Source organism: Chaetodon trifascialis, chromosome 13, assembly GCF_039877785.1.
Source record: "Chaetodon trifascialis isolate fChaTrf1 chromosome 13, fChaTrf1.hap1, whole genome shotgun sequence".
Lineage (NCBI taxonomy): Eukaryota > Metazoa > Chordata > Actinopteri > Chaetodontiformes > Chaetodontidae > Chaetodon > Chaetodon trifascialis.
Genome location: NC_092068.1, coordinates 10,239,908 through 10,359,806, shown reverse-complemented (window position 1 = coordinate 10,359,806; position 119,899 = coordinate 10,239,908). Strand labels below are relative to the sequence as shown.

At 44.0% G+C, this 119,899-nt stretch overlaps 4 protein-coding genes across 4 annotated transcripts; 2 read left to right on the top strand and 2 right to left on the bottom strand.

Moving 5' to 3' along the window:
* The first annotated feature begins 48,412 nt into the window (after positions 1–48,412).
* On the top strand, positions 48,413–76,426 carry jag1b (jagged canonical Notch ligand 1b). Its single transcript, XM_070977950.1, has 26 exons — positions 48,413–48,723; positions 48,952–49,257; positions 56,011–56,062; positions 58,500–58,757; positions 59,260–59,320; positions 61,709–61,839; positions 61,937–62,056; positions 64,344–64,457; positions 64,550–64,663; positions 64,756–64,869; positions 65,292–65,338; positions 65,829–66,002; positions 66,422–66,572; positions 67,529–67,693; positions 67,797–67,910; positions 68,053–68,166; positions 68,328–68,441; positions 68,900–69,016; positions 69,750–69,777; positions 70,203–70,288; positions 70,877–70,990; positions 71,072–71,181; positions 72,511–72,750; positions 73,380–73,511; positions 73,765–73,906; positions 74,501–76,426. The coding sequence occupies exons 1-26, from the start codon at positions 48,667–48,669 to the stop codon at positions 74,974–74,976; spliced, it is 3,651 nt and encodes a 1,216-aa protein (XP_070834051.1). The 5' UTR covers positions 48,413–48,666; the 3' UTR covers positions 74,977–76,426.
* Positions 76,427–78,607: 2,181 nt separating this feature from the next.
* Positions 78,608–111,212, bottom strand: slx4ip (SLX4 interacting protein). The gene is made up of 7 exons (XM_070978356.1): positions 111,156–111,212; positions 103,766–103,855; positions 103,314–103,440; positions 91,602–91,679; positions 89,219–89,307; positions 79,493–79,599; positions 78,608–79,397 (listed from the first exon to the last, which is right to left on the bottom strand). The coding sequence occupies exons 1-7, from the start codon at positions 111,180–111,182 to the stop codon at positions 78,608–78,610; spliced, it is 1,308 nt and encodes a 435-aa protein (XP_070834457.1). The 5' UTR covers positions 111,183–111,212.
* A 1,041-nt stretch (positions 111,213–112,253) lies between these two features.
* On the top strand, positions 112,254–114,681 carry mkks (MKKS centrosomal shuttling protein). Its single transcript, XM_070977652.1, has 4 exons — positions 112,254–113,482; positions 113,732–113,913; positions 114,013–114,123; positions 114,226–114,681. The coding sequence occupies exons 1-4, from the start codon at positions 112,498–112,500 to the stop codon at positions 114,652–114,654; spliced, it is 1,707 nt and encodes a 568-aa protein (XP_070833753.1). The 5' UTR covers positions 112,254–112,497; the 3' UTR covers positions 114,655–114,681.
* A 1,134-nt stretch (positions 114,682–115,815) lies between these two features.
* On the bottom strand, positions 115,816–117,842 carry srd5a2b (steroid-5-alpha-reductase, alpha polypeptide 2b). Its single transcript, XM_070978072.1, has 5 exons — positions 117,568–117,842; positions 116,571–116,734; positions 116,361–116,462; positions 116,128–116,278; positions 115,816–116,018 (listed from the first exon to the last, which is right to left on the bottom strand). Exons 1-5 carry the CDS (start codon positions 117,840–117,842, stop codon positions 115,952–115,954), a joined length of 759 nt encoding a protein of 252 aa, XP_070834173.1. The 3' UTR covers positions 115,816–115,951.
* Between the last annotated feature and the right edge of the window lie 2,057 nt (positions 117,843–119,899).

The following is a 119,899-nucleotide window of genomic DNA, read 5'->3' as shown; positions in this document are numbered from 1 at the left end:
GTGTGCTGCAGCCAAGTTACTGCGCACTTTTCCATCCACGCCCGTCCTCCTGTCTGTGCACTTCCTTCCCTCCCATTTACCCAGAGATCTTTGTGGTAGGTCCTGGAGTTCAGGCAATATTAGGTTGCACCTCTTAAAACATGTCAGGCTTTGTGGTGAAAATTAAAGAATGGAAAAATGATGAAATGTAGCATTTTGCTTAGGGCTTTTTCACATTTCAGCAACGGGGAGAGAAGATGAGACAGATGGAAACACATTTGACAACTTTTATCATACTGGGTTTATTTTTCATGTACAGCCCCATTTATTTCCTCTTAAACAGCTCTCTGCAGAGTCCATGTTAAGTGGTATGTCTTGGGTGGCATCTTTGGTTTTCGGATCGACCAGTTGTCTCGCCAGTAAAGCGAGAAAGATGTGAGAAACAAATATTTTTACAGCACAATTTGGGGGGATTTTATATACTATTTCACCTCAACTTTCCATTTGAATGCATTCTTAAGTTGCTGCAAAAACCAGAAATCCCCCTCAACTCTGCTCTTTGTCTTGGGATGAGAGATTCTTACATGATATGACAAATGAAGTGAATTTTCATGGTGAACAAAGAAATGTGTTTGTCATTTTTGTCAAGGAGGATGAAAGAGATAGACATTGAGAGTGAAATGCTGTAATAGAAAACACTCCACAGCTAAGGCATGCGTCCTCACTCAAAACCAACCCTCTGGTGATTTGAATGAAAAGAGCCAGCAGAGGATAAATGAGTCTGCTGCGTGATAAACTATGCAGTGCAGCTATGGAGCCTTACATGACTTCAGCTAAAGGTTTTAGCCCTCCAGGACTTGGTGATGGATGGTAAACAACCCTGAACCATTCTGAAGCTTGTATGAATGAGGTAATAGCAGCGAGACAGGAAAATGGACTTAGCCAGGAAGTCTCATGTCAGCGTTTTCAACTGTCCATGAGAACAAAAGAGAAAGAAGAAAAAAAAAATCTTGCCGCATGAATCTAGCTATCCTGTATCTGTTTGTGTGTGTGTGCGTGTGTAGTTTCCATCAATGCCAGGCAGGACAGGGTGTGGGCAGGAGTCACCCCCTCCACCCTCCTCCAGCCCCTCCTCCCAGCCCTCTCTGCCTGGGAAGGGCAGGCCGGGTGGGGCTGGCAGAGCTCATCAGGGCCCCCATACCTCATAAGGGCATGACACAACCACTGACTGCATACATCCGGGGAGTGAAGTCTTTGTCATAACACAGCTCTCCGCAAAATAAAATAAACACACGAGAGGGAGAAAGGAGAGGGTGGGGAGCGATAAGGACAGGCAGGGAGCCAGTGGGAGCAGGTAGGAGGGAGTGGAGAAAAAAAAAGTTGTGCAAAACAAAAAAAAGGGAGTGCGGGAGAAAGGTGGCGCATGAAACAAAGCGACAAGCCCCCCCAAGTTGATTACTATTGAGTAAGCCCCGAGTCCATTAGCCCAAATAACATCCAGGTGCTGCTGTGGCTATGGTGGCTTTTTTTCACTGGGGTGTAAACGACCTGCTCCTTTTCATGCTCCAACACAGGAGGCCGGGAAACAGGCCAGACAAGCGCCATGTCTCCTTGGGCTATTCCTCTCTCCCTCTCCCCTCCATCACCTGAGTCCCATCAAGAGTCCCGCCGCTCCTCCAGGCAGGCTCTGTTCATCTGCCGCCTTTGACATCACCCGAAAACACTGCCGCTCTCTCATCTGTGTGTGCGTGTGTGTTGAATGTGGGTGTCTTCAGACCTCCCTCCATTAACTGTTACAGTCCTCTTGCCACATCTGAGCTGGGGGGCCCCTGCGCTCACACTAAACACGCTTTCTTTTTCGGGACTTTAATGAGGACTAGGAGAAAGAGAGGGAGAAAGAATGCTTGGCAGAAAAAAAAGGTGGAGGGATTTTTCAAAACAGCCACAGAGGATTTATTTGACAGAGGCAGAAAGGAGCGAGAGGGAGAGTCAAGAGACATTCTGGATGGGGGAGACAAATATGTGCACATGGAACCACATTACACCCATGTTACCTCTCATTACTTCCAGATAAGCAGCAGTACACCACAGCTGGCTGCTGTCTCTCAGTAATGACCACTATAGTACAAATTAGTGGCTGTGGTCAAGCCCAGTCTCTTTGGCTATTAGGCCTGGACTCTGCATCCTCTGGGTCTGTGTTTCACAACTCCAGAGGCTGCTAGTCATTCAGGCCATAAAGTCCCCTTTATTCTTATTCTCAGAGTTGTGAAGTAACTGGATTACAGTAATCTGGTTACAGGACATACTACGTGCAATCCATTAGAGACAGAGTCAGAGTCACCACAACTGGCCAAGTACATGTTTACAAGCAATGTGACTTGTGCTAAGACACACACCTACAGTACACACATATATAAAAGCAGATGTATATGGCACACACCATAAGTGCATGTTACAGTAGTTACATACTGTATATCACAGTAGGCAACTTAAATGCTCCTCTAAAAGTCCCTGAACCCCACTGGAGGGATGAATACCATCCATTCTTCCAAAAATATGCCTTCATTTGGTGTTTTGAGTACTGTTTAACATGTGGTTCAAAAATCTTCCATAGGTGTTCCATAAAGATATAATTCACATCATTTTCAAAATCATTAAGACGTTGGCATGAATTAATAGGAGTAATAACATATTTTGAGTACAGCATTAATAAGTGCTTTATAATGGCTAGTAAAGATCCAATATACTACTAATATGCATGCTAATAACTAGCTAATATTGAATATGTATGGAACATGGATCATTCATATTGGTAACATATACCATGATACCATATAATATATAGCATAGTATAGAAGTGTCCCTCTCAACACTGCTCTTCCAATGTGAATTAATAACACAAAACAGTCTCATCTCAAGGTGCATTTAGCAGCTGTCAGTCATTTTATATGATCTTCATCAGCAGATGGAGTCGCTCAGTTGTCATGGAGTTGTACTGTTGATGTTTACTGGCCTTTTTTTTCCGAGCACTTGAAGTACTAAAAAGTTGACGACAATCTAACATCAAGGTCCATTTAGTAACTGTTATTTAGCTTTGGATTGTATCACATGATCGTCATCAGCAGATGTCTTTCCATGGTTTGGGAGCGAAGACAGAAGAAAAACTGGTAACTGGGCTCAATTGGTGTCGTAGCACAGAACCTTCATGAGCCCATAAAGACAGACAAAAGATGGTAAATGGATGGCCACCACATCCTCTGCAGAAGGCTTCGCATGTATGCTCAGGTGACTGTACAAAGTATGGAGGTACTCAATCACTCTAGTCTTCACCATTGCCCTCATGTCTCCAGTACACCTTCGTGGGGAATGTATTGTGCATGTCAAAACAAGAAGTTCAATCCTTGCAGGTAATGATCCTGCGAACCTCCTCTCCTCCTCGCCACAATATTTGCACTGCTATCTGCTGCTTTGTGTCCCCTGTTTACCCCTTTTTCTCTCAGTGGAGCTTCACCTCTGGTTCGCCCCTTGATTGTAAAACAGTTTGCATTATAGTGCAAGCTCTGTGTCGTCCTGTGTCAACTCCCTGCAAAGATGTCTGTGAAACATTCACTCAGCAGGAATACAAGCAGTTACAGGAGGCTGCATTGGGGCCAAACCAGGCAGAAAATCCACTCATCCCTGTGGTGACCATTAGATGTGGTATGTTGACGTGATACAGGACCGGGTGGTGTTTGAGGTAAGGAGGCCTCGTCAGAAGACACAGCTCGCAGTCTTGAGGATTTCAGCCTTAAAACACCGTGACAAGGGAACAAAGCCAAAGCTGTGATCCTTAAGCTCCGTAATGACTGTGTGCATGTCATCCATAGGGACTGATCTCATTTATGTTTGCAGTGTAAGGATCTGTGATCCTCATGCTCTTGCCTGCACTCTATAGCAGTGTTCAGTACTATATCAAGCATTGTTGAGGGTGGGTCTGGAACCTGTCCAGCTCCATTATCGCTAAACTGCAGATATGTGAAGAGAGGTGTATCAAGATTTGTGAGCACACTGAGTGAAACGTGGGAGCACAGTGCTGGGTGGAGATTGCATAGGTGAAAGCAAAGGGGTGTGTGTGTGCGTGTGTGTGTGTGTGTGCATAGCATATATGTTTGTTCATATTTTTGTTTGTACATGCCACTGCTTCAGAGTTCGTGTAAGGCATTTAAGGCCTCCAGGAGGAAATCTGTTCCAGCACTGAATAAATGTTATTTATGGCCACTTAGACAGATACTCATACAAGAACTGTGTACACGGAAGCCAACTCCAAGCACTTGGCATAAACAAACCAAGTGGATAAATCCTAGTTCAAAAAGCTGCTTAACATTACCTTGAGAGGATTTTTCTTGTGCAGAGAATGAGGAACATTGTTTGGAATAGTTCAAGGAGCTCTGCTGATCGCTTTAAACAGAAAGTTTTGTGAATGAGCAGTTTGTTGAAACCATGCTGAAATGGAAAAAAGACATAAGGACGTCATCATGTTGAAAAAATACTGCATGTACGGTAGTCAGTAGAGAAATATCCTAGGTGGCAATCAACACCCCTATGACTATTAGGGTGTCAGTGCCCTGGTCAAACACAGTGGCAATGCCTGCCAGCGTGGCTGGAACCTTAACACTGCCATACTGCTACCTGATGCAATGAAACCATAAACCCACTCAATGGAAAATCAAGCATGTAGTGACAGATCAAAAATTATTGCACTGACTTTTGCCAAAACAAGGAGTCACTTCTGGCATGGCAATATCACCCAAGGGATGGGATGGCACAACAGATCTTTTTCTCTTTTATGTGATTAATTTCCTTTAGGCTCTTTCTGATCATTCAAGCCATATTTTAAACTTCTCATGCAACATTAATTGGAAGGTTCTCCAGAAGAGCCACCTGCTTTCACAACACATGATTTCAACATAGATGCAATTGGATTGCAAGTTGGATGCGCACTTGTTTAGGCAAAAGTCGCAGCTACGCAAGTGGATTTTTGCTGTACAGATTTTTTCACCTCCTGATTGTGTCAGTGCGCAGAACCGTCAACGTGGGTCAACTTGCCATGTCTTTGTGCTGGCTCTCCGTGCCCCCTCTCTGCCCTACTCTGATGCACTCTGTTCTACTTCAGTGCTGCACACTTGCATTAACCCACTTTATTATACTTTATTATGTTTGATTTGCCCAGTAAAACACACAGTTCCCATGGCAATGGCGAGGCTGTACAGTGAAAGCCTTATTTGTTTGCTGGATGGTTTCTTCACCCTCACTGGTTCACTGCCTTGGGTTGGACTCACATGTTTGGTGGATTTGATGAGCGAACAGCACATGTTCACTGCGTGTTGGAAAAGGTCCATGTCTGACCCAATTCTCCGCTCTACAGTGTAAGCTAAAATGCCACATTAAAAACAACATACTGTAGCTGGTGTGGCAGGGTCACTGGAGACATAATGAAAAAAGAAGTGTGTGGCATTTTTTGCGTTCATTGAGTGCATTCCATTTACTTTCCAAATTGCAGAATTCCCCAGTCTTCAACACATGGCAATGATAGGTACTGTAGCGTATTGGTGCATGCTTTAAGTGCCACATAACCCATAATGAAAGCCATGTGTGCCATGATGCATTGTATTTTTGAAAGAAAATGTAAGACAACAAGGTATCAGATCTGACACCCAAAATTACAGAGCATTACTCAGGCTTTAAAAATTAGAAATCCAACACTGGTGACCAGCAGATTCCTCTTGGGATTTTTTTTTGCCATTGCAGTGAAAGAAAACGCATCATCCTGTTTAACTGCTCTGAAAGAATACATCATTAGCTGGAGGTTCACAACCAAACTGCAGGGCATTTTTACAGTGGGACTGGCTGAATAAATCAGCTCTCTTGGAGTTCTCAAACTAAGTAGGTTTTACTTGGTCTCTTTGATCTATCCAGAGCACCTGCATCCGATGTCTCAGGGAAAATCCTTTAAAAGTCAGAGGCATGTTTATGTGGCTGCCACAGAGACCTGCTTTCTCATCACTTTATTATCAAGTCTTTTAACTCCGTCTGTAAGAAACCAGACTGAAGCTCCTGAGCGGTACCAAAGCACGAGCATGAGGAAATACCTAAAGACATAATAATCATTAAATGATTAAACCAGGAAAGCGGGCACTGAGTCATCTCATGTGTATTCAGTGTAAGTGCTGCAACTTTCAGGAGGCACCTGTGTTCCATCAGGATGCCATTAGAGTCTAAAAAGATCACGTCCAGGATCCTGCAAACATCCTGTTTCTCCTCACTCTGTGTGTATGTGTGTGTCCATGTGTACTGTATATGTGTGGAGGAGTAGGGGGCGGGGAGGGGGGTACTAGGCTAAGTTGTTTTGTTTTAATCAGTTTCGCCTGTAATCACACTACTTGGAGCTGGCAGGCGATGAGACTGGAGATGGGCCCGATGCGGGTAAAATGACTTCCTGTCTCTCGCTCTCCCTCTCGCTCTCTCACTCTCCGCGGGCTGACTCATAGCTGGGGAGCGGCCGTGCGTGTGAGTGTGAAGACAAGGGGAAGTGAGCTCACTGGTGGGCCGAACTGGCCCTCTTGGGGCCAAATCACTGCCCGCTAATTAACCACAGAGTGGCCCCTTCCCAGCAGCACCCAGCAGGGAGTCCGCTCACCACAGCCACTGAGCTAAGAGAGTCAGTGGTCGCGACATGCAGCTCTGCAGAGCCTTCTTGCATTCTCACTGTATGAGCATGTGCACAAGTGTTGATCCTCTCACTAATCTAAAATGTACCTGGCAAAGCGCAGCTGGCATCTGTGTTCGACACTTTGAGTGACATCAATTGTTTTCTTTGAGCGTCGACCTTGATGATCTGGCTGTGGTCCTGGGACCATGTTGCCCATGTTGCCATGACAGTGTGTACCTTGTGTTGTGTAATGCGTTCCAGATGGATAGGTAAAGCCAAACATACTACATTACACCAGCGTCTGGTAGAATAATCTTCTACCACCTCCAAAATGCTTTCCTTGGATGCAGAAAGGAAGTGATGATCACGATTTACAACAATCTGCTTTGATTTCTGGAAATCTAGACCACCACCTTGTCTTGGCTGGCTGTGACTTATAATCTGGCAAGGTGGGAGTCTTTGGCTTGAAGCTAATAGGCTGAAGAACAGCCAAGCCCACCCACACCTGACAATCAGGGGTAATATCCAATAAAAAAAGGCAGGCATAAAGTGACCAGGGATTTGCTTTTTTGATTTTTACTCACTCTTGAAAAGTCAGAGTAACTATTTAACAACTCACCGCAGAGTTTGAGGGATATTTTTGTTCTAACAATAGTAAACAACATATGGTGGTCTGGCTCATGAGGGAAGCAACATGCTGATCGACAGATACTTTCCAGGAGAATATGTCCAACGAGGGCGCGGGAATGATTAATGTGGTCAAGTAAATAGAATAATCTTCTTTTTGCGTGGTTCTTCTGGGGTTGAACAAGACCCCAAATAAACTCTCTTCAATACGGATTCTGTTCAGCAGCATTACAGCAGTGCAGTTACTGTACACAGAAAAGCTCAAAATGATTTTTCTGCTTTAGCTGTTACGTAGTAAAGCCCGCTGTGCCTCTAAGCAAGAGCTTCTCCAACAGGGTGCCTGTTGTTTGTGTTTCTCTTGCTTTCAAAATTAAATATTACTCCAAATCAAGATTGGGATACAGCAGCTGGAAAGGAAACGATATCCATTTTTGGGCAAGGTGATTGAGAATTAACTGCACTGCTGACATTTTGATTTAAAAATCCTGGTTTGTGGTGTGGACACTCAAAACCCAGCAGCGAAAGACAAATTGTCCCCTGAACTCCATGGAATTCTGTTTAGTTGGATTACCGTGAGAAATTTTGTGTTTCTCATTACTGATGATTTCTTTTTCATTTTGGACCACACATGAGGTAGCTCGATGCAGACAGTGTCATGTGCGATTTAGAAGACTGATATATTAATACTTATACTTGTTTTAATAAAGACAAATTACACAGATATATAATAATGTCTCCATAATCTGTTTGGAGCTCCCTCTGTGCACTTTAAAATAGAATCATTGCTATCTGTTACAGCACTGCTTGATAAATAACCAGTATTGAGAGCCCTATGACAACCATTGACGGGAAACGCGTTAAAGCTTTGCATCATGGGATGTGTCATCAGTTGAGCAGTTGGCATGGCACTATGTTGATGTATTATGGCAGTCATTATCTTCCACACTGCCTGCCAAAGGAGGAATACCCTCTCAAATGTCAAGTCAGATCATCTCTGTGGAAAACCGCACTGACTGCAAGAGCCAATTTGTCACATTTGCAGCTTGTGGCACCACACCAGCTCCAGTAACATTCATTATTGCCCTGATTGGCCCTCATTAGGAGAGCAGTAAAATGAACTGACTCTCTGCAATCCCACTAATCATTCAGATATTGCATTTTCTTTTCATTGTCAAATTCAATTGTTGGCCAGAGGATTAATTCCATTTTTGGCCTGCACTGCAAATGACTACCACTTTGACTTTAATTGCCAAGAAAAATAAATGCACAGGAATTTGTCTTGGCGCTGTTAGTGCAGAGGCAGATGGACAATATACAGACCGTACTGACAGACATAGAGTAGAACAAGGACAGCGGGACCTCACATACTGTGTGTGTGCAGGGATAGGGAAGACGTGCTATGAACACCGCAGTCTACATGTACAGTATATACAGTGCTTAAAGAAATATATATATTTCAGCATAAACTGCCTGCGCTAAAGTTTGTTTTTAATTTGTATGTTGCTTTCAATGCAGATGGCATGACCTCCTTCAATGAGTGTGGCTTTCAACTCAATGCAATGCAAAACATTCTGTACATTGTTTTCTTTAACATAAATTAGTTATGACTTTGCCTTAAACTATTTTGTGTGTGTGTGTGTGTGTGTGTGTGTGTGTGTGTGTGTGTGTGTGTGTGTGTGTCTGTGTGTGTGTGTGTGTGTGTGTGTGTGTGTGTGTGTGTGTGTGTCTCCATGGGGTGCTGATGATAATTCTGTGCTGCACTGAGCAATGCTGTTGTTGCATAGGCATGTGAGAATATAGCTAGCTTTCTATATCCAGAGGGCAGGAATGAGATGGCTCTCCGAAGCATCCGGAACATACCTTTCTGTTGTGATTGGGCTGAGATTAAACTACTGAGGTTACAAACACAAATGTGGACCACATATGAATTAATGCAAACTACAACCATATGAAGCTGATGGCAGACAAATGAAAGAAAGAGAAAATAGACAATGACTGCAAGGTCTATTGTAATTAGAAGCAGTGGGCCTGCTGGAAATACCCCACTGAATTGATGAGATTGATTTTGTCTCCGTCTGCACACACATTTAGAAGTGCACATTTTTGCACGTGCAAATGTGCACGCACACGCTCGCATGTGCATGCACAGAGCTCTGGAGGATTTACTTTTCCTGGCATGCCTACCATACTAATACTTTTATACACTGAAGTGAAAAAAGAGGTTGTAGTCAGGCTCTTTTGCCAATAGCTGTTGCAATACTTCTCTCATGCAGAGTGAAAATTTGGGGTTGGGAATATGAATCCACAGTGTTACAGATATACACTAAGCAGGAAAGCCAGAAACCTTTCTGTAAAACCACCTCTGCATTTCTGGTACTATTTAACTTGATGAACGGTATGAATACATGTTCTTTGGAAAAGTAAAACACAGTTGGAACATTTTTTAAAATAAGTAGCTAAACTTCATGGATTAGTCGAAAGACAGACTGTGCTCAGTTTCATGCTGTTAATTCCTTTTGCAACACATCAATTTCCCTTACTGAGATAAGGAAAGGTAGGAGTATGGGAATGTAGAGCAGGGGTTGTAGGGAAAGCATGTTTCTGAGGGAGAGCCCTGCCTTGATTTGCCTTGAGAAAATAATAAACCAAGCCATTTTTGTAAAGGACACGCTCTTCTTGCTCAGGTTTGTACATACAGCTTAGCTTTCAGTCTGCTTTCAATATTGTTCCACAGCAGCTGGCAAGCTACAACACACACCTGGGTAAACACACTATGCTCTAGCTCTTGTCCTGCTCTCTCTCTGTCTCTCAGTGTAACCGATGAAGATCACTGGCTGTTGCAAGGGCCTTCATTATCTTCATTCTTCATCCCGCTCACTTTCGGGCTCACAGGGCTCAGCTCTGACCGCAGATCAATCTCACTTCACCAGTACTGTCCATCTAGACACCAGAGGGACGCCACGTCCAAAGGCCCACCCAAAATCCCTGCAAATCCTCCCTATGCAGAGCAAGCAGGACTCACAGCAGTGTGCATTACCTCAGGAGGCTGACATAGCCCAGCCCCTCCGCTCTGGACTGGAGGGCTCGTTTACAACCAGGACTTTGATTGTATCAGCTCTGGTGATGTCAGCCTGCTCTGCTGCTAACAGCTTTCTGCCACTCTCTCCCAATTCTCCCTCTCACTCGCTATGTCAGTCCTGCCAGCAGATTAATCCATGGCTCAGCACCACACACTCATCACTTTCCCAACAACAGGCACAAACTCGTACAGCCTAGAGCGGGACATAGGCCGTCAATGTCTCACCTGACTGAGCTGTACGCTGCTCTCACTCAGTCCTATATTACTATTTAGCTCAGCAATTTTTTTCACAGTATTGAAAAAGCCTGCTCCTGCACTGACCTCCCCTCAATTGCAGCATGGGCCTCCAGATGCTGGTGACTTAACCCCTCGCCTGTAAAACAAGAGCAAGAAAAACACCCTGGTTATGATGACTATATTGGTGGCCTCGTTCTCCCAGGGAGCAGAGGCTTGGCTGAGGCTCTGCGCGACTACAGCGGGCCAGTGGGTATTAGTGGTTACTGTAAAGTTTTTTTGGGAGTCATTTAGTTTGGTATCAGACCAGTACGCCTCCGCTGACCCTTCCTTCTCTGTCATGCTCCTTGTTGTCCCCCCTGCTGTTCCCCCTCAGAGAGAGGAACTCCATGTTAGAGGTTTGTAGATCTCACCGTTATTTATTTATGAGTGTTTAAATGCCACAGCACCCTGGCAAGGGCTTTAATGGAGGTGAGACACTCCCATGTCGCACTACTCCCCTCAGTAAAGTTTTACAGCGTCCCACCACACTCTCCAGAGAGGCCAGGGGAAAGTGACGCCATAGCCTAGGAAAATACTCTGTACTCATGCCTGGGCTGACACTCTGGTGCAGTAGAGTTGGGGGGCTGTCAGGTTTTGATGCTCCTTTCCTTTCAAACAATTCCAAATGCTACAGTGGTCAAATATCACACCTTAAAAGCAGGAGTAAGCTGCTAAAATGCAGTCAAAACAAAGGATTGCACCACATTTGATAGCAATTATGACAACATAATGTCGCTCATGTAACGGCGCCCCCTCGACTTGTGCTAATCAGCCCACAAGCCAGTTGTATCTGTCAGGCTTCACCACCACTGCAGCTAATGGATCCCTACTTTATCACATTGATTCTCCCTGTAAAGCCAGCCCTCCTGTCAACCCACCCACCTTTCCCCCTTCCCTCATATGGCCCTGATGAGATCCAGACTTGGTGTGGAAGCATATTAAAGTGGCCCAACAGTGTCAGCAGGAGAGCTAAATGGAAGGTAGTGAAATCTTTTGAACCTCTGTTACATTATAACAGTTCTAAACACATCCAGCTGGGTCCAAAGTTCAGCGAAGACATAAAAGCGCCATTGCATGTTACCTTGGAGGATGATAATAGCCGAGCACCACTAAAACTACTAAGACAGTCCACAATCAAAGGGCCCAGAGGAAGGACTCCCCGCACTTCTTACTGGCTGCTAATGGCCTGTGTGTTTTAGACAAGCTATCTGACAGTCGTTATATCTCCTATAACACACACTCCTTGTGTTGTAAAGACAGGGAACTTTTTCGGTGTTAGTGATTAAACTCCATTAACTTTGGGTTAATTAAAATACAAAAGACTTGGAAGAGCAGTAATTACCCTGTGCCAGCCGGATAGGTCACCCTTTAAGCAGGTTACAGCACACTGATCTTGATGGGAGGCTGCTCGTGTCGTGACTTCATGGCTGCCAGACGTCTTTGCAGACTTGTTTTACAGGAGTTGGACTGCTGACATTGACAATATTGCTGATTCTGTCTATATTACAGAGGAGATGAGCTGGGCAGACATAGCAGAGCGAGGCCAGACAGTATACAACGTGTGTGTGTGTGTGTGTGTGTGTGTGTGTGTGTGTGTGTGTGTGTGTGTGTGTGTGTGTGTGTGTGTGTGTGTGTGTGTGTGTGTGTGTGTGTGTGTGTGTGTGTGTGTGTTCCTTGAGCTATGTGTTGGCTGTGGGCTCCTCTGTGGCGTTTCAACCACACACGATAAATATGAGCTTGTGGCGAGGCCGTGGTGCCCCAGGAATGCTCACATGTGGTGGAGCGGCTCTCACCACCATTGACAAGAGAGTTAGATGGCTTTTGGTCATCAAGATTCCTGGTGGGGAGAACTACATAGGAGGCCATTTGATTTCAAGACTTGAGGCCGTGGTTGCCAGTTTCCTTTCTGGCTCACGTCTCTTACTAAAGCGTGTTATTTGTTTACTCCAAACTCTGACGAAGCAACCAATCACACTATTGTTTACTGGCTGACTGATCTCGGTCAAGGCCAAAAATGCACTTAATCACCAGTTACCAGCATTTGAAACAAACATGGAATGGCATGGTGGACAGCAGTATTTCCCAGATCAAGTGCAACTATGAATGTCTCTCCATATTTATTTATACAACTCAGAAATGCTCTCACAGCCTCTATGAGGCCGAAGTTAACTCCAGCATTGCTAGATTGGCCAGAGATGCAGGATCTGGCCTGAAAAGTAACCAAGTAAGAAGTTTAGGAATGTGTGCAAGATGCCAAACATAATATGAGCCCTGATAAGATCAGTCTTGGCTGTAAGGGCATTCATCAATAAGACATTTGAACCCAGCGGCCGCTAGACTGACCACACCCAAAAACACATAATGCCCACCGGCTATTTGCACACAGTCCTCATTACTTCGCTATCATCTGGTACTTTAATATAATTGGACAGGACATGACCTCTTCCTTCCAAGCCAAAACAGACTTAAACATGTTCAAACTTATCAACTCCATCAAACTGGCCAAGTTAGACAAGGTCAGCGATAACTACGATGTGTAAATTGATGCACAGCAGAGACAGTTTTATAGGAGCCACCTTACCAAAAAGAAAAACATTCGTCCTCATTGTTGTTTCAGGGATTTAATATCAAAAGTCTTGAAACACAGAGCCAAAGTCATTTGTTAACATCAGCAATTGTGCCAAACTATTTATATGAATCCATCATTCATGCTGTAACAGGACATTCTCAAAATGATGCTTGTTCCTTACAGAGCTCATTAAACGCTGGCATAAATAATACAGCAGCTGGATTTTGATTTTATGAGCACCAACAAGAAAACAATTACCAAAGGGATTTAATTGGATCAGTTATATGGTGGTCAAGCTAATAAATCCATTTTCTACCATACATCAATAGTTTCAGGAAGAAGTCAGTGTAATTCATAGGACTCTAAAAGGCTCTCTCCTTCTACACATCCGTCATTGGAGACTAATCTGTTGTCTCCCATAACTTCATGGCTGACAAGGGTCATTCGCCTGAGGCCCCGGCGGAGACTATATCCCCTCTCTGGACAGATGCAGTGGCATAAGGGGGGTCCGGATGCCCCCCTCTCCTCCTGCTGACCTCTCCCTCTCTTCCAGAGTCTGAGAAAGGGTCCCGAGGTTGAGAAGGTCCTGGGGACTGGACACATTGCAGCATTAATTACACACTCAGTTACCATTGAGCCTAATGTTTGGCCTCCCCCCCTGGGGTTAACTCCTTCCTGACAAGCAGGGAAAGTAATGGGGCCTCTGTGGCTCGTTTGCCAGCAGTCAGCCAAGACAGCTCCTCTACGTCCTCTTCCGCAACCCTCTTCTCGCTGACTGACAGCAGCTAAATGCTTCAGTCCCGGGTCGCTTTGCACGGGGATCACACACAGGGAGGAGGAGACGGAGATAATGGGAGGTGTGAGGCAGTGGGTGACAGGCGGGACTCTTCATCTCATCAAAGGCTTTTTCACTGGTGGGTTTGTGCAAACAAAGAGGCTTTTTTGGGGCGTTATCTAGCGGAGGCTTCTCCTGCTGACATCCTCACTGTGCCCGTGACTGTGATTGGCTGAGCGGAGAGACAAAGAAGAAAGAGAGCGCGCATCGACAGGATATCCCCCCTGGTTAACAGCAAAGTAAACACAGCAGAAAGAGAGAGAAGGAAGTCTACCTCTGTCACACAGACTTGAGGTGAGATGCTTGCAGATGTCCTTCCATGTATAAAAGATTACTTCCTGAACTTTGGCGGAGCTGGCCTTCTTCTCCAGCGCTGCCGGCTGCAACTGTAATCACAAGTGTCTCTGCCTATTGCTGAAGTAATCCGATTTCTGTTGACAGGCCTGTAGTCGGTAATCTGATAGGAGAGAACTTACAATATCAAGGCTTGTGTTTCATTTGATTAATTCATAGCCTACAGGGTCTGTGAGATAGAGGGAGAGCGCAGCATGAGATCATGACCCTGGAATTCTAAACAATAACCATCTGTGGTGAACCGTGTTGAGCTCGATCCGACTCTCGCTTTTCCTCTCTCACTTCCTCTCCCTCTTCCTCCCTTCTCTTCCCTTGGTCTCTCTGCAAGAGAACACGTCAAAACACGCCCACACGTGAAACATGCACACGTGCACCTGCAACAGCCGTTTTGCACAACCAGCCAACTACCAAATATATGTCACGACATGCACACTGTTGAAAGTGGCATGCCTCCGGACCTGAGGCACATATCAGCAAAACACCTGAGCTAAAGCAGAGCCTCTGCAAAACTCCCGTGTGCACAGCTCTCTGCTTGAATTATTTCACAAGCAAAGTTGAGGACAAAAGCTCTCCTGATTTATTTTCCCTTTTAGAATATCATGTAATTTAACAGTTACTTAAATATAATCATCTTGGCAGCAGTGCCCTACAAGCTGTTAGTGTTAACAGCAAAGAAAAATAATCTCCGTTCCATGTTGTATGTAATGAATTAGTCCAGTGCACTGCGCTGGAAAAAAAAAATGCTCCTATGTTTCTACATGCTTGAATGTGACATTTTAAAAGAGGGATGGTCTGAATTAAAAGTTTGAAGAATTTCTTTTCTCTGCCCCACAAAAAAAGAAAACAACATGTCTGTAAATGTCAGAGCTCTTCCAGAATCTCCTCCGTTGTTGAGAAAAAGTGACGTGGTTTGTTCTCTTTCAGCTGGTTGCCACGGGGCTGGGAATGATAGATGAAGTGTTACTTTGCGGACTATTTTTAACTTTTCCAAACCGATGTTCAGACGTCCCATCTGGACAGGGTTAGGGGCAATGCAGCACAAGTTCTTTGCCATTAGTTACTGTAACAGACACTGTGAGCTCTCCTAAGAGGTCAGAAAACAAACATTATACTTGTTTATGTGACATGGCATGATGAGTACAGCCTGGTTAACAGTTTGGAAGAGGTGATGCATGACTGTTTAATACGCTTGGACAAAGTTGTGTTAAATGTTGAAGGGCTGGTTTAGAAAGCTTCAGAGAGCCTTTTCTGTTCATAAAAATATCGCTGAAGTTCCACAAGTGACAACGTACCATGTGTTCGGGAAAACTGTATATTAGACTGTGCAACAGCTCTGCATCAGTTTTACACTTGTAGCATTGATGCTATAATTACTAGTGTTTGGAAAGTTACTTCTATAGGTCACAGATTACTAGTTACCCTGTTAAAAATGTAACAGTAAAAAGTAAAGGAACAATGTCAAGTGCTTTATTACATTTGCTAACTTTTTGATTACTATTCAAACAAGTTTTAAACTGAGCAATAAAGCTGAAAAGTCCCAAAAACAGGAATTGAAACTCAGCAGTGTAAACCTCACAACAGCAGACGGAGCTAAATAACGCAGGCAGGGCAGATTCAAACAAAAGAACCAATCAAAAACAAGGCACACAATTTGAACACACACTGCCCAATGAATGGAGCCTGTCTGTATGTAGAGACAGCTCCTTGTAAGCACTCTACTCTTCATGGTGATTTGTGCCAATAGCCTTGCTGACTCAGGAAATACAAAAGAATGAGAATGGCCTTCTACAGAAGAGGGATGAGGGTTAAAGTCACTACTGATGAACCAAGATATTCACGATACATCCAGCACGTTTCTCTCTTCAACACTAACACAATTTGATGATCTCATATGTTGCAAAAATAATTCTCTTTGCCAGCGTATTGGGCTGGGTATAGATAGGCGACATTGTACGGGATCATTCAACCATGACACACAGTTGAGCTGGGCGTTCATTTCTTGGAAAGGCAGGTCTACATGGAACAGGAAGTCTCAATCTTTTTCCTAAGAAGAAAAACATAGATGAAGGCCAGAGTTGGATAATGCAGATTTTGAAATATGCCACTGTGTGAAAAGGTCTTTTTTACAGGTTACAATTAAGGACCTTGTTTCTTCTCACTTTAAATATCCTTGAATAGTTCCTTGGTTCTTACACAGTTTTATAAAAAGAAAGATTTTCTGTGTTTCTTTCTTTCTCTGACTGTCATGCCTGGAATCAGGGGCAGACTGTTTTTCAGGAGATGGGAGTTATATTGTAACTGATTAAGAGAAACACTATAAAACAGTATATCTATTTTATATGACTCTGGTGCAGGACATTATTTTACAAAAAGCCATTAAACAAGTTGTTAAGCATCTTTTTCTCTAACAGCCCCCTCGGGTACAGATCTCTAAAATTACATGACCTACAAACGGCCTCCAAAGGCTTTCCTTTGCTTTGACCTTTGACTGAAATGGATGAATGACCTGTGAAGGATGTCTAGCTATCAGCATGGAATCTCCTAATGTTTATGCTTTAAGGGGTGTGTCAGGATGAGACTGTTCAGCTGAGATTCTTTCAGAGAAAGGGAGGTACGCCCTGCCTCATGGCTAGAGTTGAATGTCAAGTGTAGATATGCTGCAGAACAATGCAGCGGCAACACCGTCTCTAATGAAAAATGTCCTCCTGTCTGCAGCTGGAGCAGAAGTGGCCCCACAGAGCTGCTTGAATACACTGAATTTCCATTCTGTTTTTTGTTTCCAGATGAACCACAAGATCCACAAATAACTCTATATAGCACATTATGCATTTTATCAGCAGAGGACTCTCACTTCATACCACTATTTTTGATTTTTATAGTAAGAAAGGGTGTTCCCTTGATTATGGTGAGACAGCGAACAATAACTGGAGTTAAGTTTCCCTCTGTGCCCTGCGAGCCTCAAATAGCGTGTCCACCGCAGAGAGAGCCTTAGGTTTTCAATTACACTCTCAAAGTGGTCCCCGATCGCTCCCCCTGTCACAGGTGGTGGGATGTATGTGGAGGGGCAAAACCTGGTGTTCCATTTAAGAAATATGTGGGAAAAAGTCACTCTGAGCCCTATTTGTTTGGAATGTTTTATGGTTACAGATGTAACTCCTACTGCGCCAACGTCACTCCGAACTAACAACGTCTCTGCTCTGCTTCTAACCACTAATTACAGCAGCTAAGCCCCTCATCAGATGTGGGACTAATTAACACATGGCGTAACCAAAGAATACAACTGACTTTATACTGTACTTCACACATTATATTGTAAATATAGAAAGACTGCTGCTAATTTTCTTGATGTTTAAAAGCGAAAACTTCTCTTGAATGTTGACACAGCTAATGAGCAGTTCTTCAATAATCGCACCTAAACTCGAGCATAAACACTTTCCCTGTCAGCTTCTTTCACCTTGCGGTTGGTATTTGCCCGGGTGGCCCCATATTGCTTTGGGGGGAGCCTTGGGGTGCACAACATTATGAAGTCCCACCCACCATCTCTCTCTCCACACTCATCTGTTTTACATGTGCTATTTGGGGGGCAGTAAGCCACCAAAGTAGAACACAAACCTCTCTCTCAGGGAGCTTTGTGTTTGCGAGAACAAGAGAGAAACAGAGTAAGAGACACAGAATAAGAGACAAAGAGAGAGAGCGAGCATTGTGTCTGGACTCCTAAGCCAGAGAACCACTGTGCTCCACCAGAGGACTCTGAAGGGGAAGCCCACACAGCAGGAACAACAGTACAGTACAGCTTGATGGGAAAACATCCACAGATTGATTTTCATCAGCTATAACAGAAACCCAGAAAGAAAAAGAAAAAAAGAAAAACACTGGCATGCATGTCATGCTTAAATCTGTCTAGCTTCCTTTGCGATATGTCATGTGTAAAGCTGTATCCTGTGGTTCTGCCTGGTGGTCCTGCAGAGTGTCTGCAGGGGCCCGGAGTCCTTCACCAGCACGTGCAAGCAAACTGCAAGCTTTACCTTGGACAAGCAAAGGTTAACGGATGGAGAAGAGTTCGTTCCTGTTTCACCGATGTATCATTTTCACACTGCAGCTCAAAGCCTTGATCTTCTTTGAACAATATGTGGGAATGTGTGAAGAGTCATGAATGTGCCATGAAGGATCACACACTCAGCAATCACCATGTATGCATACATACATGCATAGAGCAAAAATGAGGCTGAGTATGCCTCTAAATTCTTTTATATCATCTTGACTCATTACTTAAAAGAAATTTAAGTTTAACAGTTTTGGAAAGACGTCCATTGACTGTCTCACCAAGAGTTAGACAATAAGATTGATACCTTTCTTATGTCTGTATGATAACTACGTATGAGGTTGGAGCAGGCACTTGATTACCATAGCTTAGCATAAAGGCATGAAAAAGAGGGAAAAGCTTGTTTGACTTGAATCAAGTAACAGCCTGCCAGCACCTCTCAAGATCACTAATTAGCATGTTATATCTTGTCTGAGTCATACAAAAAAACGAAGTGTAAAAATGACACATTGCAGTGTTACAGGAAATTGCCAAATGATTTCATGGTCAATACAGAAAGCCTCTGCCTCTGCTCTCTGTAATGTCAAGACTCCAGCATGCCACAACGTGTCGTCTTTACGCTCTTTTTTTTTTTTTTTTTGCGCAGATTAAACAAATGAGATATAACATGTTAATTAGTGAGCTTTAGAGGTGCTTACAGGCTGTTAACCGGCTAGCTCTTTCCGCCCGTTTCCAGTCTTTATGCTAAGCTACGTTATCTATGCTGCCAGAACTAGCTTCTTTTGTGTGCAGACATGACAGTGGTATAAATCTTCTCATCTAACTCTCGAGAAGAAAACGCAAAAAAAAAAGCATATTCACTAACATGTGGACTTATTCCTTTAAGTAAGTGTGCAAGGAATTATGGCTGGTCAAGCCATACGTTCTGGTTAAGTGCAACATTTTGTCAACATTTAAGTCCCCCGCCCAGGTGCAGTTCTGAATTTAATCCAAAGATATATGTGTTGAGGAATGACCCTACATATCAAACCGCTTCATCTTTTGTCCAGATGTGCAGAAGTGAGTATAGAATGAGAGTAAACGGTCTCTGAAAGTGACCCCTTAAAAGGCAACGGTAACCTTTGACCCCTTCCATCCTTCCTCACAGGAACACACTTCAAGGCACACACACTCCTTACCCTCATTAGCAATTAGGATTCATTAGAAACTGGAAATTTAATTAGTGGTTTCAGTTTGTCATCGGGTAGCATTTCCTCTGTCTGAAAGCCAACCACACAGGCATTAGACACCACTAACGCCTGTTAGCGAAGAAGGAGTTTGAAATGGAAATGCTGTTGTGGCCGACCTCCACACCCTTCTATCATTTGTCTTAACCAAACCCGCCCAGAAATAAAATTACTCAAATGTAAGGGGATTTTCAATTATTTTTTCCCCTCCTTTCTCTCTTACGCTCTGGCACTTCTTTTTTGCAAGTGGAAAAGCAGCACGCTTTGCGGAATTCAGTCGCCCACGCACTCTGTCAGGACACTTGATTCCAATTAGATATTTTTCTTTGCTTTCTTGTTCTAGCCTGTCTGGGCCTCCTGCTTTTATCCCTCCCTCTGCCCTCCCCACTAACTCCCTCACTGTTGAACTCTCCCCTCCTCTCTCCCATTTCCTCGCTCGTGTCCTCATTCTCTCAATCTCTATCACAATATGTAGTTTTGTGAACCGCAGTACCCTGCTTTGCTTTCATGTACTCACTCGTACGCGGATTTCTCACAGCCTGACATCCTGTGACCGATTTTAAACTTTGACATTGCCACAAACACATCGGTGCTGTAAAACACTGTGGCACAACTACTGCAGCAGAGAAAAGCAAACAGTGTCCGTAATGATAAAGCAAGGATTCAGAGGTGGCTTTAGAAGTTTGCAAACCGCCTTTGTTTTGCTCCGAGGCAGCGAATATTTATTAAGCTATGGATCCATTTGATTACAGTGTGAGGTCAGCTCCGTGCTGTGAAGGTCCTCCCACACATTCACTAATGACAGCCTGGCCATGGAGCACATACAATACATTTCACCCAGAGCGCAGTAGCCACATGTAATTCTTCATCCGAATAACTGTAATTAAAACATTCCACAATCCTTTATGTGTTATTTCCTCCTTCATGTGCTGTTTTTTCTTGTCTCGGCTCTCTTTTAATTTGACAAATCAAACAGAGGCTATTAGTCTCACAGTAGCTGAGATTTGCATTCAGTGTTTGGAAATCCTTCTTCTGTCTCACGACATTAATAGTTCTGCTGACTCACACAGACTACGCACAGCCCAAATGCAGGAAAGAGAAGTGTCTGTGTGTTATTATTAGTCCTAGAAAGAAAGTCAGTCACATTTCTGCACGAGTACGGGTTAACACACTGAACGGCTATCTTTGCTAATGCTGAGTCCATTTCTCTTTTGTCACAGGCGACAGACAGATGATTTAGAGTGCAACTCTTCAGCCTAAATTGCATCCAAGCAGGGGGTTCCTCTGCAGCGTCCAGCCCATCGCTTCACAATTGCAAGCCCGAAGTTTCTGCTCCATGTTGCATGGTAGTTTCCAAGAACCGAGCTATTGTATGTGTCAGCAACATTTATCATGTAGTTGTACAACCCGGGAGCATTCTGTGTTACAGTTTGCAATTTCATGGCTAACCACAATTATTGAATAATAAGAATATCTAGTATATTTAATCTTTTCAGAGTTGTACCATTAGAGTTTGGCGATGTGAAGCTTGCAGTTGAATTTGTTTCTGAGCTGGCGGGGCTGTGTTTCTTGCTATGCAATCATTTGGTGGATGGTTGGCTAAATGAAATTCTATTGGAAAAGCTGAGCTTTAGAGTCACTTCTGGTCACCCACCTTCAGTTAGTCATGCTTTTTGGTGGGATTGATGGGCCATCTGAGGTAGTAAACTCTAATTAGGAGTGATACACAGGGGACAGATTAATACTGAAAATGCTGGAGGGGGAGGTATATACACACTTGTTTATCCCTCACCCTCAGTTGAACATACAGACTGTAGAAGAAACAATATTGAGCAATAACAGCTACGTCGGGCTGTAGGTACCATGCACCGCCTTTAGCTATTAAAACTTCTTACTGCTCACTGGAGGCCGAACCCTTCATCACACAGAAAAGAAGGACGGATGAAAACATACCCCCCGGTCAAGGAGAGAATACATTCAGTAAGTCAAAAAATCATCAGATTGCCTCTGAACCCAAAACACATCCACCTCATCCGGAAGATAATATCTAATGTCGTGCATGGGATGGATGTAGATAGCAGATGGACCTGCAGATGGACCTCTCTTATGTACTTTCCAGATGACAAGATTTACCCACAGATTCAGAACCCTCAATTGCACTGTAAAGCAACCTATGCTCAGTGAAATTACGTTTGGAAGATGTCAGGCAAAATGATATCAAACAAACTGATTTCGGCCAGAAGGAACAGGAAAAAAGTACATGGCCAGATTTAAGCGGAAAACCTAACATGCATGATAATTACATTTATGCTATGTTCAACGCATTTTGCTTTCCTGTCTGCTTGGAAAAAGAAAACCAAATCCATAGCGAGCTAAAACTGGGAATGACTGTGTTTACTGTTAAATATAAATGTCCTCCTGCTGCTCTTCGTGCAAATAACCTTAAAAGGCAGTACGAATGTTTCCAAGGCCCTCTAAGAAGGCTTTCAGGATTTCGGAAGTGCCAGCAGGTGGGATTTTGACTATCACTGAATATCAAAATGAGGAACACATGCCTTTAGCCAAGCATTAGTTTAAAATTGTTTCAAAGGTTTGCCCCAAGAATCTCGTCCCAATGCACTTCAAGGAACTGAGAGGAACTGTTGCTTTGACAGACGTGTCATCAGGGAAAGTTTGGACCACACAGAATAATCCTTCATGGCTCTTCAAGGACGGAGCCATGCAGGCATGAAAAATCTACCTCTGGAAGAGAAGCCTAGCCTTGCACTCTGCCTCTTAAAATGCACTCGCTCTCCTTGAGTGTCTCCAGAGTGGGACAGATGCAACAAGGCAAGGCGACCTCTTGGAGGGGTCAAGGAAAAACACAGGGATGCTTGGAAGTCGGGGGGCGGAGTTTTGACCTTACTGGGGGTATCTATCATTCACTGAAGATGTTGGCACCTCAGCAGACACACACACACATACACATGCCCAAACATGCACTAAGAAATCGCCCACACACACTTGTCCGTCCTCTTTTCATGACAGGAGGTCTCTAATGAATGTGGCACTCTGGAGACCCTTGAGAGGAAGCAAGGCCACTGTCCCTCAAACCGCTGACTCTGCAGGGCACAGAGAGGCCCTTGCATGTCTGCATTTCACAAGATAACCAGATTGAAAAGCCGTCTCCAGACAAGTGTGCTCTGTCAAGGGCTGAGGGTCGTTTTTATGTCTCCCAGTCGCTGGCTGACGGAGACGCGGAAGGTCGGCTCTGAAGGAGCGCTTGTTCATGGCTATTACAGTCGCTGGTACAGTGATGGGGCCCTTTGACGCAACAATACCCACATTATCCATCTCTCTGCCTCTACTGATGTGCACTAGGCACTCTGTCTTGATACCCAACTCACACTGTCAGCGTGTTATGGCCCCACTCAAGTGACTGTATAAATTCAGATTATGGAAGAATTATTCTGGTCTGTCTGGCAATTAAATACGCTCATGTGTGGCTTTCCAGGGCAGCCAGCCAAGCTCTCATCGGCACCAGTCCCAGTCCGATCTAATTCTACCAAGCGCCTCCCTTTGTCTGTGGTAGTACGTTTTTATCAGAGGGGAATGTGTCTCATGGGATTGAAAGATCTCTTTCCACTTTTGCTTCCTGAAACCTTAAGTACAACAGCAAAGGCACAGAGGATCTCTTTTGGTCTGTGTGGCTGCATTTGTAAATCCAAACAAGATGAGGCTGTCTCACAGTCATCTGGAGTTTGTGTGACAAAAAGAGATGTCCAGTTCAGTTCATTGTCATTTAATCCTCATCGTGGCTTATTCCCCTGGGAAATAAAACGCTAAGTTCTCCGTCTTGACTCTTCTGTTGCTGGAGAGTGTAATGAGAAACTGGCGGTGGATAAAACACAGTAAAAATCTATTTAAGGGCCAAGTGGATATTCTGAGACATGGTGCAGGTTGCCCGTGGTCTCTGGGTGTGGAGAAGATACATGTTTATTTTGGAGTTGAGTGACAGTGAACACAAGCGCAAAGGCTCTGAAGTCTCAGAGGCAGGAGACATCACGTCAGAGCTCTCCTGACCGCAGTGGGAGCCACTAACGAAGGCTCGTCCCCACCAACATGTTCGTAACACACACACACTCTCACACCATCACCTTCAGAGGGGACCCACCACCCTGCAGCAGAGCCTGGCCCCTCGCCAGCGGAGAGGGAAGAGGGGGTTTTAAGTGCGGAGCCTGGCCTCGCCTCATCCAAAACGCAGAGACCACTTAAAACACATTCCTGCAGCTATTTAACACAGCGGCCCAACACAGCTCAACAGCTGAAGTCTTCCAAACTGCGAGAACAGTTGAACCGGTTGAGGTCGGGGTGCAGAAGGCCGATACTGTGTGGGGGGCTGTGGGATTAAGTTATTACCTTAACCACAGGAAGTCGATGAAATACGAAACCTAATAATTTCACCAAACCTCCAGTTGAGCAGTGTGTTTCTGCACTGGTCTTTTGTTAAACTCTTATCTACTCTAAGTTTCTAGACACCAACACTTATCACGGTTATGTCATTATAAAGGCTTGCAAAGAATCATCAGATAAGGAAATTGACAGACTAAAGCGGATCAACTCAGAGACTTATAAGCAGTCGAAACTGTGATCACAAACCAAGGAGCCAACTCTCTGGTACATAATGTCCTCGTCTAAAACTGCAGAGGTAAGCAACTTGAATGGCGGCATAAAGCTTTCATGTCTGTGACAAGTAGAAGCTCGTCACATTTGGACCTTGCAGCCATATACATTGACATACCTAAAGAAAAACATAATTACAACTAAAGCTTGTAAATTATGACGTTAGCTGTCTCTTTTTGCACAATGTTCAGTCTTTCTTTTGGTACACTATTCATTCCACATTAAAAATGCAGAGGATGTAACATCACAAATGGATGCCTCAGATAGGCTACAAGCTTTACTAATATTTACTATTGATAAGAATATTGTCTCTAATATTTCTAATCTACCACCATGCTAGCACCAGGTATAATGTTTACCACAGTCACCATCATATTTTGGCATTTCAGCATGATAGCAATGCTAACAGTTTTTACTGTTTTTAGTGACAAAATGCAACTGAGGTTGATGATGTCACAAGATGAAAACCTAATGGATCACCAAAATATTCCAATTAATCCTGAGGGGAACATGAATCTCTGAACCAACCTGGTTGTCCATCCAATAGTGGTCAAGATCTGTGGCTATAAAACAACCAACCAACCAACCAACCAACCAACCAACCAACCAACCAAGTGTATAGTGGCACTAGAGGAAAAGTCAAGGGCATCACCACTGGGGACCATGAATCCCTAGTGGTGCCACCTCCCATGCCACCTCTCTAACATACTAGTACCTTGTAGTTGGATGACGTTTTACTTTATAAATTCAGTGCTTGTACGTTCAGTATCTAAAGAGCTACTCCATTTTGCCAGATAGTTCCCCAAAGACTAAATCATTTTGTGCAGAAAAGACATAATGCACTAAAGCTCCATTTCTCTCAGGGACACTTTGAATAAAGCTTCGAATTATTGTCAACATGATGGACAGAGGAAAGGTTTTTATTAGGGCTGTCAGTTTAACACGTTAATTAGATTAATTAATTATGCTGCAAATTAACGCGCTATAAAAATTAACGCAATTAATCATGAGAAGCAAGTCAATGCGCAAGCATTTTAAATTTGGCCCTTTGAGTGACCCGTATAGGCTGCAGTGGCAGGTCGCATCCTACCTGCGACACTAGTCCAAAGCAGGGTGACAACAGACATGGATGCGACACCGGGGAGCGAGGCAAGCCTACTTGGACCTTTGAACGGCAAGTTTATTTATAAAAAGAACAAAGACGGGACTATTAACAAGAACGCAGTGATTTGTACCTTGTGTAAAAAAGAATTTTCCTATCACCGTAGCAGCTCCAGCCTGAATTTTCATTTACACGCTAAACATGTAGTTGCTGCTAGTGCTACCGTGAGCTCACTCCGCCAACCCACACTTGCTGAGTTAGGAAAACGAATGAGCAAAGCCACGACAGAAAAACTGACAAACTCAATCGCAAAGTGGGTTGCTGCTGATTGCAGGCCGATTTCAATCGTGGAAACGAGGGCCTAAAAGAGGCGTTTCAGATAGCGTCATCTGACTCTAATTTCCAGCTACCGTCGAGAACTACAGTGATGAAAAGAATTCACCAGCTGTAATGTGAATGTCAGTGAATTGTAATGTCCTAGAATTCAAATTCTTTATTTGGGGACCTTTAGCAGATATGAGATTAAAATGCGATTAATTAGATTAATTAATTATAAATCCTGTAATTAATTAGATTAATTTTTTTAATCGCCTGACAGCACTAATTTTTATTCCTCTGCAGATGCATGTAGACTTCAGAGTATGTGCAGTTACAGTAATTTTAGACTGCGAATGATTGTGATTGTAAATGAAAGCGTGCAACACTTGGTGCTCTGAAAACTAATGTGAAGGCTTCGAATAGAACATTCCAGGGAAAGAGCTCTATCGGCACTGTTATTTTGCTTCGTTATAAAACATCTGTTCTCACTTTGTGGTCGATTATTATGGAGCCTTTGGCTACCTGTAGTATCATGTCGGACGATTAAGTCACATGAGGACAGTACATAATCTCCATTTTACTCGGGACCCATTCGAATGATCTGAGGTGACCACAGGGATTTCATAGCCTCTGTGAATGCTCACATGAACACAGTACATTAAATGTATGAAGAAATCCTTTCGAGGGAAGCAAAAGAAGCACTCGACCCCGATGTTAGAAAAATAAGGAGAAACTGAGGTCGCTATCTTGAAGAAGAAAGAAAGTCCCTCTGGTTAATCTGACAGAGGTGGTAGTTATTATGAGGAGGGCAGATAACACATGGGAGCATGTGGAAAGAATCACAGTCGCAGGCTCAAACACACGCAAGTGCAGGCACACAAACTTCCTGTCACAAACACTTCTTCCACACACTTAAACACACGCAATATGAAATTCAACCCATGCAAACACGTCTATATACACCAGCACTTTTATATCCTGGTTTACCGCACAGCTCGCCTCTTACACAAACAAACTCTTGACTCTTTCTGTAAGATGACTTGCTACATACTGTATGGTCATTTACACACAGAGACACATATGCCCACCCACACACACACACACGCACACACACACACACACACACACGCACACACACACACAGGCCTCTTTTTTGTTTTCCTTTTCGTCCTGCACTGGAGCATGGACAGGCCAAAGCTCACTTTTCAAGAGGGGATGCTTTGAGTTCCAGAGGGGTGCACATGAAAGAGCAGCAGAATATAAAGGAGTGCCCAAGGATACACTGCAGCGCTCAATGTGAGGACAATTTAGCCCTGATGGAAAACCTGGATCAAAGGCCTGGCCTCCATAATTGCACATTCCCCAACAAACACTGTGCCATTTGAAGAGTGGGCCAGACCTCCGGACTCCTGAGACCTGTTCCTGTGCACAGACACAGGCCGCCCCATTCCTTTCACCTTGCTATGTTCTCTATCTCAATGTCTCGCTAAAAGATTAGAGAACTGCTTTCATTCCAAAAGTGCTCACGATTTCTCTGTGAATGTCAAGATGCTGACGGAGGCCGAGCCAAACAAGTTTCGTCTCTCTTTTGTTAAAGGTCGCCAAGTCATGGTTATCGCCATGGTGAGTCATGGTGTGATAGAACAGGACTCATCCTGAGATGCGCTTTTACTTAGTAGTTTAATCTCGTTGCTCTTTTCTAAGGTGAACTTTAGGCTGCAATGTACAGGCGTCACCTAAGTGTTGTGGTTGCATAAGCAGTTCACAAATGAATGACTGCATCCCTCTGGTGAGACTCCAAAGTATGTTCCTGTCTTCCTAATTCTAATGATATTAGGATGATCTGTTTAAACTCGTGGGTTTATCTTTATGAGAGAATCTGTTGTGTGCACAATATACTGTGGCTCTGCATGTGCTTACCTGTAGGAGATGGACAGGAAATTGATTTAAAACCAAATCTTTCTTACTTCCCTGCGCACTGCCTGCAGGTTTGTTTCCTTCTGAATGCAGTTTCAGAGCTTGTAAATCTCGCTTGGATATCTTCACTGTGATGCAGGTGGGAGACCTCGGGATATTGTGGAATGTCTTGGCTCTGCTGCGAAGGAAACCATCAGTTGTAAATATTACAAGTCAACATGAGTAATCTTCAAGAAAAACTGACTTTCTGACCATCAGCATTTTGAGAATTTGACTGAAAAATTGGCCTCTGTGTTTGCCTGTCAAAGACTTTCATTACTAGACATTGTTTTGAGTCTTAAATCCTCACAAGTCACAACTCATATCACATATAACTGGTGGATAAGACAATGATCTACGTTTTGTTTGCGCTCATGTTGCCTTACTACTGTGTTCCTTCCTTTTGCCCTGTCACCGTATATTACAATCAGCATACTGATGTTTGCACTAAATCTCTCCTAACACTGCACGGAGAGCAGCAGAAAACCAGCGTGGTTGAGCAGGCACTGACAGTTCTGTCCATGAGAGCCTGTGAGTGCTTACTCCAGGACTTCTGATGGTTTTATGTTGCGTCTAGACTTTAATAAGTGGTTGTGTTTTCCTGAAAGCACACCCCAAATCCCCCCTGAAAGACCTATGGCGATGCTTTAGTAATAAAATACTATATGCATGTGTTGTTGAGCTGGACTCAAATAAACATGCTGCTAATAGACCCGCATGTGGCAAACCTACAGAAAGTGCCCTGTCATCAGAAATATCACTCAGTTTGTGTGTGTTTTTCTGTGTGTTCCGACATCCCGGCACACACTTTGAAGAGGTTTTTACGAAGTAGACGTCACATATGGAAATACTACAGTGCAGACAGCATAAGTAATTTGACTTTCTTCAAAACTTTTGATGTTTTTAACTCTTGAGGTCAGCGCGGGAGCATGGAGCTGCATAAACAAACCTGCAATTAATATTGCGCAACTGGAGTTTGACCATAGTAGCAGCTCTCATTTACTGTTTCTTTGCTTTAAAGCAAAATGATGTAACTTTGGAAAGAGGAAACAACACATTCTTCCCCTCACAGATGAAAAAGTTGAATTCACGTGAATTCATAAAACACAATTAATGTGCTGTAATACACTCATGGTTGCTGCCATTGCCTACTTGATGTGGAATGACCAGTAGCTTAAAGTGGCTAATGTTAGACAGATATTACCCAAAGTAAGTCTTCACTTGTGCTACTGTTACATTAGCTTTTAGCATTTAGTATCAACTCATAATTGTCACTTGTGGATGTCGTGGCTGCCTTTAGTTTTAGTCTCGCTTTAAGGATCATTTTAATGCAACTTTGAAAGAAGAAGCATGGAAGTGTTTGATGACTAGGGCAAAGGTTGTACAGCAGATTTTGTTTTATGTCAAAGGTATTGTAAAGTGTAAATGAATACCTCAGGTATCAGAAACTTTAAGCTTTGAGATCCAATCCACCCTCAGAGTTGTATATATCATATTGTATGTATTTTGTCATATCCTGTTTCAAACTGACTGTGTGTTTTACGTGTTCCTCCTGCTCAAGGACTATAAATAAAAATTAAAAGTAACTTCAGTACAATTTTGAATAATGTATGGTCTATGTGAAACTAAAAAAAAAGCACCATAAGCTGCCTGTATCTTTGAAATATAACCCCACGGCTTGCCAACAGTAGTTTATGAATCACTGGGGCCATTAAGATCTAGACACACTGATGCACATACATCTACCATCTGTGGCTCACCTGTGACCCTGTCCTATTAAAGTTGCTAACCAGATGGACCATCAGATAGCCCCTCTCACGGGACTCTGTAAATGTATAGGCCTAAGTCTCCCATTCAGCACTGGCCTATCGTTAACCTGGGAGGATTTTCTTCAGTTGTCAGTGAAAAGCATTTGAGTGGCTCAGATTGAATTTCTCCTTTTCTGACATTCAAGTTCAAAGCAGTCACGTCGAGTAGGTAGAAAAGTTCAAGAAAATAACCAAATTTAAGAGCTGGTTTGAACATTTTTCAAAAGAACCTCGATGGGGTTATGATGAAGCATAATGATCATTTCCTTGCCGCTCTAAGCTTTGAGGGGAAAAGAACAAACACAGACGACTGAGCATGTCCAAGTTTTGTTCCTTCTTGGCTTCGGCGAAACCTGTTGAGGTGCTAATAACAAGACACAGACTGTCCACAGGCTCGGTTTTGACAAGTCCGCAGTCTCCATTTCACTGAGAGGGTAGATGACTATAGAGATGAAAGCGGGGAGGGGAAGGGGAGGCCTTTGGTGTTAATCAGGTGCTGATTGGCAGCTTGGGAGCCTTTAAGAGTTTGGAAAACCTGTAGAGAAAAGGGTCATTATCCCTGAGCACCACTGCGTTTCCTCCTTACTGCTGTCAGTGGCACCACTGAGATCAGGTGAAAGATGTAGTTTCATCTTTATCCTTTTTTGGGATTTTTTGGGCCAGTGCTTAGCCCCATCTGTGATTTTAGCACTCTGTATAATATTCTGTGAATCCACACAGTACTTATGTTACTCCATGTTGAGATTCAAATCACAGGGTAACATACAAAGTGCTGAGGCCACAAGAAATTTCTCTTTTTTGACAAATGTATACGTGTGTGTGTGTGTCTTTTGCAATGCTATGTGAGGGTTGCACGTATGTAGGAATGTGTGCACTACTCTTGGACTAGCTGTAGGTTTGTATTGATCATCATAGCAAAAATATTTTTGATTTATTTCAATCCAGAAGCTAGGTTTCAGTGTGTTACGCATAATGTTGAAACTGGTAAAGACTGTGTAAGGTCTTTGAAATCTGTTATCTGAGATTTGCATTTTGGTAAAGATTTGCAGTTTTTTTTTTCAAATTATTTTGGCAGTCTGGCCATTCACTATCACCACATCTGGACCCATGAAAGAGAGAATGAACGTAGGATATAGGCTACGGTGTGCCGGCCTACAGTCAAAAGCTTACCACAGTGTGTTGACGCCATGTCTAGCAATGCTGACATATCACTCAACCACTGCCATGGCAAACAATAGCTGTACTACTGTTACTGTCTTCCACTGCCAAAGTGAGGAGGAGTGTGAATTTTTTAATCCCTTTGACAAAACATATGGCAGGTATGTTTAAGTCTGACTCTTCTCTATTAACCCAAACCTGGGGACTAAAAATAAGCCTTCCTATAACAAACCAAACCATCCATCTGAACCCTGTGACTGAACCTTAGTGAGGACAGGAAGATCTCACTTTTTCATGCCCAAATAAAGCCCCTCTCCAATAAATATGTTCTCAAGATCTTTTAGGAAATGGGACACAAGTTAGCTAATTGGAGGGGTGGCAGGGGTTAAACACTTCCCTCAACGTTTCAATCTGTCACTCGACACTGCTGCATGCTGGGACCAAAGCCTGGTCCTGAGTGTGGGAGTCCATCTGCGCCTTTCCAAGGACGCTAAACTGTAGACACCCCAGAGAGGCTGCCACTGCTGCCTCAGAGGAAGCACACAAACCAGCTGTGTGCCACACACACCCAATCCATCACCCCAGTCTTCACACACTCACAGATGCCTGTTGAATTCATCATGCCATTACTGTACTAACATCTCAAATAAAAATGTGATTTCTTAATCAAAAACACCTCTAAAACTTCAAACCCCCGCAAACTGTAACTAACACATTTTCTCAATAACACTGTTCCATTTCCATCTAAAGTAATGTCATTCATGATAGACTGCTGGCAGCAGCAAATGTTCCTCTTTATCCTGTTGGGGCCTCAAAGTTATTGAAGTCTCATTCATGCCTGTTTAACCCCCGGCCCTCACAGGATATGGCATGAATTACACGCACACACCACACTGCTTAGATTGTAATCTTTTGATAATATACAGCCAATTTCCACCATGTTACATGCAGCTGATTGGTGCAGAGTTTGTGGAGCAGTCCACGCCTCCTTGTCACACTAAAGTACGTGACAAGTCCCCAGTGGTACAATATAAGCAATCAAATGATGAGGCTTTCATCAAGATGCTCGCATAGTTCTCTCCTACCCACTACTTTGTCTCAGAATAATCATTGTTTCTTTTTTAATTAGGCAGACATAGTTCTTTGTTTACACAATTATACATTTGTAAATTACAGTTTGATTAGTTTTCTCTCAGATGTTGCAAGATAGCAATGCAGATGGCTAAGGAGGGAGGGGGCTGTCACATATTTGCTGCTGTCTTTCAACATTAAATGAGGGGTGTTTTCTGTCTCTGGCAGTTTGTTTAACCACTTATATGATTGGATTGCTCATTAATTCTCATTCTGTCACATCCCAGCATTAATCATGTTTTAACTGTGCCTTTTAACAGCCATCCCCAACATCTGTCTGATGATTTAATGTTGACATATTACACAGTGAGTTGTTTTCCTGCCACTGATGTATTCTGATGCTTTGATGCAGTAAAGCATTGTAATTCATTTTAACCAAATTAGTGCTCCGCGTACTATTAGATTTGATATGGTGAGGCCCGGGCACATTCTGTGAGGAGTGAGGCTGAAAAGTCAGTCTATAAAAATGTGCATGCCACTTAATAGAGTTAGACTAGAGGGGTAGCTGTTTTTTGTGGTTTAAATTACTAAAGGCATGTAAAAAATCATTGATAGCAAAAGTCATTTTTGTTTGGAGGAAACACAATGAAAAGAAGGGCTAGTAGGAAAAGTTCAAAATCCAAATCATTATTATCATTAGCTCTTCCCTCTTCCCACCTCACTTATCTCAATAAGCCACAAACCTTGAATTAGCATTCAACAAAAGGCTGAGGTGAACAAATGTTATATATTTGCTGCCTCTTTTTTTTTTCTCGTGCTTCTCACTGCTTTCTGCATGTGCTATTGTGCTACGATTTCCCAACTCTGCAGCCAGTAGCCTCAATAGCCACAACCCAGCTGACTGCTGGTCACCACACCTATAGGAAACACACCCACAGGACATGGTTTATGCCTCAAAATATTGAAAATATTATCCACATCCATTTGTTGGGTAAACAAATATTTCACTGGCCAAAAAAATCCATCAACTTATGTTGAACGTTCAGAGGCTTTTGCAACAAAATTGCCAAAGAGCATCACAAGCTTTGTAGTAACTCTGGTGAAACAGAACAAGAAAGTGAGGGTCTCTTGCAGCTCAGCAGATCATTGTTTTTGTGCATTCATTTTTGCTAATATTCATACTGTTTCTCCTCATCTCTTTCTACTGTGTAACATACAGTTTCAAATGCACCTTTCCTCATGCTTGCGGCATATTCTCTTGTTTTTGAAAATGAGCTTTTCTGTACTTTGCAAACTTTTTCTCTTCCATGTTTTTACCAAGTAATGTACAAACAGTGACAAATGCAGCTTCACTGCCTCCTGAAGCATATGGACATATCTCTGCAAATCTTTGATACTGCAAATTTGCTTACATGCACTTTTTGTTCTCACAATTGACATTTCCATTCAGATGCTTGTATGCAAAATTCGAAATGGTCATAAAACAGGTGGAAACTCGTTCCATTTTATGGCCGACAGGGGAGTTAGAAATGTACACACAAAGTCACAGAGGCACAGCATGTGAACGTCAACTCTGTCTCCTAAAAATGATGGTCATAATCAGCTAATTTGCCTTGCCATTTTGTTGGAAACAACTTGCATTTACATGTTTTATTGTCAAGATGAATTCTCAATGGTGAATGTTACACTTCCAGCGTTAGAGTAAAACATAGCAATGAACATAAATCAAATGGCAAATACATGTCTTCACATACACATTTGGCAAGGGCTGATAATGTATTGTAAATCTTCTCTATTCTTTTATAATGACTTTACACTTAAAAAAAGGTGCGTGTTCCAGCTTTAAGACTAGTATATGAATGGTTTGACACAGTGGAGGGACGTAGGCCAGCTGTGGTTCTGATCCAGCCGTTCACTTGTGTGGGTCCAGACAGATCAGTGTGAGGGAGGGTTTGCTGCTGTGAGGCTGCTCCACCTAATCCCAGGGCTGCATTACACAACCAGACCAGTCAAACAGCACACAGACGTGGGGACTTCCCCTTCCCTCCAAAGACGTAGAGGAATACTGTATTGCCTCATGCACCACTGAGGTAATATCATTACTTCAACCAAATGCTGCAAAGTATAACCTGAATAGCGTCTTAAGTGTCCAAACCTCATTGTGTGAGGGTATATGAAAGACCAATTTGTCCCAAGAAATTTAAAGCAATAGCATTTCCATGATTCTTGGATTTCTATTGCATCAAAATACATCTCACGGTGCTATTTAACAAAGTTTTCACTGGTTGTAACATTAGTCTGCTGAGAGTTCTCCACAGAGAGCATTACCTTGATTCCCGCCAAGAGTATCGAACAATGCTCTTAGTCATTTTCATGTTTTTGTCCGATAGATACCAATCAAAGTTTCTTTTAGGGGAAATCCATCACAAGGGTGTGCAGCAGCTCCACAAGGTATTGTCTTTTGCATGCAACTCTAAAATTACTGCTATCCACTGTTACTGGCGCTCATTCAACACCTTCAGGGTATTAAGGGGTGTCATTTCTATAAAGGCCTAGAACACTGTGGGTAACAGTGTTCATATCTGTTGTAACATGGCAAATAAAATCCACCACCTATTATCATGTGCAGTTCACAGAGGCATAATTGACTAAACCAGTCCTCTGAACAACAACTGTCCAATCATAGCAAGTAACCTATTGCTAAGCACCGACAGGCTGTTAAGCTTTGCAGTTCTTTACATGCTGACGCGGTGAGTATGAAGCTCTTAGAGGAGCAATACTCGGTGTCTGAAGAGATTAGAGGGTGACATCTTTAGTCTTTCAAAAAACTAAAACACAAGCAAATGTGTGAAGAATGGGTTTAAACATTGGGCGTTTCTCAATACCAAGTACGCCAAGTTCGGACTTACGAACTTGGCAGTTTGGACTTAGCAAGTTCGACTTGGGAGTACAGTCTCTCCAGGATGGGAGGACGCAGGACCGTCATTCTGCAATTGGGACAGCAGCGTACTTGATGACATTAGCAGGACGACACATCTCCGAAAACTGTGGAGCAAATTTTAAACTACGCGCTATCGTGATGAATTGACCACAGATTTTAAGTTTTAACATCCACTTTCTCACATAAAATAATCTTAAAACCACATTCCGTACTACTAAAACAGCAGTATTTCGAAACTTGTAACCTATAGTTGTGAGTCCTCTCCTCCGGCATCGTTGCTACGAAATGCATTCTGGGATACGTGGTTGCCCCAAGTCCGCACAAGTCACCATCCGATGCATCCTCGATAAAGTGGGAGGGGCAAGAACACATCCGGGCATTTGAGTGTACTTGTCAAGATGCGGACTTTTGAATTGGAACAGTACTTGGACTCAGAGTGATGACGTTTCTCAAGTACACAAGAACACAAGTACAGAGAAGAACGCATATTGAGAAATGGCCATTGTCTTTATCTGCTGCTAATGTTAGCATGCCTTGATAGCTAGCTTACTACCTACAGTAGTAACCAAGCATTGCATTCAAAGGCAATGGGCATGTTATTAGCTTAATTCAAGGGTTATATTAGAATTAATAACGTTTTAATTAGGCTTCATTTTATTATTTACATTTTATTTTTTATGCCATGCTATGGGACAAACTAGCTTTACACTGAAATGCTCACACAGTGCTGCTCTTTTGTGTACATTACATGGATCAACAACTGGTGAGGTATTATATGATGCACACAGCCATCAAGTTTCACATTTAAGACCCTTTCACAGGGTTCTCATTAGAAAACGTCTCACACAGAAATGTCGGCCGGAGACACACTTCTCAGCTGACACAGTTAAGCATTAGCATTAGCTCACATTAGCCAACTCTGCTAGTCATCAGTTTAGCTGGCAGAATCCACTGTCATGAGTTAGAAATGAGGAGCCTGCTTTTGTTTACTTCTGTGAAGAATCAAAGACCTAGTGTTTTAAATATTACTGCAAATTTCGAATGTAAATCTGCCACCATCATCCCAGTAAACTCCATAGGTGCAGTGTAAGAATGGAAAGCTTGACAGGCCTAGCAACAGTAACTATGGAGGGCGGGGCTTAGCAAACAGTCGGTTGTCTGTGAATGTGGTTAAATGACGTGAAGAAAGAGATGAGAAGTCACACTTTAAACACAATCTGATACACAGTACTTTCCATGAAGAAATGTGACACGTAGACTTTCAGACCAGGTGTTACTGTATGAATTAAAGTCAAAGGCACATTAATTTCTCTTCAGTAGCATAATGAGGAGAAGAGCCTGTGTGAAAAGCACAAACTCGATCTGCACTGACATATTTCCCTCGATAGATAAATATGAACTTGAAGCAAAGCGTTGGGTCTATCTCTGAAAACAAACAGGGCCATATATTTCACTTGGAATAACAGAGATCAGCTGTATCAACACTGGTCCTCCTACTGCAGCCAGCCACCTCAAGTGAGAAACCATCGGGTCTGAGAACCGTCCTCTGAGTGCATCTGAGCAGACATGAGGCAAAGCCATTGTCATTCAGCTGAGTGAGATACTCGGCTAATCAGAGTTTGATACCAAGGATATCTGGTTTAATGAGCAATCTCAGCTTAATACAACTGTCAACTGCAGAAGAATGTTCAGACAAAACACAAATGCCAAATCTACAAACAGACACAGCTGAACAGCACTTTATGGCTGTTCTGATTTGATGGCAGTATTATGTTAGCAAGGCTGGCCTAACTTTTCACTCACAAATAATCTGACTGCTGTTTGCACTGGCACAGCTGTTTGCGTTGCCTTTGTTCAGCTGTCTGTGCACTCCCTCCCTTTTCCCACTTTGATAACATAATACTCTGAGTATGTTTCTAAAGGGTAATAAAACGAGAAGGAGCCGCTATCTGCTCTTTGATTGAGCAACAGCAGATTTAAACACATCCCATGAACCTGGAACATTCTACCAGCCAATGTTTTCACTCTCTCATACATCCTGAGGACGTGGAACGTACAGCAGAGTTGAAAGGCTCCACGAATTCTTTTCTTTTTAAGTACAAACTCAAAGAGATTCAGATTTACTGAGCCTCTGATGTTGAACATGTGTCATTTAATAACAGTGAATATAGACTGCAACCATGTCAAAGAGCTACAATCTAGAGGGTTCCATTTCTAATGCCTTCAAGAAACATCTTAAAAAATGTGTTAATAAAATTTGTTTACATATTTGTTGCATAATGCTGCCTGGATATTTTATCAACATACCAAGGAAGCATTTGCATTAAATATAATTTGCAAACCATTCTTCTTTTAACCATGGCCGCAATCTATTCCTAACCTTTATCAAGTCATTTTTTTAAATCAAACCTCACCAAACATTAAATGTATTGGTGGCAGATCATAAAATAGTCATATAAATAACTTTTTGTAAATTTGGAAGATATCCATGTGCAGCGTGAATGCATTTTTTTTTTCTCTACAGCTACACTAGAAGGGTAGCGGTGTCTTTTTGCTGGCTAAAATTACGTGCACAAATTAAGTGTATTAAGTGTACAAATACCATTGGCAGCAAGTAGCAAAAAAACTACTGTAGGAAAGATTTTAGTCCGTGTTCTGGTGATCGGAAGCAAAAGAGGCATGATGTGTAACACAGCACTTCTGGTGGCTCACCTCCCCCATTTTACACAGTCATTGCTTCAGCTCTGTTTCTACAAACAAAGCCTCCCATTCCATGTTTGTATGTTTGATACAGAACGCCAAGACAGAATAACAGCACAACATTCCCGCCTTGAACAGGCCTTACAAAAGGAGCTACTGTGAGTCAACAATATCCATATCGTTATCATCATTACATCTCCGCCTCCCACCCCAACACACCACTTATCTTGATAAGCTGTCAGCTTTGAATCAGCATCCAGCAAGAGGCTGAAGTATAAACACATGGTAAATCTTTGTGTTTTTCTTCTCTTGTTACCGCTTTCTGCATTTGATAATGTCTTATGATTTCCAACTCTGCGGCCACGAGCCTCAATAGCCGCAACCCAGCTGACTGCTGGTCACCACTCTTATGGGAAACGCACCCACAGGACATGGTTTATGCCTCAAAACGGTGAGAATATTATCCACATCCATGTGCTGGGTAAACAAATATTTTCACTGGCCAAAAAAATGCATCAACTATACTGTTAAATATTCAGAAGGAGCTGCAAAAAAAAAAAAAAAAAAAATTACAGAGGAGCATTACCAGCTGTTCTCGCTTCTGTTACTGCTTCCCACTTATATGCATGATACCTTCCATGAACTAAGTGACACTGACTGATTATATCATCTTGCTGATAAGGGAGCTGTTTTGTTGTAAGTCTTTAGGACTGAAATGTTCACACTAAGCCAACAACATGTATTTAATTTGTGCTAACCTTAACCTAACAACACTGGGACACAAGAGTCCAACCCAAGTTACCAGCGTCATGCTTTGTACCACCTTCCTGTGAATTGTGTATAGTACAAGAACATTGTACTCCCTGGATTGGAAAAAACATTGCAAGCGAATTAAAGTTTGCATATACGTGCCAAAGCAATTTGTAGTATATAAGAGCCGCTACAATAAAGCCTTTTTATTGCAGAGAAGGTCAAAGAATTGTAACCCAGCATATTCACCTTTGACCATTCATCATTGTCATTGTCACGACTGCCTGGTCTTCTGCGCACCATCAGTGAAGCTGCTCAGTGTGAGTTGATTGATGACAGCGGACTCTATATTAGAGCCTAGTTGTTTGTAGCTTTGGGAGTTGTTAATGTACACACATCTAGACTAAACACATACAGTAAGAAAAGGGGCACAAGTACTCAGACTTTGGGAGCTGAGGGTCTTATACAAGCATGACCGCGTGCTTAGTCACAGACCTGCAGGCTATAGTCTGGGGGGACTCTGTGTTTTGTTTCAATCATCAAAGCTATTGGGTTTAGGGTCTCCTCTCTCTGCCTATCACTCAGCAACACTCAGGGCCACTCGGACCCTGAAATTTTACTCCGGGCTGTTGAGAAGAGCGGGCGGTGGGGCTGAAGAAAACGTCTCCCTGGCCTTGCTCTGCACTGCCGGGGGTCAGTCTGCCATTCTTCTGTTACACAAAAGACTTCTTCAAGTGCCTGTGTGACAATGGACTTTAGATCAGTGGAGCGTAATGATTGCTGGTTAACGTGAATGCACTCCGTATTAATTGAGCCAGAATTAATATGAAGTTTTTAGTGTTTTTTATGAGTTGGCAAGGAAACTTGTTAGTAGCGTCCAGTAACCATGACTAAATCTTCCCGCTGTCCTTCATTAATTTATTTGTTGCATAGCAGACATTATTGTGGTGGATGATAGTTAAAGACCTGACAGACTGGTCCCTGACTGGGACTCATTCAGAGCCTGTTAATGAGCACAACCTCTCACTTTCAACCCTAAGAGCTAACATAATGTCACTCGCAAGCTCCTCATAATGAATGTGCACAAACCACATGTCCACAATAGCAGTGAAGCATGATTTCACCAGACAAGCCTTTAACTTAGCACAAAGGAATGTCAGATGTGCTGACACAAAAGATCTCCCTTTTCTCCCCTTGATTTACATAAAGCATAATGCACCGAGGGAGATGAGACGTTTGAGCATTTGTGCGCCACATTAAAACGCGTTCAGGGATTCTGATTAGGTCAGAATGAAAACCATTATTAAATAAAAATAATTAAAACAAGGTTTGGAGTCTATGGTTTCCAGACTGTTTTTGTTTAGCCTTCATCACAAACAGAGTTAGCTGTGTCTGTCGATGAATTAAGAAAACACTGGGCCCCTTCTGCTGTGCCGACCTCGATTCACAGATCCTGTGAGACTTGCCAGCGGTTTGCTCTCTTTCAGCGCAAGTCGACTCAGCCAGTGACAGACAGGCACCCTCATGTCAAAACACTGTCTGCTGCTGCTGCCAGCCTACAGCGAGCCCCAGACAGCATGCAGCAAGGCACGGTTACACTGTCATCTTCAACATCACTAACATATGGATGGAGTACATTCCTGTGTGTGACAACATATGCAATACATTAAAAGAGCAATACATCTCCTCATTGTAAGGCAACAAAGCAGCCAAGCAACATCAACAGTCATTCATTTATTCTGATAAATGGTTTCTGAAGCTCCTCCATGCACAGTCCTCCCTCTGATCTACAGCCCTCATCTTTTAGTTCCTCTTTCCAAAACGACTTTTACTTAAGAGTTTAATCTGTGATTCTAAAACTTTGAGTCATTCTGTTAACATGCGCCCATGTAACGTTTGGCCTCTGCTGACTATAATCTTTGTATATTTCTTTTGTCCCGTTCGCTGCTAATTGGAACACTTTGCTTCAGTGTTTTGGATCATTTAGTGGTGGAGTATCCACAAAAGGACAGAACCAGGCAGAGATGCCAGTTTGGAGCAAACTGATACCTCTTCAAAGGGCTGCGAGTCTGCCAACCATGCAGAAGTATCATCTTTCTGACCTGAGTTCAAAAGGCAAAGACTCACTCTCACACTTGAAGCTGCTTGACAATGCTATATATGAACAAATAGCAACATATTTATGATTGTTCAAACATCTATATTTGGCTTAATTCAAGATAAATGACATGAGCAGGATACTGGTACCTGTATACTCTGAGAGCTGCGAAACAAATGCAGCTTTTTCCCTTCGTGTCTATTTTACTCCCACTTCAACCACTGGAATGCTCTGAGGTACAGGACGAAGGAAATTGTGAGCCTGAACATTCCCATTTCTCACTTTTCATGATGTCTTGGATGCAGCGCTGTAGTGCACAGAATTTCCCCGCCTTCACGTGATGTAGGAAACCAAGTTATGTTGCCAACATGTTCAACTGCAGAAGCATGGAGGATTTCTAGAGGATAAAGAAGCAGATCTTTTATTTAATCTTGAACAACTGAGAATTGAACAACATTTCCAGCAAATACCTAGAATTAAAGAAGAACTGGGACTAAGATAGTTGTCTGTAGGTATTTCTTATGTTCTTTTGTGCAGTACTGATGATTAGCTTAAAAGGTGAATGTTCACCAAGTTATATTAGCTCTTTGACCACATGCCTTTTGAATTGACCTTATGTATAATTAAATAACTGCAACCTTTTATTCTATTTAGCTCAGCCAATAAAATTAACAAGAACAAGACAGCAACTGTACCAAGAAAATTGTAGTAATGTAATTCTTCAGATAGTCTAAGCAGATAGTTATTTGTTATTTTCTCTTACACCAACAAAATAAGTAACCTTCAGACTACAACTCAATGAGCCCAACTGTAGTATCACACTTTACAGTATGTTGTCTGTATGACACCCACACATGCATTGCCTACATGCTATTTGTCATCATGCTGTGTGGAAAATATTGCTCCTACTGACAGCTTTATGACTACTTCACACAGCATTTTGAGCGTCATGGCCAAGAAAAAAAAAGAAATGGCAATAAAACCCTCCTGTTGCCTATTAAACCATAGTGAAATTTAACCATACTGAGGTCTACCATTGATCATGTGTCATGGCTCCCATTGTGCAGACAGAACAGAAGCATGACATTCTCATGACATGTCTTCACAAACTGTCTGAAAAATCTCTAATCTGTCTACAGTATAAGACATGGTAACGACATGTAAAGTTTAAGTCTGTCAGCTCAAATAAAAAAAAAACAAAAAACTGTCAGATGTTGGTATTGCAGCTTACACAACTGGAATGAGGCTGCACGTTATTCAGTTTGTTTAGCTAAGTCCTGTCTGTGGACACACTTTTAAAGTTTGTATATTAAAGCCAGATTGTAAGTGAATGAATACTTTTATCAGTACATTGGAAAACTGCGGTCACAGTATCCTGAAAGAAGGAGCTTACTCATTGAACTGCAGATTGGGTGACTGCTCTGATAAAACATTAATTAATCCAGTTTAAAGCAGTTAGAATCACTACTTTTATGCTAACAATCACTACTTGTATATGAAAGGCATTGCTCATAGTGACGAACCCACAAATAATTATCACTCCAAATGTCCTTCAGCTCCACAGAGCTGAGCGTCTTTCAACTTAATGTTTTGGTTTCTGGCCCCAAAATTAATCGCTCTCATACCTTTGTTTTTGAGTGCAAGAGGAAGCCGTATGCAGCAAAAAAAAGTGGATGTGAAGACCAATAACTTACAGTCATCAAGTGAACACAAACAAAACTTAACGCTGCATCAATGCTAATGTTGCTCTATCTATGCTGGAAGTGTAAATAGGCAACAACATCACCATATCAAGTTGTTATCATAGGTGATAATATGCTAACAGCTTCTTTTCCCTGTTCAAAAGTGGCCAGAACATCAGTTATTGCAGGTTTAATGGAATATGTTTAACATTTTGACGAATACTAACTGTTTGTTAAATATGAAGCTAATGCTAGCAGTTGATTAGCTGGAAAAAGATGGGAAACAGTTAGCCTTGCTCAGTCCAAGGTAACAAAGTCAGACTACCATCTGTAAAGCTCACTAATTAACACATTGCATGTCATTCATTTGATGTGTTCACAAAGAAAAATTAAAAAATTACTGTGTCATAGTGTAGCTGTTTCCCCATGCTTTATGCTAAGCTAAGCTACTGGGTCTAGCTTCACCAAGAAAGAGATTAGGCATTTCTCTGAAAACGTCAAACAATTTTTGTTCATCTAAGTGATGATAGATGAGTGTGTCAGTAAAGAAAAACTGTGACAAAGTAAACTGAGGATCCAACTCAAGCAGCAAGAATCGACCGGCGCACCTGCACAAGTTGATTTACATCATGTGTCAGACCTTTTAAACTAGCAGCACATTCACAATGGGACTGAAAGTAGGCTCATTAGTTTAACATTAACAGGTAGTTGACATGCTCCAGTGAAGTGGACCGTCCAATATTCAGCTTTGCCATGTGTCTTGTAAGGGAGTTGTTCCCACATATTTCCATGTTCTTTGTGACTGCTCCACTTCTCCTGCAGAGCAGTCAGACACACATCTATAAACAAAATGAATACTGTCCTTCTCTTGTTAGTTGACACTGTATAATCTAATTGTCAGTATATTGACTTGCTCACTGTTGGCATTGGGTCCGAGCCCAGCACTGAACATGACAAGGAATGAGTTTATTGTTGTATAAGATTAACAGAGCGCACTTGGACTATATTTTCACTACTTACTGTGAGGAAAAGTGTATAGTAAACATTCTGACAGGCTTCTTCTATTGAGTTTTAAATCTCATATTGGTCATATTTTTACTTCCTAACACCACATACTTTTTAATGTCATATCATGGACTTCCATCCTGAAATAACATTGTGGCTTTCAATCAGCGGACTTACAAAAACAACATCAATTCAAACTGGCTCACTCCGCAGTGAGAAGATTGAACATGAAAACATATATCAGCTGGTGAATGCCTGTTCAATCTCAAGACTCGTTCCTGGTGTGTGATCACACATTCTGTTCGTGCGTGTGTGTGGGAGAGCCGGTGGATTTTGTTTACTGTAGAGGAAAGTGAAATGCTGGGGTCGCCTGTATTAAAACTGACAGGCCCATTTGGAAGCAATCATCAAATGTGTCATGGAAAAACCGCTATGTCATGGCACAAGGGACGTCAAGACTATGCCAGCATCAATATTTTCCTTCAAGGCTGGCAATGGATTTCGTTTTGACTGGGCTCGTGTGCATCAAGTTCCTCTCAAGTCTACAGGTCGTTTTTCCAAGAGCCTACAGTAAGATGAATAATTGTCCCTCTTATTTCCTCTGACACACCTGCACGATCCAAAGTTTAGTGTGATCGACAAACAGAGACAAAAGAGAGGAAGAGTTTTATCAGTGTCACCTCCTCCAGATAGGAAGTTCAGGTAATTAGCCGCACTCACCTCAAGCGAGGGCCAATATCCTGTTTGAAGAGAGCACTGTTCTGACTCACTGATCCTGAGGGCAACACACACAGGCCCTCCTAGCTTTGGGAGACCACCTTGGATGGTGCGATGGCCAAGGGATCTAATCTTCCTGCCTGAATAGTTTGCATCCTCCCACCTGAGACATTGTCACATTGATCAATGATTTAAGCCATAAACATTTGCTCTGCATTCCAGCTCATTCTCAAACAGCCTTTTCCGCTGCAGGGACAAATCTAATCAAACGCAGGTTTGACTCTCCACAGTGAAGCAGCTGTGCTATGACATATTACGCACTCACACACTAATCGCTTAATCACATGATCACAGGGGTCAACTCAGCAGTATGGGCCCTGGTATTGTTAGCCAGGTGGAAACACTACGCTGGTGAGTAGTCGGTTACTAGCCTAAGCAGAGATAATCTGATTTGTAAACACCCCCCCCCCCCCCCCCCCCCCCCAAGAGGATCAAACACCTCCCTGGCCATTAAGGATGTGCAAGGACACACACACACACACACACACACACGAACGCTGATGATCCATTCACAGGTTCTTAACCTGACATGTGTGTGTGTGCGGACTGCTCTCTTTGCGCTTTTGACGTGCACGCTAAAGCCCCTGTAGTTCCCCTCTGTCACTGACTTTGGGAAAGAAAAAAAATGAAATAAAGACAACTAGAATAAACATGACACAAATGAGTCACCCACAACATCACCACAGCAATTAAGCACAGTTTGAACCAATGAAAATCAAAACCCATGCTCTCATCCTAACCCTCTATAATCCAATTTTTATGTAACCCCCACATAGCAGCTGGACTCCCTGTGTGCTAACCACATCGAGGTACTCGCACATACACAGTCAGACATCAAAACACCGTCACCTCATCAGACCGGCCTTTGGAATAAACGTGGAATATAACAAAGTGGCCAACTTTAACAGTGGAAAATAATATTTATCTGAGAGCCAATTGCTGATACCATCTGTAACACGTTCTGTAAAAGCAGCCCCCATAAACACACCATGTAAACACTGTGTTACTTTTAAATGGGTCAAACACTGACACAGGGACAGATCCTCCCTTTTCACTCTGTAGTGGCCTGAACTCTCATCTCCTCAGATGTGCTTCTTCACCTCGCACATTTTTCACTCACTCACACACAGACTGACTTTACTGTGGAAATTCACTCATTTGCTATATTTCTCTATGCTAGCACATCTCTAGCTTTCTCACCACCATACTTCAACTGATCATCATGCGACCACAACACCATATAGATGAGTCAAATGTTTCAGGGCCATGTTGTGCATTCACTGTATACTCGAAGTGATTGCGTTTATATGTCGTTATTTACTCATTTACTCTAAGAGAGTGGCAGATATGGCAAGGGTGGAGTTTTCACTAGACACAGCTTCACTATATCACAAAATATAGTGTCTATCTGCTTAGCATTACTGCAGTAAAGAGGTACTCAGATCTTTAGCTAAACATACCACAGTGAGGTCGTTCACTTAGTTGCATGTCACTACTCCACTACTGTATTACAGGATAGTCGATCTGATATAGATGTTTCCTATATGTGAAAACACTGAAAAGCATGAATGGAGCTTTCAGGTTTTATCTCTGTTCATTGCATACTGGAGCATGATTGGCTTCCAAGCTAAGTATCTCATACATGCACCTGATAAACTCAGTTTTAAGGTGACTTCCTCCATTCGGCAGATGAATGTGAAAACAGCTTTCTGGTGTCAACCTCTGCACATTCATCATTCTGCACAGTGAAAAACAAACATGAAGCTTAAACAACAGCAGCAGCAGCAGCAGCAGCTGTAAGCAAAGCCCATTTATGAGTGGAGGCAGACTTCAAACCTGCTCCACTTTGTCTTCACTTTCAACAATCTCTCCTGGAAACAGAACATGCAGGAAAGTAGCCCCAGCTGACCGATCCCAGCTCTTGTTGGACAATAATGACATTAAAGTAAATGGGATGAAATTTTAAAAAGAAGGCTGGTAGTTGTAAATCTTTTTAGGAGAGAGTGCACCATAGATTTTAGTAAAGGTAGGGGGGAAGGGAATGCTAACTAAGCACCTAATCCACCACATTCTTGTTAGGGGTCCGAGTCTGAATTCAGGCAGGCCTCAATGCCATGCACTGCGATAGGAGGGGTTGCAAAAGGCTGAGGTAATTGGATTGGAATACGGCATTGAGTGTCAGACAACAAAAGATATCCATCTCTCTCATGGCCGTTCAGCTCTTTTGTTGCTGGCTGGAATTTATTTAGTCATTCACTCCACTCTTCCGAGCCTAGCGAGGACAGAAGAACAGGGGCAGGCCACCAGGACTGGCTCAGTCTGGTGGTCTCGTATGCGGGCCAGTGGAGTCACAGTGCCTGTGCAGCCGCTGTGTGAGGATGTGTGAACCACGGATCCCCCAAAGCCCAGGGGTCATTTGTGTGATCATTACCATAATCACATTAAGACTGCAGGAGATTAGCACCATGGCCTCAGAGGAGAAACCCTGTCTGTGCTCCATGACGACTACAGACCATGCTTACAAGGAGCAGTGAGCATGCTGCTTGGATACCTAGTAGCTGTGCGATAAACGGGCAAACTAGTATTCAGTGGAGACAGCCTTTTTCAGCTTGTCCTTTCAGCAAAATGAGAGGAGATTCTCTTTTGAAAATGTCACTTTTGAAAACTGATAATGTACAATTTGTACGTTTTGTAGAAACGTGTAAAGAAGGAAAAGACACTGTTTTTCGCTGATGTTGTGATGCTTGATCTCAGTTCCCCCCTCCCCCCCAAAAAATGGCTGTCAAAACATTTGTGTCTTGCTGACCAATAGATTCATTCAACAAGATTATACTGTACACCTCGCTGTCTTTTTATTATATTTTTCCACTGATGTCAAGCACCACCGCCACACTCCCCCACCCCTGTCATCATCCCAGCACAAGCATCACCTCTGGGCAGGTCATGGGGGCACGCCGTCACAGACCCCCTCAAACCATCCACAGTCTCGAGACCCAATTTTAGCTTTTGCCATCAAGAAAAAAAAATTCCCGAGGGTTAAAACCTTCTCCAATTAACCCTAATTACCCCGAGAGAGCATTTCAATGAGGCCTGTAACCTGAGATGTCTATCAGTTCAGCAAGTGAGGCGGGCGGGGAGGCAGCCGTACCTTTCATCTTGAAGTTCAACCACAGGAAACATCTGAATCTTGACAGCAGTGATCTAAGATGGTGGAAATAACACTTACAAGCTTCGCTCTTTGAATAGAATTTCAGCCTAATACTACACCTACTACTACTACCACTTAAAGACAAGGTATTTCAAAGTTAGTGCTTCAGGACATTTATTCTTGCAGAAGCTACCATGCATATCTTTGTGTCACTGAGGCATCTAAACTAAAGATAAGGTGAGCTGCGTCAGTGAAAGCAATAAATTAGACCTTGGTTGCTTGAACACATTCTAATGAAAATAGTGAAAAAATACCGGCACTGTCTGCTTATCAGATACAAACGCATAGGAGAGACACGTGACACCCTCATAAACAGCTATAAAGTGTGATGGCGAAACATTTCACAGTTACTGATTGATTCGGTCCTCCATCTCTCTGCAGTGCTGCAGCTCCCAACTGACTGATCTGCGTAATTGGTCCACACAAATCACTAACCACAGGGGCAGAGGGGGTTCCCATCCTCTCATATGAATGTATGTATGTGTGTGTGTGTAGTCACTGATCCAGCTCACAGATTACCTTCTTGTAAAGGTAAACATGGCCACGATTGCCCTTCGACACCAAAAAGCATCCTGGGGAAATAATATCTTTCAGCAATCTGTATAGCAATCAGCGGATTCCTCTGCGTTAAAGCTCCAGGGTTTGATTCAGATAATGTCCATTACGTCTGGCTGTACATTAGAGGTTGATCGTTTGAAACAGTCTTAAGATTTCAAGTCATTTAAAATGTGTGACATTCCTTAGGCAGGCCTAAAACCTGCAGGTCTGCCACTCTGGGGCACTGTTGTGTGCGCTCCTTATAACGTCATACGTTCACAGTCAAGAGTTTATTGAAATTCCGAACATGAAGGTATTTTTAAACAGCTGAAATTGTGCAGATAATGGGCTTTTTTTTTCTATTATGGAATTCAATGCTCTTTATCCAAGGTTTGCATGCCAGGAGGAAAGGCATCTGTCATACCGCGCATTTAACAAAACGCCCTGCACTCAGCTGCAGGCCTTGATGCTCATTCTGCAGTCCAGACGATTTAGTGCGTTATCTAATGACACAAATGGAGAGGACAGTAAAACCAGCTCAACTGCGTCTACCCACCTTTTAGACAGACATAAATCTTTATGAGGAAAAATAATAGCATAAATTGTGGTCAGTCAAGAACGCAGCTCACGCGGGATGTAAGAAGATATGGAGATGCGTGAACCGATGCTTGTCTGAGAATATGATTCATTCATGTTTAGGTTTGTGGTCGTGATGACTTATGATTATCAATATGTCTGCAGGTCACACATTATTCCCACTCTCATTTTCCACCACATCACTGCCAAAGAGTCCTCAGGAGCGATCTTGAGTGTATGATTATCCTCATAACGTGAGAGGGGCGGGCTCAGCGGGCCCTGCTCATGAATATGGAGGCCCGCAGCTCCGCAGACACTCCCTCTCTGTTGAACTTGTGCAGCCAGCTCCGACTCAGGCCAGCAGTCAGTCAGACAGTCAGTCAGCAAGCAGTGGGCTCGGCTGCCGCATGGCCACTGTGTGAAAACTTTCCCCAGCACAACAAGTGGAAACTGTCGGACGAGGACGGAGAGCAGACGCTCGGAGGGACATACTCGGAAGAGGTCTCCTATGAATGTGGAACTGGCGCTCCGCTCATCGAAGTGTTGTTTCCCACTCGTGCATGTTTAGACCAGAGGAGAGCTCTGGTGCCGTGTGTCGGCCAGACGACTAGTACAAACGAGTGGCAACAGCAGTCCGGAGGCATGATTTTGAGACGGGGCTCAGTCGTTGCTGCCTTTTTCCTCTGCTTTCTCGCGAAGGTATGTGCGGGCAGGGTCGCTCAGTTCAGCCGTTTGGATGCACTTTGCTTGCATGTGCGTCGCCCTTTTTTTTTTTTTGTTAACGCACAACATTACACGTAACTAAACCGCATGCAAACAAACTGTGTCCACACGCAGCTGCAAGTGCAAACAACGTGAAACGGCCCGCTGAGCTTTGCAGCGAGGTCAGAGTTTTCCACTGCATTCACACTCTCTGTCTCTCAACAGGTGTCAGAGGGATCTGGACAATTCGAGTTGCAAATCTTATCGATGCACAATGTGAACGGAGAGCTGCTGAACGGCATGTGTTGTGACGGCACGCGGAACACGGCGGATCGAAAGTGCACGCGGGACGAGTGCGATACGTTTTTTAAAGTTTGCCTGAAGGAATACCAGTCGAGAGTTTCCGCTGCAGGGCCCTGCAGCTTCGGAATGGGATCTACGCCTGTCCTCGGAGGGAATACCTTTTCTTTCAAGAGCTCTGTCAGGAATGACAAATCCAGGATAGTTTTGCCCTTCAGTTTTGCCTGGCCGGTGAGTTGGAGAGTCTAAAAAAGTGTGTTTTTGCAGGGCAATTCTGTGCAATTACTGTCCGTCAGTCATTCTCGCTCCCCAAAAAGTGGATCGAAAGCTCAACAAACAAAGCGTTTCTCTTTTGGTAGTTAACCCTCTGTGAATTCTCCCCTGGTCTCCTCACCATCTGTCCAATTAACCAGGTGCAGGTATTTTTCTCCACCGGGCTGTCTGTTCTATCTAAATAATGTTTAAAACGACGCTGTGTTTGATCATCATGAAACCCCAGTGTTCCCTGGGAAATCTGAAAAGTTGGGTAAATTATGACTTCAGTTAAAAATCTCATCGGTGTGATTAAAAATGTTTCAAGAGAAAGATCCACTTTAGATTACTCCCCCTGTAAAAGTGTGTTCTCAACATCTGTGAGTCTGTAGGAAACCACCTCGCTCGGTGCATTCTTGAAATGGTCCTCATGAATATTTTTCCCATGTCTGGCTTGATTCAACAAATAAACAGTGGAGATGAAAAGTTGAGCTGCATTCCCCCAGATTCCCCCTCCTCTGCCCCCCCTGGCAGCTGCTCGTGTTGCACAGTACAGTAACTTCAGAGTGAAAACCCACTTTCTGGTTTCCTCAAGTGTCAGCTCTTCTTCGTAGAGTAAATACGCGGGCCTGACGGGCCTGTGGGAGTGTTGTAGCTCTGCAAGGGAGATGATTTGCCATGCTGGAGCACATTTCAGTGCAGTGAAAAAAGCAGGACTGTGCACAGACTGACTGGCCCCACAGCTTGGCCCGCAAACTCCTCCACTGTGCCTGATGGGTGAAAGGCACAGTCCGCTGGTATGTGTGTGTCCAATTACATCAAGGCTATTTTTACCTCAATCCTGATGGAAGTTGCTGTTGTAATTTCAAGCATTGTGCTCAGCGGTGGCCTCAGACAGCCCGAATAAGTGCAAGAACTGGAAGATCACGAGCGATTCCCTTTCAGTTTTATGTGAGTTACCTGTGGGGCTGAGCAGATCGTTTAGGTTTGTGTTTTCACTATGATCTGATCGCCAGTAAAACAATGTTCTCAGCAGGGCAGCGTGCAATTCAATATGGCCTGTATTTTTTATTTGCTCTCCACTTAGACACTGGCGCCTCACACCTTTTTTAAAGACAAAGGTTTCTGTTTATTTTCACGCCATGGCAGCACTAAGTTGGCATGAACACCCTGAGCCAGATTAGTCTCATCTTACTGGTTGAAAATCAGTCCTATTTGAAAACAGCCTTGTTGACATTGAAATGAAGCCTGGTGCCATTTCAAGTTTGAGGACTTGGCTTTCTTTACTCGGCCGCCTTGTCTGCCATGTTGATAAAATGTATCAACATAACTCAATGGCTCACATGTCCTCAGCCTAATGGAGGATGTTCTTGTCATATTATTGAGTGGAGATAAATAGAAATACCAAAAACTAAGGGGTTATATTGCTCAGTGAAACTTATAGAATAAGATTTCTGTTGAGCCGTGTCATCGTTTCAATTAGGAAGTCTCAAATGTAGATAAATTTAATAGAACTGTGTTCAGAGACAGGAGTTTGGAGCACCCAGGCTGAGATTTGGGAAAGAACAGAGTCTCTCATCCTTCAGTTCAAGTGCTTTACTTCAGTGCACATTAACAATCGTCAGGTTAGGTATGATATCACTCTTTGTCCTTTTCATCAGTTGATTGGCTGTTGTGGACAGATGGCAGTGTGGTGCAATTGGGTTGTTGGGTACTTCGAGTTCATGAAGCTTTTTTTTTTTCTTCTTCTTCTTTCCCCCCTTCATCCTCTCTTGTGAGCTGCATGAAGCTGGCCTCTTGTCCAGGCCAAGGGCTTTGTTTAAGTCACGCTCGGTTGGACCCCAGGCATTTCATCGCTTTAACCTTGCCACCCACAGTAACCGCTGCACTTAATGAGGCCGCACACATGTGCTCGGGCCAGGTAGGGCGAGAGCCGGGCGTCCAGCTGAATGCCATCGGCTGGACATCTTTAACATTAGCACATGGCTGTGTTAGAGCCCCTGTGTGGATTCACCCATGTCTGCTTCATGCTTTTATCCCACAGAGGAGTGAGGGCCCTCACACTGTATCAAGCAGGGACAATGGCGTGCCCTCGGTGACTACAGTGAGGATTACGGAGCATAATAGAGGCAGTGCAGCTGTAATGCCAGCGCAGGGCAAGCAACAGGAAGCAGTTGTAGTAGACTCAGCAGTGATGAAGTTGGCTCTCAGGCAAACTGTGACCTTGCTTCTGTGGCCACCTCAGCATATTTACCCATGTTACACACGGAAAGAAAAGGCCTTTTCTAATTGGACGGGGTCCAATCCTTCAGAGGTCAGATTGAGCTTTTAGAAGCACTTATCTGCCCACTTGTCAAATACTTTCTTTCCCGAGTGATCTCGTTGATCTGGCACCCTAATTCTGCTCAAATCTTCTTTAATTATGCACTTATTTCAAAGCATAATTTCCATCCACCTTTCACTTGACTCAGCGCTGGCGTGTCATCTCAGACCTGGGACGTGTTGGCATGGCTGTGATTGATTTGTTGACAAGCTGTCTGAGAACTGAGATCAGGTGAGTCGCAGAACAATAGGCGGCTCAGCCTTGAGGGCGAGCACTGCAGGCAACTGTGGGAGTAATGACATGTTTGTTTTATATAGTCTGCTCTGATGTGGCAGTTAAGTGCAAATTGCTCAAGTGAAAGAGGGAAAAGAAATGTGTTCTGTGTTTTTCTCCCTACCTCACCCTGTCCTCTGCTTTAATGAGGACTTTTTCAGCCTGGTTGCAGTGCCGGTGTCGTTTTGACGTTACATAATGGTTTTGCTGCTTATCGGAGTTGTTTCAAGCTGTATGGGAGCATGACATGCATACAAAGGCATTTTAATGTGGCTCACTTGTGCCCTGTTTTCCTGTCCTTTAATCGTTAGTAACCCTCGCAAGAGACAGATGACTGGCTGCTTGTTTAGTTTAATTCTTGATGTGACTTTCACTCCTGGTTCCCGGGTTCGTGTTTTGATCTTGTTTGCCTTGCGAGAGATCCAAAATCTGTTTGCCGTGTCTCTTGTTTTCGTTGGCAAAAGGTGAAATTCTTTCATCCGGGTGAGGTTCTGTCCCATCTCTGGGCTGATGCACCTTTGCCGTATATTTTATAGGCTGGTGATTGTACAGCAGTCTTTCTCCAGCTCTTGTTGTGATGAAAATCTCTTGGCAAACAATGGATTCCTTCCTTCCCAGTCCATCAGTGGAGCCGGTGGCTTCGAAGGTGATTATGAGGGTTGACTTTTCACGACTGGGCTTTATGGCAAAACAGGGTGTGTTACTTAGCAGCCCCAATCATCGGTTAGATCTCGGTTTGATACTATTGAAGTGATTGACTCAGGAAAGCTGATACAGAAGGTCAACATCCCTTTGACTGGGCTGTTGACATTTCCTCTGTGCTGACTGTTGGCCTAGACCTGTCTAATCTGCTGGGCCCTGCCTTTATTTAGACCTTTGGCTTTTGCCTGTTATTCCATGAGACATACCCTTGTTTTAGTTTGTTCAATTACCTTGTAATGGTACATCAAATGGCTCCATTTTCAGTTAAGGTCAGGACGAGAGGCCTGTGTGTGTGTGTGTGTGTGTGTGTGTGTGTGTGTGTGTGTGTGTGTGTGTGTGTGTGTGTGTGTGTGTGTGTGTGTGTGTGTGTGTGTGTGTGTGTGTGTGTGTGTGTGTGTGTGTGTGTGTGCTGGAAAAATTCCCCTACTGAGAGGATTCAGTAGTGTTCTTTGGCAGGTCATTGTGATTCGAACTGGAATGATCTTTATCGCTCATGTTGCTCGTCTGTTGGACAGTGTCTTCTTGGCCAGGAAAGATAAGAAGACATATGGCCACACTTATTGCACTTGGACGTGTGTGTGTGTGTGCGCGTGTGCACGCATTCGTGCGTGTACGTGTGTGCGTGGACGCTCTGCAGTTCAAAGAGAAGTTGTGAGTCAGCTGGGAGCCTGGGAAAAGTGAACCTGGCAGTGGCAGACGGTTCCAAGCTGATAACCGCTGGGGAGTTATGGAGTGTTAGTGAATCAGGAGTCAGGCAGTATCTCACTCTCTGGAAGCAGTTATTTGGTCTGGAACTAAACATCCAATAATGGCGAGGCTGCTTGTCAGATCAAGCCAGTATGACATTGTTGTTGGGTGATACAAAGCCTGTGGATCTTCAGCTGTAGTTTACTTGATGTGAACTCAGCGAAACTCATCTGGTGAATAGTAAACATTCGTATCGAAGGGCTGCTGTGTTTTGACTTTAAAGTTTTTACACCGTGGGCCGTGCTCAGGTTTATGTAGCGCTAATATGCGATCAGTCTGTGGTGACGGTGATCACAGTGATGCAATTGCTACCATGTTGAGGCAAGTCCAAAATCATGTGAGCCATGGGTGTGTTGTCTCGTTCTTGTAGATCTGCCTTCAAAGGAGCTAATAATTCATTACGCTAAATGCCGTGTGACAACAGTCCACAGAGTGATCTGATATGTTTTTTTTCCTCCCATTGGTCAGGTCCTGGACACAGTGTGAAGTTTCGTTGTGTAGCAGGTGAACCAGGCTGGTTTTCATTTGGCAGGGATCCATTGTTCCTCTTGTTCGAACTGCCTGTGAAACGTTAAGCAATGCTGGGAATGATGATCTGAGAGGTCACTGAAAGGTGACTTAACCGTAGTAAAATATAATTACTAAGTTTTTGTCATTTGCAACTTCTCATATTAGTCACATGTACGTCAAATTAATGTTGCAATGATGACTAATACTAAGCTTTTGAGAGGCGGATAACTTCCTCAGGTTGTGTGTGCACAGTGATGTTGCATTCGAGTTACTGTTTTTGGGACGAGCTAACCACGCTCTGACAGCGCCGTGTCATATATGTGGGGTGTCTTCTGTGTCGCCGTCTCAATAGATTTTCTCCAAAGCAAAAATGTGTAAAAAGTCTTATGTGGACATGCAGCTGGGAACGGAGACACTGCAATGATGTGTTCAAGTGCAGTTGTACAGGCTGGAATTATTGGAAAAGGCACCATGATACTGCTCAATGCCTGACGAGAACCCAGAACTCTTGTTCTTAGTGTTAATATAGTAACTAGCTGTAGGTTGGGTCTTAGTCACATTACCACTGACTCACTTGAATTGTGTGTCAAGTGATTGCAGCCAATTGTGAGTCAGAGTGTACTGTAAAGCCCACATTGCTGATGAACCCCGCATTTCAAATAATAGCTGCCCTGATTGCAGTGAAATATTGGCACAGGATGAGATGAATGTCTCCGGGAAAGATGGAAAGTTGAATGGCTCACAAAACAAGGTGAAGCCATGAAAAGGCTTCAGGAGTGAGTCATACCTTTTTCCTTTCTGTGGAAAGTGAATAGGGGGTTTCCTCCAAGCAGGTTTGTTTACCATGAAGTCATTGCTGCACAGAGGGCCACAGTGGCGATGCAGGATTTCTGAAATGCCTCCAAGCAGCGCTGCTAGGGGCGAGCATGTGTGCGAATATAACAAGTAGGTGTTTCTAGTGGATGCTCGGGCACTGTAAGTGGATTACACTTTCTCACAATCGCATACTTTCCCTCCGACTCTGTCGTGCACGCTCGCAGGCACATTGTTCGCTCTCTCATGGCTGTGGGCACAGGGCAGCGTGGATGTGTAAGCTGATATCGGTGTGAGCGCTACCGACCCTGAATCGGACAAAGCGTTTTTCGGCAGTGCTGAAATCAAGACAGGCCTCCAGAGTGTAGGACTCATTCAGTCTCTCTCGTGCAGTTTCTTCTGCCTAACCATCCGTCACGTACGCTTTTTTTTTCTGCCTGTGTTGACTTTGCCTAAAAAGCAGTGTCTTTAAGCGGTTCAGTTTGGATTGTTCACAGCGTTCTCAGCGCATGGCACCCGAGGTTTAGAAATTAGCATGAAATTGGAAATCCCATATACGCTGCAAAACAGAACTGACTGAGCTTTCTCAGAACACTGGAAACCATTCGCTGTCTCCTCTCGCCACATTATGTAAACGTGGAAAAACGGTTCCTAAAGAGAGCGTCCTGGCTGAGATGGAGACATAGTTTAGGCGCTGCGGGGTGACGTATCCCTTTCTATATGCTGTTGTTGTATTTATTGTGGTCGCTACTTGAGAGTGTGTCCAGTGCAGTCCTGCTCTGTCGGGCTGCCTTTTGGTGTACCAGACACCCTCCTGCTCAGTGGGTGTCCAGCTCAACCAGACCGCTGCCCATGTGTCCATCATCCTAATCGCAGTGACGCAGAGACCTCTGCACCGCCACGAGCTTATCCTCCCTTAATCAGACCAACAGGACTATTGTTACAAGTTAACAGTGAGCAGCTTCTGTTGTGAGCTAGCTCAGCCAGAAGGAGATGAAACGTCACTGGCGAGGCTGGTGAGGTCGTGGGAAACGACAAAGTTGTGGATTTTGATTTTTTTTTGAAGGCTCTGTATTGAATGATAAATTTAGAAAGGAAAATATGTTCATGTCTTTGTTGAGCTAAACTATGTGACATTTGTTAAAGGGGAAATGGTGGGAACGTGGTACAAGTTAGTCTGCATGGTAACGAATAAACAAAAGGCTGTCAGCCGTTCTGTGGTTCTCTATGCAGCCTGTTTTACAAAACACTTATCACTTCATCATGGAATGGAAATGTTTCCAGTTTTGTTTTATGATACAGTGACTGCTTGATGGTCCTGCTCTTGGCTAACGCTCCTTTTCTCTCTGTCTTGTCTTCCTCAGAGGTCTTACACTTTGATAGTGGAAGCCTTGGACTTCAACAATGAAACCGGTGGTGAGTATTTGTCCTTGTCTGGCATCTCCATCTCGCCTTCCCCTCTCTTTTCTGTCCCCCCCACCCCCACCCTACACCCCTCCCTCACTGCGACGTCTGGGAGGAGTTGCGTTGAAGGTCAGACAAGGAAGTTTATTCTCCCTGAACTCCCTGCCCTCCTCCACATGGTCCACTGAGTGTGCGTGTGTTAAGAAAGTGTGTTGACAGGTGCCTGTAAGGCGGGAGAGCAGGACAGGGAAGCGAGGGGGAAGAAGAAAAAGAAGAAGAAGGAGGAGGAGGAGGAGGAAGGAGCAGGGACAGGGGGGTGAGGGTGGAGGTGCAGACAGAGAGAAGGAAGTGTGGCGAGGTAGAGGAGGGGAGGAGTACAGAGGGGACCGTGAAAATGTTTTCATTTGGCCGATGACTGATGGCAGGTGCTGCCAGCCAGAGTCGGGGTCACACTGTCTCACTGTCACTGAGGCGTGAAACACACAGCTCATCCGGCCACCCCAGCCCAGCGCTGCGACCAGCCTGCGGTCACAGTGCTGGGGGGTGGTACATTTACCTGCAGCACAGGTGGGCTGCAGACCGAGCATGCACAGTGGGGGACTTTTTAGTGTCCCGCTCGAAGACCGCGGGCGTTCCTCCCACGAACGTGGGAAGAACGCGGCAGTAACACGCTGAATCTGAATTCTGGTTGCCAGGTTCGGTTTCTGCCGTTAACTATGCTGGGATTCCTGCCCGCTGCTCGGCGGTCAGATTGGCGACAGCGTGGTGATTCCAGCTGAGGGGAGGGCCTTATCCCATGCTTGTTTATGCAGGGCTGTTCGAGGTCAACAAGGTTTCGGTCTTTTCTGCTGTATTTGCCGCTCCCCAGAGAGCTATTAGGGCATTGGCGTGAAAAGCCCCCTGAATGTACACAGTCAATGCTGGTTAAGCCCCTCTGAGCTCCACCAGGCTAGCCCTCAGCTCTCATAGCGTCATGTGTTGTGGCTCTCCAAACTGATATTTAAATGCCAGCGTATTTTTAATCAAAATTAAAAGCTTGATCCTTATGTAAATTTGCAAGGACTGTTATTTTTAGATTTGAAAAGGTTAATTTGCCATCACTGAGAGTCTGTTTTTACTGTTGAAAAGTTTCGATTGTCACAGTCCAGAACGGCTTTGGAGCATGCTGGAGCATGCTGGCCTTTCTCAGCTTCATAAAACTTTCCTGATTTATGTTTAGCTCTGATCCAGGCAGCAGGTAGTAAGGATGTGCTACTCCTGACACTGCAGGCCAGCAGTCGGTAGAGAAATGCCACACAGCTGAGCTCTGGATTCCAGACCACTGCGAAATGTTACCGGGCACTGTGATTTCAGTGCACCCTCCACCCTCCATACACACCACAGCACTGTAAATAAATGACAGCAGGCCGTCCCCCACTGCATTACATTGCATCATACTACACAGAGGAGCGATTCACCCAGCGGTCAGCCACCTCTGCTCATGTGAGTGCAGTAAATAAGGGCCGTGACATATTTTTCATTCTCTCCCAGGTGGAAGATTTGGATATCAAGTAGCGAGAGCTTCGTGGGCGAGTGAATGAGTGGCGTTAAAGCGCAGGCCTTGCATGTATGCGTACAGTGTAACGTGTGGAGATGGGGCCAAGCGTGTTTGCTCACTTTTGAGTGTGTTTGTGTGTCATTACAGACTCTCAGGTCTGTCCTTGTCCGTTTGACAGAGCCGTGACCTTGTTATGTTTGACGTGATAATAAGTTTGCCTCTGGGTCCAAGTCTGTGTGTTTTTAAGTGTTACACAATCACAACATAGGCCAGGCCTTTGCTGAAGTATAGATAGATTCTTGTAAGTGTGTAAAAATGAGTTGACTCAAGACTTCTTGACTGCTGTTCGTACAAGACTGCATGTGAGAAAGGCATCCTGGAAAAGTGCTGATGGCACACTGGCAGGCTTCCCAGCAGTGACTGTGGCATCGGTGTCCTCCTCACGCTGTAATTTATGGCGGTTGCGGTTCTGTCCTCGCCTGAGCAGATGCAGAGGGTAGCATCTGAGACCAGTAATATCCTCAAGCCGTAAACCTGAGAATCAGAAACCAACCAGGGAGAGTTGGAGAGGGAGCGTGAGAAAAAAAGCAGTTAAGAGTGCTCATTACAGGCAGCCTTTTCCTTTTTTCTGCATTTCCTCCTTGTACTTTTCTTCCTCTCCAGCACACATAGTTGCTTTAATTACATATAATCTGCTATCTAAGAGATCTTCTGCAATTTGTGTTAGAATTTTTGGGGCATTTTTGGGTTCCCACTGTATGATCACAGGGAACGCTGCAACCTCCAAGTGCATAACGTAGGATGCTGCATTCCACTTTCCTTTACCCGGCATAAACATTCGATGAATTGAATTTTTCGACAAGAATTTTGCGGTGTGTGTGTGTGACGACCATGTCAAAATTAACATTTTAGGTGCAGATGGGAAGTTGATAGAGAAAGCCTCTCATTCCGGCATGATCAACCCCAGCCCGCATTGGCAGAAGCTGACTCACAATGGCCCTGTGGCTCAGTTCGAGTACCAGATCCGGGTCAGCTGTGACGAGCACTACTACGGCTTCGGCTGCAACAAGTTTTGTCGGCCCAGGGATGAGTTCTTCGGGCATTACACGTGTGACTACAACGGAAACAAGACCTGTCTGGAAGGCTGGTCCGGACCTGACTGCAACACAGGTAAGCCATGCTGAAACAGCAGCATGTAGTGACGGGTGACATCACCTTGAAATGGAAATACTGATCAAGACAGCAGCTCGAGACAGTTGGATTAGTATTCCTGACTATGAATAAGACGTCTAAAGCTAGCAGCCAGACTGTAATCTGTGATTCATGCTGATACGCTGTCTGTTGCGTGGTTTGCATTGAATGGAGCACTTTGTTTCTTCACTCTCACAGCATTTTCCTCATCATTTCCATTCAAATAAAGCTTTTCATTGCCTGTATGACCAGGAATAAACCTTCAGCCCCAGGAAATCACCCCGGAAGTCGTCAGGCTCTTGTTAAACATTTTACTGTGTCAAGTGGCAGACCCGGTGTGATTGTTTGTTGACAGCAGTGTTTATTCTCGCAGGCTGGTGTTATATAATTGACTGCTATAATTAAAAAGTGCTAAAAAATCGAGCTAAGTTTGATTGTAGTGACCAGGCAGTGATTCTTCTTCTTCTTCCTCCTCTTTTAGCTATATGTCGACAAGGCTGCAGCACTGAACATGGATCTTGTAAGGAGCCAGGAGGCTGCAAGTAAGTGATTAAGGCTGCTCTCTATGTTTTATTAGTCTGTTATCGATGGTTTTACTGCATTTTTACTATGTAAAATGTCAAACATGCTTTGTTCAAGTGCCTCGACTTATTATGGAGGCTGGTGCCAGAAGCATGTGGTGTGGATCAGTCAGATATGTAGGGATCGTGTCCAGGCACCAGTTCTGTCATGGCATGGATTTTTCCCCATACGTGCATGGTGTTCTGGCCAAGAGACTATCAGTACCCGGGCTTTAGCAGAGATGCAGGCTGAGCTGCAAATCTCTCATGGAGCTTTGGACCAGAGCTGCCCGTCTGAGGAAAGCAGAGGCTCAACTGCCAAGACTCCATGTTGGAAATGTAGCCTATGCGTTTCCCTCTAATGAGGCAAGCGTTATCAGTCAAATCGTGTGTAACATTCGGATGAGCATTAAAGTGTATTGTTTGTGTAGCTAATGGCTTCCTAATGCTGTTTATGCACACAGCCAGAGGAAAAGCCAGGCGCAGATGGATATCAGAGCTGGGGCATTGTGTGCAGTAACAGTTGTATCTCATCCTCATCCTGGAGGAGGCCTCGCACTGCCCGACTCTTCCCACAGCTCATGCATTGGTTGCTTTCTTAGTTGTCTGATTTGGCCGTAAATCAAGCACAGGGACGATCAGGTTTGTTCATTTTGTGCCGCAGCTTTGTTGTTTTTCCCAAGCTTTTGACATCATCAGGTTTCTTGTAAGTGCTTGTGTGGCCACTGGCAGAACAGGAGGTTCCATTGCTTTAGTCTCTCTACAGGTGTGGCTATATTTAAAGCTCTGGGTTTAACTTGTTTTATATGTACTCTGCCAACAAACTCTCCAAGCAAGCTCTACTGCTGTTGCAGTCACTGAGTATTTTCCCATCATTGGGCTGCTGCAGAGTGTTAAACAACAGCAGTACATAGCAACATTGGCTGCAGGCTAGGGCAGCCTCTTTGTCACTCACTTTATGTCAGCAGAGCCACAGCTAATGACGCTGTGGGGTTTTCTTTCAGCGGTGACGTTTTTAATGATACCCTGAGTTTGCATTGTTACCAGTACAGTAATTACAGTGCACCTGTGTATCAAGATTGCCACATAGAAAATTGGTTTGAAAAGCATTAACTGTGTAGCCACAACATACATTCTTCTTAAAAGAGGTCTGTTTTCATGTTGAGGGCTGAAATCTGTACGTGCGTCGGCAGTGCTACACAATGTAATGTCACATTCCCCAGTAATTTTGCTGTGTAATAACTGTAAATGATTTAGGATCCCGCTGGGGAGTCCTGCTCTGCTTCTCATGGAGAGGATTAGCACACTTTTAAGAATAGCCTCTTTAATCACAGACTGAGGTTTACTTAACCACCGCGTTTATTTTTACAGTCCGTCCGTTTCTTGGGGCTAATCAGCGCGCCGCTCCCCCAGGGGGACACTGTGTTTCCTGTCGCTAGGCTCCACAACAGCAACTGTATCGCCACCTCGCCACCTTTTAAAGAGCGGGCTTATCAGCCAGGCTGGATTGCCGTCTTAATTATGGAGCCCGGGAAGAAAAAGGGCAGCATTATCAGTGTAATTATGGACCTGGACATTTCAGTGGTCAGCAAGCTGTGTTCCCCTCCTCAGCCTTGGGGCACAAGTCAGAGTCCTGACTCATGGGAACCAGGATGAGCAGCAGCGTAACAGTCGAGAGGAGGGCTGAGCGCTCCTCTCTGCAAGGATGTCGCTACTGCCAAGCCACAGGCACAGTGTTGTTAAAGGGAGCGTCTGGCCGCATGCTAATGTTAGCTGTGCTAAAGGTCCCAATGGCACTGTAATTTAGTGTTTTGTTTTTTTTCTGTTTGGTAAAATGCTAAATACTCCTCTACTTCCCTGTCCCCAAGTATTGTATAAAAGCTGTTGCATAAACACCCTGCTACTTAAGATTCATTTGTGGTCTTTATAGACACAGCCCAATTGTGAGGGCAAGAATACTGCCTCTTTGTTTGTTTCCTTTGTGCAGCCCCATGCTGTATATGCTTAAGTGTAGTTCATCAAGTTCAGATTATCGCTGCGTTGCTTGTGTAGGAATTTGGAATCAACAGAAGATTAAGATATTAGCATTTGTAGGTGCCACAGGGATTATCTGACCTCGCTGCGATTTTGTGAATTTGCCTGAATGTTCTGCACGTGTAGCTGTGTGTGTGTGTGTGTGTGTGTGTGTGTGTGTGTGTGTGTGTGTGTGTGTGTGTGTGTGTGTGTGTGTGTGTGTGTGTGTGTGTGTGTGTGTGTGTGTGTGTGTGTGTGTGTGTGTGTGTGTGTGTGTGTGTGTGTGTGTGTTGGGCTGATTTCTAATATATGTCCCACCTCTGAGGCTGACAGCATGGCTCTCTGTGTGTCTTGCAGGTGTCTGTATGGCTGGCAGGGCCAGTACTGTGACAAGTGCATCCCCCACCCTGGCTGTGTACATGGCACCTGTGTAGAGCCCTGGCAGTGCCTGTGCGACACCAACTGGGGCGGCCACCTTTGCGATAAAGGTTAATTCTTATCTCTGATTTCAGCTGCTGTCGCTGTAGGAGCAGCCTGTGTTGTGTGAAAAACAAACTGAAGCTGTGTTTAACGCTCTTTTCCCAGATCTGAACTACTGTGGCACTCACCAGCCATGCCTGAATGGAGGGACGTGCATCAACACAGGACCTGACAAGTACCAGTGTACCTGCGCTGAGGGCTACTCAGGTGCAACCTGTGAGAGAGGTGAGCTTCACTGATCTTCTGCAAGATAACTTGCAGAACTTTTATTATTATTCCTAGCAAGCTTTAAAGGGCATGCGTACTACTCAGCCTGTGAAAACAGTTGCTTAAAGGTGTGTTATGCAGGATTTTTCTGCTAAACAATGTGCAGACTCATACAGAAGTAATCCCTCTCAGTAATCACTTATGATCCACTAAAAATGTGTTGTAGCGTATTAATCTGCAGAGACCCTGCCCACTGCCAGTATTTTCTCATTTCCTTCCTATTTTACTGTGTTTGGGACATTTCTGAGCTGCAGCCTTTGGGCAGTGGGTGTGTAGCCCCCCCAGGCAATAACATAATGATGAGCGTAGCGACCAGGCTGAAGCTGTGTCATCTATGCTCTGGCTTCTCCTGTCTGGACACAAAAACAATTAGTTAATGTTGCAGTTGTCTTGTTGACTGTAGCTCGGCAGATTACTAGGCATTATAATTATGTTATTATCATGACTTTAGTACTGTGCCTGTTTGTGAGCTGGGCTGAAGACGGCTGAAGTGGATGGGTCGTTAGAGCCAGTAATTTAACTATTAGTGTAGCTGTTTGTTCATACACAAACAATGGAGTAACACATGATAAACACATGATTTGATTAAGTATTTGCAAGATACATCATCCCTCAGTTTCCTGCAGGTAGTCAGGTACACCCCTCTTGAGTAACTGCCTTATGTAGGTATGTGATGCTGCAGGTGGGGGTACACTGGGTTGTGTGTATTCTGAGGCTGGTGGCTTTGAACCAGACCTGCATAGTTTACCTTTTAATGTCGTCTGCATCACGTAGGGAACTTTCTAAACCCTGAGGAAACAACCCCAATGATGTCATCTGGGTCACCAGATGTGGAGGATCTAATAAAAGATGCTGTCAAGTTGCATTATGGGAAATGTAGGAGCCAGTCAAAGGTCAGAATAGCTTGTCCTCTGCTGCTTCAATTTTGACCGTTCTTTGACTGAACGAATATTATGTTGCTGTCGTTAACAGTTTTTGGCAAACAAATGGAGCAGAGAAGCTCAGAGATTCCCAGAATTTCCCTTTTTAATTATCTGTTTTATTTTTAAGACAATCTACATTTGGAACTGAAAATTTCAATAATCTCACAGGGTCTCAAACTCGTGCTTGCAGTTGTAGTAAGTGGGGAGATTCTGTGCTCGCTGAGCTTACAGACAAAAGGTCAGAGGTGCCTCGAGTTTGTAATCAGAGGAGGTGGTAACTCGGCAATAATCTGTTTCCACTTCAGCGCCAGTGGCCCCCAAGTCAGGTAATCCACCAGTTTGATCTTCAGGGGCCGGTCATCCCTTCGCTCCTCAGTCACTCGAGACAGATGGGTGTGGTGCTAAGGTTCAGCTGCCGCGAACACTTACCATGGAGATGATGGTTTTTTCCTCATTAAATCTGAGCCTCGCAGGGTGCTGACAGCTTAACTGCAGAGATGTCAGGAAACCGTGCCCTCCGTAACAGGAGGTCCTCCGACCAGGGGATACGTCAGGCTATTGTAACACAGAGGCCCCAGGGTGCAGCGCCGCATCCTCTGCCCCCCCTCCGCACCACAGCATACCAAGAGCCGTCCACCAATCACCTCTAACTGCCTAGTTATTCCCAGAGTGAATCATTCATTTTTGATGCATTTGGGACCCACTCATCCTTAAACTTGTCCATAAAGAAGAAACTGCAGGGCAGTGGCTCCCCCTCTCCCACTCCCCCTCCCCCCAGCCTCTCATCTTCTGCCGCCTCTCAGAAGAAGAATGGCGGGGAGTCAGAGGGAAGTCACGGTGCGTTGCTCAGGTCAACTTAGCATGAAAGATGATTTCCTGGTGGTGTGGTCTGCCGGGCGGGTAATGAGAGTGAGATGGGGGGACTTTGAGCGGGCTTTTGGCCCAGGGGAGGAGGAGGGGTAGGTGATGGGTAAGGGAAGGAGTCAACTCCCTGGGTATGTTCTGCTTACAGAGGCCCTGGACACAGGAGTCAGAAGCTGAAATGCATTTTTGTATCTGATTTGTTTTCTTGTGAATGATGGGGCAAATGTAGACCACATGATGTCACAGTGAATGCTGTCATGGCAGCTAGCATAAAAACATCAATCTAAATATCAGCCAAAAGGGGTAAAGTTTGTCCAGCATGGTACATTTGGCAAATTTAATTAGAAAATTAGTGTCATAAATAAGGAAAGGAGTAACCAAGGGTGGATTTTTCTTCTTTGAAATGACTCACAAGGGTGTGTGTGACCTGTTTTCAAAAACGTTCTCTCTCATTCTAGCGGAACATGCCTGTCTGTCCAATCCGTGCTCTAATGGAGGGAGCTGTTCAGAGACCAGCCAAGGCTACGAATGTCAGTGTGCGCCAGGCTGGAGCGGCCCCTCCTGCACCATCAGTAAGATCGCACTCAACCAGCACCCACTGAATGTCAGTACCCCCACAGAAAAAAGTCATGTTGAATAACAGGAATTGACCTCTTCTGCTCAGACGTTGACGACTGCTCTCCAAACCCCTGCAATCACGGAGGTACCTGCCAGGATCTGGTCAACGGTTACAAGTGTCACTGTCCCTCACAGTGGACAGGGAAGACATGTCTGATAGGTGAGCCCCCCCAGCCACTTTTCCCCTCTCCACCACTTCACGCCCGTCAACCGCACGTGCAAATGCCACAAACCCTTTCTCTCCATCTCTAGACGCCAACGAATGCGATAGCAAGCCTTGTGTCAATGCCAACTCGTGCCGCAACCTGATTGGTGGATACTTCTGCGAGTGCGTCCCTGGTTGGACGGGGCAGAACTGCGACATCAGTGAGTAGAAGGCTGTCAGCTGCAGCTGTCCAGCCCCTGCCACCTTTATTTCTTTCTCTCTGCATTGAAGCTGTAATACGAAGGCATAAAGCAACCAGTTGGACAAGTGCAGCCTTTCCCTGCAGTGTAAATGAATCTGCTGTATCATTATTAGCCCTGTGTGTGTGGCCAAGGCTGTGGTGATTAGAGGTGGCTCAAAACAATCCCGGGACTAGTTTCACTTGGCAGCAGACGGGATTGCTCAATACTCTGTGTTGCACTGATTGTGCCTCCATGTTATCCAACTCTTGCACAGTGCTCTCTAGCTCCGATGTTTTTAAAGGCCCCTAGCATGGGAAACATAAAGCACAGACTTGTTTTCAAAGACAGACTATTTAGTCAAGCTGTTCAGAATTAATCCTCACATTTGTTTTCCCGTGCAGATGTAAACGACTGCAAGGACCAATGCCAGAATGGGGGAACTTGCAAGGTACGTGTCGGGTCAAAAACCATGCAGCATTATCTGGTATCGCCGCTTTGTTTACCAGCTTGTTTGTTTGTTTTATCGTGTCTTTCTTCTTGAAGCCCGAGACATTTACAGCGGTTATATAAATAGCTGTTGTAAATTGTTCTCTCCAAACCGACAGTGGAATTGTTGTGGAATTCCTCGCTGAAATCAAATCTGAGGGGAGTGGGTTCAGAGGGGTTTCTAAGGGAGGGACACACAAGTTTCTAGACCACACTAGATTGAATTACCATAAACATTATTGTGTTGAGCCCGTGCCAGGAAAATGTGTTGAAATAATTGTAGAGCTGTGATAATGTTCTCCAAACTTGTCGCGGCCCTTCCCCCCTCTCAGCCTCGCTCTTCGCTCTGTTCTCTGGTTTGACAGTTATTGTTTGGACCCCACCCTGTCGAAACAGTTGATCAAATTTGTGGCCGTGCGAGGTTCACCCCGGTTTCTCTCTCTCTGTGGCAGGACTTGGTGAACGGCTATCGCTGCATGTGCCCCCCTGGCTTCACCGGCGAGCATTGTGAGAGGGACATCGACGAGTGTGCGAGCTCGCCGTGCCTGAACGGCGGGCGCTGTCAGGACGAAGTGAACGGCTTCCAGTGCCTGTGTCTGGCTGGCTTTTCGGGAAATCTCTGCCAGGTGAGACACGGCTCCCGCATGCACCCATCCTCTCTGCTATTGTTTAGCATCCGAAGCCCTTGCCCTCCCCTCCAGCCTCCGTTCTGCCAGCATTGCTGTATCTTCGGGTTCGTTGTAAAGTTTTCCTGCCCCACCCTTTTAAATGGCTGTTGTTCCACAGTCCTCCTTTTTAAAAGGGAGTGCTTTGTTGAAGCTGCTCCTGGCTACAGCGCGATACATTCCACAGTGCTGAAGCCCAGACTCAGAGGACGGCTCCTCTGTCTCTGCCTTGTTTTTCCCCTTCCTCCAAGTGCTGTGCGTGTGTTGTTTCCTGGCACAGCCTGTAGGGAGGATGCTGTGGGTTTTGCTCTGTTTAGTGTAGCAGAAACTATGTCAGCTATCAGGTTCACCGCTCTCTATTCAATACCTTTCTGCCCTAGCTGGATATCGATTACTGCTCACCCAACCCGTGTCAGAACGGAGCGCCCTGCTTCAACCTGGCCACAGACTACTACTGCGCCTGCCCAGAGGACTACGAGGGCAAAAACTGCTCTCACCTCAAAGACCACTGTCGCACCACCACATGCAAAGGTACGTCTCCTGCATGCAGTAACCACAAGCTTTTCGCTCTTTGTCTTTTTCCAGAGCATTGCTGTAAGGTGATCCGCGTAGCGTGCTGTAGTAAAATTCAGAATAAGGCCAGGTCTTCACCATTTGCCTGAACACTTTGCCCACATTTTCCCCATGAGGGCAATACCTATATTTTAGTTTCATGCACTCAAGGTTCTTGGCCAAGGTGAGCGTTTTTTCTGTAGTGTTTGTAGTGTAGTGTGGCTCCCTTGATGAATGCCCCCCTCCATCTCCTCAGCAAAGCTTTTCCAGTGATTCTCCCCTCCTCTGAGTTCCTTGAAAATCTGGCAAAAGGCTGATAGCACTGTGTGTGTTCTTGGTAATGACTTGGTGGGCTACCTCTTCTTTTCCCCCCTCAATGAATGTGCACATTCTTCTGTGTGTGCATGTATGTATGTGTGTGTGCACGCGTGCACGCGTGCATGTGCGTAATTGAGTGAGTGGACCAACCACGGAGTCAGATACCAGACGGTGAGATTCTCTGCTCTTGGCAAGAATTAAGTGATTACAGGGGAGCGCACTCACCCCGCTCTCCTAACCTGATCAGACAGGGGGAAAGGAAGGGATTTCAGCGCAGAGTGAAAAAGATCACTCTGAATTGCTTATGAAAGCATAACAGCTTATGGCTGTTTCTTCTATCACTCCGCTTTTTTTTTTATAGGACACTGTTTTTGTCAGGAAACCAAGCTGTTGGCGTTATTATCTTTAAAGTCCCGTTAACTCGTAGATCTCTTTGTCTCCCACTCTTTCTCCCTCTGTCACTCGTTGGCTCCCTCACTCCTTTTTTGGAATAGAGTCTGATTGGAAGCAGTGAACTGGATTCCGCTCTTATCACTTGGAAGAAGATTTGGAGCGAGTGTTTGTTCAAAGAGGCTTCGTCAGTAGTGTCACTGTCTAATGATCTCTCCTCTTCACAGTGATTGACAGCTGCACCGTCGCCGTGGCGTCCAACAGCACGCCGGGAGGAGAGCGCTACATTTCATCAAATGTGTGTGGCCCTCACGGCCGCTGCCGGAGCCAGGCCGGAGGCCAGTTCAGCTGCGAGTGCCAGGAGGGCTTCAGAGGCACCTACTGCCACGAGAGTAAGACCAGATTCCACATAATCGTGATGGATCGCACTTGTTCCAAAACCCAATCTCACATTTTTCATGTCTTTCCCCCTTCTTTTTTTTTTTTAAACTTCAGACATCAACGACTGCGAGAGTAACCCATGCCGCAATGGAGGCACCTGCATCGACAAAGTCAGCGTGTACCAGTGCATCTGCGGCGACGGCTGGGAGGGTGACCATTGCGAGATCAGTGAGTAGGACTGCTTGTCCCGCCACCTCAAAACAAAACCACACCTCCCTCATGGGACCATTCAATCCATGTTTCAACATTAAACTGTCGGAGTGATGATGTGCTATACATAAATCACGCTCCCGTCCTATGTTTCCTCCAGACATCGATGACTGCAGCACCAACCCCTGTCATAATGGAGGGACATGTCGAGACCTGGTGACTGATTTCTTCTGTGAGTGCAAGAATGGCTGGAAGGGAAAGACATGCCACTCCCGTAAGTTTTTATTTTTTCCACTCCCATGTAGTCTGTCTGTGCAGGCTCATGGTATGTGCTTATGGCTGTATATAATTGCCCAATGTTCTATACCGAATGTGTTTATTCACACCTATGTAAGTGCACAACTTAAGCAGCCCTATTTTAAATGCTCCCCCCAGGCGAAAGTCAGTGTGATGAAGCCACGTGCAACAACGGAGGCACCTGCCACGACGAGGGGGACACGTTCCAGTGCAAGTGTTCCCCAGGGTGGGAGGGTACGACATGTAACATAGGTGAGTCACGGCAGTCTGGTCTAATGTTCTTATTTACACACACACACACACAAAGAAGATTGCTTTGTGGGAGAGCTCCGCCTTGTCCCGGATATTAATCTGATCTGTCAGATCTGCGAAGTCCACAAACAGTTTTTTATCCCTTCACTCTCTTTCAACACTCCCTCGTTTCTCATCTGCCTCCTTGCCCATGTCTCCCTCTCATGTGAGCGCTGACAGACATCCGCTTAAAATCCCTGATTGCTCTGACAATGCACTTCAAAGTCGTGGAATGCAGATTCCCTCAGAGAAAACGGAAACCCTGACTGAAAAAAGCCAAACCAACAGCAGTCTGCTGTGACTGTTTAAGCTTTATGAGCGCTGATTTCGCCGCTAATCCTCTGAAGATTGGCGGGGAGGAAAAAAAACATGTTAACAAAACGATATTTCTTTTTTTTTTTGTTTCCTCTCTCTCTCAGCCAAAAACTCAAGTTGTCTTCCAAACCCGTGTGAGAACGGAGGTACCTGTGTAGTGACTGGAGAGTCGTTCACCTGCGTCTGCAAAGAAGGCTGGGAGGGTCCCACGTGCACCCAGAGTAAGTGTTCTTTAGAGGAAAATGGTGGATGGGATAAAGGCGGACAGTTATTGCCATTAAATGATGATAAACCTCCTGCTACCTAGTGCAGAGGTGAAGTCCTGCATCTGATTAAATCAGACTCTCCCACTCTCAAACTTTTTTTTTGTAATCTCCTCTCTCCCTGGCTGCTGCCGGCCATGAGAGGAGAAAGAGGAGGAGGAGGGAGAAAGGGGCTTAGGAAAGTGGAGACAGATGTTTCTCCCCCCCCCTACACCCCACCCCCACCCTCCTCCTCGTCCAGCACACCCCTCTCGTCGTTGCATTCCTGTCCAAACAGTGACATGTCGGCTTGTTCTACAGCTTTTCTCCATTTCCCTGGCTTCCCTGTACGCATGTACACCAAAACATGAATTCCCCAACTTTTGTGAGGGAGGGAGGAAGAGACGGGGTGGGAATCTGGGTGTGGAGGTGTTGTCGGCGGTGAAGACGGTGGGAGCTGGAACTCCCTTTGAGAGCCAACTCGATTGTTTGCTCTGTGCTGTTAATAAGGCAGCGTAATCAGGCAGTGTGGAGTCCAGGCGCGACCGGCCCAACACGCCTCTGCACACGCAAGCTCAGACGTGCTCTTTGCTGTCATGTGCACTAAACAGTCATACATGAGCGAGAGAGAAGAAGAAAAAAAAAACACACAACAAACTCACTGCATTCTGTCTCTCTCTCCCCCTCCCTTTCTCTATTTTTCCTCTTTCAGATACCAACGACTGCAGTCCCCACCCATGGTAAGTGGAAGCCAAACATTTCCTGTAGCTTCAGACAGATGTAAACAGGGTGCTCCTCCTGTATCGAAGTTTCTCACCTGCAGGCTTTCTCTCTCTCTCGCCGTGTCTCTGCTGAGAACCAGGCATACACCCAGCCCTGTCATTCCTGAGAAGCAATCAACTAACCCTCTTTTGTGAACTCCCAGGCACGACACTTAATTAGGCACACACCAATGGAGCTCGCTCCCAAACCCACACTTGTCCATTAAATAGTCTGAAAAGTGGTTGCCTTGATTAGCTTTGAGAAATTGTTACTGTATGCTGACTGGTGAGAAAATCCCCAGCCTCAAAATGGTTTGGTAGTAAAGCAGCATTGATAGATGTTGGTGTGAAACAAGCCTGAGATCCAAACTGAAGTCTCACTCCCCCTTTTTTTCCCCCTGCAGCTACAACAGCGGAACCTGCGTCGACGGGGATAACTGGTACCGCTGCGAGTGCGCCCCAGGCTTCGCTGGTCCAGACTGTCGGATCAGTGAGTATTAACCTTGCCTCCCACTCCTCCCTGATCCCCGTTAGATTGGGCCCGGGCTGCTGGACCATCAGCGTCGCTCCAAATGGAAGGTCTAGCCGGTCAATTATCTGTGCATTGGGCTGCAGGCCAGGCCGAGCCATTTCGGTGTCACTCCACCGGGCCTTGCTGCTGTCCCCGGGGGAAACCGGCTTAGCAGGCCAACAGCTAATCAGCCATGCTCTCTGACACTGATTACACAGATTGTTTTCCCTCTTAAAGGCTTTCAGATGGCCACATTCTTTCCCATTGCAAAGCCTTTGTTCTGCTAAGTCCAGCCTTTAGCTCCTGCATACCTGCTAATGATGCTGCCTTTAATAAAGCTGCATGGGGCAGAAACGTCCAGGGCTGATTTAAAGCATGTTTGCTTGTTTTTTATTAGCTGGTGTGTATGTGTGTGTACTGTTCTAATGACACATGACCTCAGTGAATTTAGCCTAGGAATTAGATTTGTGTGCTGACTGCTAAACCCAATATTTGCGTGCTGTCTGGCTGTGCTCTTAAGTCCAAAGGGAGCCATTCTTTACCTCTCGCTCTTCTCCTCTGTGACAGATATTAATGAGTGCCAGTCCTCTCCATGTGCCTTTGGCTCCACCTGCGTGGATGAGATCAATGGATATCGCTGCCTGTGTCCACCAGACAGGACTGGCCCCCACTGTCAAGAAGGTATAAGACAGTAAAAGACAAATCTATGTAACACACACAGTCTGTGAGAGATTTCTAATACTGTGGTTGTATTTAACACAGTGACAAGGAAACCTTGTTCTGTTAATGGACACGTCACCCCCGATGGAGTCAAATGGGATGAAGACTGCAACACTTGCCACTGTTCCAATGGGAAAGTTGTGTGCACAAAGGTATGTGTAAACAAACTAACTCTGCCTACGAGGTCAAGGTGGAATATTTACGATGGCTCTGTACAGCTGTGAAGCACATGATGTCATTGTTTACTAATGGGAGAAGGGCTGTGGGGAACAGCTGTGCAATAAATGGTTAGAAACTCAAACTCAAAGTTTGCATGCAAGTTTGGATGCATCCTCACAATCTTCAGAGATCTCAGGTAGGGCCGTGGGTGGTGTTGGTTTGGGTGTGTCAGATTCCTTACAAAGATGAAGCAGTTTGTTTTGAAGAGAAACACAATGGCACTATGAGAAATTGGTGTCAGATGCCAGTTCAGAAACTCCCAAAATTACACTGGGTGAAGACGGGCTGATCTACAGTAGAGGCCTGAAGTCGTGCTATCTAACCACCAGATGAACAATGGTGCCTCACTGATACTGCTCCCCCCTCAGGAAGATAATGCATCATGGGGTGAAAATGATCCAGGCCTGCAAGGTACAGGCTACCATGTTATACATAGTCTGATATGGGAACAAAATTACATGGGTTTTACTGTACTTTTGCAGCACAGTGGCTTGTCTGTTTCATGCGGATTACATGCACTGAAGAGAAATTAATCTATACAGAGCCACTATTATCCTAGACTGGGAAAACCGGTGCCATTGATTCGATTTTCCTAATCTGTTTACAGTCCTGTTTAGAGCTGGGCATTAAATGCCTGGTGTTCAGCTCTACAGGCACATTTCAGTCGGTACCATAAAACTGTCCTGACATTTGATGCCAGACTTTGTCTTGACAATCTCTAATCTTTTCTTTTTTTGCAGGTATTTAATAATAAAGCAGAGTATGGGATACAGTGAATCTGACCTGCTAATAAAGCTCATTATGACTTATTTTGTTGGCAACAAACCATGCATTTGGTGCTAAAACCCTTACTTTTGATATTTTATGGATGTTCTATGGACAGAATTTATGAATTTCTAAACAAGACTAAGAAGCTACAGCCATGCTGCCGGCTCTAGAGGCTGTACTTGGGCACAGTGGCGCTTTGAGCTAATTAGCGCTAAACAAAAAGGAGAGCAGAGGCTGATGAGAATGTAGTTTTGCAGGTCCTTTGGTCAGTGAGTGAAATCTTGTCCTGCTAAATGAAAAATCAGGGGGTTAATCAGGGTTACCATAATTCATCCCGACGGGGCATCAATGTCTTTACTAAGTTTACTCAGGCCGACAGACTTTGCGGTACCCAGTGCCACACTGCTAGCCTGCTATTAGCCTCAGTCGTGTTCCGCTTTGTTATTTTAAAGAAAAGTCTCAACACGGTTTCCTCTTCATGTTTTTCTCTCCAGATGTGGTGTGGTCCCACATCATGCCACATGGGTGCCAAAGGACGAGGCGGGTGTCCTTCAGGCCAGAGCTGCATCCCCATCAGGGAGGGCCACTGCTTTGTGAAGCCCTGCCTCGGCGTCGGCGAGTGCTGGCGCACCAACCCTCCCCCGCCTCCCACCAAATGCCACCCCAGCTCCAGTTACCAGGACAACAGCTGCGCCAACATCACCTTCACCTTTAACAAGGAGACCATGCCTCGAGTGAGTTACCTAGGCACCAGGGAGGGAGAGATTAAATTAAAGGGTTTTGGGGTCATTTTTCATGGCTCTGCTCTGCCGCCACTGTTAAATGATTGTGAGCAGCAAACTGTGAAAGATCAGGTTTTCAGAAGTGCTCGACCATCTCTCCTGGGCAGAAGGATTTCTAGTCTAAGACTCCTGAACAATTCGGTCACATATCCAAATGTTTTCCAGGGAGAAAAATGCAGGGATACTTCTCTCTCCTCTCCCTGTTTTTTGTTGACTGCATCCAAGTTTTTACATTTTTAAGAATCAGGCATTCATGACTTTTGCGACTCATGCCAATCCCCTCTTAACCCGACCGCGCTGCACGATTAATCTCAGGATTGTATGGATGTGAGCTGAACAGGACCACTGGCGACTCTGTCACCACATAGGATCATCACTCGCCAGTTCCCTAACAAGCATGACAGCAGATAGTGACAAGCATATGAGTTTGTGGTCTTTAATCCAAATGAGGTGGATCCCAACCAGATAGCATGTTGAACCTACTGCCAATGCAGGCCCAGCCCTTCCTTTTTTCGTCTTGATTGCCCTCTATGCTTTTTCTATGTGCGTTAACATTTGCTTCATTTCTTCTCCACGCGCAGGGTCTGACTGTGGAGGATGTGTGTAAGCAGCTGAGACGCTTGTACGTAGTGAAGAATTTCTCCTTGGAGCATTCTGTGTCAATAACCTGTGACCCCTCATTCTCAGCCAGCAACGAGATCCACGTCTGCATCGTAAGTACCTCCTCCCACTCCCAGTCTGCCATATGTTTGTCTGCCTCTATCAAAAAAAAACAACAAAAAAAATACCCTTTGATTTATAGCCTGCAGCATGCATTCTTCACAGCATTAGAACTTCTAATGAGATATGTGGAGGATTTAGGTTTGGTTGTTTCGTGTCATCAGTTGACAGCAAGTGAACAGTGACAGACAAGCTCGAACATAAAGCAACAGATTTCAAACCTCTCCGTCTTCCTGTCACTTGCAGTCTACCGAGGACCATCGCCTGGACCGGAACCCCATTAAAGAGATCACAGACAGGATAATCGACCTGGTTAGCAAACGCAGTGGTAACAACACCATCATCACCTCCATTGCGGAGGTGCGCGTGCCAAGCCCCAGCAAAACTGGTATGAACCGCCTCCAACTATGGTTGTTGCCTTTAATGTTTCCAGACTTGCACACACTTGCATGTGTAGGAATAAGTGGGAGGATTTTTTTTGTTTTGCTTTTTTATCTGATGAGATAGAACTGAGCCCTGAATGTGGCAGCAACGCAGAGCACCACAGAAAGACGTGCATGTGTGAAAAATAATTCCGAACCTCCCACATAACTCGGGCCGCCCAGGTCTGCCATCTCACGGCAGTTGTAATGGAGCTTAAAAAGAATCTAGCCAACATTTCGATGGAAAGAGCAGAGCTGCTCGGCTTCGTGGATTTAGATTGGCTCGTACTGTGACTGGCTGGACTGTGACTCCTAAGACTCCTGCATGTGTCCACCATTCATCAACACAGTGACAGCAGACTGCCGCCACAGCCAAATAGAAACAGCCTCCTCCTCTGTTCAGGCCTCAGAGGTCAGGTTGCACTGGCGAAAGCATGCTAATGATTTAGCAACCTTGACGTAGGGCTATAATAAAACCTTTTGTGTGTGGTTGACCTGGGATTTCATTCTTTTCCATTTGTGGCGTCTCTTTGACCCGTGATCCTCTTCTTTTCCATCAGACTACCTTGTGCCACTCCTCAGCTCCATCTTCATCGTCATCTGGGTCCTCGTGCTGGTCTCCATTTTGCTGTGGTGCATGCGCCGGCGGCGGAAACAGAGCAACCACAACGGGACGTCGGCCACTGTCTCCGAGGACAACACGACCAACAACGTCCGGGAGCAGCTAAACCAGATCAAGAACCCTATAGAGAAGCACGTGGGCCTCACGGTGGCCATCAAAGACTACGAAAACAAGAACTCCATCATTGCCAAAATAAGGACAAATCATCCCGAGGGGGATGAGGACGACAAGGAGAGGCACTTACAGAAGGGCCGCTTTGCCAAACAGCCAGCATACACACTGGTGGAGAGGGACGAGAAGACGCCCATCTCCAATCCCAACTCCACATCCAAAAATCCTAATTGGACTAATAAACAGGACAACAGAGACTTGGAGACAGCAAACAGCATAAACAGGATGGACTACATTGTATAGCAGACAGCTGTGTTGCTGTGCAACCAAGCCTTATGCCTTCACACCCCGGTGGTGGGTGAAACGGGGGAGCTTTGGCATGTGTAGTTAGTAAACTGTCATGTCAGTCGTGACCCCTCAGTATTTTCAGATATTCCCCGTGTTAATTTAAGTTTTGACAAGCTGGCTTACACTGGCAGTGACAGTTGCTTTGGTTGGCTGGAAACACAAGGCACTGGTATACATTTCACTGTAGAACTAGTTGCAAAAGTGTCCTCCTCTGCATTTCACCCCCCCTCCCCTATTTTTTTTTCCAGTTTAGTGGACACATGGAAGGGGCGCCTGATGTAATTGTTGTACAATGACTAAAACTACCCGACGTGTTCAACACTAGAGCTAATGACCTTTAGTATGTGTTTGAATTCTTTCTAGTTCCGTTTGGAGAAAAGTGCCTTTTCAGCTTTAGACTTAAGCAACTGTCAAATGAGAAAAAATAAGATCAACTTTATTATTTATTTTTATTTTTCTTTGGAGGGAGGAGGGGGGGCAGGGGGAGGGGAGGGTTCAATGTCAGCAGTTGCTGCCAATATGAAGAATTTATGTGTCAATTTAGAACATGTAGATATGTACATTTTTTTATTAATCATTGTGTATATTTGATTTATTAACTTAATAATCAAGAGCCTTAAGATATCATTCCTTTTTATTTATATGTTCTGTCTAGTTTGAAGGTTTTGATAGCTGTGGAAGCCTACCATTTCTTTCAATGACTTAATTTTTTTTTTTCAACGCATTCTATAAAAGCCAAATTTCAAAGAAGACAAAGGATGGGCACTTTTCGCCTGAAAGAAATACTTTTTTTCTTTTGTTTTTTTTTTCACACATTTGACATTTCATTATTTGTTGCCAGGACCTTGATTGAAGGCAAGTGAGGTTAGGACAACAAAAGCTCATGGCTGCTGCAAAGGATGGACATGGTGGCAGACATATTGCTTGCCACTGATGGTTTAATACTTTAAGGGAACAAAAATCCTCCAGCAGCTTCAGTTTAACCCATTGACACATTTCAAAGGCTGTCAAAATCCACCAACTTGCAAGGCAAGTCACATCAATATGACACGCCAGAATTCCCATCTGCTTTAGTCAGCGTAATATCATAAGCTAGACCATGAGTACTTGAACAGTAGGGGGGCAATGGGAACACTGTAGAATCGGATGACATACACTGCCTTGCTCGGCAAGAATCTGCTTTGTTTCTGTGCACATTTGTTTCTTTTTAAAAATGAGGCTCTTAAAGACAAACATGTTTTATCTCATTTGTTAACCCTTTGAGATCATGGCAACATTTTTGTCCTATTTTTGACTTTGTGTTACAAACTTGAGAATTATGTGTTGATCTGGCAATATATTTTTGAAAGTCATATTTATTAAATATTTTGTATGAAAAGAGAATTAAAGTTGTCTTTGTTCTGGAGAGCGAGTGAAGCGTCTGTCTGTGATGCATCAAGCCAAACATGTCAGAGCATATGAAACGTTTCTCATGCAGCTGGCGTGGGAACCGCTGCTGGAGAGACATCATAGATGTGAGCAAGGTCTCTGTCCAAATGTGTTTACAGCTAATTACATTGTAGCAAGCCATTGCCGTATTAAGTCAATCCTGGAGATGAAAATACCCTCGCTCCTCATGATCCTCAGACAATGTTGCTCTTGTTGGTCTGGTTTAAGTAGCAGGCTTAACTAAAACCGTTCAAACTAGGCCTGAGAAGCCTACATTGAAGTGATTTTAAGACCTACTCCTCTGCAGAATCTGTTTAAAAGGATTAAAGGCAAGACAAGAGATTATCAGCACCTCTTGAGAATTACCTTAAACATATTGGTACTTATAGCAGTTGGGTGAGTTTCACTAATCCACCATAGTGTCTCGGTCTTGATAAGAACAGAATTGCCGTCTGCTTCTCAGGTTACACCCCTGAATACTGACAGAGAGTGGGAACAGGGAAGCACTGGTTTATTAACATCACTGCTGTTGGACAGACTTGCTGTCAAATTGCCATCAGTCAGTCTGAACTGTGTGTGAGCAAAACAATGTGCAGAGATCTACATGTTATTTCATGCTGGCCGCCTCCTGAGAATTATGGGCCATATTTGCATATTTCCACATTGTCCCAAGGAAAAACAAATGTATTTGTATCATAACATTCCCAGGAAAATAAAAACAACAAGCAACATATTCAGGCAACATCATGTCATCAAGTGGAACGTGTGTTAAATATTGTTGAAACTGCATTGTGGCCAAGAGCAATATAAAAATCACAGTAGATTAAAAACATTTTTGATAAAGGTAAAATGTGTCACAACGTGTCATTATAAATGAAGCACTGCGGTGCTGCTGAGACACCCCATCCTACGAATCCTATCCCCCAGATGTAAGGGAGCATGCGTGTTTTGTACAGACCTCAGCAAAAGTCATCAGTGTTGGATTTTTTTCATTCAAAGTGAAATGCACTAAATTAACTACACTGCACTAATGCGCTTATCATATCGTGCAGTCCTGGTGTGACTGACTGTTGGCTGCCAGTCTGGACTGTGTGTGAACGAAGCAATGCGCAGAGATCTACGTTATTTCATCCTGCTTCCTGAGAATTATCAGCCTGTTGTCACTGCCCTACATAGATTCAGAAAGATTTTTTTCTCCCTGGGAAGCACAATTGTATCTTAATCAGAAAATGTCTTTCCAGTAAAATAAAAATAATGTATTCAGACATCTTGGGCTTTACATTGGGGTATAAGTGACTGTTGGCCCCTAATTGGCCCATGTTGTCTGTGGGCCAGGGTAAATTGAGTGATATGAGCAGCCCTGTCGAGTGTTGGGGCGATGACAGCAGCTACATTTGAACCTGTGATACTGTAGACGTCCTGCTATTCCCACATAAAACCACTAATATTTCAATAATGCTCAAACACCCACACATATTTGGTTCAAGTTCACATAAGAGCTGCATAATCTACTCTCAACTTTTAAAGACACGTTTTAAGGTGCTTAGCAACTAAGTATTAAGCAAATTGTATATGAATGAAATCTAACTACAACCGTACATTTTTGAGAATGGGGTGATGAAATAAATCTGGAAACAGCAATCAATCACACCAGAGCCTCAGTGGGGAAACTGGACAGTTTTCAGACACGTAGGAGCCAGTATTTCAGACTGAAAGCCATGACGTACTGCATGGCTCCTGCCTGTCTGAAATCCCCAATCTTTAACACAAAACCAAATCTAGACTCCAATTAAAGGTTTTTGACTTTCATTTGCGAGCCTCTCTTGACCACCACTACTTATGGGTGGAGGCAAGGTCTGTTTCAAGTATTTGACAAAGCGTAACTCAAATGCTCATGTATCAATTGCCATAATATGTTCAGCATTTAATGTGTATGTGTGTGTGTGTGTGTGTGTGTGTGTGTGTGTGTGTGCGCGCGTGCGGGTGTGCGCTCTGTATGTGCAGCACATGTGAAAAGAATAGATATTGTAGTAAAATGTGACACGTGTACAAATGCATGACATCTGAGGAGGCTGCATGGGGTAAACATGTAGCCTGACACAATATCATCTCTATCTCTGTGGCGTCAAACATCTTTACTGTAGCTTGTCTCTCCCCCTCAGGACCTCTTCAGTCGTCGTAATCTAGAGGTTCTGGGCGCATTTTCACTCCCCTCCTCTGCGAGTGTGGATCTGGAACTAATAGAGGAGCCTGAGGATGCAGGCTTGACAGATAGGCCCCTCAGACTTGCGGCCAGCCTGTTTTGGTTTGTCTGTGCCGTGTTATTGCTTGTGAGGGGGAGCCTCTGGGCCCGTTTCCCTAGAGTAAGCAGCTCTACTTCCAGTGTGGTTTTCTTGCACTCAGAGACTGGGAAAGCCTTGGACTCTGCCTTGGCTTCTGCTGGAGGAAGGGGCGGCAGAGGAAGAGGGTCATGCTTGGATGTTTGTGTGAAGCACTCGGTGGAGTGAGTTTGCACTGTGGCTGAAGGTCTTCCAAGGCACGTCCTCTTGGCCCTCTGTGGGTGAGGGTCTTCCCCTACATCGCTCGGCTTGCACCTCTTGCTCTTGCTGGTCTCCTGACTAATTTCGGGTAGGCAGACTACTGAGGCCCCATCTGGGTTGATGCTGTCTGGAGGACTCGTCTCAGTCTGCTGCTCCAGGATCAGGCCCTGCTTTCGAGTAGTCACACTCTGAGCCACAGCTTCATTTAAGGCACTGGGAAGAGGCACCTTGTGGTCTGCCTCTGGGAGGGCCTTATGTCCAGGGGTGGACACAGTCTCTTGTGGGCTTGATTCTGACTCTCCAGCTCCAAGTTCCCTTGTTTGGTTTTTGGGGCAAGCTCTCTGCTCAATCTGCTGATCCTCTGAACTGGAAACACATTGCTCTCGCTGGACACTAGCTTGTTTGGCTCTGAAAAAGTTAAAAGGATAGGAGGATATGAACAGATACTTGAATGTCCTCTCTGACTGGTGGGGTTGGAAAGTTCTACATTAGATCATACTTACATCTTTTGAAGAGCAGTCTTCTTTGTTTTTGTGGGGCTGTTTAAAGCCTCTTGGGTTTCTCCCACTCTGGAAAAATATTCCGATCTGCTTTGTTCGCACAGCTCAGTCTAGAGAGGACAAATAGAATCGATGTAAACAAAAAATATTATTCCTGGCATGTCCTGGAAAGGTTTGGCTCCACAGCAGACTGCTGTCATCATCTGGCATTGTTGGGCATCAAAAAACATTCACTAGACTGCTGGAGAAATCATAATATAATAAATACAATTAAAAGACAAAATAATCCAGTGTGATAAACAGAGTTCATATGAATGTATTATCTTCTGATTCTCCTGAATTCCAAATAGTGTTGCTGCCTCACTTTTCAAACTATGATACAGTACAGGAGGAATGTTTTCTATAATGTCTTCAGAGATGCTGAGTAACGCCCAAGCTGGCACAAAGAATTAGTGCCCCATTTAATACTGTCCAAAGAAACCACCTCAAAGGCTCCAGCAAATAATCACCAGCTTGTCATAGTGTGACATGTGTTTCATAGCCTTCGCTGTGTGAGGTTAGGAATGATACTTGAAGCTTGAGGCACAATTACTAAAGGGTGAAACCATGTTGACAAGCTAAAACGGTGATTAAAGAAGGATCACTTAAAAGATGAAAGAGTGAGGCAGAGGAACATACGTGTGAATGGAAAAATGCAAAAATGAGGTGAAAAGCATCTCAGACGACAGATGATAAGATAAAAACAACTTAGTGGAGGTAACCTCATGGTTAGTAGACTTAAGAAGTACTCTGGTTTAAATGCAGACACTCTTCAGATATGAATAATTATTCATGTCAAACCTTTACTCCATCTGTAAAACGCACATTCTTAGTTGGTTAAATTGGTAGTATGAGTTGAAAGTTCAATGTACCCACATACTAAGGGGGCCCTCTGAAGCAGAACAAGGAACAGGCCAAAGATTGGATCTCACCAAGATGTGCCTCAACAGGCTACTAATGAAGGTTAATGCTAACACTGCTGGCAAATTGAGCAGAACTTAAAGGTTGACAGCCTGTCAATCAAAATAAAAAAAGTTTTACGATGAAGGACAAACCTGTTATGATAAAATTAATGCTCCACCCAACAAGCAGCTGCGTTATGCAGCAAATTTTGTAGTGAGCAAGCTAACAAGCTAAGAGGCTGAAACCTCAGAAGGAGAACTTGTGAAGAAGAGCCTTGTTGCTGCTGTGGAGCTGCTAACACTAGACAAAGTCAATTTAATCCAAAGTGTCTGGAATAATTCAAAGATTTAAGAGAAAACCTGATGTGGAAACTCAGTGATAGCAAGTGTCAGTGTGATTTGACCTGCATGGACATTACCAAGAACCCCTCAGGGCTGAACCTCAAGCTCCAGCAGCTTCTCAGCTCTCTGCTCTCAAATGTGAACTCATTTGAAGTGAAATTAAAGCTGTGGCAAGGAAACAATGTACATTTTCCTAATCCGCAAGAACAAAAGCTGCTATGACATCTAAATGTGCTGCTGTGCGAAAAACTCCTTCACACATTTGGTGAGAGATTGCCAGACATAAACAGTAAACAAAAGGAATTTAACATATTTGCTGATGTGGAACCATCTGACGTGCCTGACAGCCGACAACATAAAACCACTGACCTGCAAAGCAACAGTCAACTGCTGTGAGCAGCTCTTTTCAAAACTGACTCTTGTAAAATAGTTCCACTCGAGAATGACTGACCCAAACCTGGAAAACCATCTGCGAGTATCATCATCATCACTAACCTCTGACATTAGATGCCTCACCAAAGAGAAGCAGTCCTAATCATCACAGAGGTTAATGTGATGTATGTGTTCAATAATTTAGTATGATCCTCAAAGGATGATGTAAAAATGTAAATGGTCCTCAACTGAAAAAATGTTCCCCTCCCCTGCACCATATGAAAAAGTTAAGGGTTATTACAAGTTAATACATCCTTTCATCCTCTGGCCACAATGAGTGTCTGTACCAAATGTAATGGCAATCCATCACATAGCTGTTAAGATATTTCAGGACCAAAGTGGTGGACTGACTGACACACCAGCATAGCAATCCGTAAAGCCGTGCAGCTAGCATGGCTAAAAACACTCTATAGACTACTGCAGTGGGAAAATACAACCAGACACAAGTTAAATCTTGGAAAATTCGAGGCTGTGGCTGCTATGTTTATTTAATATCAGCCATTTTTCAGATCGTTAGTGTTCCATAAACTGGTTGGTAAAATGATCAATGTGCACTCCAGGGCAGGGAAAGCCAATGTGGTAAGCTCTGGCATCCACCAGTTGCTGTGAACACGGAGAAAAAATCATTAATGTCCTTTACCACATGTCATGATACCAGGACAACATATGACTCCGAACACAAGGGGGAAGAAATAATTGTCCCAAGCTGCAAGGGTAAGCTGGGGCATTGTGGGTTTACATTGGGTATTGAGACCTAGCAACTGCACTCTGGTCTGTGGTGGACAGAATAAAGAGGCCAGACGGAGGGAGGGGAGTGAATAAGGAGGCTGGGCAACAGGGAAGGAGGTGGAGACGACAAGAAATAAGGGACAAGATACTACAGAATGAATAGTGTTTAGAGGGGGGTACAACAAAAGAAGAGGCACCCCCCAGAGTAATATCGCCTGACCTCAACAGTCTCTCCAGCATGCCCACAAAGGCAAGAATCCTCACACAGGAAGTTCTCCACAGGCTGCCCTTTGTTCAGAGATAGAGTCATGTTAGAGTGTGGGCAGAGGTTCAGGCTTTACGCTCTCTCATATCCAGAGCTACGGCCAGCCTTGGATTTGGATTTGGGACAGTGACACACATACAAACTTGCCTTTGCCCACACACTCACACACCCACCCCAACAACAACAATTCTGAGAAAGATGTGGGTGCCATCATTTGCATTGTAATGCCTTGATATGTATTCTCGACTGTTTAATATGAATAAATGCTGTTTGAAAATGAACTTGAAAGAAAAATCAACAAGAAGCCAATGGGAGGTTCTCTGGGAAAGCTTAGTGCCTCTCTGTTCCTGTCGGCACAACTTCAAAAGAGCGAGAGACAGAACAAGAGAGAGAGAGAGTGAAAGAACAGATTGATGGAAAGGAAGAAGCATGAAGAGAGGAAGAGGTTGGATATACATAGCAAGTAGAAGCAGAAAGATAGAGAGCCAGGCAGAGAGAGAGAGCGAGATGGTGCATGAATTATAATCACTAGGGATCCAGGGGTTAGACTTCTGTATGTGGCAACTACAGGAGAAGAAAGTGGAGGGATTAAAGATTGACACAGAGAGAGAGCGAGAGCGAGAGAGAGAGGGAGAGAGAGGGAGAGGGAGAGGGAGAGGGAGAGGGAGAGTTGGTGCATGAACATTAGAATTATCACATGCTATGTGAATAGAACAGTAAGTATTGTGTGGGAACCGAGGTGGCTTAATCTTGTACGGAATGATGCAAACTCCCAATAGCTGGAGAGTGTCCCACAAAACAGGAGGGAGGGACAGTCGTAAATAAGAACCTCTACCCGCCGCCGTCGCCACCACCTCTCCCTCTGCAACAAGGATTTAACCCCCCGACCGCCGCCAGCCAGTCTGTTCGCCCCCACACAAAGCTGCAAAACACTTCTCGTGATGCAACACGTAAAGTAGACCAAGAGTGCCCTCCCCGGCCCTGGAGCCTCCAAAACAACATGGCTCCGCCACGGGAGCTGCAACAAGACAGCACATCTGGATGTCAGATTATAGAGATAAGCCTGGCAAAAGGGCAAGGAGAGCAGAGAGAATGAATCATTTGGTTTTAAAAGGATACCAGTACAGATTCTCATAGCTTGCCCCAACTCTGGATGACTCCTGGAAACAACTTCAAAAAGATAACCAACTACAGGCTCCATAAAATACAGGGAATGAACAGTTTCTTCTCTGTCATCTAAGATAAGGTAGAAACACAGATAGGAAGATTATGTTGGTTATCTCTTAATGCAGCTGCACTTGAAAGTAATGCACTGCTACGGCCAAACAGTCTACAAGTAGTCTAAAACTCCATGGCAAAACCTCTCTTAGTAAAAAAGACTGTTCTTATTTAGTGCCATGCTATGTTGACATACAAGAGAGGTTCTATATAATCTACATAAAAGCCAATGCTCATTCATCTGCACAATACAATTTTGCTGGTAAAAACATTCAGTTTTTCAGAAACCAAGAACAACAGGCTTTTTTGCAGCTTGATGACCATGCACTTTTTAGTTTATCCAATGGGTTTTGCAAGGATTTTAAAGGCCAACGAGGTCAGAGACCGTTCTCAGCCCATCATGGAGGCATTGCAAACTTTAGTTGAAGTTGAAACATGAAAATTACCAGAAAAAAACCCCAAGATGACAAGTCAGAAAACAAGCCAGCACGGAAAGCTCCGATCAACCATCAACTCATATTTGCTTGTGATGTGCCACAGTGGAAGCCAGACTGTTTGTTCTTGTGTTACCCTGTCCTTGTACCTCACCTAACACACACAAGAACAGAGAGATGCCATCCTATAAACCCAGTTGTTAACTCATTTGTCAAAAGAATAATTATTTATACCACTTGAATTGCTTGAATCCCTTAAAACGATTATAAAAATGGAATTATTCTTTCCACCGGAAGCCTTTGAACAGCTTTGTGATGGCACAAGTCAGTATACAAAATCCCTAAACTGGCACCAAGAAACAACAACACTATTTAACTGTCAGGGCAGAAATACCTCCTGCAGAGATGTTCTGAAACTTGTCCACAAATTCTACCCCCCGTCTTCCACCCACCCTGCTCCCACAGAGGAAACATGCCCTGTTTGTGTAAGCTCACCACATCTTCCCTGCAACAAAGTCAACAAACATGCATGGGCACATACTTGTCTAAAATAGAGGACAGTTCTTATCCCTCAACAATGACAAAGGTTTCTGGATCCACCCATATGTAAGGCTTAAGACAGGCCGTTAACTGTTTGGACTCTGTGCATATCCATGACAGCAACTTTGGACAGGTTGGAATGAAGGGACATGGTCAGGTACTGTAAAAGATTGTGGCCATGTATTTGGCCATGGTGGAGAGGAGATCAGCAGACACTGGACCCTTGGGAAAGTGCTGCTGCTAGCTGTTGCGAGCTGTGAAGAACAGAGGCGCGCTGAGGTCATGAGTAAACACACAGGCTCGTCCAGAGCTTAGAAGAGGGGGGGACTGGAAACACATCTGCTCTGCCTTTGATCCAAACTTCTGCGGCCCAGCACGCCACTCACCTCAGCTGCCCACTCTGTGCCTGACTAGAAAACAACGGCCACAATCCTAAACACTAGCTCTTCCTTCCCATGCTGCCCTCCTCACTGTTGGTGCTGACTCACAATGGGAGCAACTTCTTATAAGGGACTTGAATCTTCAAATGTCAAGGAAAAAAATAACATTTTCTAAGAGATGTTTGCTTCCCACAGTCTCATGCAAACGCAGTCATTTCAATGGCCCTATCCCTGCAGACCAACAGTCAGTTGGTTTCTAGCTTGTAACAGAATGAGCACATCAGGGAACAGTTATACACATCAGACATTCATCTCTTAATAGACCAAATATCAGATCAGGATTCATTTTACCCAACAACTCCTCCACATGACAGTCATGACTTTTAAGGCTTCACTATGCTCAAACCAAAGCACTTTTCTGATGGTCAAACAATGTCCCCCATTAGTTCATGTGGACTTCATGCAGTGATTGGCCATGTGATGGAAGTGAGAAAATAAACAGACCTTTTCTTTTTTCAGTGTTTACACAGCTAATTCTTTCCTTCTTTGTGTGTATAATCTAATGAAACACCATTCATGCCTCCCAGAGAAAACTGTCTTATAGGACATATATGGACAGCATATCGCACAAACTGGGTTGTTTCAAGCATACCTCCACCTTCAACATGCATTTGAATTTGCATCAACCTGTTTGGAGGTGTAGCTAACCATTACGCATACATTAACGCAACATTGTGTAACTTTTTTACCTTAAAATAACAACTTCAATATCACCTTGATGGTACAATGACTTGTAATAGGGAGAGTAGTGCTGTTGTCCTTTCGTACCCTGAATGCCTGTTCTTGCGCAGTCTCTACGCTTGGCGACGGGTGTCTGTGGCATGTCAGATATGTTTATTCTTTGTCGTTAAATGTCTGTCTTTAATTATAATGTCTTTTCTGTTGCGGTTGTATTTGTCTGACAGTTGCCACAGAAACAAAGCGAACTTCCGAAAGAACAGCAAACAAAACTATGTAACTTTGGTGAGTGGGTACGATCTACCATGAGTAGCGCATAAAGCTTTATAGCACTGCATCACACACTACCAACTATGTCGGTGAAACTGGATCATATTTTATGGAGAAAATATTTTCCCTCTGATGTACTCAGCTTCTCTGCCTCAACTGTCTGTGGAGTTTCCTGATGGACAGATAACATAACTTGTTGCTAAAGTAAATGCTAACCACTGCAAACTATAGCTGACATTAGCTAGTTAGCTCAGTTAACCACACGGCTAGCTGACTGCCTGGACCAGACAGGGAGATCAGAGCACTGTGGAAGTATTGGTGTTTATAGCGCTAGCACAGGAGCGTTGGACCACTGGGGGGAGAAGATTTCCAGGTGGGAAATGGTGGGGAGCGGCGCCGGACTGGGCACCAGAACCAGAGCTGGGTGAGCGGGCGACTGAACTGGGCTGAGCAGCCTCAAAGGACATTATGACAGAGGCAAAGAGACTGAAGAGGACATTGACGGAGGAAGCTAAGAGCCTGAGCAAGCCAGAGAAGAGTAAACGGCTAGAGTAGTAAGAGGAGAGTAAAAGGACAAGACAGATGACAAGACGCTTGCTGTTTGGCTAGTAAGGAATATTAGCTTGCTATGTCTTGTGTTAGTGCACTTGCTTGATGTCTGGTTGCATTAGCAAAGTTTTCAGCCCGTTAGTTTTTGATCATAAGTTATGTAATTATAACAAACGCACATTGTACATCTGTCTAGATTTACAATTGTGGTGGATAAGTGAATTACAAATACAACGCCTATCCCTTTTGGGGCTGCGGGGGGCTGGAGCCTATCCCAGCTACAATGGGCGAGAGGCGGGGTACACCCTGAACCGGTCGCCAGCCGATTGCAGGGCCACATGCAAGGACAAACAAACATTCACACTCACACTCACACCTACGGACAATTTAGAGTCATCAATTAACCTAATGAGCATGTTTTTGGTCTGTGGGAGGAAGCCGGAGTACCCGGAGAGAACCCACGCATGCACGGGAAGAACATGCAAACTTCACACAGAGAGGCTCCGCCTGACCCGGGGATCGAACCAGCAACCTTCTTGCTGTGAGGCACGCGCACTACCTGCTGCGCCACCGTGCAGCCCGCATGATGTTGTTTAAACTGATTTTTTGCAAACATGTAAGCGAGTTAGCAAACCCAATGTTCACTTGCCTTTAACTCTGATGTTACACCCATCTTGTTTGCTGCTAGATGTTCCAATATATTTACCAGCTCGTGAATAAATTTGTCTGTCTGCTGTTTGGTGGTGGGCAGGTGGTGTACAGTGTGCTTATCAGAACCTCTTACTGAAACGTGATGTCTGTCGCTGCTGCTGGAAATGGCACCAATGAGAACTGTGAAACTGAACCAAAACAGTCAAATTGCAGCTATAAAACCAAAACAATGTGCTGAAAGACACTGCTTAGACCAGTTGCAGAGTTGAGTGATAATTCTTGATCATTTAGTCATTTGATCCATTGTTGAGAAATTATTAATTATCGCAGGACATGTAATTTGTTTGTGTTAAGAATGAGAAATTAACTCTCTCTTGATGGTCTGTTATGCTGTTTCATATAAGATGTGGTAAATCTGCACCTACAAACTGCAGCCTGAACACCAAACATCAATAATAACTAGTATTCTAGCTCCTACTTTACCACTGGAAATGACTAAGTCTCACCATTTCTTCCTCTAAGTGAACCACAGCTGAAAATGTGACGCACAGTATACAAGAGACATACAGCACTCTCAAGTGTGGGAGAGAGCCACTGGCTTTCACAGGACATAAGGCCAACCATGATGTCACCTTAGTTCCCTCATAACATAACCCCCTGACCTTATGAGAAGTGCTAATTTGATGAGTCTACATTTCCACTGTGGTTAAGGATTTTTGTTCAACAAGTCACACAAACTGATTCCTAACAACAACCAAAGCCTCCTGAAAGGCAGGGAAACATGGCATTTTTTTGGGACGAGCAGGCTCCTGCTGTCAAGAGTTGAGGGATAAAAAGACCCTTTTTTAAACATGTGATCAACTTTGACAAAGACCCCATTAGACAGCAACATTATTATGCTGTGCATCAGTTGTGACTCACGGAACAAACTTTTTTCATTTGATTTTTGACTTTCTTGGCAACATTTTCTTGAAAAAACTCCCTTTCTGACAAAATAGAGCAGAGCGAGGGACGTAAACAAATAATTGTTTTTGTCATGTGAAAAACTTTAGCCTTGCTGTCTGGTATCTTTCCCTTACAAACCACGTTTGAGGTTGGGCTAGTGAGAGCTCCACCACAAGACTCCCACCCTCCAATTCCCTCTGCTTGTACTGTATGAGCCCAGAGAACCACATCCTGAGGATAGGAACGCAATCGACAGCAATGCCTCCTTGAACTGGAAAATTGGTTACACAATCTGAACTTTTCACTGACGACTGTGTTGCTCCACTAAAAATATTACAATCACTGCTTTCATTGGAAGCCAAACTGTGGAGAGTGCAGAGACGTTTCAAAGGGAAACAATAGCAAAAACCCCATAGAAAAACAGCAGGCCACTGATCATGGGATGTGATGGGAGCGATGTCTGTCCTTGATGTGAGTGCCAAGGTGAGCGGTTCCACCACCATTTCCCAGAATACTCTTGGGACTCTGGGATCAAATGAGCACTGACCAAAGGATAGTTGTCTCTAATATGAATAGACAAAAAAGAACTACAGTAGTAGGTCTGAGTGCAACATAATATACGCAGCATGGACGTTAAATATGCACGGAATACAACTTTATCTGAGTCCAATCAATCAAGACGTGATGTTTAACTGCATACAATCACACTGACTGAATTCTCCCTTAAAAACCCATAATGTACGTGTAACAGAAAGATCGAGAGTGTTGTTATGGTACTTTTGACCCATGCATGATGTGCTGTATAATGGAGAAAATTATTTATTAATGATATATTATGCTAAATGTATAGTGAGGCGGTTAAAAGTTAGACAAAACTGAGACTGGATATTATGTCTTGACAATGACTGCAGTGCCTGCCACATTTCTCCAAAACAGATTGCGAGTGTCTGAAAATTATGCAGACTTCCTTAAGACCTAAAATACACAAAATGTTTGAGTTTGACAAAAAACATAAGTCACAGCTGAGGTGAAATGGCAGAATGTGGGAGCAGGAACGTTCTGAAGAAGGGGTGACTCTGCAGCTTTGGACCCCACCTCGCTCCACCCAACCCCCTGCCATCCTCCCGCCTCCTTCACTAGGTCTCTGAACGCCCCTCCCAAACAGGAGATCATCATATACAGTATAAAGTGAGAGCACAATTTGGCAACACGTCCCTATAATAGCACACAGACGCATGCAGGACTTTTTGCCAGGCGACTGGAAGAGGAAATAGAGGAGTATAAACAGCACTCACTGCGGCCGGGCTCGGGTTTCCATGGTGTGCTGAGGCATCCTCTGGACAGCTCACACACACAACATAACGTTCAGGAAACACACGCAAATCTGAAGGCAGGCAAAGAAACAACACAGACCATGCTGGTTAATAACGTGGGCTCACCTCTAATTATGAGTCAAAGTCAGACAAGGGGAATTGTGGTGAAGCTTTGAATTTATATCTACAAACACCAAGAATTTACAATGCCTCAGACCAGGGAGAAAATGGCAGTTTACAGATAATTGCAGAGCTTTATGAGCCACGTTAGCGGCATGAAATATTAGGAAATTTTATGCTAACAATGGCTCCTGGGAGTAATACGATCATTTCATCGGCTTCAAAGGGCAAAGACCATTTACAGAAACAATACTATTACATTCATTTTATGAATGAATGGATGAATTTATTTAATGATGAAAAACAAATATAACACTGCACTGCAGTCAATACATACATTAAAAATCACAGAGGATGAAAACACAATAATCCCTTGCGGTCTTCTAACAACACAGCGCTAGATTAAAAACAAAACAATAAACAAAGCAAGACATTACAATCAACATATAAAAGAAACAGCAGGCAGCTAAGCAGCCATGACAACATGCTCATGTTTTCTTAGTCATGAAAAGTTAGAGTTAGAAATGCTACATGGTGCTTTGTAACCATTTCTTTAGGCACCTTCAAATGTGCTCTGTGACACACGCATTTTCAGATTTGTGGGTAAATTACTCCACTACAGCGCTGAACTGTAGAGAAATGTTTTTCCTTTCATTTTTCGACCGAACAGGTATGAAGTCTGCCAAGCTGCCTCTTGTGAGAAATAATTAAGCATTTCAGTACCATATATTTAACAATTTTGCAAGTTAGCAGATTAGTTAGGTTAATTGATGACTCTAACATTGTCCCCAGGTGTGAGTGTGAGTGTGAATGGTTGTTTGTCTTGTGTGTTGCCCTGTGATCGACTGGCGACCGGTTCAAGGTGTACCCCGCCTCTCGCCCGTTACAGCTGGGATAGGCTCCAGCCCCCCCGCAACCCCGAAAGGGATAGGTGGTATAGAAAATGGATGGATGGATTTGCTTTGGAAATTCTTGGCTTTTGAAGATGAATTCTCAGGCCATGATCAGGCCCAAATGTTAACTTAAAGAGATACAAATCTTCATGCTTTCCAGTGCATGAACCTGCTTGATTTTGTACATTCTGCAAGCGTTTCTTTTGAACCACGGCCAATTCAAAGCTTATATAAATCATATTTTACAGTCGAATGGAATGATTGCCATGAAATTTTGCTAAACACATTTATCTACCTAATGAAATAAGCCTTTTAATTTGAATGGCAGGGCTGTTCCTGGAATGCCAACCTCAGGACAAAATTAACATTTGCCCAACTGAAGAACTAGAATAGAAAAACTGTCTCTAACTGTGTTTCCATCTAATTCTCAAGGGAATTTGAAGAAAACTTTTGTTGCTGTTGTTGTTGAAAAAGAACAACTGGTTTAGAACAAATGAGCTACGCAATGTGTAGTTTCAGCAGAAGTTGGCAGTTTTGGCTAAGATATGCATGGCTATAATAAAGTAGAAGAAGCAGAGATAGTGAACGAGAAACAAAACCATTTTTTTGCCAACCACCAATAAACGTTAAAGAAGAAGAAGAAACAAAACTAGTCATTTTGGCCATCTACGGATTTTTTTTTTCATGCATTATGGAAATATCCAGTCTTCATTTCCTCATTTTCAGCCTTCCAAATAGGACCAAATAAACTTGGCATTTTGCAACATATAATTAGTCAAAAGACTTTTAAACATCTGTTTTATAGCTAAGAGAAATTTTGACATGACCTAACCACTATGTACAGCTAACTCAATGGACCGAATTACACGACCTTCGACCCCAGGAGACCAGGTCTAATTTGATGTGGAATGGACCTGCTGAGAGAAGCCATCATCTCAGTCTGCAGCAGGTCAGTGCTGCCTTAACATCCAGGCCCCTCGGGAGCAGATATTAACTTTACTGGCAGGAAGAGAGCCATGTTGGTCCCATGAAAAGGTGGTCAGGGTTCACAGGCACTTGATGGGCCATGGAGATAGATTCTCACTGCCGTCCATAGACAGCCCTCCAATCTTTCTCTCTCCCACTCTCAGTAGCCTCTCAAGGGAACCACTTAATGGCTGCCTGTTCTCAACAACACCCCGAGCAGGTAGGGACAGGACATAAAAACAAGTGAGGGGGAGAAAAATCAACATGCAGACCACAGTTGACTTGCTCCTTCTGTGGGAAATTTGGTTAAGTAAGAATCATTGAGATGTCTATTTCTGATTCATTTGAGCGGAAATTGATTTATTGAAAACATGTAAGTTACGTACCCCCATAGAGCTCCTTGGCAATACATCTGAGGTTGATGTGCCGCTCCAGGAAATTGGCAACTAGGTTGAAGTTTTTCCCTATGAAAAAATAAACAGAAAACAAGTCAAAAAAAGCAGAAGGACACCAAAGAAAAATGACTGCACATGTGAGACCATCACCGGGGCTTGAAAGCTACACCTGTGGGCAACTTTTAGATGGGGCTTTCTGGATGGTGTTCCAGTGGCATCATTTAATTCACCATCATGCCACCAAACAGCCACTGTGAGCAATTAAATAATTTCCTGGTCATGCATATATCCCTCAATCAGAGGAAGCGGTTAATCTAAGGACAAACTAGGAAAATATTCCTGATCCAATATGAAACCCTTCATGTGAAGAGTTCCACAACTGGCACTACTTCCATCACATGCTGCAGAAACTTACAATTTTTTAATGACTTAAAATGAAAGCGGGACAAGAGATCAAACTTGTAGGACTATAGCAGCTCTTGCTCCTTAACACAAAAAACAAAGCCTCAATTTCCAGAACCAGCTAACTCATTCATGGTGAGAGAAACTATTCATTTCGGTTTTCATTTAACTGACCTCCCAGTTTGGCATGAGCAAAGAAACCATGGCCCGGGCCTCAGCTCTATTTGTCATGGAATGTTTGTCATGGTATGTAAGATGTGCTGGGCAGAAACAGCGGCCTGTTGCCTAATCTGGTAGGAATTTGTTGACTTAAAGCAAGGGTCTGGCTAACACGCTATGCAGTTGTTCTTTGTAAACAGGACAACAGTGCTGGGAACCTGACAGAGCATGTTCACTCTGGTACCTACTTAGTGCCCTTTTCCTCTTTTTGATGCAGTGACTGTAAAAATGTTTAACTTTCCCACCACCTTTCTCTAATTTCTTATTCTTATTTGGCTTTCTCACGTCGCTGTTGCCACGTTAAAACCTCGTTACCTGCTAATTATGGGGAGTTTTGTATTTTAATTCCAATTTAAGGATTACTTGTCTTGCACAGTTTGAGAAAATCCTGACCTCTTGCACCCAAAGCTCTTTCAGAACTCCCTGGATAATGTCAAATATGCACTGTCATCAAGCTAAAAACAAGGCTGTCTTTGCCTGTTTGTCTGAAAAGCTGACATTTTTGAAGAGGGGAGGTTTTCAGCAACAACACTGTCAGTCTCTCATCAATAAAGCTAACACAAGCCTCCTCTAAAAGTTGACCTACACCCACGACAAATATGTTCCACACTGCATTAGCACGAACATACAACACACAGAGCAGATAGCATGTTAACAGCATTGGCCCACACACAAGTGTGAGGGGGCCCCGTGAACATCCTTCTTTAGCTGTTAGCTGATGTCATCTCAGCAACAGCACAAAGCATGTAATTATCATCTTCAAAAAGAAGCAGTCTTGTGATTCTTAGGATGATGACGTGCAATTACGGAGACAGTTTGCCACAAAACTGCCACAGGTATACGCTTAAGTCCACTTGCAGTGATTAATGGCACCACCTCTGCTTTCTTTTTCTCTGTGCTTGTGGTTAAATTACCAGCCAGGGCCACTACTTTATTTTTACTCTTTATACTTCAAAGATATACAAAACCTACATAAATGAATGAAGCAATACATTCATAAAACCGTCAAATCTATTTCAAACAAAATTAGCTCAGTCTGTCAACTAAGAATAAATCCTCACAATTAATAGCTGAGTCCAGTGTAAATGAAACCGAAGTAACAAATGAACAGATTACTAAGGATTTCGAAATATGGATACCTGTGTGTTACTATGACACTAAGCAATTACAATCAATATTTTTCTCAAGATAACAGGGTAAAATTGTTACCCAGGTGACAGGCTGAAACACTTGTCAGTTTAGCACCAGTGGGAATGGATCTGCTCCCCATTAAGTAGAAATTTAGCCTCCAGCAAAATTCACCTTGAACAGCTTCATCAAGATTTGGGAAGACACAGTGAAATCTCTCAGAGAGAGAACAAAAACAAATCTCTAATCGGCATAATGAAAAGGAGATTGAGCAAGAATAAGCATTCATTTTGTGTGAGGCTTGGCATCAAATGACGCTTTTCTGCCCACTCACTATGCATCAGCTTCATAATGTGTTGATACCATTACAGTCTAGAGCCTTGTTCACATTTTAATGTTATGTTACACTAATGTAACATCCATGTTTGATTCATAGTGTGTAGTATATTTTTATCAATAATGCAATTGGACAAATAAAAACCTACATAAGTAAATGTTTGGTATTTTTCAGCTGTAGATCCTTTACTCTCAATGACTGCCTGAAGTGTAACAGCCACTGACATCAGCTCAGGAACTTAGCTAGTGGCGGTCTTCCAGGCCTCTAATGCAGCCATCTTTGCTTTTGGTTGTTTGGGGGGCTGTTAGGGCTTAAGTCTAATCTTCAGCAAGTGAAACACATGTTGGACTGAGGTCAGGTGGTTGACATAGCCACTCACAACAACAACAAAAAAGTGTCACTGTCCAAATACTTAAGGACTGCATTGTAAGGGGTGGACATCTTGTTGAACCAGGAGACACATGTTAATGTTAGATTGATGAGTACACAGACTTTAGGAGCACCACTCTCACTGAATTGTGTTTAGAGTTGGAGTTCTTGGAAGTCTGCCCCTTTAATACTTCGTGCACATGAAGTATGCAGTAATACTGGATAAGCAAACACACTTTAAATAGAGTGCTTTATTAATCCCGAAGGAAAACTGGATTAACACACTGTATGGTATGTTGAGCATGTTTGTAGTTAACAACAGTTACATTCCTTTATTGGGGAAAAAATCAAGATATTGTGTTATTCTTTAAATAGCAAAGCAGTGATCAAGCATCGCCCATTCTGGATGTCTACCCAGAGAGGAATGCAGATCTGTATCTTTGTTTTCTCTGCCCATTCTGGGTTCAGGGGGGACCAGGAAGCAAGCATCTTTCATTGCACATTCATGGCTTTCTATGTTTTTAGAAGCTTTGATTTAGTTCGTTTAGCCTCATGTCTAGCTCTGCAACTATTCTCATTGCTTTCCCTGGTGGGTTGAGCTTGCCAATTCCCAGGACAAGTTTGACAGGGACGTCTGGACACAGAGTTGGGAACCAGTGCAACACCATGGCCCGAGACATCAGCTGTTGCTCCAACTTTATAACGTCCTGCTCAGCGCAGAGTTGCTCTTGGCCCTCTGCCCGGGTTCTCTCGTGCTAAGCTTACATTCATGTTTCTCTCTCACAAACAGTTTGCTAGTGCCTCCTCTGGGAATGAGTGGCCCCTTTCTGTGGCAACTGCGGCCTACAGTGGTGCAATACCCAAATCTGCAGAGTAGAGACTTTAAAGGGTTTCATTTGTACTTCCTTCAAGAGAAGATGGTCTTGCTTAATTTTTTTGAAACCCAATGCACAACAATATTATGACAGGTCAAATCAAACAGTAAACAAGCCAGCACGCCATGTTTTCAGAAATGTGGTAGATAATATTGTAACCGCTTGTATGTAGAGTCCTCTACCATCTTGTAACATACCGCAGGACAACTGCAGAAAAGAGACACAGACTCCACAGGGCTGGTGCCAAGACTAGAATACTGTACTTTCGAGACACACACACACACACACACACACACACACGCACACGCACACAGCCCTGCAGCTTTCACCGCTTCCTGGGAAAACAATGAGAGGAAAGAAAAGTCAACAAACCAAAAGGCATCCAGAGCGACTAGGACTGTAAAATGGAACAGACAGGGGTGAGAGGCATTCAGTCCAAGGTCAAAGGTAAACCCCCATGGAACAGATTTCATTAACTTCAGTCATATCCTGAGGAGATCATTAAAACAGCCATAGAAAACATCGCTTACTTCTTCTCACCATCCGCATTCCGGGCAGCCCACACTGCCGTGACTCCTGCAGGAATCCATAAGGTTTCTAGCAGGTCCTGGCCATGCATTAGGCTGACCACAGTGGGCCCAGGCCTTTAACAGGAATAGCTTCTCAGTGCATTTACATGCACCTGGATACTCTGAGCTATCTGCTCAGGTTACCTGATTCCTTTCATGTAATGCAAACAAGATATTTCATAAAAGCAGATGTGCATGAAGATACTTCTGACACATAAGGAAAGCATCGCCATGGCAACCTTGCCAACAGAGGGAAGGTAAGATGATAACTTGTACTGATGCATCCTTGTGTGCAAAAAAAAAAGTTAAATCCAAAGCCTGACCAAAATTAAAGCAGAAATAAATAAGTCTAAATAAGGTGGTTTCCACCAATGAATGGAAGGTTATTTTAGAAACTCAGGCATGTGCACAACAAGGAAAAAATGAGTGGCCACTCAGTCAGTTAGTCCAAATGTTTCCACCAAAAATGAAAAATGCTCTCCAGGCTACAGTATTATATATCATTAATGCACTTAAATTATGCCAGCACTGCTTCAAAAACATGGCACTGAGAGGGATGAGAAATCTGATTACCCACCAGCTGCATGTAAACGCAGGTTTTTCAGTAACTTGGTTATTGCAGTGCATTCTCCGATTTCCTGCTGTAACCTGATTTATGCCATTAACCGTGTTTCGAGGGTGCATGTAAATGCAGTGACTGTATGTCAGGAGAACTGCAATTCCCACGCAAACCCCTTTATGAACAGGAGTTGAATCAGCAGGACAGTCAGACATCAGTGCCTGAGAATCCTGCTCTTTTGACATCTCTGCTTTGATGTGGACCCCCTCCCTCAGTCCTCAAGTGTGGGTGGAGAGTAGGGGGCTTAGAGCGAGAGAGAGGGGTGGAGTGGTGAAGGATGAGAGAGCATGAGGAAGTTACCCATATGTAAGTGGGGGCTTTCCTGGAAGGACATCACTCTCTGTGTGTAACTGTAACTACGGCTGTAGCAGAGCACTGTGCCTTATCATCCTGCACAACGTCCACCTGAAACAATATTTGCACATGAGTGTTCAATTTAACATTTGGGTGACCCCTTCATCGCAGTTACAAAATACGCCGCAGCATGGTAGCTCAGGCCAACCCATAATGCAGCATGTGACTAAAGTGGTGGGGAGCACTTTGGAGCACAGAACAATTATCAAGGGAAAAAAAATCGAGTTCTCAGAAACATCTGATGAGAGAAATGCAGTCACAATACAAAATGTCATATTTAATCATCATTTTATCTTAATTAGTCCAAGAGGCCACAAATCTCTCAAAGCTCTGCCTCTGTTTATATTAAAAGAGCGTTCAGAATGAGGACGATGCAAACTGCTTATTTTGCATTAAGCTCCTTTGGATTAATGTTGTGCAGAGCAGTTTGTGGACTTGAGTTATGCACCGCGCTGGTCTTTTGAAACTTGAAACAAAGTCTCATTGGAAGCAGGTTGTCTGCTGGGTCCTCTGCAAATAAGGATTGCAACTAACGATTATTTAATTATTATCACGATTAATCATTAATCGTTTAGTCTGTAGAATGTCCCCCAAAAAATGTGAGAAACGGTCCAAAACCCAAAGGCTCTTCATTTACTATCGTATACGACAAAGAAAAGCAGCAAATCCTTACATTTAAAAAGCTGAGTCGAGAAAATGTTTGACATTTTTGCTTGAAAAATGACTGAAACAAACAAAGTTGTTGACAATTAATTGTCTTTTGATTGGTTAATCGACTTTTTATTGCAGCTCTACTGCAAATGTGCTAGCCTATGTTCATGAATCCAAAGAGATGAAACATGGCACACATGACTATCTAGGTTTTGCTACCAGTAACTAATGATAACAGGTAGTTAAGGTCATGATGAAATTATTAAAATTTGACTCAAGTTCTGAGTTTTATTCAACATTTAAAAAAAATGTTTGATGTAACGCACTGACCTCATGCAAACAAAATGCCTGGAAAGCATTAATGTCTAAAATTAAACTGTGCTGCTGTTGTTAAGGCCATCTTAGGCTAGCCTTTCCTGACAGCACAGGGCAAGTTTGGCACACAGCTACAACGACATCTGTCCTCAGGAAAAACCACAGAGCTCTCAAGAGCACACGACATAGGCCCACTTCTTTCAAAGTGAAGCAAAGAGCAGAGACAAACAGCGACATCTTCTGAAACGTTTCAGTCATTCTTAAAGCAAGGCATTCTGGTCAGGCTGAACACTTAGCATGAGTTCAAGAGAGTGTGTGCCATCTCCCAGACCAGATTGTGGTAAAGTGGAACAGTCACATGAATGCGATCCGTGCTCAGGCTCAGGCCCTAATTATATGGGAAAAGAGTGTGGTGTGACAGCTATGGCGGGGATTGTGGTTGTGTCCTAAGAGACTGCAGCTGACCCTGCGGAGAGGGAGAAGGAGAGAAAGTGAGAAAACATAAAGAGACGACATGAGGAGAGCAGAGAAGAGCAGGCGTGGAGGCCAGAGGCGAGAAGAGGAGAAAGTGAGAAGAATACAGCAAAGGACGAAAAAGAAAAGAAAAGAATGAAAGTGTGCGTGTGTGTGTTCAATAACAGGGAGGGGAGGTTAACAGTGGAGTCAGACTGTCCTATGTGTTGCTGCTGAGTAAGGCCAGGGGCTTTCAGGAAGGATTTAAAGAGCCACAGCAACACCACAAAGCACCAGGGGAAAGGGGGTTGCCCAGCAGGGGCCAGAGGAGGAGGGCGAGTGGGGAGAGGGGCAGGCTGGCTGGAGTGGCGACTCTGATCAGGATCCATTTCCAGCCTGGGCCTTGGAATTCCTTTGTTCCTGTCACAGGTCTCCGTTTCCCCCTCGCCTTAATCCCAGCCTGCCTCACGCCCAGTAACACAGAGCAGGGCAGGTAACTCTGCCACAGGCATGCCTCTCTATTTACAGACCAGTCCCCACATAGCAGCCACTCACATAAATAATAATAGCTGTGGTAGCACTGAGGAGAAACACAGTGAGTTAATAACACAGGTTGTCACTACAAAAATGCTTCTGTGTCTTCAAAAGTTCTCAGCAGGAGGCTGAAAGGATGGCACGTATTCATCCTCCCTAAAATGGACTTCCAACAGTCATGCAATGAGTCTCAGTCACATTATGACTGAACAGTTTTTCCAAAACTGTTTTAGCCCGGGGCTGCAGGCCTTCAAAGAGCCAGAGAAGCCAAACAAAGCTAAATCTATGACAGGGCAGCGCAAAAATTAACCATCTCCCTTTCAGTGTCGACACATCCTCCACATTCTTCATTGGGAGGGAGATGGTCATTCGTAAACACATTCTCCAACAGTAAAGCTATCCAGCAACACTTGTGCTTTCCCGCAATGGCCGTGGCCAGGCTGCCTTAAGCCCCCTTCATAGGACTGCCAAGAGGAGTCAGTGGTACACTGTGCAGCACTCGCAAAGCCCTCTCCCACGGCTATTAGTGACCATTCATCTGGGGAGCCTGGGAAAATGCCTCTCCAGCCTGCCGTGGCCATGGGGAAACAGGCTGGCAGGTGTTCCCTCCCCCTAAGCCCTGGCACCTGTGCAGGGAGAGGAAGAAGGAACCAGCTCTGCCATGGGCTAAGACAAACTCTAGGTACCACTTTGCCAGGGCTCCTCAAACTACTCCAACTGGTAGGAGGACTCTGTCCGCCTCACATGGAGAGATCAATGGGGCTGTATTAATTCTAATAGTAGGCGCAAGACATCTGGTAATGTGCTTTGGCAGTTTGAAATGGCATGTTAACTAAATCCGTGTAAAACGGGCCTTCTCAGTTTACACTACTACAGATGAAGGAGCCTGTAAGGCGAGTTTTAAACAACCACTAGAAAAACACATTAACAATAACCTCCTGAACGTTAATTAACCAGCCTGAACAACTACAATGGAATATGATTTGATATGTTGTGACGCTTAGCTTTTACTTGACTCCTACGTGTTCTTTACATGTGTTATGTGTTCTGTGTGGAGTTTGCATGTTCTCCCCGTGTATCCTCCTTAAAAAAAAAAAAACATTAAAAACATGCAAGAAGATCACCGCCTGACCAATGGTGACGACAAAGGAACAGGTCCCCGGGCGCTGGTCGGCTGGCAGCCCACCGCTCCTGGTCTGCCGCGGAGGAAGGACGACCAGGATGGGTTAAAAGCGGAGAAAGAATTTCACAAATGCATGGCATGTGCAGTTTCCCCCCCTAACTCCGCACGTTGTGTATGTAATTGTAATTGTGTCTAATAAAGGATTTCTTCTTCTTCTTATATGTCTTGTTTCATATGTTTGTTGCGTGTGTGTGCAGCCTAGGAGGAGTAGCAGCTACCTTCCTGGCAGCTAATGGGGATCCAAATGATAAATAAAGAATATAAACAGATATACGCATCATTATGGAGTACAACATCAGTATCCCCTTGAGGTAAAACAATGCTAGACCAACAGAAAATGAAAATCAAGATAGCGCACAATCAGCAGCTTAAGTAAACAAAGATTTATCAAATGCTAAAAGTAGAAGTGTGTTAGTAATGTCTGGCAAACAATCTCTAGGGAAGTCTGTACAGTATGTTGAGTTGTCAAAGAGGGCCGTGTCTGAAATGACAGGTTTTCTGCAAAGCAGTGGCATCTTCATGAAGACAAATGGGACACTCGCGCTGTCACAGAGGATAACCACCAGCTCCCTTACTCAAATATCATATCAAATGACAAAAATGTATTCCTCAAAGCACAGAGAACCCATTATCCACTCATTTTCAATCTGTAATTACTCTGAGAAATGTGGGTGTGTTCAACACGGTCTACCAGGGAGAATGCAAGAGGCCTCTCCCAAGCTCCCCTTCCCTGGGCTTCCAAAGTTGAACATGTCCATTCTGCTTGTCCAGAGCCAAGATGTTTGGTGGGAAAAGTTCCCTCTGTTCATCTCTCTAAAAACATAAATAAATCACATCACTATGAGCTAATCATGAAATCTCAAGTAGCCTGGGTAAAAAAAAAAAAAAACACGGGGGGGGGGGGGGTTGGGGGGTTGACAGTTGGAAATTGGCCCCTGCAGCTGAGATTGAAAGAAATGGTTAGGATTTATGTTGGCAGAAGAGATGAGATAAGCCTCTCTCTGACATGTTCACTGGGTGCTATACACACACACGTACACACCCAACACAGCTACATACATAAATACAATAACCCATAGAGATAACTCAGATACAAACACTTGCACTGAAGGACCTTGGAATGTTAAAAGCTGTTGATGGCTCATTTGAAGTGCCAACAGCTGAGGCTGTTACGCAGTTCTTACTGCTGTCTGTTGGCGGAAGCCCCTGTGATTTCACACTGGCACCAGCTCAAACACCGCCTCATACGAGACCCACAAATTCCCCCCTCCCATACCATCCCACACATAGCACCACACTCCATCCGCCTATTCTTGGCCCAGACGTCAGTACTACCCCGCCTGACACCTTTCTCTATATGCAACACAGCATGCACGTGTTCCAGCACATACACATGTCTCACTCCAGGATATCCAGCTTAATTCTGCTCTCAAGTAACATAACGCTGCACACAGACACACACAGATGCAGGTCTTCTGCTGAAATGGACAGATGCAGAAAACCAGCTTCCACTCCCTGCTACGGACAGTCTGAAAGTCCTGTGAGGATTAGCAGGTTAGCGTTTGACCTGCTTGCAGAATAGACGACCCCTATACTTAATACCCACCCTGAGGTTTGCTGTGCTTCCCTCCCTAAGCCTTATAGTCTGTCCTCCCCTTTTTATGGCTCCTGCCTGCCTGCTTGCTTCTCACAGTCACAGTCTCCACCTTTACTGCACTGCCGCCTCCCCCACATGGGACAATGAAAAGACCAAGAATGTCATTACACTCACTTAAGACCTTTAATAGGACGAGAGCACATGAACTGTGCAGGCCTGTTTTAGGCGCTATACCTTTTCATGTTCTGCGAGGGGAAAATTCTCTGATATGGTATGGAGTCATGTTCCACTGGTTACATTCTTTTTGGCAAAGCTGCAAGGAGCTTAATCATTTTTACATGCATATTTCACTGCTGAAATACTGATAGTCCCCTTGTTCACACAGTGGAGCGAATTTGTGAGCACAAGTGTGTGAGTGTGTGTGTGGAGCCTCAGTCTGTGATCTCCATCATCAGAGATGTCTGTCTCTCCTCAGTCTGTCATGGGCAATATGAGAAAGGCTTTTCAGTAACTTTACACTGTCAGCCTGTTCACACCTAGCCCAGGGGGAGGATATATCTCTCCAACACACTGTCGCTCCTTCTGATTTTCACTGGCTCTGTGGTGTATGTGACCACCTGTGTGCGTGCGTGCACACATGCATGCAACACACATGCCTGCTTATGAAGACTGTATGTTCGTCAAGAAAATGACAAAAGTCGAATATGTGTATGAAAACAAATACATAATAACAAAGACGCTATTATGAAAAAATTCATCTACAATCAGTTTTTCAACCCACGGCTGCACAGTTGAAACAGTGAAGGAGAAAATCAGCTGGTCCTCATTCTGGGGCTGTAAGGGCATTTTCTCCAACAACGAAGCCACCACATGACTGGAGGCAGGAGCACAAGCAGGCTGCGCTGCACAGAGCTGCCAGTGAGCAGCCTGTCACTGCTATTCAACCACTGTTCTGCGTTAACTATGTAAGCCTATACCATCACTTTGTGTACCTGGGACTGTTTTTCCTTTTTGCCATGGTACTAAAAGGGGCGTTGAGTATTGTTTCTTTTTTTCTAGTAGTAATGTAGCGAAGTTTAAAATTCTAGTAACATGACAATGTAGACGTAAACTCGCAGTTTTAGTGGACGGGAAGACTAAAGTGGAGGTGAGTAGCGTGAGAGGCAGAGCTGCAGCCACAGGAGAAACTTTATGGGGCTGACTGCCCTGTAATCCCACTCTCACAGTCAGGCCTGCCCTGCTGAGTGAGCCCAGTTTAACTGCCCTTAACTGCTACCTGTGACAAACCTGTGCCTTACAACACGCAGCTGGGGGTTCCTCTGAAGCTAGGCTTACAGTGCTTCAAAGGCATGTATGTGGGTGGCTGGAGGAATGTACTTGCATTGGATGAATAGGAATGAATAGAATTGGCTCATTCACAGTGGATTGTAATTTATTGACTTTGCTCTCTGTGTATATGGTTGCATGTGTATATGTGTCAAGGCAACTGTTTTTGGTGTCATCCAGTTAACTACAAGTACAGATAGACAGGTGTGCCAACATCACACACCACAGAAGGGTAACAAACATTAGCCATTTTAATAGACATTCACTTTGTGCCAAGTTAAACACTGCAACACAATATAAAAACTCCTATCAGTTCTTGCCTTCAGGTCACACCCTGGGTGTAGAGAGCCACCGTGTCCCAACTAGTTCTTGCCTTTCCTCCCACACTCTCCTTAAAAAGGTAGCCATGACATACTTTTGAGTCTGTTTTGTAACTCAATTCCCATTCAGAGCTCAGTGGCCCACGTCCATGCACACTGCCATATCTCTGCACTGAGCTCCAAGTGGATAAATAATGGTTTTGAGTTCATAGCCAAAGTAAACCATTTTACTTATTCAAGAGCTGATGACAGACACACCTAAGACAAAGAAAGGAGAAGACAAAGATGACTATATTCCAAAGGAATGAACAACAGTGAAATCAAAACAAAATAAATATAATGTGTACTGATTTCCCAATAACTATTTCAACTAATGTTCTAAGGAAACACATGAAGAAGAAATGTAATGCACAATTGTGGATCATAATGAGGGTCTCAAGATGCCAAGTTACCTTTCACAGAAAAGGGTGAAGCAGGTGCCAGCTCCTTCTTCTGTTTGGGCTGTCTTCTATTGTGGAGGGACTCTGTGTATTGCTTAACCCTCTGGTCCACAGCATCTCGAACCAGGGCTGCCACCTCCTGCAAACAGTGTGCGGATATTTTAATATAGCAAAATGTTGTTGAATGGCTGAGAGGACACAGGGTTTGATGGTGAGCTGAGGCAAAAGACGGGCCAGTAGCAGTCTCATGTGAAAGGCCAGTAAGGCAACTCCACAAGTGGCTAGGTGGAGAGATGAGAACAATTTCTGCAACAATGAAAACCCCAAAGAAGAATAGATAGAAGGCTCAAAGTCATTTCAGATTCCACGCTGCTGCTGCCTTTTGAAAAGGCCCCCAGCAGAAGAGAAGCCATATATTCACTCCACACTTATTCACACCCACGCCCTTCTCCCTGTGTCTGTACCTCGATGTGGTCCGTAGTAAACCAGCTGCCGTCCTCTTGGCCGCCCAGGGGCTGAACATGGAGATCCACCAGCACAGCAAAGTTCCCACACTGTAACACAAAGAGGAAGGACAGCCACAGGTTGCTGAGGGGCACTGGGCTCACAGACAACAAAGGAAATCAGAGTGTGGGTGATTGACAGCGAGACAAACCACAACGACCCCCTGTGTCCTCAAACATCACCCCAGGCCTCTGATGGCAGTCCCCTCCCTCCTGTTTCTCTGTCTAGCCATCTCTTTACTAATCTCTTTGCATAGGAGTATGTTCCTGTCTGCCTACCTCAAATTTCCCCTATGTCAGCGTAAAAACAATTTTCATGTTCTATCAGCTTTGCAATGCAGTCACTGCCTCAGGTCACAACCGACTGCAGAGAGTCTGAGGATGCACCACATCAATGGGGATTATCCTACTTTGTATCAGAGTGGTGATAAAACTCCACAGATCTACCCTAAAGCACTACATGTCTCTGCACTTCTGCACTGTAACTTTTTGAGTGCTGTAGGAAGCTGAGTAGGGGGCTGCAGGGTGGATTCCTAAGGCACTACGTCATTGTGTCAATGACAATAAGCTACAAGGGACAGGGAGGCCAGGAATGCCGCGGCTGGTTAAGTTTCTGTTACATCTTTTTCAGGCCAGCTTGATTATGGTTTACACATGAGTGCAAAAGCTGCCCGCCGCAGAGAGCGAATGGATGTGGGTCTCGTGTGAACTTCGCCTCTCCCTGGACAAGGAAGTAATGGATAGACTGAGACCACCCACAATATGACACGGAGCGGAGCAACAAGTACTGCCCTAAAACCCAGAGTGATAATGCAGCAGAGAGCATTGAGTTGAATGGGCTAGCAAAACACAAAAAGACTGAACCAGGCCCTGATTTCACGCTCGCAGTGCAGAACCGGAAAAGACTGTGTACAAACAGGAGTGATTATTCGTGGGAATACTTATGCACCCTCAAAGCCTTGTGATCCCCTGGATGGAGGTATCACAGACAGAATGACTAAACTCTACAACCCGGACTTGAGGGACACTCCTCTGGCCTCTCTCTCAGGATGGTGTGAGAGAACTGAATAACAGGGTGTGTAGGGGAAGGTCCCCACTACTTAGGTCCTAATTCTAAACACAAGCCAACACTTCCCAACTCCAAACTCTCTCCAGTTGTCTCCTCCTCTTGTTGAAAGTGAGTTTGGTTAGCTCCTTCCTCAAAGAAGGAGATGGAGAAATTCATAGTCATTGATAGACAATGACCTGAAGTTGGGCCAGGAACGTTTCAAGTGACACTCAAAGGTTAAATACTAACCTTGAGCAAATCAAGCTGCAAAAAATTTTTTTTTTCCTTTCTCATTGTCTTTCTGCAAGTAATAATTGAAGTGAAGCTGCTTCCTTGCTTCCACTTGCTAATCAACTGGAGGAGAGGGCGCCCCCATATGACTGAGCAGTCAATTTCAGTCATAGCTTGCTGTGGCAGAACACGTCAAGTCCCAAAATCCGAATGTGTGCTAACTTGTACTTAAGCATGTCTCTGCATCAGGATTAATGGGGAATTAATGTTCTTCTACACCTCTTATAAAGGCAATGCATTAATCTGTGATCTTAAAAAATCATAAATCAAACCTAGCTCTTTTATCCAAACAGTCAAGATGTGATAACTACAAATAGAAAATTCTTGGCAGTAACGTTGCAAAAATATGAACAAAAGTTGTTACACAAAACATGCTTCCACAAAGAGAAGAATGCCATGGACCAGAACGGAGCCCCCCCTTATATGCAAGCCCCTCATGTAAAAAAACGTGTGTACGTTGCCTGTCAGTATCAACTCATCCCTACAGATCAGTATTCTCTCCATCCTCTGCCCTTTGTCTCGCGGCTCCACGGATGACTGGTGGCCTCAGCTGACTGCCTCCAACAATTACCAGTGTGTGGGAAAGCCTCGCAACAGAGGGTCAGACCTTGTCAATCAAAACACAGGGATCGGTGATGAGTCCCATAGTGGTTTCTTGGGGTTGGACTTGACACATGGTGGATGGGTTTTGGTATCCTGACTTTAGTTTCTGACTTTTGAGACCTAAGAATGGCTTTACAGACTGTATGGCATATAGGAACTCCGCCAGTGTCAGCTTATCGGTTATACAGGACCTGCAATAAATCATGTGTATAATGCTCTACTGCCCTTGACAATGTGTCAGAGGAATGTTAATTCACCTCCATAGTCTTTTTTGCAGTCAAAGTTAGTGCTGGTGTGCCAGTGGACTGCTTCATAATGAGGGATGTTTCCAATATTATGTCCCCTGTATGCGTGTAAATCCTGACAGGGACCACAAGATAAATCATCTCGGGTACATAGCTCAAAATTACACAAGCTAATGCTCTAAAGAGCAACACAAGGTTAATTTGATCAATATCCTGGAACAAAGAGAGCAGTATAGGGAGTTGCTCGGTCCTTACAGAGAGACTCAGCCGGGTGAATCCCCTAAAGTGGTTTTCTGAGCTTCTGATTGAGTCTGTGTTTTGGGCTGAATGCCAGACATCTAGCAAGCCTTAGACTAACTTCCTTTTATCACATTAGAGCAGCAGACAAGACTCAACTGGGAACTGGACATTAATGATAAACATTGGTCTGCCCCTTACACAAAAACAGCATGTGATTCCCTGGGCTTCTCAGAAAAGGGGAATTTTGTCAGGAATGCAAACTAATGCAATCACGCTAATAAGAAAACAATTAATTTGCTCAGCAAAATCTAGCGGTTTGGTGGAGGCGCAAATTTCCTGCTCAGGTGTCAATCACTGAGTCAAGGCTGCGCTGTTTAGGTGCAGCTATCAGAGCTTTGACAAAGGAGGTTTGTGTTGAGTGTGGCAGATAAGACAAAGACGCAGCAGAATCTAATTTTACACAAAGGCTCTGACTACAATCACATCATGTGGTCTAAATTTGTCAACTCCCAGCACAAAGAGTGACCTGTGGATCTCTAAGCTGAACTCTGTCATGAACTGTGACCTCCATGTATACCCCCTTAAAGCCCAGCTATGGCCCCTCTTTGGTGAGATCTCTGCAAGCAGCCTAATACTTTGGGGATGTAGTAATACAGACCACAAGAAGCTTGTCTTTCATGAGCAACGCAATCTGAAAGTACCTAAAAATCCAACATGCCCAAAACCAAAAACAAGAAAAAAAGCTTCAAAACAGCCCTCTCAGAAAATACTACCACATTCACACTTCCTCTATGACACCATCTCTACAGTATCCTAAGCAGGAACCTAAGGTTTTAATTAGCTTGAGATATTCATTTATGAAATTCATAAGCTATTCTATTTTGTGTACTTTGCTTTGACACATTTAAAGCAATACTCTGAACAACTGTCACTGTTTTTGGAAAGGAAGGCTTGATAAAGGGCCAAGTTCTAGAGGAAGTTACTCTTTTCATACATACTAAAGTGGGCCAGCACTGCTTTGTTCTCTGTCTTGCACAGGCTTTTTAGAGTTATGAACAGAGGCTGAATGCTGAAAGAGAGGCGGCAAGGAGCGCTACTTAATACCAAATCCTTTATTGTGCCATCTTTTGTGTGCTGTCACACAGTGAATGAATAGGCCTGAGTCTTCCTGCAGGCTAAGCTCAACTTCTCTATCCTAATTCTCCCCACTGCCAATCTGATATCCATGACCTGCAAGAAAAAAAGGGTTAACCAACAAAGACAAAAAAAACAAAACAAAAAAAAAAACATGAGAAACCTTTGAGAGCGATGCTGCCCACGTAGTCCACAGCACAACATGAGAAAATTCTTTCACATTTTCTGTCTGCAAATAAACAAATCCTGACTCAAACCCACCGACGGGGCTCCTTTCCCTTTCTAGTCTTCAGGGCTCTGGTCTATATCACTCTCAGTTCCCAAAACACTCTCTACCTTCCCTTATCTTTCTCCCAGACCCGGCTCTCCATCCTCCCGCCTGCGCTGCTCCAAGTTGGGCACGGGGCCCAAACTCCTTGAGCAGCTTCACCCGCCTCCCCACCTCGCTGCCCTTTGCCATTGCTATCGCGCCATATAAGAACCAGACCTTCTCGGACTGCACTTAGCTCAGAGGCTAACACTAACCAGCCGCAGATGTTTACATTGGGAGAGAAGGGGCAGCAGATGCGGTCTCACTCAATAAAACTTGCATCTCTCCCACTCTCCCTTTGTCTCTCTCTTTTTCTGACTCTCTCTCTCTGCAAGTCTGCAAAGAACCCAGGGGAGCTCTTTAGATCTGTGGGTGTGACAACCTTGCTCTCAGGCTTTATTTGCCTCATTCCCAGTTCTCTCTATGCTGTGAGTCACCTGGGTTTCCCCTTTAAAAAAAAAAATCCAATTTTAAAAAACTACCAGATACTGAGCGGTGAAGCTTGACACATGATTATTATTATTGAGGCAAATGTTATTTACTGATAGTGTGCGGAAGTGTTTTGTGTGCAAAGCTCCCTTCATTCAGGTGAATGTTAGCACACCTGAGTCCTCTTTATTTGATGATAAAAAGAGACACAACCCAAGAGTGGAATTCCAGCAGCAAGAACAGACAGGAATATCTCCAGGTAACACTCAGCAAACAAAACTCAGGCAGACACATCCTTGAGAAATTGGTAGATAGAGAGAAATGGCAGGCTGAGGAGTGTTAAGCCTCATCAGGAAATGTGAATTCTGCACAGCAATGTGGGGCAGTACTGAGATGAAAGGGGGCTTTTTTTTCCTTTTCCTTTTTTTTTTTTTTTTTTTTTTTACCCCGGGCACCTTCTCTTGTGAAAGATACTCCAGGTTAGAAAGTGTCAAAATGTTAAAATGTTTCTGATCAGGCTGCAATGATTTTGTACAAAGGCATGATGTGTGGTCTGATATGAGCTCATCTACAGAGTGACAACAACATTAAACAGCACGTAAGCCTCTGACATTAAACTGCTCTGTGATAACTCAGTGTTTTATTCTTAAAAAACTCTGCCTCAACCCACTACATTAGATGGTTAGAAAGTCAGCAGTGCATATTGCTAATAGAAGGCAGATTGCAGGGCTCTGCAGCGGTAATGTCCTGGCAGACAGCAAGCACTTCAGTGGATCAGTGTTTCAGCCTGCAGGCCTTTTTCGGGAGGTCTGAGAAGTGGCAGGTCACTATATAGTCTAAGCCTATTTAAGAAGGAGCATACCAGCACCTCCTGCAGTCCCACAGACCGACTGCTTTTAAAACTCCATTGAAGAAAGAATCATAAAACACACTGCTGAACAGCTTACTAAACATGGCACAGTGAATCCAGGAACATAATTGCTTCAAACACACTCTGCACAAGCTGGGAGACAGAGTTTACAACATGCCTTTATGAAGACAATGCCCCTGCATGGATTTTTCTTCTTAAATATTCTGAGAAGTGAATTCATTCATTAAAAAACATGGTGGTGGTGGTGTTTGTTTTGCAAAAGAGGAGCCCAGGGTAGTGCCTTGAAAGCTATTGTTTGGACTGATCCCTTCTAACATGCTTGTTTGTGGTTAGCTGGTTAAGCATGGTAGAGGCTGTGTGCATTTTCTCAGGCAGAGTAACACAACAGTATCATTATGTGCCCAGTGGGAAGGAACCTTCCGTGAACCTCCAGGGTTTTACTCTCCCACAACCAACTGAGGGGGGTGGTGGGGTAGCCTGTATGCAGACGTGCATATGAAACAAATAAAGGGAATGAATGCAATATCTGGTCAACTAGGCACACATGGCATTATGGAGGATGTGAGAGATCAGTGCAAATGTCTGCAGCCCTCGTCCAAAACTCTCAATAAATGAAACATCAACAAACGAGAAACCAGTGGCTTTTCCTGCACTTAACAAAAACATCTGATGTGCATTATTCCTGACAGAGCATCAGACTGAGGATGAACAGCTTGGCTTTTTAATAGAATGAGTTTCCTCTGTTCTGTATGGCTGCGCCGATTAACAAAAGGCTCTCGGGGAGGCAGTCGAGATTTGCAAAAGGTGACCAGACACTGTGAATAATGTTTTCTAAGGGATGAATAACAACATCAGAATGTTGAGGCAAGACAGTTGAAATGTGTGTCTATACTTCCCCCTAGTGGCCATAGAATTTGTTACGGGGAAGCACAAAACAATGAACACCTACTGTAGAACCCTGACTCCAAAAAAGTTGACATGCTGCAAAACAGCAGTAAAATAATTGACATATAACAAAATATATAATATATTGAATGTTTTACCTCAGAAATTTCATTGATTTCTGTACATATCTGCTTATTCTGATTTTGATATCAGCAACACTTTTCAAACAAGTTGGAACAGGAGCAACTAGAGACTGGGAAAGTAGTGGAATGCTCCAAAAACACCTGTTTGGAACATTCCACAGGTAACCAGGTTCACTGGTAACAAGGTGATAGTATCATGATTGGGTATGAAAGGGGCATCCTGGAAAGGCTCAGTCGTTCACAAGCGAGGATGGACACTGCTCTGTGAACACATGATTTTGTAAAGGATATTACTACTACAGAATATTAATGCTGGACATGTTAGAGAAGCAAGCATACTGTATATTCTTTTATTGCATATTTTCCCCTTCTGCAGAACAGCTTTTCAGTGGTTTAGCAGAAACCATAATGACTCAAGCCACTTGCTGGAAGTAGTGTCTGTAGCAGTTCTACTGTTTGGCAATAACACAAGCATAGCTGTTTATCATGAATGCTGACAAAAGCCAAAAAAGCTTAATCAAATGCAGATTCATCTTATTCTTTAGTATCTATCTAGTGTGCATTTTGTGTGGGGAAACATTTTGTTTAAAGTAATTATGAGGCTTTGTGGTCAGTGAAAGGCACCCAAAATCTCCTTGAGTTAGAAACAAAAGATTTTCCAACACATGACATATGCACATGTTCACAAGACACTAAAGAATATGATTAACATGTGTTTGGATGATAACCTTTTGCTTCCGGTCACCATTTTTTGTGATTAGACCATCTTGCTTTGTTAAATGCACTCATGCCAGACTAGACACACAAAATTTGCAATAAATATGTTATGTTATTTTATTTGTTTTAGTTATTACCAGTTTTTACAATGTTTGTTGAGGAAGGTTCTGAGCAAATATAATTTAAAAAAAATCTAGACTTATTATACATACATATTAGACACTGAATGAACTCAACACAATACTTGTTTTTCTTGTGTTGAGCTTTTATCTGCAGTTTCCTCTATGCACTTATGCACAAATGCAAAGCCTTTTGATAGCTATTATACATAAATCTTGCACACAATGAAATTTATACACGATAATGCACAATATATTTCTTTGACACAACACTGCACTGCAAGGGGCTTTATATTTGGTGTTTTATATCACGTACCTTAATGACAAATTTCGGAGGAGCCATTGCAGTGAACACAGCAGTCAGCTACTTTTACCTGAAACAAAAGTATTGGCATGGATTACACAGGACATCAACATTATCCAGTGATCATACATCGTAGACGACACGTAATACAGTGTGTACACGGTAATGTTAGACCTAACGCCTGCCCCAAATATTTCTGATGGTGAAACAACAGTTAGCTAGCTAACACTTGTTAGTCAACGCTGACATTGAATGCTCTGGCATTCATTCGCTGTGTTCAAGTAGTGCAGGACAAACCTAGAATAAATCAACGTGGCCTCTTCAAAAGGATCAAGTCTTAAAAAAACATAAAATAAGTGGAATTTAGCATTAACGAGTTGTAGTAAAGTGAGGGTTGGTTCAGTAACGTCAGGTTATCGATTCAGCTAACGTCATCCTGAACATCTGGGTTCACAAAACGATCGATTGCTGCTAAGAAACAACATTATGGTCCTAAGGGTAAGTCTTCATTTGTAAATAACACGTAACAGAAGGGTAAAAACACGTTTGGTTGATATAACTTCGTGTGAACAGACTACATTTAAATCAACAGATTTCATACCGCCAACAATTTTGAATGCTTGTCAAAGGATGTGACAGCACTGATACGTCATATCGTGTGTCGTCCAATCACAGCAAAGCCAGTGTGGGTCGGCGCTTGCAGCGGGCGACTCTCGGCGAAAAAATTACGCGGAAATACTGAGCACGATAAGAAAGTGACTGCCCCTGTCTGTTCTAAAACGGAGTATTGGAGTTATGGAGTTTTAGGTTGATTATCGGTCGTGGCAGGGAAATTTCTACAGACTTGCGAGAGAATGCGACTGCCCACTGATAGGACCCCACCAGGATCCAACGCTGTGACCGCTACCATGGAAACGAATTGTGTATTGGCAAAGCCTGTATTAATCTCGACATTAAATGTTGTTGAATTTTACCGAAATGATATTTTAATCACAAAATAACCACTCCAATATCAAATCAATATTGTTTTATTTGTTTTAGTATACAATCACGAATATTCTATACAGAATTTGTTTATTTTTTTGGTCAGGCAATGCTATAAGTCTCACTATGTGAGTCGTGGCGAGCAAAGGTGCTTAACAAGGAAGCAGCAAGTTGCCGTTTTCTATCAAATTTCGCTTAACAGGAAGTCTAAAGGATAGCATAGTCGCTTATAACATGTCTTACTGTCGCCATTCAAAACGTAACTCACAGTGTGACGTATTACCAAGCGACTTCTGTCACATTAGGCTGTCGACAATGGTCCTACGGTGAACCTGCTGTGCCAGTGTTTTCAGATATCAGTGCTTAAGTGATGTCTCGACTCGTCAAGAAGTCGCCATCTCTTTGTACGGATCTACCACTGGACAACACTGATATTTGTAACAAGCTTCATTTGCTTTGCCAGCTTTTGAGATCGTGCTTCGGTCCGACAGGTAGACTAAAACAAATTCATAACAACATTGGAGGGCACGTTGTAACCACCTCAGCCTCCTCAGTTCTCCTTCCAGCCATTTCCTCCTCGCAGCCTTTCATCAACCTGATAACAACTTCCATTCTCAACCACGTTTCTCGTTTCAGTGATTGTGGTTTGTTTGCTGCCATTCTTTGTCTGTCTCTCATTGAGCAAGCAAAGCAGTCTGGCCTCAGATATAATGTGGCCATCGGAGTGAACAAGCATTTGCTGAGTCTGTGCACCAGTTACCTACAACAAGAGGACTGTGGCTGTAAAGTGAAGCTCGACTTCTGCAGCAGCGACAACTTGATCAAATTAGCTCGCAGCATTATCTCCAGTAAACCAGCATGTGTGCTAACTGAGGGGGAGGCACTTCACATCAGCAAGTTGGTTGTACAAGCTTTTTTGCTGACTGTTCCGTGTAACAGCCCCGGTATAGTCAGACTTGGTAAAATAGTGACTGTCTCTGCTGAAGGCCACCCTGTGGTAAACTCTGCAGTGTTTCCAGGTTTACTGGTGGACATGCCTGATGTCTTTTTCTTCAATAAGCTCCAGAACCTGCAGTCAAATCCACTGCGCATGGTGTTGTTCAGTGCATCTCTTGCAGGAGATCTTTCTGAACTTGGAGACGGAATAATTGAGGTGCACCCGGGTGTAGACACAGAATCGCAGATCCTGCATCAGCTCCTGGAGCTTGGCAAACAGGTGGTTAAAGATGAGGTGAAGCTCTTTATGTGCCAAAAGGTCGTGCACCCAGTCCTACAGCAATACCTGAGGAGTCATGGCATCGTAGTGATAGAGAGACTGGGAATCACTCTTATGGAGCCACTCACTCAGCTGACAGGTAAATGTTTTAAAGCCAAGTTAATATCATATGGACAAGCCTTTAGAAACCACAGGACTTTTAAATTGGTTTTGAAATCCCAAAGTTTCTATATATATGAAAATGTTTTATCCAACTTTGAAGCTACTTAAAAATTTAGAGGGCAAATGGGAATACTGGGGGTCAGAATACTGGAATGTGTGTAAATGTAAAAATAAAAGCGCTCATAGTGTGAGATCCTCTTTCATATCTGCCCACTTTAACAAATAGGTGCTCAGCCTGTGGCCACATGGCATACCATAATCCCAGCCAAAGCCTATGGGATGGTGAGGGATCTCACTATTAGGCAGTTTGGATCCAAGAGAATGCTGCATTTACATCCTCCTGGGGAGTCAGCGGTCTGTACGATGATCCTCTGTCACAGGAACGAGACAATGTTAAGTGAGGTGAAGGTAAGATAAAGGGAGACATGGAGGGGGCGCACTGTTGGCTTCTGGGCTTTAAGTTCACTCTGTTCAGATGAACTGATGTGTTCTGTGCGTCGGTTAAAGGTGGTGTGCCAGAAGACAGAACATGTGTTGAGGCTCACCTTGAGGGAACCATCTGCCTTAGTTGGAGGTGGGTGTACTGAGACCCACTTGGCTGCTTACATCAGACAAAAGGTGAGATCCAATGTTCAGTATTAAACCAGTCCACTATTATTGATTGCACACAGCTTCACAGCAGCCTCATTAAGACATGTCTTCATTCCGCCATGTTTTTAGAGCATGAATGAAGTCGCAGAGACAGTATCAGCACTAAGGTGCTCACGGACAGAGTACAGTCTCGGGGTGGAGGGATTCTGCCGCTCTCTGGAGTCTGTGGCTGCAGGTCTGGAGCACGATGGAGGGAATTCTTTAATCGACCTGACTCATGCTCACCGCTGGACTCTCCCTGCAGATGTCACGAAAGGACACATAGAGGATAACTTGGACTTCTGTGGCTGTGGACTGGTTCAAAGTAGCCCAAATCAGAAGTGGAGTTATCTAAACACTGAATATTCACAGTTCGCACCCACACCACTGCCGAGGGACACTACAGTGCAGCCACATGTGCTTGACTCCTTCACGGCTAAATTCAATGCATTGCAAGTTGCTGTGGAAACTGCTAATCTTGCACTTGATGTGCGATATGTAATTCAGGATATGAACTAGCAGAATGGACATTTTATCCAGTGTGATGCTCTGAATAAAGAATGAATGCTGTTTTTTTGTGTTTGTTTTTTTTTAACAAGTAATATTCAGTTGAGACACTAGATGTTAGCATTGCCTTGAGTGAAAATCTGATTGAACCCTGGTGTGGGTTAGTGAAAATGTCCTGTCGTCCTCTGTCTTGTTTTTGTCTTGTAGTTTACCTCTTTGTTAAAATACTAACTAATTGTCCTATGTGTGGGTAATAAAATGGTAATTTTACAATCAAATACTGATTACTATGCTGATTGCTTTTATTTACCTGCTACCCTTTTGTGAACTTTCCAGCCAGTTTAACATGATGTTTGCAAGACAATACAAATTCAGAATTCAGCTCCAAGGGAATTTATTTGGCAAAGTTTTATGACCAGACAGACCGTGGCTGTAGCTGTGGCTCCGGAGATAGAGCAGGTCGTCCTCTAGTCAGAAGGTCAGTGGTTGGATTGCCCAGTCCAAATATCCTCGGGCAAGACACTTAACTCGCCTACACACTCACACACGGTGCCTGATGGTGTGGGCTGAGTGAGTGTGTGAAGCATTACGATGTATTGCTCGGTAGTTCTCCTCCCTGACTTGCCGCAGCCTGAGTCTTTCTCAATGGCTTCTGTGAATTCATCCGGCACCTGACTGTTTCCTTTGCCTCCCAGTACCCATCTACTGATTAAGAAGACCCTCAGTGACCCAAGGTGGAAAGGCCTCCTCGCTGCTCATATCCTCCAGCAGGTTCTTAGTTTGCTGCCACGACAGACACAGATGACCTTCTGACCACAACTCCTACTAGACACTTCCACAATGGAGGCTTTGAGAATTGCCCACTCGGATTCCATGTCTCCAACCTACCCTGGGATGCACGAGAAATTCTTCCAGAGGTGGGAATTGAAGACCTCGCAGACAGGGGCCCCCGCCAGACGTTCCAAGAATGAGATAGTTATTAGTTATTTGCAGTTTGTGTGTGTCGTTTTGCATAAAAATAAACTTTTATTTCTTCTTGCAAAATCTCTTCTGTTGGGCACCAAGGTTTTCTGTTAATGTCTCTTTGCAAGTTTCCTCTGTGGCAGTTTGTATGGAACAAGTTAATCTGTTATTCTGCTTTTGTACAGGACTGCAACAATAGCAAGCAAAATCAAAACAGACTCTTGTGCAGTAAAATGAAAAAAAATCTGCTTAGAAATACAACAGTAGGAGTGGAGGCTGCCTTGCTTGTCTTTTGCTGTTCATTCAGTCCTCGTCTGCCCTCCGTAGATGATCGGTGCTTTTTCTCTCAGAGGATGAATGGAATCAAAGCCTTTCGTAACCTGGGGTAGTCTTTGAATTTCTCCTGGTAAAATCTGCAACAGAGAAGCAGAGGGTAACATCTGTCACTCAGAAATGTCAAAACTCAGGCTATCTGTGACTTGTTTTAGCAAATCATTTGCTTTTTATTAATGTCTTTGGCACCTGTGATGGTAATAGGCCCTTGGTCCAATAAAACACAGACTAAACACAGCAAACGAGAGTGCTGGAAGTGACCAAGTGGCCACAGCATAGCCGCACCACTCCACTATCTCTCCTGAGTAGTTGGCTCCAGACACATATTCAAACAGACCTCCTGCAGGAGTTTAAGAGGAGCACAGGTCATTACCAGCACAGACTGGGTGAGAGGTCATTCAAGTGCGATCTCTGCCTCTTACCTGAAGGAATCTTGTAAACCACTTCTCCTGGTTTCCTTAAGTTGCGTAAAATATGGTCGCTATGTATATTAATGGCCATTCCAACGTAAAACAGCAGTAAACCTAGAAAAATAGTTCATTTTACAATGTATGACACATATAAAATGATGCAGTCCCTTTCAGATTTAAACACCGAAAGTTTTTAAAGCAAAGAATAAATATTTCTCCTACCAGTTTTATAGCGATAGTCAGCTGACCACTCATCATCAAAGTGGGCACAGTGCAGCAGATAGTGTCCCTGCAGGAAACCGTTCAGAGAGCAGAAGAAACCTCCTGCCACCATTGCGCTCAGTGGGAAAGGCTTTCCTCTGGTCAGCAGCGAATAGACAAATGTCCTGTGATTGAGGAATAGAAGATACAGCAGGTGGAAAGTGGAGGAGGATAATAATGCATTTTATCCCTGCTGGTACACACAACTAATATGTTTTTCGACCAAGCAGAGGGATTTTGTACAAATGATTTAGCATTTAAGTGAAGGGAAAAGTGGTGCCATTAAGCCCCATCAGTCATGGGAGGTTACCAAAGCATTCTGCACAGTGATTTAGCCCTCACATCACAACAGGAGGAAATCTCCCGTCTCCATCTGAAAATGTGTAATTTGTCTTTAGAAGCTATTGGTACAATCACAAAAGAGATGATAATACCCCATTTTGGTTGTTTTCTGTCAGGAAGTACAAAATGATGGCCTGCAATCCTTAGAACTATATTCAGAAAATGAGTTTTAACTAAATCTATTCAGTTTGTTTCATTCTTCACAGGTGATCAGTGCCATCATGAGCCAGTATGGAGAGGAAATCTAATGAATGCAACTAGATGCTTCATGAATTCATTAATTCAGAGTACCCATAAACTGTAAGTATAGCTTTGATGCTCATAATGTACAAAAACAGCCCGAGTAAATATGAGTAAAATAAAAAAAATAAGCCAATGTAAGAAAAGCAAGTTATAAAACAAAGTGTGTGACAATATGAAACAAAATCTTTGTAAATATAAGAACTATAAACCTCGTCAAACCAGTGTAATTAACAAAGTTAAATATAATTGCTTGTATATTGAATGAATGGGGGGCTGTATTTAAGACACTGATGTACATCTTAAAGTACATTTTCACACTCCCCTTCATGTACACATTTACTGGCTAAAACCAGACTTCTGTCTCTCCTTTTACCTTTGAATGTAGTGCATGCAAAAGGTCCCAAGCAGCAGGTACTTCCCCATGCTGGAGGGTTTGTGCGAGGTGAACAGTAAAAGCAGGGGGATCAGGAGGGCTGGCATCTCCTGGAGGAACCAGGCTAATCTGGCCGGGATCGTACGAGGTGGAGGAGAGAGTCCCATGTGGCGCCCATAGGTGGGCTGTGTCTTCCTGTGATGGACCAGGTGCCCTAGTCCTGTCAGGATCATCCCACAGCTCAGATAGTTGACCAAGTCTCCATAGCAGTGCATGTCGCAGGTCTGTGCCTCAGGGTCGCTGAGTGTTGAAGTGATCTTTCTCTCTCATAAACTAATGTTAAGAGTCTGCATGAAGTTACATGGATGTAAACAGCCTCTCTGACTCCTCCCAAAGCAAATGAGACAGAAGTGTGTCAGGCAGCTGAACTATGAGCGCTCCCTTTCTCACAGTGCAGGTACAAACATTGCTGGAGGTGATGTTATGATGGTCCTTTCCACCTTACAATGTACGCGCTGATGTTAAACAGCTGAATCTCCCAAAGCTACAGCAGGAGTGAACAGACTTGCAGGGAATACAATTACCATGAAGTCAGCGGCTAGAAATCTGTGTTGGTCTTTGTTTGTGGTTTGAAATGTACAACCAAGGGTTCATTTAAGGAATAATTAGAGTACAGTAGTGTAATTAACATGAGCAAAACATTCGTGCTACTGTAGAACATCAGTGTAAGTGTAACCTGTTCTTCTTGATCCTAACCCTGACTTGGCTTAATGACTCTTTGAAAACATTATGCAGCAACTGAATTTTGCTGGAGGGTAAAATCTGCCCAACAATCCTGCAATAAATCCTCCCTCATGAAGGCCAAAATGTTCAGTTATTGTTGAAACTATTTTAGAGAGGTGTTGAATTAACTTTAGCATTGTGGAGGATGTAGCTTCTGGTGCTCTTAAACTGTATTGTGTTGAAGTGAGAGGAGTTTTCATTATTTTGTCAGCCTCATCTGTATCAATGAGGGCAAGTTAAATAAACACACCTCTGTGGATAATGCAATCTTGAAGGTAGGATTTACTGGACTGTTGTATTAGACTGCATTAGTGTCAGCTAGTTGTACCTAATAAACTGGCAACTGAGTGCATATACATGAAACGTACACTGCTATCTGGACAGTCTTAGTTCCTGAAATGAAGGAACAGTGTATTCATTTTGCTAGATTCCTCCAGCCACCTGGCTCCCTCTGCTGGAGACATTTCAAACTGTAACTTGACACTGTATAAATAGCATACGCAGGATGACTATCTTAGAAGTATATGCAACAATGCATAAACACATTAATATACATGTTTGACAGTTGAAAACTGCAGGTTACAACCAAACTAACAGTCCATGCTTCATCTGCTGCGATGCTAAAAATAAACAGGCTACTAATCCATTGCAACAGTGGAAGAATAAACATCATATTGTAATAAAAAAAATGAAATGCATACACAGTTAGTTTTCTGTGTGACTGTAAATACTTGAAGAACAAGACACCAGAGCAGACATGCTTTTCAGTACATTTTACTTGTTTTGTAACATGAATCCACGGCCTTATCTGAAGAGCCTTTTGGGATGCTTTGTCAGTGGAACCTGAGATAAAAATAACTCCATTTAGGGAGTAGTTAAGTAGTATATTTTAGGTTTTTGACGTGTAAGTTCCTACTCTCTAAGCAAGAGAAAATAATACAAAAACAATTTCCTAAAAGACAAACAAATATCCATAAACAGAAAATGAACAGTGTTGAGGTTCAGCCTTTGTCTCTCTACAGGAATGAGGTGAGGTGGAGAAAACAGAACAGCACTCCCTGCTGGAGACAGGAGATAACAGTTGGTGCCCTTTTAGACCAACAGAGAAGGGGACAGGTCACACGCTCCTGGAGTGCTGGGTGAGCTGGAGACACTGTTGGGCCTTAGGCGAGGGAGGGGGGGGGGTACATGTGGAAAAACAAAAACTGAAGGAACACGTTCGGAAATAAGACTAAAAGTGAGAGTACGCTTTAAATGTATATGTGCAACAGTGATCAAAGGCACAATAGCACAGTGTGTCATGCTTTGCTAGTTCCCTTAAATTAACGTCAGTCACTTGGTTCAGCCAGACATTATAGCTTAATGCTAAGTGCAACGCCTCTCATGGTGCCCAGAGGGATGTTAGAGGACTGCATCCTTTCAGTGGGAATACTTGACTTCAGCAGCAAAAGTCAGTGAGTGATACTGAAATATCAGAGGACAGGACAGCAGACATTGCTTGCTGCTTATATCATATTGTCATTGAAAGCGTCTACTGCCACTATGAATC

What these genes read in the sequence shown, in the direction of transcription:
- jag1b (XM_070977950.1), top strand. Translation starts at nt 48,667, where the DNA reads ATGATTTTGAGACGGGGCTCAGTCGTTGCTGCCTTTTTCCTCTGCTTT. An exon ending in CTTCAACAATGAAACCGGTG is followed by an intron (nt 56,063 to 58,499) that starts GTGAGTATTTGT and finishes TTAACATTTTAG; the next exon opens with GTGCAGATGGGAAGTTGATA. An exon ending in TTTCGGGAAATCTCTGCCAG is followed by an intron (nt 66,003 to 66,421) that starts GTGAGACACGGC and finishes TTTCTGCCCTAG; the next exon opens with CTGGATATCGATTACTGCTC.
- slx4ip (XM_070978356.1), bottom strand. Translation starts at nt 111,182, where the DNA reads ATGGCTCCTCCGAAATTTGTCATTAAG. An exon ending in TTCACCCTTTTCTGTGAAAG is followed by an intron (nt 91,680 to 103,313) that starts GTAACTTGGCAT and finishes ATTTTTTCATAG; the next exon opens with GGAAAAACTTCAACCTAGTT. An exon ending in TGCCAAGGAGCTCTATGGGG is followed by an intron (nt 89,308 to 91,601) that starts GTACGTAACTTA and finishes GCCTGCCTTCAG; the next exon opens with ATTTGCGTGTGTTTCCTGAA.
- mkks (XM_070977652.1), top strand. Translation starts at nt 112,498, where the DNA reads ATGTCTCGACTCGTCAAGAAGTCGCCATCTCTTTGTACGGATCTACCA. An exon ending in GCCACTCACTCAGCTGACAG is followed by an intron (nt 113,483 to 113,731) that starts GTAAATGTTTTA and finishes TTTAACAAATAG; the next exon opens with GTGCTCAGCCTGTGGCCACA. An exon ending in CTGCTTACATCAGACAAAAG is followed by an intron (nt 114,124 to 114,225) that starts GTGAGATCCAAT and finishes CCATGTTTTTAG; the next exon opens with AGCATGAATGAAGTCGCAGA.
- srd5a2b (XM_070978072.1), bottom strand. Translation starts at nt 117,842, where the DNA reads ATGCACTGCTATGGAGACTTGGTCAACTATCTGAGCTGTGGGATGATC. An exon ending in TGCATGCACTACATTCAAAG is followed by an intron (nt 116,735 to 117,567) that starts GTAAAAGGAGAG and finishes CCTCAATCACAG; the next exon opens with GACATTTGTCTATTCGCTGC. An exon ending in TGACTATCGCTATAAAACTG is followed by an intron (nt 116,463 to 116,570) that starts GTAGGAGAAATA and finishes CTATTTTTCTAG; the next exon opens with GTTTACTGCTGTTTTACGTT.